Source organism: Syngnathus leptorhynchus, chromosome 2 (assembly GCF_054491065.1).
Source record: "Syngnathus leptorhynchus isolate UIUO chromosome 2, UIUO_Slep, whole genome shotgun sequence".
NCBI classification, from domain to species: Eukaryota; Metazoa; Chordata; class Actinopteri; order Syngnathiformes; family Syngnathidae; genus Syngnathus; species Syngnathus leptorhynchus.
Genome location: NC_141196.1, coordinates 1,755,258 through 1,895,034, shown reverse-complemented (window position 1 = coordinate 1,895,034; position 139,777 = coordinate 1,755,258). Strand labels below are relative to the sequence as shown.

At 46.7% G+C, this 139,777-nt stretch overlaps 7 protein-coding genes and 1 long non-coding RNA gene across 27 annotated transcripts in view; 5 read left to right on the top strand and 3 right to left on the bottom strand.

Moving 5' to 3' along the window:
• The window catches only part of LOC147060020 (uncharacterized), a 15,474-nt gene extending 11,341 nt beyond the window's left edge, over window positions 1-4,133 (top strand). The window contains exon 3 of the long non-coding RNA XR_015068608.1: window positions 3,747-4,133. This is a non-coding gene — a long non-coding RNA (uncharacterized LOC147060020). The remainder of the gene's footprint in view (window positions 1-3,746) is intronic.
• The window catches only part of chrnb1 (cholinergic receptor, nicotinic, beta 1 (muscle)), a 6,465-nt gene extending 1,105 nt beyond the window's left edge, over window positions 1-5,360 (bottom strand). Inside the window, exons 1-9 of the mRNA XM_085935239.1 lie at window positions 5,144-5,360; window positions 3,311-3,444; window positions 2,992-3,036; window positions 2,819-2,928; window positions 2,640-2,748; window positions 2,427-2,571; window positions 1,281-1,466; window positions 962-1,185; window positions 420-598 (exon numbers count right to left, since the gene is read on the bottom strand). Of these exons, the coding sequence (XP_085791365.1) occupies window positions 420-598; window positions 962-1,185; window positions 1,281-1,466; window positions 2,427-2,571; window positions 2,640-2,748; window positions 2,819-2,928; window positions 2,992-3,036; window positions 3,311-3,444; window positions 5,144-5,204 (1,193 nt within the window). The 5' untranslated portion in view covers window positions 5,205-5,360. The remainder of the gene's footprint in view (window positions 1-419; window positions 599-961; window positions 1,186-1,280; window positions 1,467-2,426; window positions 2,572-2,639; window positions 2,749-2,818; window positions 2,929-2,991; window positions 3,037-3,310; window positions 3,445-5,143) is intronic.
• Window positions 5,361-8,870: 3,510 nt separating this feature from the next.
• LOC147060018 (fibroblast growth factor 14-like) lies at window positions 8,871-17,841 on the bottom strand. The gene is made up of 6 exons (XM_085906589.1): window positions 17,817-17,841; window positions 17,607-17,717; window positions 16,114-16,170; window positions 14,329-14,432; window positions 9,082-9,280; window positions 8,871-9,013 (listed from the first exon to the last, which is right to left on the bottom strand). Exons 1-6 carry the CDS (start codon window positions 17,839-17,841, stop codon window positions 8,871-8,873), a joined length of 639 nt encoding a protein of 212 aa, XP_085762715.1.
• A 21,121-nt stretch (window positions 17,842-38,962) lies between these two features.
• Window positions 38,963-42,079, bottom strand: rgp1 (GP1 homolog, RAB6A GEF complex partner 1). Its single transcript, XM_085935252.1, has 9 exons — window positions 41,690-42,079; window positions 41,460-41,575; window positions 41,055-41,188; window positions 40,887-40,970; window positions 40,663-40,812; window positions 40,380-40,526; window positions 40,181-40,308; window positions 39,901-40,078; window positions 38,963-39,340 (listed from the first exon to the last, which is right to left on the bottom strand). The coding sequence occupies exons 2-9, from the start codon at window positions 41,573-41,575 to the stop codon at window positions 39,117-39,119; spliced, it is 1,161 nt and encodes a 386-aa protein (XP_085791378.1). The 5' UTR covers window positions 41,690-42,079; the 3' UTR covers window positions 38,963-39,116.
• A 373-nt stretch (window positions 42,080-42,452) lies between these two features.
• gba2 (glucosidase, beta (bile acid) 2) lies at window positions 42,453-51,908 on the top strand. Of its 2 annotated transcripts, XM_085935143.1 has the most exons (19): window positions 42,453-42,619; window positions 42,763-43,260; window positions 46,116-46,207; window positions 46,295-46,410; window positions 46,495-46,713; window positions 46,953-47,192; window positions 47,269-47,371; window positions 47,449-47,602; window positions 48,740-48,865; window positions 48,963-49,147; window positions 49,231-49,335; window positions 49,401-49,508; window positions 49,620-49,639; window positions 49,706-49,771; window positions 49,861-49,967; window positions 50,271-50,413; window positions 50,555-50,670; window positions 50,734-50,925; window positions 51,264-51,908. In XM_085935143.1, the coding sequence occupies exons 2-19, from the start codon at window positions 43,067-43,069 to the stop codon at window positions 51,483-51,485; spliced, it is 2,508 nt and encodes an 835-aa protein (XP_085791269.1). In that variant the 5' UTR covers window positions 42,453-42,619; window positions 42,763-43,066; the 3' UTR covers window positions 51,486-51,908. The 2 variants fall into 2 exon arrangements, with proteins under 2 accessions (XP_085791269.1, XP_085791260.1); XM_085935134.1 differs by having other exon boundaries at window positions 49,620-49,771; window positions 51,264-51,907.
• Window positions 51,909-53,880: 1,972 nt separating this feature from the next.
• LOC147060015 (serine/threonine-protein kinase MARK2-like) lies at window positions 53,881-74,069 on the top strand. 8 transcript variants are annotated; one of them, XM_085935172.1, is made up of 21 exons: window positions 53,881-55,288; window positions 60,682-60,852; window positions 61,622-61,675; window positions 62,337-62,385; window positions 62,463-62,528; window positions 62,607-62,677; window positions 63,064-63,120; window positions 63,236-63,472; window positions 64,007-64,126; window positions 64,239-64,341; window positions 64,410-64,522; window positions 64,665-64,739; window positions 64,910-64,967; window positions 65,065-65,216; window positions 65,689-65,783; window positions 66,849-66,989; window positions 68,165-68,431; window positions 70,330-70,356; window positions 71,820-71,855; window positions 72,271-72,380; window positions 72,483-74,069. In XM_085935172.1, the coding sequence occupies exons 1-21, from the start codon at window positions 55,241-55,243 to the stop codon at window positions 72,830-72,832; spliced, it is 2,400 nt and encodes a 799-aa protein (XP_085791298.1). In that variant the 5' UTR covers window positions 53,881-55,240; the 3' UTR covers window positions 72,833-74,069. The 8 variants fall into 8 exon arrangements, with proteins under 8 accessions (XP_085791298.1, XP_085791281.1, XP_085791320.1 ...); XM_085935155.1 differs by having other exon boundaries at window positions 71,817-71,855; XM_085935194.1 differs by having other exon boundaries at window positions 53,882-55,288; window positions 64,665-64,703; window positions 71,817-71,855.
• Window positions 74,070-74,764: 695 nt separating this feature from the next.
• Window positions 74,765-78,117, top strand: zdhhc21 (zDHHC palmitoyltransferase 21). 3 transcript variants are annotated; one of them, XM_085906471.1, is made up of 8 exons: window positions 74,765-74,829; window positions 75,434-75,592; window positions 75,684-75,782; window positions 75,843-75,954; window positions 76,279-76,417; window positions 76,482-76,598; window positions 76,658-76,701; window positions 76,770-78,117. In XM_085906471.1, exons 2-8 carry the CDS (start codon window positions 75,439-75,441, stop codon window positions 76,900-76,902), a joined length of 798 nt encoding a protein of 265 aa, XP_085762597.1. In that variant the 5' UTR covers window positions 74,765-74,829; window positions 75,434-75,438; the 3' UTR covers window positions 76,903-78,117. The 3 variants fall into 3 exon arrangements, with proteins under 3 accessions (XP_085762597.1, XP_085762595.1, XP_085762594.1); XM_085906469.1 differs by having other exon boundaries at window positions 74,768-74,829; window positions 75,437-75,592; XM_085906468.1 differs by lacking the exon at window positions 74,765-74,829 and adding an exon at window positions 74,853-75,057 and having other exon boundaries at window positions 75,428-75,592.
• A 788-nt stretch (window positions 78,118-78,905) lies between these two features.
• Window positions 78,906-123,368, top strand: LOC147060013 (nuclear factor 1 B-type-like). Of its 10 annotated transcripts, none has more exons than XM_085934524.1 (13): window positions 78,908-79,416; window positions 80,042-80,078; window positions 81,323-81,854; window positions 103,740-103,796; window positions 105,385-105,453; window positions 107,861-108,041; window positions 108,240-108,361; window positions 110,226-110,360; window positions 110,433-110,617; window positions 112,146-112,284; window positions 112,647-112,729; window positions 115,799-115,887; window positions 118,844-123,368. In XM_085934524.1, the coding sequence occupies exons 2-13, from the start codon at window positions 80,052-80,054 to the stop codon at window positions 118,974-118,976; spliced, it is 1,752 nt and encodes a 583-aa protein (XP_085790650.1). In that variant the 5' UTR covers window positions 78,908-79,416; window positions 80,042-80,051; the 3' UTR covers window positions 118,977-123,368. The 10 variants fall into 10 exon arrangements, with proteins under 10 accessions (XP_085790666.1, XP_085790650.1, XP_085790640.1 ...); XM_085934514.1 differs by having other exon boundaries at window positions 78,910-79,416; window positions 79,909-80,078; XM_085934540.1 differs by lacking the exon at window positions 80,042-80,078 and having other exon boundaries at window positions 78,906-79,416.
• Window positions 123,369-139,777: the final 16,409 nt, after the last annotated feature.

The window sequence follows — 139,777 nt, the reverse complement described above, 5'->3', positions numbered from 1 at the left end:
TGGCAAAGAAGCTGTGACCTCTGTGAGCTAAGGGGAGGATATGAGAGGGGGCTCCTCATTTTGGGAGGTAGCGATAAGGGGAGAGGAAGAGAAGAGACTTGTTGTTTTTTTCCTCTTTTGGTTTCCTCCCATCAGTGCTCAAAGTAGCACCTCAGCGAGGCGTAAATTACAATTCATTAGACTAATTCAACTTAAACTGGCGGTGTCTGGTGCCAAGACATGCACTAAATCCAATTAAGTGTGTGTGTGTGTGTGTGTGCGTGCCTTGGGACATAGTGCGGCCTCATCAAATTGCTCTTACAGACCCTTAACCGGGTTGACCTTTTGCTCTTCGCACTCATTATAATGCTTTTTGTCGACAATAATGAAGAGGTATGCAGAAATGGCGGTAACCTCATCGTTAATGGGCGTGGCCTCACCTGTTGGGTTTAGGGAACAAGATGGAGGAATCCGGCTTGCGGATGAAGTACTCGTCGGCGGCCTTGCTGATGGCAAACACTTTTTTCTCCCGCTGAGCAGGCAACATTTTGAGGGCCAGGGGCACTTCCACTTTGGGGCGCAGCATGCAGAGGTACGGGGGCAGCATATGGATGAAGATCTATGAGAACGGAAGAGGCTTTACTTTTATTTGGACCTAGGATTTATGGATATAAAATAATGAAATAAGATTTAATTGGCCTGCATTCTCCTGTTAAGACGGGAAACATTTGTCAAAGTGGTGAATATGTGGCGAGCGAGAGAACCCGTGACATCAAGCGTGCTGGGTAACATGATCCATCTTCTCGACAGTTGGCTCTCAAGGTGACCTTGAGTGACGCTTTAGAGGATCTTCTCATTAAATGTCGTTAAAGGATAAAAAAATATTTGGCTGTAAGAATTTGGATGTGAAAAATCTCTGACTTCAGGAGTCGACGGTAAAATGGCTTTCCCCGCAGTTAGTCGCATGGCACGCACTACTCACCTTGCGGACCCACATGGGCATCATGTGAGTGTTGGGAGAGCGGTGGTGCAGGTTGAGCACGACCACGCTGAGAATGACCGAGCAGGTGACCAGGATCATGGTGAACATGATGTACTTGACGATGACGGGAACGCCCAGAGAGGTCTCTGGAATTTTGTCCGCCAACAGCAGCAAGAAGACGGTAAGGGTGAGCAAAACGTTGATGGAAAGGCCCATCTTCTCACCTGGCGGGTAGAGGAAAATTAACACCATGGCGTTAGTCCAATAATCTCAGTCGTAATTGGACTATGACAAAGTCATAATTGGCGTCAGACCGTACCTGCATCAGGCGGCAGGTAAAAGTTGAAGATGGCGATGATAGTGATGAGGATGCAAGGGAGGATGATGTTCAGCACGTAGTAGAGCGGCTTCCTCTCGATGATCAGGTAGAAACTCATGTCCTCGTACAGGTCCTTGTTCATGTTTTTCCTGCATGGTTTGTGTCTGATGTGCCACTCGCTGCTCTCTGGGGTCACATGGTCAGTATATTAATACAACTCTAAGTTCTATTTATAGAGCCCTTAAGACCGGTGTGGAAGCACAAACAGGTTTTAAGAATGGATAGCAAGGGTGCCTTTTTGATGGCCCTTGGGAGGTCATTCTGTGTCGTAGTCAAGATGACGTCAATCAAGACCATTATTGAGACGAGAAAGTATCAAGGCCTTTTGGAGGTCGAGACGGGGAAAAGCCAAGAGTTTTGGACATCAAGATTGAGACAAGACTTTTGAAGATCAAGATTGAGATCCAAGACTTTTGGGGATCAAGCACATCAACACCAAGATTTTTGGAGGTTAAGACCAATTTAAGACCAGAACCTTTAGAGATCGAGACCGAGACAAATCCAAGACTTTTGAAGATCGAAACAAGACCAAGACAAAACCATGACTGCATATGTCACACAAGAACAAAATGACCAGTATTTCCGGAAGTCAAGTTTAAATCGGAATTTAAGTACGGTGTTTTCCGAACTATAAGGCGCATCTAAAAACCTAAAATTTTCTCAAAAGCCGACAGTGCGCCTTATAGCCCGGTGCGCCTTATATATGAACCAAATTCCTAAATTTAAACTGCCTCAAAGCATTGTGCCATGAAATCAATCATAAGTGGCCCGCTGAAGACTATGAATCATGAATCAAAAAGACTATGGATCGTTATTTTGTGATTATGAAGTAATTTGTTGCGTCTGAAGTTGAAATTATAAAGGTAAAATGGAGAATGATTTGATTTGGATTCAAAATCTGACATGATGCCTTAATGGTGCGCCTTATAGTCTCGTGCGCCTTGTATAAGGACAAAGTTTTAAAATGGGCCATTCATCGAAGGTGCGACTTATAGTCCGGTGCACCTTATAGTCCGGAAAATACGGTAGTCCTCTTGATCTCTCAAACAAGATGTTTCAAGAGCTAAGTGTTGTACGTTGCCTCACCGCTGAAGCCCTGGTCCAGTTGGATCTCCCGTATCTCGTTGCCGTTTGCATCCAACGCGTACTGCAATTCGATCTCGGTGGAATCGTACGTGTAAGAGCGGAACTGCATGCTGCAGTTCTGCCAATCGAAGGGGAAATATGTCACCTGGGCGGGAAAAGAAACATTTTGAAGTCCAGTCTAGGTGTGTTGTCAGCCGTGAAGGTTATTCTCACCCTAACGCCACAGGAGCTCAGGTAGAGTGCGGGTGGAGTCCAGGTCACCCTGCCATTGCTATACACCTGAACATGAACATGCAGCGCCACATCAAACACGCCATCGTTGCTGCAAGACAACAGAAACACTTTGAGGAACGAGCAAAAGGACAACATATGCGTGACGTAAGCTGCTTTACTTGTTGATCAGGTAAATGTCCGGCAGCCAGACTTTGGCAGCGGGAATACGCAACACCTCAATCCCATCATGCTCTTTGGGATCCCACAACAAATTGTAATCTCTCCACTCCTGTTGGCAAAGTTCCTATTAAAAAGTGTCCAGATGGAAGGCACGCTATGAACAAGTACTTACCAAATTCATAACGACGACAGTGCTCATTTCTTCATTTTTCATATTCTGGAGGATATGACAAATTAGAAGTCAAAGTCTTGTTTGGCTTGGAACAGTTTACATGTATGGCATTGGTGTGTGCAAGGCTTGAGTATTCATGTGTGTATTATGCGTGCCTCTGTTGGACCGAGCCCGGCCGGCTATTTAAAACACAGAGAGGAATGTCAGGCGGACAGCTGACGGAGGAGAAGGACGCTTACTGGAACCAACCCGACTTATTTTGCCACGTAAAAATACCATCGGGTAGTGCGGTTCTTTGCATCCGTTCAATAGAACTCACCATTCCAACAAATGAGGAGAGGGTCATACCCACTCGGACCACCACTCGCTCCATGGGGGTTCGCGCAGGCCGGACCTTGAGGTTGTAGTTAGCCAAGACCTGCTTGGTTAGCGCCTGCTCGACATCTCCTGCTCCTGAAATGTTTAAAGTTAAACAAACACAAGTTGGGTCATAAAACATTTAACTTATTTTCCTTTTCGGAAGATTTAGAGAACAGAACCAATGGAAAGGGTATCTTAACTATCTTAATCCTAATTTGTGAGAACATCGGAGTAGGATACAAAACCAGAGAGAATGTAATAGGCACGGTTACCCATTTTGAACTATTTATGAAGCAATCTTTGGTGAATTGAATGAGGTCAGAGCAAATTATAGAGCAATTATATAATTGTCAATTCAGCATTTCTTAACTTTAACTTTTTTTACTGCTTGACAGGAAGGTGATGGGAAAGACCGCGACCGTCAGACCTCGTGAACAAGGACACGTCAAACCTTCGAGGAGTTCTGGTGGGTCTAGACTAGAGTAACCTAACGGTGCCAACAACTGGTCTGGATCCAACCATGAACACAAGTCAAATTGTCGAGGAGGTCTGGTGGGTCTAGACTAGAGTAACCTAACGGTGCCAACAACTGGTCTGGATCCAACCATGAACACAAGTCAAGTCGTCGAGGAGTACTGGTGGGTCTGGACTAGAGTAACCTAACGGTGCCAACAACTGGTCTGGACCCAACCATGAACACAAGTCAAGTCGTCGAGGAGTCCTGCTGGGTCTAGACTAGAGTAACCTAACGGTGCCAACAACTGGTCTGGATCCAACCTTGAGTAAGTGACCCAGATTTCTTATGTTGTATATGTTTAAAGAAAATGGTGGCTAAATGGTGATCTTGTTTAATCAGGATATGTTTGATTATGGCAGCCCTCCACAATGGTTGGTTGAAATGTTTTCTTAATCGTTTACATTTTTCTTGTTTTGTTTAATTAATACACGCGGTCTTGAGTTACGCTGTATTTACGACACACATCTCATATTTGAAGCCTTTTTTCCGACCTAAGCGTTTTTGCGTCGTAAGCGTCGTCAAGGCGTTGTAAGGTTCGTAACGCGCGCGGGAACTAAGAAGAAGAATAAACCGCGAAGGAGGCTGTGGATCGAGGAAGACTGAGTTACCCACTCACGTGGTATACGCCAATTTGGACTATTGCGTCATCTCTCTCTTGCGACGCCCCTTCCAGTGTGCAAGCCAACCACAGGATTAAAGGTAAGGAATTGTTTTCTTTTTTCTTTTTTTTATAACTGTACTGTTTCATTTTGTTAATGTTCCGAGTTACACTGAAATTCTGTTACGCGTAGGAAAGGATAAACGTCGTAAACTGAGGACCCCCTGTATAGGACCAACATTTTAGAAAAGACAAGTTATTTGATTACTCCGGGGGAAATAAAACCTTGCACAAGACCCCCTTTGCCAATAAATCAGCATATAACCTTCAAAATATTTCACAAGATGAGCGAATAGAAGAAAGGGATCGTCAACCAATCCTCTTGGCACAATCTCTTCAAGTCATCCAGTGACTTGGGCCCTCTTGTCTTTAGCCCCCTCCTCATGTTTTCAACGGGGTTCAGGTCTGGGGACTGAGATGGCCATGGGAGGAGTTTCATTCTGTCTCGTGAATCACGTCTACAATTTTCAGTATGAGAGTATACTTCTGCAATCAAAATTGAATTTAAGAATATGTAGTGTAACTATATACGTATAGACGTACTTGTACTATACGTATATAGTACATACGTAACACAGACAGACACACACACACAGTACAAACTGAGTGTTGCTTACCTCCCAGTGAACTCAGGCTGCATATGCCACACAACAGCAGGAGCAGGTCTGCGCTTTTCATAGTGACAGAAACAACAAAACTCCAACTCAAAACAAATGTGTTTTTTTTTTTTCCCAACCCGTCTGGCGTCTTTCTTTGGTCTTTTCTGCTCCTGTGCAAGTCCCGTGGAGATCTTTAGTGTGACTTTTAGTCCGAGTGGACTGTTGTTGTCTGTCAGTCAGGCCGGACAGGCCATCTGCTGACTGCTCCAATTACGACGGACAAGGGGGAGGCGAGATTCTGTGTGTGTGTGTGTCTCTCCGTCTATGTGTGTGTTTGTGTGTGTGTGTGTGTAAATGTCCTTTCCGGCCAATAACTGCCTATATTGCTCATTTGGTCCCTCCTTTATGGCTGGAACCGTTTCCACTCTTTGGGGAAAATATTCGACAAGCTATTTGAGCAAGATTTTCTCTTTGTAAGGTTCTCAAGACTTTTATGGACATCGAATCAGGACACGATCATGACAGTTTGGGCCTTCTTCTCCAAGCAGACAGCCCGTAAAAACAAATGAGAGATGTGGCGCTTAGAGCCGACCAACAACATGCCAGCATCATTTATGATCCGCTCCGGCCACCATTTGGTCGGCGGCCAATTTAATTAGCATAGAAGCAAAAGTGTTAACAGTCAACCGGCGAGGAGTGCATCAACAATAGATCACTCGCCTTTTATCGGTGGAGTTAAATTGGATTGTTTTCTCGGGATCATACGCATCAGCAACAAGTGTTGACGTTATCAGTGGAAAATCAATTTAACGGCGCCAGACACACTTAATTCAATTAAGAACTCTGCCGCATTATTATCCTCTATTTTGGGGGTGGGGGGGTGAACTGAATCTTAAATTCCTATTCTACTTCTATCAGAATGAAAAAAAATACTCTGACCACCAATGTTACAATCATACAAATATATTAGTTTGTTTTATTCAATTATATCCTTGACTTTATGTAAGTTATTAAAGAAATAAATGCATATCATATTGCAAATGCAGGGTGAAGATTTGAAGGGGTTAGCCGAGGCCACGAAGGGCTTCAAGAGTAAATAGAGGCCAAAGTTCCTTTTTGTCCAGTAAATGATTTGGCGCATGCAAGCTTGTTGTCTCGTCTCGGTGTGTTTGAAGCTCCTCAACACACCCGTGTCGTTCTCTCTTGAAGGGAATGGATATATTTTCTTTCCCCCCTTTGTATACAAAAATAGTGTCCTTGTAGCTTCGGACTGCTGGAAGACTGAAGCCAATCGGATTTGGAAGACAATGATTTCCCGGTGTAGTATAAAGAACAGCAACAAAAATAAAATCCTTTGTGTGGATGGACGCGGGATTCGATCAAGGTCGACAGCAAGTTAAGGGGAGGTGTGCGGTTAAAATCCCGTGGCGGAGGTCGGTCAGTTCCTCTGTACTTGTTCCGGGTGAGGAATTAGGGAGACACCTCGGAGGGACCACAACAACCTGCCGATTTTGACTAAACACCCAATCGGACACACGGACTTTGTGCTGCGTTTGCTTTGGAGGAGGAAAATCAGTGTGTGTGTGTGTGTTCTGGCTAGGTGGCTGCATGTAAAGGTCACTATATGTAAAGTATGGAAGCTGGCACAGTGCATTGCAGCTACCATGTCCAACAATCACAACCTCTAAATTCCACACTATATTGAGTTCCGTTAATAATTGTTATGATAATAAGAGTGCGCTGGAAGTAGAAGAAAAAGGACAGTGTCACTCTTTTGTCAGAATCACCCCCCCCCCCCCCCACCAACTGTTTTTTTTTTTTTTGGTGTTTTCTGCTGCATTGCAGATGTGGCGAAGGGACTCCACCGCAAAGTAACCCATACACACATACATACACACGCACACACAAGGGCACAAATCAAAGCCTCTACACGGGAGCTAGCGATATCATCTCGCCCCCCCCCGTGCTACCCCTGTCACAGACACACACACACCCTCGCCACAAACAATATCCCTATAGATCCCATCCAGTTGAAGTGTTAGCGATGTGGAAACTTCCCTCACTGCGGTCTCCACCCAAAGGAGGCAAGGGACTCCCCAGGGAGGAGAGTACAGTACTTGTCAAGTCTAGTGTTTAACCCTCGCCCGTATCGATGCTTGAAATAAAACACCTAAAGCAAAACTCGTGTGCTCTATTCATGATACAGCAGTGCCTTGAGTGCGACAATCATCTTGAATGGAAATGACATTTATCCACCTTGGCCACCTCGGGGCAATAGAAAGGCCAATTCATATTGGACGCATGATTTTCTTGTCTAGATGCCGATGCAGCAGCCAATCATATTGCAGCGGGGCGTATCCTGACTAGAACCCAAATGGGATGCGTATAGTTCTTTGCAGAGGATAAAGAATACAGATTGACTGTCCAGTTCTTAAGCAACATAGATGCTAATCATTGCCTTTGTTAGCTTTATCCTTAAGCTAGCAGACACACGGCTAAGCTGTGTTGTTGTTTCAAATACACTTAATTGTTTTTATTTTTAGTTTGACATTTAACTTCAACTGGGAGGGGCATTAAATCGCTTGACGCTTTTTTTCCCCCCCTGAGACTTTTTACTTATTCTATCTGACAAGTAGGCTGTAAGTCGAGTCAATCGTTTCTCAAGGCACCACTGTATACTTTTTTTGGCATCAAAACCAAGAGGTAACGTTTTAGCTACAACGATTCTTGCCTCTCGATTTAACCCTGAAAACATAGTTCTTTTCTTTTTAATAGTATTGCAATATAGAAATGTCCCAGCCCTTAGAATGAAGTAGTTACCAAAGATTATTTTTTTTCACAGTTAAATCTTCCGCACCTCCATCCAAGCAGTATCTCCAATCTCCGTATCTCATAGTCTTAATTCTGTTCTCGCAGCGGGCCCGTTTAATTAAACATTTGTGTAATTACTTTGTGAAGAATAGTCAAACATTTAATGGACTTAGTGATCCATAGGGGATGACTGGTCAAACATGGCAACCTGAAGGTCTATTTAGCGATTTAATTAAGGTCTTAAGCAGTTCCGCCCGGTGTGAAAGCGGTGTTTTAACAATTACCGGCTTAGAACAAATGTAACAATTATGGAAATATTAAATGGGTTCGGTTCATCGCAACTTTTCTCTCCTTATGTTCAGTCTCCCTTTGCTTAAAAGTGAGAAGATATTTACTTGTGTAAAGATGGAATTAATTATTGCTATTTTTGTATTTTTTACAGAACAGTGGATTGATGGCTATTATTTAGGGGTCTATGAATTTCATGTGTGTGTTTTGGGGAGGCTGTGATCAACATCATAAAAAGTGAAAAATTGAGTACAAGTCACAAACTCATCAAATCACACCAGTTGTGGATGGAAGATACACACACACACACACACACACACACACACACACGCACACACAGGGCTTAAAAAGTTGCTGACAAGCTTGGAAGACGTTGATCGAAGCAATCAAATTAAAACAGGATTCCACCATTGCACTCGTGATGGTAAATGCCAGGAAGACTTTTTGCTCAGCTGCTGGACTGCCTTGGGGGGGGCGGCGCTTATGGCAAGAAGGCCACACCTCTTGTTGGAGTTATTGCTTCCCATATTGTAGTCACACAGAGGATAGGATGTGAAGGTTGACGGGGAGGTTATTGTCCTCAGTCCAACTCTGTTTAGGCGTCCCCCAGGGGTCCCCTTCGATCCCGTCCTCTTTTCTTTCAGCGCTAGGACGACGAGGTTTTGGTTTTGCTTTGAGGGTCTTTCTTGTCGTTATGGTGCACAGGCGAGTCATTGGAGGTCTTGGGCGTTTTCCTAGGCGGACTCTGCTCGGCGACGTCGTGTAGGGACGGCTCTCTGTACATGGCCACTGTATAGGAAGTAAGAAAAACAATTCTTTTGTGGTAGGACCTGAAATGGCCACAGAATCTTTGCTACCTTCAATGAGTTTGGGTAGAAAATGTGCGGCGCCCTTGGTCTTCTTGACGCGATTTCCCTTCATGACCTGCCCGTCCCGGTTGATGCCGATGTACCAGGCCCGACCCGATTGCGTCTGTCTGTACAGGATGGATGAGTAGGTGACGTAGTAGTTCTCGAACACGCATTCTTTGAACTTGCACTCTGGCGTGAAGTGTTCCTGGAAGACACGCAGGCAAAAGGTGATAGGTGAAGAATAACACATTTGAGGTATGGCCAACTGGAGGGAAATGGAGCCCACATTTCATCCTGACAGGGTTACTAGACCGAGATCCTGATACCAGGATGCCATTACTTATCCTGCGCTTCACGTGTAACAAACAACGGACTTAGCCCCACCCCTCCCCTCCTTCTCTCTCGGATGGTCCAACAACCCCACTTTCGGCCTTCAGTACACAAACATTTAAACTGCGACAATATGTCAACCGGCGGTACATCCGGTGCAAAGTCTTGCCCCTCCTGCAGCTCCCACGGTTTCCCTCTCAATGCCTCATTCCACTTATCCTTCTTCACGGCATAGCGGCTACGCCGCACCCCACCCGCCCGACCGCATCCTTCCGTCATGTTGTAACCTTGTCGGGGGAACAAACCAATTTACAGGATTGATTTGGAGCCTTGATGTGACGCTGAGCAGAAAAGGCTTGAATAAGGACTTTGCTCTCTCTCTTTCTTCTCTCCCTCACTCCTTCACATTGCCGTCTACTCCTGGAGCTTTTCTTGAAGCTTCGGCGGAAAATCGACACCCGGACAGTACAAAGATAAATCCCCCCTTCCTCTTTTTGTTAACAACTGAGTGTGAGACTGAGAAGTCGTCAACCCCCTCACCCAAGGTGGCTGTCAGTTGCACAACTTTGTGTGACAACACAGTCATTTAAGTTGGCGCATTATTCAGGAGGTGAGGGGGGGAGCACATCTGTCTGCCGAGCTTTTACTCTGACATCACGCCATCACGGCAATCTCAGAATTTCTTCTTCTTCCCAAGGGTCTCTCGGTCACCCCTCGTCACCTTGATCTTATCCCGTGCTACTTAGAGCCGACTTGAACTTGCTGCTGCACTTCCTCGACTCTTCAGTAGAGGGTACTCTAAACTTGCAGCAACCTACCACATGGGCACAGTCCCCAGGCTTGTTTCTGTGCAACTTTTTCTTTGTTGCAGTAAAAGCATGCAGGTGTTCACTGAAGCTTCCCCTCGCGTCGCACCTGTTTGAGAACACGCATGTCGTTACACAACTCCGCTCGTGCGCCAACCACGTGACCCGGGTTCGATCACTCGCAACGGCACGAGAGGCGAGAAAAAGAAGAGGGGATAAAATGATTTACCACAAGGCCTCTGGGAAAATGGATTCAGTGTACGATCTTTGCGAAACGTCAATAAACATTAGGCGAGAAAAAACAAAAAACGGATTACTCTTTGATTGGACACAAGAAAATGTAAGTTAACTTTGAAGTCACACACATTTATTGACCACGTTCAAGAGGACGAATGCATTTCCTGGCGTCAGTAAGCCGCATGCGCATTATGTGAATGTTTGCTGACTAATGCTTTAGTTTTTAAAACGGGCCAGGGCCAACCTTGTGCTCAAGCGCCACATTGAAACATTTTTACAAAATAAATATTGTTTGATGCCTTAAATTCTAAGTGACCACCGTTTTTTTTCCTTTTGTTATTTTTTTAATTTATTTTTATCTTTTTTATTAAACAGTGCAGGTTGTTCGTGACACTCTGGAAATAATAGAAAAAGGAATTCTTGTGTTATTTGAATCTCCCTCATTTACATGACTGGCTGTAATGAGAACAGCTGGAGAGGTGCACGGGTGGTCAAGAAACAGAGGAGGGGGCGTCCTCACCTTGACTACCAGACCCCCATCGAGCATTTGGGGCAATTCCAAAGGGAACGCGAATTATTCGCCCGCTTTCTTCCCCTCGCCACATTTCCCCTCATCCGTCACATGGCCTCTCATCTCCTTACCGCAGGCCATATGTGTCTTGCCACTTGAGAGGAGACATATTAGAGACGAGGTAGCGTGCCTAATGGGGGTCTCGGTGCTGGTGGCGGGCGTGGTTGGTGTGGTTGTTAATTTGCTTGATTTAAAAAAGAAAAGAAAATATTGACTCCGGATACAATTGTTTGAAGAACATTTTTGGTTGAGCTCCACAGTCTTGATTCATTAAGGTGTTAGATGTGGATGATGGGAAAGGGAATCCGACTGGGGGTACCTGCCTGCCAGCTTCCAGAGATTTTTTTTTTTTCTCCCCCAACATGAGTCTTTTCTTGAAGGGAGGAAAAATGAAAGGGGAGCAGAGAGATGCTGACTCAAAGGAAAAAGAGACTAGCAGTTTGTGATAGGATGGCAGGGATGAGAAGGAAGGTCACAAAATAAATATATTTTAAATCTATAAATATGTATATTTATGTGTGTGTGTGTGGGTGTATTTCTCAACCTCCTTGCGCATATCCAATCTCAATATTAAGTCCCAAGGGGCAAAGCTGTGTTCATTGTTTTCAGAGTTTGGACTTTTACAACTTTTTCCCCTTGTGGGTTGGATGGTGGAGGCCCCGCTACGGGTCCGACCCAATTATGTCTTCCTGCCTTTCTGTGTTTATTCCTGACTGCACATGTGGCTTTGCTGAGGGCATGCGGTGGGAAGCCAAATTGACCTGGGTAGACAGAGAGTGTGTGTGTGTGTGTGTGTTTTATCGTACAGTTTAACACAGCATGACCGCCGCTCCCCCTCCTCTGTCCTCTATACACACACACGCTAGCAGCAGCCACACATAATTTCCCTCTTGTCTCTTCCCAGGAGGCTTTTCCACACCCCGCGTTTAATAAAATGGGCCACCGTGTCCTCAGCTGAGCGCTATTCATTTATTCATTTCATAACTCTGGGAACTGGTGTCGCAGCAAGAAGCAGACTTGTTTTCAATGATCCCTTTTCAATATTGTGTTCCGACTACAAGTGGGTTGATTAATTTGGAAAAATAATCAACATTTTCCCCCTTATATTACCATTACAATTTAATGTGATTTCCCCCCCCCCCCCCCCCCAAGGTCATCTTGTGTGTTTTCGACTCAAATGATCAATTAATCCATATTACAATAATCAATACCAGATTTGTTATTCATGAATGTTTTGGTCTTCTAGGTTAAGCATACGCATAAAATATCACTTTACACATCATTTTATACCTTTTTATATTTTAAAATCAAATAACATTCGTATTAATGTTCACTCCAGCAACCTCGCAAAATTCACCCAAACAAGCTTGTGATATGAAAATTGCATTCTTCTTTGTTTCGTGTGTCAATTTCTGTTCAATTAATTGTTCCACGCCTACAAATTAGCGATTGAAATTCAATTTGCTAATTGTATTGCTCTTATGTCAAAGGCGTAAACTCGTCGGGCAGGACATTGAGTGTGGCCTGACAAGATGGTAGAAAGGAGAGCACAAGGACAGCGGTGAAGGGGGACATGCGGTTAGCGATGCTAAATAAATACATAAATAAATAAAACACAATGCAGCTGACACAATGCTATTGTCACATCCCTCCAAGCTAAAGTGCTTGTTTGGAGATGCTGGTGGAAAGAAAGGGAAGTAAAATGTTGAATAATTCACCCGCTGTTTGCAAGTACGTGATCTTGTTTTGCATGCGCGTTCAGCGGCGTCTTGTCGCTTAGCCGATGCACCTCGGCTAGCGTCCATTTGTTACTTGACTTCATCACGAGCAAAAGTGTGAATGGTCCCAAATGCTGCTTTAACCGTTCTTTCATGTCGCATTGAAAGAACACATAGGAATAAAAGCTACCTAGCTATGTTGCGCAACTGTGTAAACCGCAGTCATATTTTTTTCGTAGATCAAGAATATATCCTTGAGTATTGTTCAATTGTCTGTCTACATGTGATGTGTTGCTGCACCGTTTGTGTTTGAATCTCGACACTATTTTATTTGTTAACTCAGGCCTTTCCCATTATGTGTTAGCATTAAGCTAGCAATCCTTTCGAAGGCAAAGTTTTCTGGTTGAGTTGAATACACAACGTGTGAATCTTGGGGGGGGTGTTTGAAGATTAAGTTGTTTTTACTACTGCCCGATTCTTTGTTTTGATGTTAAATCCGCTTCTTTAGATTGTTATTTTCGTGGTCAACATTTGCTTTTTCTGCGTGCGACATCAGGATTTCTGCACTTTCTTATCCCAGTTAAGCTATCAAGTGCGCCGGTTGAACAGGACACGACGTTAGTTTTAGCAGCGTAACCTTTCCCTTAATGAGGTTGCACTGCTCGGATGGTCAGCCCGGACCGATGACTCGTCTTCCCGCATTGCGGAGCCAGCGCTCACTGAGGCTCTTTTGGATTCATCCTGGGGCGGGGGACACACACCATGCTACTCGCACGTTTCCAGCCACATGAAGAAAAATGCCTCCCTCCTCAATTTCCTTCCTGCAGCTTTGCCCTCTAGCTTTCATTTAGAGGCTTACACTTGCAGTGAGTAAGAGGCGAGCGAGCAGGTTGTTTGAGGTCGGGATGGGAAACAACCCCCCCCCCCCCCACACACACACACACACACACACTCACACACACGCATCCGGCTACCCGCCTTTCCCTGTCATCTCACAGGGATTTTCTCAAACTTTTTTTTCTGCAGGGGTACTTTCCCCATGTAAGATAGAAGTGGGTCACCTTGGCTCTGTTACAATCAAGCATATAGCGATCTTTTGCAACTGTACAAAAATGAATGGCGGGGAAATAAATATCACAATCGTTTTCTGTTCTTGACCGAGTCCAACTGAGGTTTTGTTCCTAAAAATGTCCTCTTTCAACAGAAACTTAAAAAAAAAAAAAATCTGGGTTATCAAAATAGCCACATTATTGCTTAACCAAAGCACAGAGTCTTTTTATTTCAGTCATGTCGGCCTAAAGCGAGATTATAAAGTTTGGTTTTACCAACCAGAAGTGGCATTAGCACTACATAGCCAAATTAATTTCTTTTTTTTTTTTTTATTCCTATACTTGATCTTTTTTTCCCCTTTTAATAAGTTAAAGGACAACCTCAGTCTCACCCGTTTTCCTCAATCTTTTTTTTCCCCATCTTAAAGTCGGATCTTATCTAGACTTGGAGCTTTCAGACTTGGACCTCGGACTAGGACTGGATCAAGGTGGACTATAGACTAGAGCCCTGACTAATGCCCTGATCGGTGAGCGGCCCATACCGAAGTGTAGAGGTAGCCCTCGCTGTTCATGGCCACGTAGAGCCCCGTCTTGGTGCTTTGGATGGCCACGATGCGGAGGCCCACAGGAATCAAGTTGAACTGCACTGTTGAAAACACACGCAAACAAAAAAGATCAGAAAGTGGGAGGAATTAAAACACCAACTGTAATCAACGACAGGAATCATTCGAAAGCCCTCAATTACGTGTGTGCATTCTCAAGTGAGGGATGGATGGGGTGGGTGAAGGATTATTTTTTTTTTCTTTATCCTGGAAATGAAGTATGGAATACTCGCAAGTTTACAATCCATTTCAAATCGAGAGTTGCATCGGCATAATAGACGGAGACAGAAAGTCAATCACGGCTACAGTGAGGGCGGGGGGGGAGTTTGGGAGTCAGCGTAACTTACTAGGCAAATGGGAAATGCATTGAACTTTTCCATTCACTGAAATATAGCGGCCGATTGTGGTAAATGTGGGCTCTTGTTGAAGGAGGGAGCCAGCACCTCAGCCAGCGCACGTGTCCCTCCTTGTCTTTCCGGAGGGGCTCGGCTTCTATTTGCCTCATCGATCTCTGCATCTCAAAGAGACGCTCTCGCAAATGAGCCAAGTGTCACAATGGGAGGACAAATAGAGGGGAGAGCGCATGGCTGGGGGGAAAAAAAAAAAAAAAAAAGAAAAATCCAATGTAGGGATCCAGGCTTTCTTTGTACTGTACCCTGCCTTTCAAGTCCCGCTTTGACATTTGTTTGGCCATCAATCGTTATTTGCATATTTTTAGCCTCCAAAGAGACAAATAGTTTGCTTTCTTCCTACATCATCGTCACCATCATCACCTTTCCTGAATAAACACTCTTCCTCCGTTTTATTCAATTCGACTGGGGGAAGAAGAAAAAAAGATTTAAAAAAAAAAAAAAAAAAGCGCTTGTTTACTTTTATTTGTTGTTCCCCCGGGGAGAGGAAATGAGAGGGACGGGAGGAAGGTGTTGCCAAATCAATCCCACCAGTCAATTTGAGGCCTGGAGATCATAGAGACAATAAATAAGCAAGGAGAGCGTGGAGTGGAGGTAGATTGGATGGGGGGGGCGGGGGGGGGGGGGGCTGGCAGGGAGACACAAAGTTAAGCGATGCAAATGGCGGGATTGTGCGACCTTGCAGATTGTATTGTGCAACAACGGAGTTGGATGTGAAATCTACTGCAGTGACAGTACAGGTGCAGTGCTGTTTTGAGATTAGACTTGACTAGCATAATGCTAACACACAATGGGAAACGCCTTAGATGGGCCAACACAACGAGCATTACTATCACAGTAGTTGCAAACTTGTAAAAAAAAAAAAAAAACCTTTTACACAGATTTTATCCTCTGCAATAAAATGACTGATATTACTGCAGCTCTTCTGTTAAGTTTCTTATTTTCTTCTTCTTATTTAAAAAGAATTCTGTTCAAACATGTTCCCTTTCTGTATCATTTATTATTTTCTGATATGAGTAATTGGGCAATTTGTAAAAATAATGGATATTAACAATTGATCAATTCATCTCTTTCAATCATAGCCAAACATTTTCCAAAATCAAGTCAAAATATTTCAAATCAGGACACATTTGATAACAATTTATATTGCTGTTTTGGGGGGGGGGGGCTGGAACAGATGAACCACATTTCCATTCATTTGAATAGGAAAGTATGATTTGAGTTGTACTATGGTATCGTGGTGGATTCCACGAGACACAGCAGACGCCCCATTTCCCTTCGCATCCTATGCAATTCCTCAAGCGCTCACTCTCACAGTCCTTGTCTTGTTCCTCGCAGTTCTCAAAGCTTTTAAATTCTCTTGTGCCGAATGCTATCAAGCACAGGGGAAAGTCGGACAAAGAGACTCGGATGTTGGCTTGGAGAGCGAGCGAGCGAGACGTGTTGCAGAGCAAAGACGCCGATAAATAACATTTCCTTCCAACAGCGGGAGATACTAATTAAAGAGGATAAAAGTCAGAGGACGACGCCGCTCCTCGTGGCTTTCTGATCTACACGCTGAGACTCAATATGGCTTTCATCACCCCAATCTCGCTTTCCTCCAGTCTTTCTTCTGTTTCCCTTCTTTTGTCTTCCCACATTGTGCACCCACCCGCCCGGTTCCTTCCGCAACAGAGTTGTTTGGGGTCAAATGAAGTAGAAAGCTTAATTTGGCCGTGGAAAAACATTTGCAATACGATTATAGTATTATGCTCTTGATACAATCAGGTAAAAGTGGCGTCTGGTGGAAAAATGTAGCCTGGCTAACGCTAGCACGTAAACAAAAAACTCAATCTGATGCCTTGAGGGATGCAACCCTTTACTCGGGAGAAACCCAGCAACTTAACATAAAAAAAATACTTGCCATAAAACATCTTAATTAATTAATCATTTTTAATAAAAATAATACTACTAATATAATAATTAATGATAATTTCATCATAATTTAAGGAGATTTATCTTGTGTGTGCTTTAAGCCTCGTGTCTTTGTTGTCAATCGGGTCCTTTTTGTCCACATCCCGCCCGCACTGGCCAGGCAGTCCATGAGGGCACGTGACAAATAGAGTCCGACAGGTGTCCCCGTGAAGAAGGGATTGCCTGTGTCACGGTCAGGCGGCGTCACGACACCATCCAAAGTCTCGTCTTACACAGTGTTGATTGATACCCACTCGCTGTGTCACTTGAGCACCTAATGCCTGTTTTTCTTCATCGGACTCCAGAAGTACGACATGACAAAGACCAATTTCAGCGTCACTCAATCTGTTTTTCTTACATGCCTACCAAAGTACGGCCTTTTCACTTTTTGGTCCACTTGACCAATTCCAAACCCCAAGTAAACAAAGTCCCCCACTCAGCAAACAGCAGTCTGCCAATGTTTACGTCACGTAAAAAGGACAAGCGGCGGCCCGGCAGCCAAAAAAGTCTTAATGAATTGCTAGAATGTAAATTTCACCCAGGCTGCCGTTGCCCCTCCCGCCGGGCTGTAAATCGAACAATTGTGCCAACTTCATGTTTTGCCTCCAAATTGGTGTCGTGACAGAAAAATACTGTGTCGCCACATCAGCGGCATCCCATAATAGTGACCCCGGCCGGGAAATCAGGACTCTTATCTGGATCAAACCAGGGTGCCCTCATGCATTGATTGGGACCTTCTGATATCGGGCGTGTTCTCCAACTTGAATACTTCTCCCCACCTTTTCTCGAGCGTAGATTAGTTTACCAACACGTCGAACGGCCCCACGACGTCGGTATTTGGGAGTATTGACTTACAGAAGGAGCTGCTTTCGTCCTTTGTGCCTTCCATGGTGCCGTCCGGCAGCATTTGAAGGTAGAAGCCGTGTCGGCAGTAGAGCCGCGTGACGATGCCCTTCAGCTGCGGCTCTGCCAAGCAAACACAGGAGCGAAGGGTTAAGCGGATGCACGTGCATGCGAAGGAAAGCCCAAGTTCTATCATCAAGTTCCGATATTTGCACTGGGAACCGGTCAAATCGTAAAGATGTCGCATCGCGTACGGGTTGTCGAGACGGGGCCTTGTTGTTTGCCCCGCGTGGGTGATGGGTGATGGCGGTCCTCGTCATCGAGCCGATCAATCGCAGTTTGATACGTACCTGTGGCTAGAAAGCGAAATGTGAGGAGTCTCTGTCAACCCCTGCATGCAGTGAGTAGGGCAATCAGTCACTGCTAACAGGATCTCAAAATATCGACAAATCTATCTTTTATTTTGGCTATTTCCTCTCTTTAATGACAATCGCACCACGTTTGTGTGGTTGGAGTCCTAAAACCCAATACGGGCTCTCGGTTTTGGCACAAAATCGCTTGGTACGCGGCAAAGAGTCACCATCTCTTCAGCTGAGTAATCCACACCGGTGTTCGTGATGTTTTGGCACATCGGGATACTGTTTCGCAAGGAGCCAATTTGCGGCCGAAATACGAGTTGTGCGTGTCTAGTCTAAGGACGCCGCAACCTAAAGAGTGGAAGACAAATTAGAAGAAGCGGCGGTGCGCAAATGTTCCCGCGATCAACTTTTAATGAGGAGCATCAACTATGAATGAGAACAGAGAAATACGGGAGGCCGCTGGCAGTTTGCCCTTAGTCGACTGCGGGCTTGTGTGGAGGCGTGTGCGCCCAAACCTTTCATTGAAACGTAGCGCCATGTCAAAATGAAAATTCTCACGCTCCCTGTTCATCATTTACAGCAACAAATATCATTTCAACACACTCTTTCATTTTGCTTGAAAAATCAAGTCTGTCCCAGAATCTGTCCGCCAACAAATATATCTGATTGGACACCACGGTCTCAGTGGCGAGACTTGAATTTCTGCAAACCGCCGTGGATAAAAACTCATACATCTGTGGTTGGATGGTCGGACGCAGAAGGTCAAACTGGAGTGTGGTAATCTGTAATCCTGAGAGTTAATCCCAAATTAAGCCTCAAACCACACATGGGGGCCATGTGCCGCTTAGCACAGCTGCCTTGCATGGTGTAACCCCCGAGCGATGGGCGGAGCCAGTTGTTGACCTTCACTACGTTGATCCTGTAATAAAACCTGTACCTGAGCATCTCAAAGGGGGATATCAATCCAAAATGAATAAAATTCCTGATCAAATCTGTTCTTGACAAATCTCTAAAACGGATGAAAACGGATTGAGAAGCGTCTTTGGTCCGTCCGACCGCCGACGCTAATCGCTAACGTGCTTCTCGTGGCAAACGCTGACGTCTCCCCGCGGCAGAGGCCGCCGCTTCCCATTTGCGTGTTCGATATACATAAGGGCAACGCAACCTCCTCAATCAGCGCCTGACATCTCGTTGTTGCTGCCGACTGACAGCGGGAGACAAAGCACCGTCAACTCTCGCCGAGAAGTAACTCTTCCGAAGCAGATTTAATCTACACCGGTGTGGATGCGGAATGCCACGCCATGTGTGCTTTCTTTATGTTCCGGATTGTTTCAAAGTCAAACTGGACCATCCGCCGCCGCAAAGGTCAACACGGTTTGGGAAAGTCCTGCTTGACTGCGGTTACGCGCGACTTGCAGCAACCACTTCCTGCCGCTTTTCCACAGTTAATAAGCTTGTTACTCCCTACTGACTCCAATATTCTCTCTCTCTCTCTCGCTCTCTCTGTTGCTCTCTCACCATAAGCATGAGAGGCCCCGGGCTATTAATCTCTGGATATACAGTATGGATTTTACAAGTGCTAGTATTTCAACTCTCAGCATTTATGGCATCAAATAGTAAATGCTTGAAGCTAAATAAATGAATGAATGAATAACATCCCCTATGTATATTGAATGTGGAACATCTGGAGTGATGGGAAGAAATGTGAGGGGAGAGTCTTTGTGATTGATGATTTCCAACTAATTGAGTGAGTGAATGATTTAAAAACAAAAAAAAACGACTTCTCTTCTTTGCTCACTCGATCAGCTCCGCCCTCGCGGTTGCTTAACACTTGACTCAGTGATGAAGTGCAGTCAAAACCCAAAGTTTGCATCTTGAGAAGAATTCGAAAAGTCCAAAGGCATGAATGATACACACAAGGTCAAGAAAGATGACATATTAAAATATCTCCAATAAATAAACACTGAGGAAAGCTGCTTGCACACTGGCCGGAGGCTTTGAGAATGTTGTTGTTTATCTAATAGGATTACCACGATCGCATTTAACTGGGAGCACTTTTGTTTTTGTTTTTTTTAATTTCCATTTCAGCTTCATCTGAGTGTTTACGAAGCCATTTTAAAAAGGCTTCTTTGCGGTATGGAAAGATTCTGCATTCCATCTGAGCTGAAAACACAGGATGAACCGAGCCGCAGATTTACACCCCCACTTCTGATCAACGGCGAGACCTTAGTAAATTTTGATTGTCAACAAATGCTAAATGGTCAAGCGAGTATCTAAAAGTGAATTGATTCTTGCTTCAACAAAAACAAATGTGAAGGCAACATTGAGACGACGGGGTCAAACAGTACTCTGAGAGTGAATGATTTAAACCTTAAAATCAAAACAAAAAAGGGACTTTAATGATCGAGTCTGAGCGACAAAAGAAGCCGCTGGAGACGAAAGCGCCCGAGAGCGCATATGGGGAGGAAGATAAGCCGACGGGATAAAGAGTGAGATAGAAAACGAGATGAGAGAGAGAAGACAAAAGCGTACATCAAGAGGGGGAGCCAAGACGCCGTCGGTGACGGCGGTGGGGGCGGGAGGGTTTGAGAGACGACGGGGATGCGCCTTCAAAAGCGAGCGTGACGTCACGGGGGACTGGCTTCTGGAACCGGTGTCCAAATTTCATCCGTCGATAAAAGCCATCGAGGACCAATAAAATAAGGTTTCCCATCAATCAAGTTGAAGAGCAGGCGTTTTTGTGACAGGGAGGAGATATGTCGAAATAGAGTTGAAATAGATTTGAGAAGGTCGCATGTGATTAGATAAGTGCCGAATGGAAGGCGAAGGGGAGGAGATGATATCCCAAGAAGGTGGCACGGGAGACACGAAGCCAAGGACGACCAAGGTCGAGGAGGTCCGAGAGCGAGGAAAAGATGAAAGCGGCGAGAGGGGATCGATCTCCTCGGAGTCAATGAACAGAAACCACAATTCCCACCCACACCGAGTTTTCTCCCCCCTTCTCCTTTCTTTATTGCTTTCTTTTTATTTTTATTTTTTTTACCCCACCTCCTTTGGTAGCCTCCATCGCTCAGCTGTTTCATGCAATGTTATACGTCTCCTCTTCATGCTAAGTGACGACTCCTACCAAGATGGATGGCAATCTTCCCCCCGAGAGCCATTAAGGGGCAAATACAAACCAATTTCCTGTCAATAGATGCTCCCCAGATGACACTTGAAGCGCACGACATCATCACTCACCGGCACAAGTGACGGAGACAAAGTGGCACGATAACCATGCAGATAGAACTCGCATGTGTCGTTCTAGATCCAGGAGGGTGCGGCATCTTGGAGACTTTTAACCCAATGGGCATTAGGTCATGGTTAATGTCTGAAGAAACATTTGTGAGGTGGTATAGTTCATTGGTGGAGTGGTCATTTCCCAGCCCAGAGGTTGTGGCTTCGATCCCCAGACGTTGTGTCCAAGTGCTGTTCTGAAAGGACGGGCTTTACTTTAGCCAGCGTTCTAAGATCAATTTGAAAAAAAAAAAAAAAAAAAGCTGAATTTAAAAACAACACCAATTTTCCTGTCCAAATCGCTTCCTTAAGATGGAACCAGTAGCAAAAATAATGAAAACAGCAGGGGTCTCAAAATTGAACCCTGTGGAACACCATGCGACACTTGGGTAGGGTGTGACTTTTGAGAGAATTTGGGAAGATGATCTAACTTTTGTGAGATGTTGAAGGTTTTCTTTATCTTACGAAGACTTTTTTTTTTCCGATTCGAGTTCGATTCAATATAATTTTTGCTGATATGACCGATGCAATCATTCCACCCAACAGCGCTGATACAAAGAGGTCTCCGATCGGGCTAATGAGACGTGCGGTTGTACCTAATGTTTTGGGCTGACGAGTGTATGGCCTCGCTCACCTCCCACCTCTCTTCTCCTTCTGTCCTGCTCGGCACAATGTTGAGCAAGCACTTCTTCCTCCTTCATGTCTCTCTCTCTTTCTTCTGCATGCTCGCTCTGTCATAGCCTCTCTCAGAAGTCACAGCAGTGGAACATGGAGCACAATGCTAATCAGGCTAGATGCACACACACGCACGCACACGCACGCACGCACACACACACACACACACACGCACGCACACACACACACACACACACACACGCACACACACGTAGGAGCACAAAAATGCAGTCTTAACGAGTGTCAAGAGTCGTCACAAAATAGAGGCGACACTTTCTCTCCTCTCTCCCAAATGAGGCAATTAAGAAATACCCAACGAGAACTTTTGTGGTTTTGTTGTTGTTATTTTTATTTTGCTGCAGGTCATATCACTTTCATCACTTTCATTTGCAAAGTGAACAAGCGGCCGGTTCTGCTGAGCGACGTGCCGCAAATACATCAGTCAAGCCCACGGAAATGTCAGCCGTGTCGCGCAAGGAAGCGTCTGATCGTGCCTTTGTGGTTAAATGCGCTCTCATTAGATTGCATGATTAGGATTTTTGGGCTCATTTGTCTTAATTTGTCTTTTTTTTTTTTTTTTTTGTCTTCATTTATTTTTCACATTTTAATAGCTTCACTTGTGACCCGCAGATTGTGACACATTTGATTTGCATAACTGGAAAATATATACAGGGGGGTGTTAAAGTAGGTATACAGTTTTTGTTAAGAAAGAAACAACAGCTTTATTATGTCACACTTAATCTACCAACTAATTTGCTGCTCGTAGTGTCCACTTTTAGTAAACGTGTACTCGAGTGGTTTCGCTATTCGATAATTCACGTTAGCGAAATGGTTAGCATGGCTTTGCCATCTTCGCCTGCAATTATTATATATTTCTTTATTTTTTTTACTACTACTTCCCTATGTTTAGTGACAAAAACTCTTGTCACAGTTCTATCTTATTTGCCATAAATCTGAAGATTAGTGACTTGGAGGAGCTGTGTGGCAGGACAGTGTTAAGGCGCAATAGCTAGCAGGTTAGCTTAGCAACAAGGCTTCCTGCAGTGGGAGAATGGATAACTGTTCAACATGGAGACTGTGTCTTTTTATTTGAATAATTAGAAAGAAGAAGGAGAAGAAGAATACATTTGATTGATATAGTGTTTTTTTCTTTGGGCATAAAGAACAGCAATTTAGTTTTTAACAATTCAAGCACCCCGTAGGCAGATAAGATGCACTAAAGTCACTAATAAACGTTATCTTAATTTGTTGATTGAGTGAGTCTAAATCTATAAAATAGATCAAACTCACTCAATTTCGTTTGCCCTGACTGCGTTTGTCCTCCAAGTACAACCAGATTTGCAATAATGTTGCGTCCTGACTGTCATAATTAGTCGTTTAATGCCACATAGTTCCAGGTAGGACCACAACGAGGAAGCCCCCATAAAAAAAATATATATATATATATATATAAAAATCTCTAGCATGTCTTTTTTTTATGTCTGCCCAATCTGTGTGTGGCTGCCTGTGTAATCATACCCTTTGCACCATAGGCTCCCAATGCAATCTCATGCATCGCTACTCTTTAATTAAACAGATTTGCAGAGAAGTTCTCCTTCATTCAAACCCGTGCAAATCCGCATCGATAATTGCATCGCAACAACAGCTGTATTCAAGTAACCCGTTACGTTCGTTACTGTTATCGCCGTTCAAAATGTCCCACTCTACACCTCAAGCGCGCACTTGTCACAACTCCAGTGAAGATCGATGTGTCCCCCCCCCCCCCCCTCGGCGGTGTGCCAGCAAAGGCTCCCGCTGGCTCTCCCGGAGTGTCCCGCTCGTCGCACGCAATCGGACGTCAGCGCCGAGACGCACGCTTCCGTCCCTGCCAGTGTTCCCCGTCTTCCCTCGCTGACATTATTCTTAGATATATACTTCTGCAGGAAACCGCAACATGACCCTGAGGATATGTGGAGGGGGGGGGGGGGTAGTTAATATTTGAAGCCACTGTGTCCACACTGAGATGTAACTGTAACATCATTTCCTACTTATATAATATTGCACAGAAGTGCAAATACACTTTTGTCAAAGTGGACTGATTTTTCTTTTCTCCAGCCTGCAGATGATGACACAAAACGTTATCAGAATAAATCTTTCAACCAAGGTGTACCCCTCAGTTGAATTCAAATTAAAAAAAAAAAAAAAAAAGGCCCATATCGCTGCCATTTTCACCTCGCTACTTTGGAACGGCTTTCAGCTCCTGCCTCTCTATCGGCCCATCTCGCCAAGATGGATCTCCTTTCCTTCGCACCTTGGACGCCTCTGTTTGTCTCTCTCTCTCTCTCTCTTTCTCTTTCTCTTTCTCTTTCTTTCTCTCTCTTTCTCTCTCTCTTTCTCTCTCTCTTTCTCTCTCGGTGGGTAAGGTCAGCACTGCGGACAACATGGAGCCTGACTCCCGTTGTCAATAGCTCCGCTTTTTCAAAAACGACCACAGATGTGTCGCCGTGCTCAGAATGTATAGCAAACTTGATGGAGTGAAAATATTTTGGTGTTAAGGTTTGACTGGACTCCACCGCCCTCACCCCCCTCCTTGCCCCATCAAAGATGAAAAATGGACATTTGCTAAGTTTCATGATGAGAATTTAATGCTGTGCCATCTCCTCCGCCTGCCTAACACGAAACTCACAAAACATATGTTAATATTTCCATGATGCAAAAAACGTGGGATCAAGAAAGGGTGAATATTGACGCTGCTTTATTTTACAGCGGCCCACGTGACCTTTGCTGAATGTCAGCACCCGAGCGCCGGGACGGGCCGTGGTGTCCCACTTCAAAACGGCCAATAAAGCCGAAACGCTTGAAAAAATAATGATGATCCATTTCAGGGAAGGGCTGTCCTTCATGACCTAATGTTCCCGAAGGGCCTGGCGGCAGCTCCCTCATGCTTTGCCCTTTTGTAGCCGCTTCCATTCTCCTATCTGGCATGAAAATACCTCCCGGTTTGATTTAAGAAAAAGAATGACAGAACAACTGAAAATACATCAAAGAGTCGTTAGTTTGCAAAGTCGCGGTTGGATTTTGAAAAACATTTGCAAGAGCTGCAAGTTAAGTCTCCACCACCAAGGCGGAGCTTTAATGACCGGCTAAGGGGGTGCACCCCCCCTTGGCCCCCCCCCGTCCACTTTCCCTTTGCCGCGTCTAATTACATGATGGATAATTTAATGGCAGAGGCCCCAGTTTTGCAAGAAGTTCTGTCGCCTTCTCTCGCTCTCGTCTGCACGCAAATGAACTTCTGAGCGAGAGAGCATTGCAGATATTTTCTGTGCGTGTGTGTGTGTGTGTGTGTGTGTGTGTGTGTGTGTGTGTGTGTGTGTGTGTGTGTGTGTGTGTGTGTGTGTGTGTGTGTGTGTGTGTGTTCACCATCAGACGGCTGCCACAGTCTGTCAAGTGAAGGACGTGTCACGCACCTGTGCGCTTGGCAACTTCGGGGTGGAACTTGTCCTCACGAGGATTTAGTGAAGTTAGGGTTTAGTTTTTATGGTTAAGGAAATCATTTCCATTGGAAACGGGACATGTTTTATGGGTTACGTGCAAAAGCAAGCTTTGTCAAAATATTCCATGGGAAAATATTGATTTTTGTTTTGGAGCAAGTTGGAGTTTCAACATGTTCATTGAGATGATTATGGAAAATCCCAACAAAAATGTTTCTAATCTTATTTTTATACTATAGCCTTTGAGAATATTTGACTTGATCAAAACAGTAATTGCATACTATAATTAAAAGAAAAGAATGAATCAATTTGCACATTACAATTGAATGCATTGTACTGCTCCTTCTGCTGTGCCCATTTCTGTCTTCGGGGGGGGCAGTGTAAAAAATATGGTGAAAAAAATATGAAGAAAATGTATCACTATTCTCAGTGACACAGTAAGTTCCAATATTTGTTTTTCACTGAGGATAAATGCCTGAGTATTGTTATATTGTCAGTCTACATGTTTTGCACAACCAAATATGTTTGTGTTTGTGTGGGGAAAACTACCCCCAAAAAATATGAGATGTATTGTGAATGATCACCCAGTACAGGTCTGCAAACCTGTCATAAATATTCATTGTACAGCGTTTTGTTTCTTTTCAAATGCACTTACACGGGCTTCCCGACTCAACTAATAGACGACGGTTTGGAACATTGATACACATTTAAACATGCCTACAGTGTATCTACATTATTCAGGGCCATGCATGTATGTACTTGCCAGACGTGCAATAAGTGCAGAGATGCAAGCGTGCGTGTTTAAATCTCCACAGGGAAGGAAGACAAGGGGAGGGGAAAGTCAAAGAAGGAAGGGAGGCCATGCAGTTAGTAATGATCTTTCTTTTTTTTTTTTTCCTAATCACCTTCGAAAACATTGCAATGCATTTGGCCAGTTCCAGCGCGGCGGCTGGCAGCAAATCCGACACCTCCCCCTGGGTGCCGTGGTCCTCGGTGATCAAAGTCAATGAACACGTACACAAGCGCATCCATTTCTGATCGGGAGCATTTTCGTCGATAGATAATGAGTGACGGGACGGCACGTGTGCGGAGAGGTAAACCGGCTCTGAAGTGGACAAAGATGATGTACGAGTTTGACAGTGTCAGGCTGGTCAGGGACAATGTCACGTTCACGACCAACACACGAGGATGAGCGTGTCACTAAAGCGCCATCGCTATGTGACACACGTCTGCGCACAAACCATGCGGCAAATTGATTGCATATAAAATGCTAATGCGGAGCTTTACTACCCTGATCTTGAACGGTCCGCATTGTCCGAAAGGGACCGCCATGCTGTGGATGGCGTCGGATTTGAAGCGCAGCAACGCAACTGTTTTCAAACTATTGGGTCAAAAGTCACCCAAATTGTGTATCACAGCAAAACCGGTGCTGGGTCCAAAAAAGGAACCCAGGAAACATTCTTATTTCTTCCTCTGTGGAGACGTCGAGTCATTTCAAAACAAATACTTTTAAAATGAATTTCAAAATAGAAGTCATAAGAGATGAAAAGTTAGGACAGAATTGTTTGACTTAGTTCAGGAACATAAAATGTCTATATTTTTTTAAATATTGTTTTCAATTTTACTTGTCATTTTTATTTCATTTTTTTTTTAAAGCGTGGTAACCTTGGTGTAGAGCTGGCTACTTAGAGAAAATCTGCAAAATAAACGTACGATAGACTCAACTGTCATGTAACCCAAAAGACAGAATTTTTTGACTTAGTTCAGGAACATAAAATGAATTTCTTTTTTTAAATATTGTTTTCAATTTTACTTGTCATTTTTTTTAAAGCGTGGTAACCTTGGTGTAGAGCTGGCTGGTTAGAGAAAATCTGTCAAATAAACGTACGATAGACTAAACTACGATGTAACCCCAAAAAAACCCTACAATTAATTTAAAACGCATCGTTCTTTCTCGTTTGTCATCTTGTGGCCTCTATACAGCTTAATGGGTGATTATCACGACCAACTGGTATTTTCCTGCCATTGCGTGGAAACCAACGTACGTAAATTCAAGTCATTTAGTAGTGGGCATCTGAGCACACTCAATCCTCTGTAACTTAAAGATTCTGCCTCAAAGTTTTCCGACTTATCGGATCGCGATGATTGATACTCTCTCCGGCCGGTTCCCTCAAAACATTCTGCGGCAAAACAAACCATCAATCAATAAGCCCGACGCCGGCGGTGGAGGAGGTACGTTCATCATCACAAACGCTAAACATTTGCATCAAACGCAGCTTTTGAACAAGGCGCCGGGGAGTCGTCGTATCGTGCGAGTGTTCCTAATATTGCGACACGCCGCTTCTGTCGACACTCCTGTTTTCGTACCGATCCGTCCGCGACGGCGCCGCCATCGTGGAACACGACAGCTGCGGGATCCGTGACGTGTAGCCCCAAAACCAAACGATTTAACGAGAAAACATAACGGGGAAGGGCGAAAGGCCCGATAACCTTGAGAAGAGAAGCGAAGGCCACTCGCTCCCCGGTGTGGTTCTGTGCTGCGGGCCGAGGCAGTAAATAGGCCCGGTTCAATGTGTGCTCTCCAAACGCATTATCCATCGATCGGTTTGTGTTAACGACGGGAGATGATGAATCACCAAACGGGCAGGGAACCGGCTCAGCTCGGCCGGGATCAGAACCCTGCGCCCGTTACCCTGGGGTATGAGGTCGCACACCGACTCCAGAGGACAACGCAAGCTATTTCGGTTTGGCTTTGATATCCAATAGGGGGGCTTAACATCCTCATTAGATCATATCGGACACACAAGCGGGAGGGGCGACATTATCTCCCCTCTGCACCCGCTTACTCAATTATCACGGCAGCCCGTCATTTGTTTGCGTAAGCGCCGTCAGTCTGCCGAAGTATTCGTTTGGCACCATGCGAACGCTCATCGGAATGCCTTTGTGTGTTTTCGGGAGGCCCCGCGGGTCAAGTCGACCTTGGGATAAGACGAGCGGGTCGGCGGTTTGCAATTGTGTAATGAGAGAAGGTATGTGGGTCGGGTCAGGCCGGGACGCACCAGCACATGGACCACATGCATCCGTCACTCACCCGGCTCCCGATGCTGAGGTGGATGGAGGTGGGCAACCTCTACGGGTCGGTACCATCCACCTGACGCTATTCAGAGAGCTCCGTTATTTGGCTCCAAATTGGTTGATAAAAAAAAAAGGTCATTCATTTTTATTTGACTGTCATTCAATAATTGACTAAATATGAGCAGAAATCAATAAAAAACATGAACTTTATTAAAATGTGCGTTTGTCATAAATTAATTTGGGAAACATAATATAACGCGTAGCTTTAAAGTTATTTAAAATATGGTTGAATTACTTATTTCATTATATCATTTGAAATATGAATCACAATGATTTTAGAAAACATTGGTAAAATGTTCTATTATATTGAAAGTAAATAGATTATGACCGTGAAATTGCACATAAAGTAGTTCAGATAAATTATGGATAAATATCCTTTGATTCAATTTAGAAAATATTTTTAAAAATCGTTGGAATTATTATTATTATTATTATTATTATTATTAAATATTTAAACATATGTACACCCTTAAAAGCTGGGTTAAAAATGACCCAGTTGGGTTACTTTTTTTAATTTTTTTTTTATCCCATATTGGATTCTTTTTAATTCATCAGTTTTATCATTTTTAAATCATGTTATAATTCCCATATTGTACAGCCACAGTTTAAATTTTTTTTAACCTTATTTAATTACAATGGCCCAAATGGCGGGTTGATGGGTTTCGTAGAAGAGGCGCACTTGCACGTATGCATTCACACATCAACAATCTGCAATGGCTGACCAAACTGTCCGCGATGTAGAAGCAGTCTGCTTTACCTGTGTGATGACACCTCAACCAAAATATTAGAAACAGCTGATCTCTCTCTTTCTCTCTCTCTCTCTTTCTCTCTCTCGCACACGCGCACACAATCCAGCTTGACACGGAGGTCACCGCCGTGTCATCCACACGTGCACGGCCGCCTTGAGGAAATGATGAAGATGCGCATTGCCATACGTGGTACTTAACGCAGACCCCATCAGCGAAGCGGTCAACTTGATAATGCCTCTCCAACTCCGGCCTCCGCACTCAGGTCCCGCCATTACCATAATAAATCCATAAGTGTGTAAAAAGCGCCGACAGCAACATCGGCCGCAACAATGGCTCCGTGTCAGCCTCGCCACCCGTCCCACATACTTGACGACCATAATCATGCGTGGCAGATGCTGCTTGCTGCTCGCCCACGTAAATACCAATGTGAACTTTGCATACAAAGACAAAGGATACGAATCACAAGGCTCTCAATAACGATGATTCGTCATTCTAACTCAAGACAGTCATCTTATTCCCTTCTGTTGTATCACCTAACTTTTACCTCTATTTTACCCTTTCCTCGAGATGGTGAGCTGACTTTGCCGGAGCCAGAGCTTCTTTGTGGCCGCAAATTAGCATTGTCGTCACGTCTCTGATTTTTCAACTCAACCGGACGCGATGCTTCTAGTCCGGCCTAAGTGTAAATTCAAAGGACTCTGTGGAAAATGTTGGAGATGAGCAAAACCTGGCATTGATCAAGAGTGACTGATTGTGGAATTAGCATGCTAACGCACAAGACAAGTTACGGATAAGGTGCGAGTTGCCTCAAGGGTTGGAAAAGTCGTACGCGAGCTATCGGGCCCCCGGCGGACGACACAGAAGGTTCCCGCGGTCACGTGGACTTATATAACGGACTTGTCATGCTATGACTTAAATATTGAGCTGAAGTAAGCAGCAAGCAAAGCAGACACAACACAAGTCGGGACAGTGGATTTGCAGACTAGACTGGAAACCATCCCGGTCCAGCTTGTGTGCAGCTGAGAGAAAGACAGGCTGGAAGGATTCCCAGATTGGGATTCAGATCTGGCCTGAAAATTACAGCATGGATGTCCTCTGCACTCGGGGATTAATTGGATATCTGGCCTGAGACCATCAACCAAAATGCTGTCCGAAACTGGCAGACATGGAGCGGAGGAGATCTTAAAAAAAAAAAAATGGGGCGCTCACCTGGTCTTTTTTCCATTTTCCTCCCTCGACTGCCGCATAATCGGACCTTGGATATCAAAATGAGGATTTGCTTCTGGCAAAGCGACTTGTTGCTTTTCGGGCACGGCTTTCTCTTGCTGGCAATCTGACGGTTGGTCTGGGGGTCCTTGACCTCCCGACGCTGTCGAATGAGGGAGCTGGCAAGGGCGGCCATCTTGCCAGCGCAGGCCCCGCTGGCGGCCCGGTGGCGCCCGGGTGATGGGGGGTACCGTGGGCCACCCCCCTGCCCGTTCACCCAGGGCGACGGGGCAGCGCGCTACGGTTGTCTCGAGCTGATGAGCTGGAGGGAAATGAATGAAAGGCAAGAAGGGGCGCACCCTCAAAAAGCACACAACTGTAACGGAGGCTTTTTGAAGATCCCGAACTGGCGAGCCTGGAATGGATTCGTTTGCCTTCTTTTGTTTGGGCAGGCCATGTTCTTATCTAAACCAATCCATCGATTCCACTCCAGTCCAACCTGTGTCTCCTTGACCTCCGGCGAAGTTTGCCTCCACCATTCGCCCAAATTGCGGAATCCTTCAATCTCGACCGTCAACTGTTCCTCCCGTCCGACTCGGTGACGGACGGCGTCAAGGCGTCCGAGATGCGCACAAGAAGATGAGACCTGAGGTATCAGCTCGGAAAGAGGAAGCTGCCTGACTTACTCCCCCTTTCCGAATCCTTCATGCTGTCCTGAGCGGGCGATTGAGGAGACGTGGTAAGCGCTCCATCCGAGCATCCTTCCAGAGGTGACATTCAAAGATTGGAGGCGAGAGGAAGAAGAGAGAACGCCGACAGTGTCTAGCCCCCCACGTCGGATCGAGCTCTCGAAGTCCCTCCGCCGAGTGCGAGCGGAGCCTTGTGTCCTTCAGCCACGCTCGCTGCCTTGCAGCTGGCAGAACAAGGGATGAATGAGTGGAATGAGACACAGCGGGGGAGAGCGAGAGAGAGAGCGAGGGAGGGAGGGAGGGAGGGTGGAGGGAGTGGCTAGTTGACAGGTATGCAGTATCTACAGTGGATTGGAGGATCTGCTTCTGGATGGGTCGGGTTAACGGGAAGAAGGAAAGGTACGTCTCATTGTCACACACAGAGAGAGAGAAAGAACGGGAGGGAGAGAGAGAGAGAGAGAGAGACCTCCCTGTCTCGCTCTCGCTCTCTCACTGTGACCCCAGTTTTATTGATACAGATTTGATTTCATACACAAAGAAAAACAAAAAAAAACAGAATGAAAAGGGAGCTGAATAAAATGACGGAAAAAAAACGTACAGCGCACCAAAAAGATTTTGTCAATCTTTTAAATTCAAAAAATGATTGAAAAAGTGTCATTTGAGGCAGACTTTGTCTCTTGCCAGCTGTGCAGCATAATCGGTAAATGCTGTTTCACCATTTTTTTATTTTTTTGCTTTCAACGATTGACCAGAGTCTGCAGACTTCCGAGTCCCACTTGGTTTAGATTCTATTGGACGGTCTTCATCAGTATATTTCTGATCCTAATATTGGGACAAATCCACTCACGGTAAGCAGCGAACATTCCGATATTTTCTCTCAATTTCAAACATTGGATATTCCAAACACTGGAATGAAATGACTTTTTTTTTTTTTTTTTTTTACAGTACGTCTCCGTATTGTAACAAGGGTATTTCATTTTCCCGTCAATCTATCCGGAATGAAAATATGTCCGGTTCACCGTCCCAACTACAATCGGTACCTCTTTGGTCACAAAATCAACAATTGGATTGTGAAAGTGTCATAACTCTTTTTTTTATAGCTAAGTATTGGCCACTGCTGCTTCCACTATATTCACGCTCGAGAGACGATGATATTCCCGCGCAGCTGTTCTGTTTTCTCGCCTCTCGCCCGCTTAGCGCTCTCGACACAAAAAAAAAAAGTCTCCGACGACAAAACAGAGTCTGAGCGGCTACGACGTGCATGTTATGTTTTGGTTGACGAGCTCGTCTTTATTGTCCCGCTTTGAGGTCAACTGATTATTTATTTATTTTTTTTTATCTTCTGGGTGTTGCTCGGCCTATAAATCCGTCAAAACGTCAACGCCGGCGCATACGCCCGACGTTCAACATGTCGGCCGGATGCTCATCTGTGTATTTACGATCTTTGCGGTAGCGAAAGCACACACGGCGTCCGTTAAAACACTTCTGTCATTCGTCTCGCCGCGGAACGAGACGAGAACAAGCTTGCGGAAACGCATGGTAGATCCGGCAAACGTGCAAACTGGTCATGAACCGGACCGTCGCGTTTGTCAAAGCGGAAAGCGCCAGGGCCAAATAGAACGCTTGCTTTCCGCACGATTGTTTACGTGCGCTGCCCGACTGACGCGACATGAAGGGACGTGCGAGAGGTCAACGCAGATTTGATTTGAGTTGGGGGAAAAAAAAAAAAAAAAAGATTCTGACATCACGATCAGAGACAGGAACGGCCTGGTGAAGGGAAGATGACATAAGAGGAAATGAAAGGAGAACAAGATGTGTGTACAGTTTTTCTTCTTGGGTTATTTCAAGAAGCCCATCCCAAATTAGAGGTAAAGGTCACTCCAAGTTTACGTCCAGCTTACTTAGACATTTTGTTTTTATTGTTCTTGGAGTTGAAAATCACAAATGAAGAATTTTGATGATGATGCCCCGAAATATCCTTTCGGTTGGAGCGGGGGCGGCTTAGAATCGAGCCGCCGCCGATGACGCGGCCAACTAAGTCGGCGAAAACGAAATGCGAGCGAGAGGAAGAGAGAGAGAGGCAGCGAGGCTGGTAGCCAACGAGGACAAGCCTGGAAAGAATGGAGCCGCTTCCACACTGGAGCTGCGGGACCATATCGCAGTGAAACAAATTGAGATTAGCTTTCGGTGAGCCGCCGAGGAGAAAAGCGGGATGGAGCAAGAAGTGTGCCCTGGAGATTGGAGCCTGAAAAGTGCTTATTATTATTCGGGAGAGGAATCTTCTCTTTGGGACTAGATTTTGTTGTTGTTGTACTTTTTCAACACATTTTTTTTATATTGCAAAATCTTCATGACTACTCAATTGTCTGATTGATATCAGGAAGGGGCAACTGCCAGCAAGCAATTCAATAAAAAAATATTAAAATAAATTTGAAAACTACTAGCAAAAAAAATTAAAAAAAAATCTGTAAACGTGCAAATCCGAACTGCAAAATTGACTGCAGTTTTAAGTTGTAATATCAGCATTCACCACTAGATGGCAGATGTGTTTTAGTTGCATTGTGACATGCAGGACAAATGCAGCACCTTGGTAATTTGACAATTTTGAGTGAGTTGATTCTTGTGTGTACAAAAGGGATTTTCAGCTTTTTTTTTTTTTTTTTTAGCAGCTTTGTGCCGTTATTTTTAGGCAAGTGAGCCAATTGTCTGTGTGCTTTAAAACCTTTCTTGGATTAGCATCGTGCATCTTTTATACATGCATTAAAAATGTGCCATCAAAAATGAAATCACTCATTTTTAAAATGGCAAGACAGAAATCGAGTATGCTGTCCTATGTGTAAGTAAAAATTGAAACGGCCTCCAGCATTTAAATTACCCATCCCATATCTAGATTTTTTTTTTCCTCAGTGGAACTCACTTCCCTACCGCAGAGTTCGATCCGGAAGGCAGGCATCGACAATTATCTCTGCAGGACGACAAGCCTGCTCGCCGGGAGGCAATCTCTTCCGCATGGCCCGATTGACAGCTGATCTGTCCTGTAAGGCCTAAATGGAAAGTGGCCACTCCAGGCTGACCAGTTTGGCAGCCGAATGTAGCCATCGAACTCCAAGTCAATATCTAATCTCGTTGTTGCTTGTCATCCATGTGTGCCAAATCCTGTGATGAACACATATCAGTCTTTTAAAAAAAAAAAAAAAAAAATGTATAGCTGTCTACCGGTGCACGGGTGTACCTAATGCCGTGGCTCATCCCTCGAGAGGACATAACGGCTAACCAGGAGAGCCTCAAATCACCCCCAATTATTTTATGACACTGGCTGGGACGTGCTGGCCATTGCGTTGCTGTGAATGTCCGTGGCGAGCCTCTCCCGCTTTGCATCCTTGGAGCGGAGTACGAGCGAGGAGCATCTGTTGTTGTGTGACGTGGCACCTTTGAACCCATAACACGTATCTCAGCGTTTGCGCTGTCACGCATGCTAGCCGTGTTGCCAGTGTCTTTCTTTTCTCCACCTTGTCTTTGCGAATTTTTATGTCAGAAAAAAATATGTGATTCTTCTTGCCGTGCTCCTGTGTGATTGTTTGCTGTGGGCGTGTGGATTTAATGAAACCCTGCATAAATGCATGAACATGCGGCAGCGGGACGCCACTCGCGCGACTAATACGGCGAGCCGTGAAATGGGACGAGGTGCAATCGCCCCGCTCGGCAGCTTGCGCTTTTGACAGTATCTTTGAAATGAAGTCGTTTGGATCAACTAGGGAGCTTCATTTGGATCGGCGGCACCTTCTGAATAGACTTGAATTTTGGGTATTGTTTACTTAAAAAAAAAAAAAAATCTTCTTTGAAGGCAGAGACGTTTTTTTGGGGAGTTTCGTTAAGTAGTTTATGCACAATTCTGCTGACACCCAACAATAAAAGTACGACGATCAGTTTCGCTAGTTACCTCGGAAATATGACTTTACTGATTACATGGTGTAAAAAGTAACTTCTCGAATTACTTTTTTTTTTTTAAGTTACTTTAAAAGCAACAGCCCTGCTTACTATAAAGAATATTTTTGGTACTTCATCGACGAGTTGAAGTAAATCGATTTTTTGCCAAGTCTGATGACGTGACGGGACAAACGAGATGAGTTTTGATCGGAGAACATTTTGGAAGTAACCGACATGACCGCCCGCCCGCCCGCCAGCCCGCGTATGATGCGGTCGTTTATCCGCCGGCTGTTTGAGCGTAAGAAGGGTAGTTCGTGGCGGTCCCGCGGCCTTGCGTGTGTCCAAGGTCTGCGGTGATTGATGTCCCTCCTCAGGCTTGTGGGCTTTGAGGATGGCACATGTGACCTCTGCAGATGCCAGTACATCAGCAACCCTCGCCCCACCTGGAGGAAGACTTGCGTGACCTTCTCCTGCAGCGAAATGACTCCCGCGCTTATTTTCAGACATCTCGACATTATAAAAAAAAAAATGTCGGACCATCCCGCCTCTATTTATTCATGGCATCAGAGCAAAACTGTGGATTACTCGGCAAACACAATAAATTCATAGTGGTCCCCCCCCTTTTTTATTTTAAAGAGGATTTCGGAGAGGCGACGTGCGCGGCCGTGTGGTTGTCCGGGACGACGGCGCGAGGATTAGCAGCAAACAGATGAGAACAGCACTGCGTGGTTAAACAAATCAGGGACAAGATGATGCATGCTCTCAGGTGTCACGTCACACAGCTGCTTTCCCCTCCAGCTTTACGTCGCCTCGATAAATACCGGCACGGCCGGGCTGTCGTTTTAGCTTACAAATCAAGAGATGAGCGCAGGAACGTGACGTCACAACGGCAAACCGCTATCGTGTTAGCCGTGAGATGTGATGCGGTAACATCCGACAATCTGAAGAGAGGCGTCGATATGAAATAAGTCACATCTGCATGCAGTGTCGCTCACCCCGCCCCTCCCCCGGGAGAGCTCGTGAGCTGTGACAAATGACTTTACAAGTGATTGGGGTGTGATTATTGATTAAGGGAATGATTGATCCAGTCATTGACCTCTACTTAAAAAAAGGTGCTTAAGGTGACAGATAACTGCATTAAGGCCTCCCCGCAAGAATCTGTAGAAGATATCCCGACATCATCGTTCAGTGATGAGGAAGATTTATTTTATTTTTTCCATACGGGACATGTGACTGCACACATGTATGTATGTGCGAACAGCATTGTGCACTTTAGCTCTGCTGTCGTGTAATTGCGTTAGGGTGCGCGCTCGCGTGTGACGCTCGGATTTTCCATAACACTCGTGTTTTGCTTGTTGTGTGTGTGGGAAATGCCGGGATCCATCACTGTGAATTGATTGCTCACGCACAAAACGCACGTGCTTCAAATTTCAAACAATTATGCAAAAAAGCGTCAATATTTTATTCATTGAAGTTGGCATCCATCACCATTTTGTCATCTGCGAAGAAACACAGTTTACCTTAGCTCGATGTCAATAAAAGCTGGAAGGGTCGTATCTGTGCCCGAATTTCCGCCCGGGGGGGTAAAAGTTTAGCCAAAGTAATGACGTCGACTTCAAAGATACGCTGTCCTCCGATTCTCAACGACTGTAATTACACGCACATTTAATTAATGTGGGAACACGGGGGGCGGGGGGGGAGGAAGATTAGAGCAGCACACTCTGAATTTCTTTGCACTTGCAAAAGTCGACTCCCAGGAATCTCTGGCGGATCCCAAATATGTCTTCTACTTTTGCGATTTCTCCATCCATCTGTTCCTTCCGCCTCATTAGTTTTCTTGCTGGCGGTTTTATGCGTCCCTCTCCACCAGTCTGCCCGCTCGCCTCTTCATCATATCCACGACACAACAATCAGCCTGGGGCTATTTGCCAGCTATTTGGTGGGATTCTTCCATCGCAAATCCATCCAAAAAACAAAAGCCACCGGCAACCACAACTTCTTCATTCACGCAGCGAGTGACGTATAGGCCTTCAAACCTAATTTCTCAGTGACAGGCAGCCGAGCCGAGCGCTATCCGCTTTCAGCCTGACCTTGTTCCGAGCATCGTCACACGCACGCAGGACTTAAATCACCAGAAGAATTCTGAATAAAGGAGACTTCAAGTATTTGTTACTTGACCGGTTGGAGTTAACTTTCAAATCAGACGAATACAAATTGCACTATGTGAATTCAAAACAACCACATTTTGCCCAAGTCTGTGTAGTTTAATACTAACAAACAATGCTAACAAATGATTCTTAAAGCAACAGGTATTTAAACATCAAATAATGTAGCAAGCTAGCAAAAGCTGAAGAGGGATATGTTCATTTTTTTTTTCAGAAGGAGTTAACATTACCTCCCGCAGCTGCCTGCCCCAGTCAGTTGGGAAATTATTTGTTTGCATCATACTGCCCCCCAGTGTCCAAAACGAGCATTGCGGAAAAAGCCGCTCAATTGAGGGCAAATCTTTCAACGCCGTGCAAGTGTGGCGCCAAAAAAACAAGACATTCAACCTTAGTGGGGTTCATTCCGGAACTCTTTAAGTGAAAGCAAAAAAAAAAAAAAAAATACACACAAAAGTAAACCCAGGCTAAGTTGGTGCTAAAGCGGCTGCAGTGCATCAACAGCTGTGTCATACCCATGCATCATTCAATTATTTTCACAACCCAATGTTAGGAAAATTAAAGCTTTATATATCAAATATAGGTTAAAGAACTGCAGTTGAAAATTTTAAATGATATCTATCCATCCAAGGAATGATTAAGGTTGAGGTTCGGTGTAGTCCACAAAAATTGTATCTTCTGCGAAGAAGATATTGAAATTACACCTTTTTCTTTGAGTGTGTGTGCACAGCAACTTCTTGGAAGTCGACCGAAATATTTTTTTCCTGTACCTCTCACTAAGAACGATATTATTTTTGGACTCATTCTGGAAAGTAATGTATGGAATGTATGTATTGGTAAAACACTTGTCGTTTATTAAGAACATTTGTCAAGCAGAAATAGTAAAAGCAGTACTTCCTGAGTCGCATCCTTCAAAATAAAACTCTCAATATACAGAGCGCATATACTAAGGTGGAGAAAGACAAAGCCCCTCTTGTGTTTCTTGAAGAAAGACCTCACAGACGCATACACCAAGTTTGATCATTTTGGCCATTTGGGGTCATATTATTTTTGTATTTATTTGGCTTGTATTTGATTTTCTTCTAGTTCTCTATTTTGTCCTTTGAATTATTTATTTGTTATTATTTTTGTTTAACATGTGATGTTTCTTATCTGTTGGGTACTGTGTGCCTTATACCTTACATTTCGTCTTCTTTTATTGTTTGTGTATTGTCCTGAATGTCGGTTAGCTACCTAAATGTCGTACAGAGGCCGAGATGTACCGGAGTGGAATTCCTTGTTCGGCGTGCTCAAACGTTTGCAAATAAAGATCGATTGTGATTCAAATAAAGCAAAAAAGTCTCATCCATACCCATGTCAGGTGAGTCTGGCTCAGAGTGTGGGTGACAGGTGAAAAAAAAGGAGGAGAGCTAGCAATGTCCTCTTGTTTTGTGCGTAATTCACTAGCTTGACGCAGATGCGTTTCGCCTCATGATTAGAAAAGGGGGGCAAGTTCTGTTTCATTGTTTGGATGAGTACACTATGGACCGCTAATTTGCTTTTTAAAAAGACAATACAAAAAATCAATGTGCATGTAGGTGTTGGAATTTCTATTGATGATACAGTTTGTGACTGGCATAGAAGGCTGAATAGAACATCTTTTTTGGGTGGGAAATGATAAGTCAGAAGAAGAAATGTAAAGTATTGTGTTCCCAAATGTAGGATTTGTTGAAGCCACGTCTAATGTCAATCATTTTTAATTGAACATCAATGATTCTTTTTTTTTTCAGATGTGAACTTGGATTCTGACTGGCAAAAAAAAAAGTTGAATTCAAAAAGATTCATCTGACACCAAAACTGTGAGGGCCCACGTTTTTTTTCATCTGGGTTGACAGTTAAATGTTAATGCTGTTGGTCCCCGTGAACTGGGATTCGTAGGATGCCAAGGCCGGGTTGGTGGGCAGGATCTTGATGGGCAGGTCCCAGCTGAAGGTGTCCACTTCGACGCGCTCGGCGCCGGCCCACACCGTCGACTTGGACTCGTTCTGATGGATGACGGGCGGATCGGCGGGCTCCCGGGCGGTGACGAATTCAAAGTGCAGCCGCCACCTCAGGGTCACTGCAATGTTACGTTTTGTTAAGTGGGAACACGACAGCAAGCCGCATATCGCTCCTTCTCTCATTTTTCAGATGGCAATTCAAAACAAAAAGCGAGTGACGCCTGATTATAGGTTTATTGTGGCCTCCTAAATGCCGAAAGATGGCGGTCAAACACTACTTTTGCCGATTTGAAATTCCTCAACTCGCTTCAATATGCTATCCGGGAAATAGAATCAATGAAGTTGAAGAGTTAACGTTTGACAAAAGTAGAGCTTTGCCACCAGTGTGGGCCAAGGACGCGAGTTGAAGAGTTCTGTTTGGACAAAGGTAGAGCTTTGGCACCAGTTTGGCTTAATTTAGACACACACACACACACACACACACACACACACTAGAAATGACAGCTTAGTCCGCTCTGCCGTCTTGTTGCATTTTGTTGTCGAGGAAATGTGTTGATGTTATCGGAAGAGTTTATGTTGGCCAAAAATCAATGTCAAAACTCACAACGGCTGCCGACTGAAAATCAAACGAAAGACGCCTCGACCACGCTTGGCGGGTTCGCTTTGCGCGCGGACTTACCGACGTCGGTACAGAAGCCCGGCGTGACATTGAGCGGCACAGGGAGGGAGAAGTGGCTGGAGGCCGTGTGCAGACAGGACTCCAGATGTCGCCCGTGTCCAGTCACGCTGAGCGGCTGGCCGGGGCGTCGCTGGTACTCCTGCTGAATCTCCTCTTCGCTCTGAAGGCTCACCGAATACTGGCAAAAGACAAAAAAACGCGTTTGTTCACTTCTCAAGAAATTTTTGCGGCAGTGTATCGTCGAGGACGACCCCGCGCGCCGCAGGTTTTTGCAAAGTACCTGCAAGCAGGGGATGTCACCCTCGGAGAAATTGAACGTGCCGACGATGTCCTCTCCGAGTCTGTACATGGTCTTGAAGATGCAGAACTTTGCCACTTTCCCTCGCACGTTGGTGATGTTGAACACGTCTGGAGACGGTCAAATTTAAACGCGAATATCGTCGGTCGCTTCATTTGCGGCGGCAAGCGGTACAACTCACGGGGGCAACGCTTTGACGTGGAGACCATGAGCACGTCGAGCGCTCGCTCCAAAGGCCGCGCGTCCCTCCGGCAGGATTCTTCTTCCTCCAGGAACGGGTTCGAAGGGGACACTACCTCGTCCTGAGCAAATGAGGGTTCTGGCATGCCTGCAGATTGTGACGGGATCAAAAGGTAGAATCGTCATTCAGACAAGCGCGCGTTGGTCACCTGATGCGAATGTGGCCAACATTTATTGATTTGTTTGTTTATGGATGAATTCGTTCGTTCATTAGATCGTCCCACCTTGCAGAACCAAAACTCGAAAGGGAACTCGAAGAAGTTTGATGGGAGAGTTGACCCTCTGACACCCGATGGTCAGTTTGTAGACATACTTCACCGCCTGGCCGCGGAAACTGGGAGGACCGTCGACGGGTACGACCTCGCTGTACGAATCTGCGACACAAAACCCAAGCCCATCATGACAAATATTTTCTTCTGTCTTTTTACTAGATGTAACATTGACACACAAGTCTTGCTCTCTCCTGGATCCAGACACAGGTCGCAGAATAGGATTTTGGGCGGCGTGTCCAGAACGCATTGGCCTCGCTCGCCTGGTGGAAAATGGTCTGGGTTAGCGTTTAGCGCAATACAAACAAAAAAAAACACATGACAACTTAGAGTTGTTGCTCAACGACCTCTGCTCGGAACGAGGACCGTATCGCTGCTGGCCTGGACGTCCTGCTTGTTGCCCCGGCTCGGTAGACTCACTCTGCTCTCACTGGCGTGAAACTGGCAATGGATCTGGGCGCTGGCCCAGGCCAACATCTCACTGGAACACAGTGGAGACAAAAACAACCGGAAAAATCAGTGGCGGGGTGCGAAAGAGACATTCCTATTGCTGATACAAATGAGTTACTGTTTTTGAAGAGGCTCAAGAATCTACACATACATACTGGATAGAACGTCGCTCATTTAAACATGACAAATGTTGGGACTTTATTCATTCAATTGGAACAAACATTAGAATTTGAGGTTGGACACGTAGACCGGTGCTAGTTTAGGCCAACGTGCAAGCCGGCCGGGGGTGCTTTCGAATGTACCTGCTCGCAGAGGTGGATAAGTGGGACATGGGGTTTCTGAAAGTGACGAGACACTCCATTAGCTCCCCGGCTAGATACACGGGACCGCGAGCCATGGAAGCCACCACCTCGATCATCTGCAAGACAGTCGATCACCGGGAATGAAAGCACAAGAGTGGGACGTGGAGACTGCGCTCGGACGTAGGCTAATGTCAGCGACGCTACATTAGCCGCGTAACTTTAACACACACCTTGTGCCCCCCAGTAGAGTCCGGGTGCGGACAATCGAGGCTCCAGTTTGTCGTCAGAGTTACAAAACGAACGGAATGCTGTCTTAATACATTCTCCTCGATTCTACATAGAGACTGTTTTCATCCGGACCTACTATGGTTTAGCTAGCAGTCGGTAAACAAAAGTGTGTCCGCGAGGGCGACCAAAACCAGACCATTGAAGAATACACTTTTGGGAACAAAAGTAAGTAACATACGACGCATGGTAAGAAAAATAAATTCGTGAAAAACCGCACTGGCGCACTTTGTCCCACCTCATGTAATGTAGAGAACAAAAAAAAAAAAAAAAAAAAACACGGATAAAAACTACAACTCGGTTTTTTGGTTGGCCATCACACACGTCACGTGGCAGAAGCAACTCGCATCGCAGACGGTGTGTTGCTATGGTAACTTGACGGGGTCTTGGCTTTTGATGTATTCCTTCATTTTTATCTCCGAGGCATTAAAAGCATATTCAAACTTGATTAGTGGAATACAATTTATATAACCTACACGCCTGCTTGTCATGATACCGGTGGCTGATAGAATATGCTAACCAGTATGGAGAAAATTCATTACGCCCCCCCTGCTTAAATCAAACATGGTTTAGCCGTTGGCGGTGGGCCCCCTGTTTCTCTCTCTCTGTCTCTGTCTCTGTCTCTCTCTCTCTCTCTCTCTCTCTCTCTCTCTCTCTCTCTCTCTCTCTCTCTCTCTCTCTCTCTCTCTCTCTCTCTCTCTCTCTCTCTCTCTCTCTCCCGCTCTCTCACCCTTTTATTTTTTTTTGAAAATCTTTATTGAAACACTGTCTCGGTTTCTTGCGTGTTGTCGGACACGGTTGTGACTTCCTGGCTATTTGGCTGTGCCCATTTCATCAGTTTGCTGTGCACGGAACGCTTCCTGTTCTACTCCAAGGTACTTGTGGTTTGTGACAATGTATCCCCTTGTTCATGCCCAAAATAAAATTACTAATCGTGCAAATTAACGAGGGCTTTTATTTGATTCTTTAATATGCGCTGACTGACACAAGCCTTTTATTGTTGCTCTTTCTGTCGTAGGGTTGAGCGATACATGTCGACGTCCCCCATCCTGCACACGAATAGCCAGCCGGCGGCATCGAGGCTGCCCCGGCCGACCGCCAATGTGAATGATAAGTCTATAATGCACCCCCCAATTTAAAGGCGGCGTCATCAGCTTTTTGCCCCCTGACCCAGAAACGAGTGGAAACCAGTTGATGTGTCCGAGGAATCGGGCTGACTCGATGATAAATCACTCTGTGTTTACAAAGGGTGGCGAGAACCTCATTTTGTAGCCAGCCCCGTACGCTGCTCAACTGCTCTGACTGACAACCACAACAGCAAAATGACTGAAGATTGGGGGGACGGATCCACGGCGGAGCTCATGAGCAGGTACCTCCCCAAGGAGATGGGGTACGGCGTTCCCACGGCCGGGTGGCGTATCTGTTTGGCCCACGAGTTCAAGGAGAAGAGGAAGCCTTTCCAAGCAAAGGATGTGTCCCTGGAGAATATTGTGGAGCACATTGGGCTTGGGATCAGGTATTTATTTTATTTTTTTAAATCTTAGAATATATCAGTAAACAGTGAGTTAGTCTATTATTAATGAATCATGTTGAGGTATTTTTTGAATTTTAAATTAGTCCACAACTTCAGATTGCAACCTCTCAATGATAAATCTCAGATTTTGGTATTTTCTAATGAAAGAAGACTAATCATTGATCTTCTGTGTCTATGTTCTGACTTCTTGTGGTCCAAACCAAAAACGGAACCATTACAATGGGGTAAAAAAAAAAAAAAAAAAAATGTACCGTCTTTTCTGGACCATAAGGCACACCTTCAATGAAGGGCCCATTTTCAAACTTTGTCCATATATAAGGGGCACTGGATTATAAGGCGCATAAAATAGAAGCTATACTGCAACAAACTGCGGTTGACTCGGGTTGCGGTATGCATCCACTAGCCAATAACCAATGAGCCCTCTATAAACAATCACGTTTCTCAAACTATCCTATAAAATGATCGGAACTGACTAAAGTTTGAGCTAACACCTTGGTACTGCTTACCTATGTTTCCCTTCCATATCGATCCCTACATTTACTCGAAACATTAACAGAGCAGCCTATTTTAGCATGAAATAGCCTCGTGCGTATAGCAGCTATCACTATAGCATTAGCCACCCGCAAACTCCCATGAGCCTCAGCTCGCAGACTCCCATGAGCCTCGGCAAAGTGTAAACAATCGCGTTTCTCAAACGACGGCTTATAAAATGATCGGAACTGACTAAAGTTCGATCTGACACCTTGGCACTGTTTACCTATGTTTCCCTTCCATATTGATCCGTAAATTTACTCAAAACATTAACGGAGCTATGAAATGAAACAGCTATTCAGTGACGCCCCCTAACCACGGTTGCCGTAATGCTGGTAAGCGATGCGACCTTGTAATTTACTAAATTGTACAGACAATTTTGGCAGAGCACTGTGTACAACCACCATGGATCAACAAATTCACAAATTGATCCACATATATAAGGCGCACGGGACCTTTGAGAAAAGTTTAGGTTTTTAGGTGCGCCTTATAGTCCGGAAAATACGGTAAATGATTCTGTTTGTTAGCAGGAATGAAATTGCCAATTCATCTTTTGAAAATTAGGCACCGCGTGAGTCAGAAATGTAGCCGAGTTTGCAAGACTGCTTTTGTAGTTAGTGAATGCCAGCAAGAATGCAATCAATTCATCCTCCTCAGGAGCACGTGGAACCTACTGTGTGGCCTGGGTTTTATATCAACACTTAAAGATGTCCCCTCCCCTTCTTCACCTACTGTGGCCTGGGTTTTATATCAACACTTCAAGATGTCCCTCCCCTTCTTCACTTAATGCTTCGCTCATGCATAATGTCATCTACGCGCCCTGTAAAATGTACAAGAACCTGCTTCCAAGGCAGCTTAACCGCATGCTGTGTTCAAGTTGCAATCTCCAGGACAACAGTCCCTTGTCCTACAGGGCGCGGTGGCCTTTGTTGCCACGGCAACACTTGTGAATCATTGCACCGGTGGCAGGTTGTTTGAAGAAGGGAGTCTTTGGACACTGTGTTCAAGGGAGATCAATAGTGGGCTTAAAAGTTGCCCACCTATGAAGAGTTAACTTGAACAATGTGTTGGTAAAGGTGTCCCGATGAATATTAAGAGATTGTGTATCGTCCGGCCACTGCAACTTGACTCCGTTTCACCTCTCGGCCGAACATTTCACGCATCAAGGTGAGATGGGCAAGCTCGAGCCCGAGTGCTTATGTGGAAATCCAAGTCGTGGTGCATTTGGGCAATATTTTTATTTTTTTTGCGAGGAAAAACCCTGAGATACTGTGGTAGTCCAATCAACCAGCAGTTTGGCAGCTAGTGAAAAAAAATCTTCAAAAAAAACCAATTTAACACCATAGCCGGCCGGCAAATGACTCCAACCTTTCTTTCTCAATTTTCCTCTTTGCTCACACGGAGGTTTGGTTTCAGATGGCTGCTCCGGCAGAGCGCATAGGAGGACGGATCCAGGTCAGCTTTTGGGGCTTGTCGTCCTGGAACCATATCATTGTTGCATCTGCTCCCCGGGTGACCCTGTGCGCTAGCTAACATGCGGCGTAACCCGCCAGGGCCTTACGTTCCACTGTCTTTGCGAGTGGCTGGGCCCTTGTTGTGCTCTTTGGCCACGACTTGAAGCATAATCGATGATTACAATTCCTTGTCAGCTTTTTTACTCTCTTCCCGGCGTAAGTAGAATCACGCCTTGAGCTAAGAGTTTCATTTAGTTTGCGCCATAACCACGCTGGTGTTTTTATTTACGATGTTAGCCCGTCAATGGCGCTTTCGATTATGTACGTACCAAGCTTGTAGTGACAGACAGGAAACTGTGACGTTCTTTTTTTGTTCACCAAACTGATGCGGAGTGTGACGTAATTATTGTTGCATGACCGAACAGCAGCTTTTTGCAAGCTGACAATGACATTCCATTGCGATTTGAATGGGATTTATTGCCCCCACCCCACAACAAAAATCCTTGCCATTGTGGCGGAACACTCTATATCTCGGGTGTCAAACTCAAGGCCCGGGGGCCCAGATACAGCCCGTCACCACATTATAAGTGGCCCCCATTGAATTTGTGTCATTAGTAAAATTAGAAATTGTTTTCACTTTTACAAAAAAAACAGATCAAGTGCTTGCAATGTTATTACCATTCCTTTGGTTTTACTAGTCTCTCATTTCAAAACGAGTCATTCATCCGTTTGTTTTGTAGCCTGTACTGTATACAGCAGACGTTGACAGACGTCCCTCCGAGGGGAAACTATGACTACCAAATGAGTTTGACACCCCTGCTCTATATGGTTGTTGACGGTGTTCTGATGCAGGTATCTCAAATGGTGGTACAAAAAGACACAGGTGGAAAAGAAGGCGCCTTTCATCGACATGTTTCGCGCTCAGCCTTTGCGGCAGATTTATGGTGGGTCGGTCTCGTGTCGAATTTGCCTTTCGTGCGCTTTTCTCTCCTACGCGTCGGCTCAACTCGAGTTGTCGGCCCATCCGGCAGGTGCGCCGCTGGGAGGTATCGGTGGAGGTTCCATCACCAGAGGTTGGAGGGGGGAGTTCTGTCGGTGGCAGCTGACGCCCGGGATGTACCATTACAAGACGGTCACGGCCAATCAGGTAGTAAACGGGTTCCCCCGGAAAAGCTAACGGACCTAGCAACCCCGCTGGTTGTAAGACAAGGCTCTGGTTTGTCGTCCTCAGTTCACCGTGTGCTTGCGCCGCGGCGGGCAGACGCTTTACCAACAGGTGCTCTGCGTCGAGCGGCCTCCCCGGCTGCAGGGCTGGAACTGGGGCTACTGCGGCGAGTACGCTTACTACCATGCCCTGTACCCCCGGGCCTGGACCGTCTACCACCTCCCGGGGCAAAATGTCACGCTCACCTGCAGGCAGGTCTCGCCCGTCATTCCTCACGACTACCAGGTGAGCCCAACCGGCTGAAAGATAATTGTCGCCATCGCAAGACTAACTTTGGGCAGCGATGTCGTGAACTTTGTGCAGTAGTGTCAGACTATGTGTAATTTGTTTCCTCCGTATTTGTGTTTGGCCCCAAAAAAATCCAGCTTGGACGAAATTGCATTGTTTGTCTGAAGCGGCAAAACGATAAACGCTTAAGTGGGAATTGTTTAGCCGCCGCTGAGCGAGCGTCTACTTTGTGACAGGACTCCTGCCTGCCGGTGGTGGTGTTCATCTGGGACGTGGAGAACAAGAATGACTACGCTCTGGATGTCACCATCATGTTCACCGTGCTCAACGGCTCCGGGCACAAGGACGACAAAGGCGGGGGCCACTGGAATGAACCTTTTCATCTCCAAAAACAGGGCAAGGCCGTATCGGGAGTCTTGCTACATCACTGCACATCAGTGAACCCTTATACCTTATGCATCGCCGCTCCGGAGCAGGTTGGATATTTCTCCGAGTTGTTGTATTTTTTTTTTTGCCGGTGGCGATTTGACATCATCGTCTTTTGATTTTCAGCCCAACGGGGAAGTCAGCCATCAGACGGCGTTCAGTCCAAAGGGAACCTGCAGCGACCTGTGGGGCGATCTGATCGCCGACGGACGGCTGGAATCTCCCGCGGGTTAGCGTCGATTAGCGAGAGCGCGGCTCTTTGAAATGGAGCCTCGGCAACCCAAACATGCGTTTGCCTCTCCGCAGGCTCCAGCCCGCCGACGGCCAAAGGAGAGAAGGTAGCGGCGGCGTTGGCTGCGAGCTGCTCCGTGTCGCCGCGGGGCCGCAACACGCTGGAGTTCTGCCTGGCGTGGGATATGCCTGTCATCACCTTTGGCGCTCGCGAGCGGCACCACCACAGGTAAAAAAAAAAAGCCAAGGGCACCAATAATCTACTTGGAAACCACGTTGGTCCAAAGTCAGTCCAAAAAGAAACGAACCCGACTATTCATTCGACACCAAACATCGGGTCAAATGTGTAACCCACAAAAAGTGTACTAAATACCCCCAATTGGGTTGTTTTGTATACACAGAAAACAACAACAACTTCAAATTGGCTCATCTGTACAAAGTCAAAAGGGACATACACAACTTTTGGGGTTGCTTACTTCCCCAACAATTGGGTCCTTTTGTGGATTATATTGTATTACGTTGTATTGTATTATATTGTATTATATTATATTATATTATATTATGTTATTATAGATAGATAGATAGATAGATAGATAGATAGATAGATAGATAGATAGATAGATAGATAGATAGATAGATAGATAGATAGATAGATAGATAGATAGATAGATAGATAGATAGATAGATAGATAGATAGATAGATAGATAGATAGATAGATAGATAGATTTGCCCTCCCTGCGTGGAGTTTGCATGTTCTCCCCGTGTCCGCGTGGGTTTTCTCCGGGCACTCCGGTTTCCTCCCACATCCCCAAAACATGCTTGATAGGCTGATTGAGCACTCCAAATTGTCCCTAGGTGTGAGTGCGAACGGTTGTTGGTCTCTGTGTGCCCTGCCATGGGTTGGCAACCAGTTCAGGGTGTCCCCCTACTGCCTACTGCCCGATGACGGCTGGGATAGGCTCCAGCATGCCCGCGACCCACGTGGGGACTAAGCGGTTCAGAAAATCGATGGATGGATGGATGTAATATACTATAATTTATTTGTTTACCCAGCTTTTGGGATACGTTTTTGACCCAACACCAACGTTTTTGGGCTCCCAAAATAACTAATAAAATAACTCGAAACGTTTTCTCGGGTCACTTTCTCAGAATTATTTTCAATGCACTTGTTTTCTAGAGTGCATGCCATGGCAAAATGAGTATGACTATACTTGTGTTTTGTCAATTGGAAGAACAGGGTAATGACTTTTAGACTCAATTTTGGGGTCATTTTTGACGACCGATTTTACAATTTAAAAACTCCCAAAACCCAGCGCATCATTCTGCATGTTCCCACGTTAGCAAGGCATTTGTCTGCACTTTCAGACGATACACCCGTTATTTCGGGAGCAAAGGGGACGCGGCGCCCTCACTCAGTCATTACGCCCTGACACACTACAAAGCGTGGGAGAAGAAGATCGAGGAGTGGCAAGCGGACGTGCTGCAGGACAGGTACGTCATTTTAGCGAGCGAGCGAGCGTCTCATTTGTAGCAAAAAAAAAAAAAAATGGCGCCAGCGAAGACGTGTTCACGTACGTCCCACCTCTAGTTCGCTTCCCACCTGGTACAAGTCCGCTCTGTTCAACGAGCTGTACTTTGTGACCGACGGCGGGACGGTGTGGACGGAACTCCCGGAGGACGCCGACGTCAGCGGCGGTGTTCGCAGCCAAGACGGCGGCCTACCCGCTCAGCCGCCCGTCATCAAAGAGTACGGCCGCTTCGCCTACCTCGAAGGTCAGCGAGGAGCAATTTCCCCCGAACCTGCTTTGCGCTCGGCGGGTCGTCTCACGCTGTCTTTTTTTTTTTTTGTCACTCAGGTCAGGAATACCGAATGTACAACACGTACGATGTGCACTTCTACGCTTCTTTCGCTCTCATCATGCTGTGGCCCAAACTCGCCTTGAGTGTGCAGTACGATATTGGTAGGATTTTTTTTGTCTGGTGCGAAGTGGGCGAGGCTCGAGATTGAGTAACTCGGGTCTCTTAGCCGGCAGTGTGGTGCGGCAGGATTTAACGGAGAGATTGCATCTGATGAGCGGCCGGAGCGCTGCGGTCAAGGCCAAAAACGTGGTGCCTCACGACATTGGAGATCCAGGTAGAAGAATATATATGCTACTTTAAAAGTGACAAACCTAACAAATGTAGGCTACTGGATGGGGAAATCCACTTGAAAAGAGCTTAACCCCACGCCGTCTTGTTTTTGTAGACGATGAGCCGTGGCAAAGGGTGAACGCCTATCTCATTCACGACACGGCCTACTGGAAGGACTTGAACCTGAAGTTTGTCCTGCAGGTCTACAGGGACTATCATCTCACCCAGGACCAGCAGTACCTGCATGACATGTGGCCCATCTGCCAAGTATGGCTGCCCCTTACTTTCTTGACTCTGTTAAGATTTCCCCCCCCCCCCCCCCCCCCCTGAGATTTGATGATCGCTCACTCTGCTAGGCAGTGATGGAGTCAGAGCTTAAGTTTGACCTGGATGGAGACGGCCTGATCGAGAACTCCGGCTTTGCTGATCAGACTTATGACGGCTGGACAGTTACTGGACCAAGGTTAGAGGAGACAAAGCCTGTTTGTCAGTCCCAGTAGAAGTTTAACGTAAAAGTCACACCTCACTAAAAAGAAGAAAAAAAAAAAGTATTTTATATATATATATTTATCAAGTTTCATCACGCAAAAAGTCAGACAGCTTAAAGACAAGGTCAGCACATTCTTTGGCTTAGCTGGGAGGAGGGATGAAGGGAAGGAAACCATGATAGGAAAAGCACGACTTGTGTCGAAACAGCAAATGGGACGGACATTCCGAGTGTAGTCTGAGTTCCAGATTGCCTCAACGTCCCCCTGCTGTGTTGCAGTGCGTACTGCGGCGGGCTTTGGCTGGCCTCATTGTGCGTCATGTGCAAAATGGCCGCACTGCTCGACAACCAAGAGGCCCGACAGCGCTACAGAGACATCTTGGACAGAGGCAGCGTCGCTTTCGAGAAACTATTGTGGAACGGTAAGACCCGAAATTCCTTGGAATCAATCCCTGATGGATGGCCGCCCTAACAATTTGTCAATATTAGTAACTCGGACAACTCAAACTGTCATCTCACAGCAAAGGACAACTTTGTATTTGAAGATGGTTTGTGCTTTTTAGGCAAGTACTACAACTACGACAGCAGCGGGCGGGAACTTTCCAACAGCATCATGTCTGACCAGTGTGCCGGCCAATGGTTCCTGAGAGCGTCCGGGCTCGGCCAAGGAGACTTCCAGGTAACTGACACGCTTGCGAGATGTCAGGGGGCAGAACGTTTTCACTTCCATCTCTCCATCCAGGTGTTCCCCGAGGAAAACATCAGGGCCGCGCTCCGGTCCATTTTTGACTTGAACGTGATGAGCTTCGGCGGCGGCCAGATGGGCGCCGTGAACGGCATGCGGCCCGAGGGCGTGCCCGACCGTTCCAGCGTTCAGTCGGACGAGGTTTGGATCGGTGTGGTTTACGGACTGGCCGCCACTATGATCCACGAGGTAAACGTAGTAACAACTCTTAAAACGTTTTACGCGTCTCACGGTTTAACGCTGCAGTTCAGTGTGCGGGAACAAGCCAGCAAGACTTTTACTACTACTAAAATATTCGATATTTTTTTGAAAGTACATCCGGCTCTAAGTATTGTTAGATTATGCCTCTGGGGGGGGGCTGTACCCATTAGGTCCTAATATTCGTTGGCGAGAGGATTGTAAAGTCGCATCGGAGCGCTCCGTTAGCACGTCAACGTCAAGTTAGCATTAAGCTAGCAGTGTAAAAACAATGTAGGAGACATTCGATAACTATTTTGAAATGTTTTTTTTTTCTTTTGCCTTCTCAGGGCATGTTGGCGGAAGGTATGCGCACGGCCGAGGGTTGCTATCGCACGGTATGGGAAAGGCTGGGCATGGCCTTCCAAACGCCCGAAGCCTACTGCGAGAAGGCCATCTACCGCTCGCTGGCCTATATGAGGCCGCTCAGCATCTGGGCCATGCAGCTGGCTCTGAACAGTTCGCGCGACGAGAGCCGGCACGCCGGGACGGGAGAAGGTGCGAGTCAATAAACTCCGCCGCGGCCACTTCCCAAATCCCAACTCCAATCGGCTCGGTTTGTTGGCAGGCTGTAGATGACAGCGTGACTTGAATTCTGCTTTTCTTCTGTCTTTACAATGTATGTACAAGTTGTGACAACCCCTGGTCAATTTGCACAAGTCTTACAGTTGCTTTTGAATGGTGCATTCAAATCACCTGTATATTGGAATGCTGTCCTCATTCATACCCAATGAGAGACATGTTTTCTCTCTCGCTCTCTGTCTCTCGCTCTCTGTCTCTCGCTCTCTGTCTCTCGCTCTCTGGCTCTCTCGCTCTCTGGCTCTCTCGCTCTCTGGCTCTCTCGCTCTCTGGCTCTCTCTCTCTCTGGCTCGCTCTCGCTCTCTCGCTCTCGCTCTCTCGCTCTCTCGCTCTCTCTCTATATGTATATATATATGTATATATATATATATATATATATATATATATATATATATATATATATATGTGTGTATGTATATATATATATATATATATATATATATATATATGTGTATATATATATGTATATATATATATAGATGCCTTGTTGCACACTAGACTCTAATATTAAAGTTGAAAATGTGACCGATGACAATCATCCCTAGTAAGTCACTGTATAGTACAGAATACTTTTGTTTTGTCTTCACAGGCAAATGGGGTCAGTTAAAGTTTTGTTGTTGTAATACAAGCAGGTGGGCAGCAGAGGGCGACGAGTGCTCTGAACCTTGCGTCGTGATTCACAAACGTCACGCAGTCACCCCCCCCTTAAAAAATACAGGACTCATTTCCAAGTACCAACATTAAAAAGCAGGAGGAAATGTTTATGATAAATAAGACAGGTGTAACAATGGACAATTTGAAGTTGAAACTCCACCCAAATATAGAAAAAACACCACCATTTAAATTCAATATGTATTGCACATACGTTCAATAAATTAGTACCTAAGTAAATATTGGAAAAGAAACAGTTCTAAACTATTACAATTGAATTGTTCTTAACAAAGATGCTGTATTAAAGAGAATGTTTCAATCGCTGTGATGTTATTGACATGTTGAAATTTTTACAGATTTTTTTTTTTTTTTTGCATACAACGAAGGCATCAAGGAGAGACAACGAGGCAGCTGAGGTGTCCTTTCCCATCTTTTATTGCTTCTGGGGACATTTTACGCAAACACACAATGTCACCAAATTAGATAACACAGGGTAATTATCCAGTTGAAGATCATTTTATTCTTTAGTTTGTCACATGCATGATGCAAACAGCTCCAGTAACGACAACAACAAAAAAAGGGCTGTTGGTTGGTCAGGATCTCTCCCATTCATCGCAAACAAGCCACACACACTTCATTTATCTTTTTTTCTTTTTTTAATTCCATCATTCCACATCCTGTCATTGTGAATATTCTGCATCGCAAACACCCTCTTTTTTTTTTTTTTAAGTTTACACATCTAAATGCAGCCCTTTTTTTTTTAATAAGTTGGAGACTGTTGCTAAGTAACCCGCTAGCTCTCAATGTCTACGGTTTCACGTGTGAATGAAACGTTCACTACCTCCAATAAAATGTTATGTCTCCCAAAAGCAAAAATACTAAAAGTGAGTGGAGAAAGGAAGACACCTGGAATAAATGGAAATATGATAAAAAGATTTGGCCCTGTGAAGCTGGAATTAAGGAAGAGAAAAGCAAGTCTGAGGCGGAAGAAAGGGAAAGAGAGCAAAAATAAACCTGTAGACGAAATAACTTTTTTTTTTCAACATGTACCCACTTGAGGTGAAAGAAAATAAGATTCTTCAGAAGTTTTGATGGGACAATCGCGTTCCGCGTATGTGTGTGAATAATATTTTCGGGGAAGAGATGAGAGCGAGTCAATCACACCTAGGGACAATTTGGAGTGCTCAATCGGCCTATCAAGCATGTTTTTGGGATGTGGGAGCAAACCGGAGAGCCCGGAGAAAACCCACGCGGACACGGGGAGAACAGGCAAACAAACCCCACACAGGGAGGGCCGGAGGTGGAATCGAACCCGCACCCTCTTAACTGTGAGGCGGACGTGCTACCCACTGCATATATATATATAATGTATATAACATTTGACAAAGGGCACTTTTACTTGTGCAGCAATGCCAAATTTATTCTTACTCAAAAAAAACAAAAACAAAAAACAAACTCATTGGTTCACACACTCAAACTGAGCTTGACTGATCGAATTGGTTTCCCACCGAAACGAATCGTTTCAGGTCCAAATTTACCGCCCTTGAATCCGTATCGACACGAATTGACTTGTGTTTTATTGGTAAATTGCCTTCTTCTGGCCTATCCAGTATTTAAGGGCCACCATCCAGCAGAGCGTGCTGATGATCTGCAGACAATGATCTTGAGCCTTTGAACCAGGTGTATTGGAAGAGGGGAACTTCTAAAACATGCCGGAAAGCAGCCCTGCCGATGGGCAGCGGTCGCCGATGGGCTTCCCGGAAGGAGCCGAGGAAAGCCGAACTCCCTCCCCTACCTCCCTCCCTCCCCCACCCTCCCTTCCCGGTTGTCTCTCGGTGGTGCAAGCAGCCATGTTACCGCGAGCTTGTTCCGGTATGAGGGCTGGCTGCTGCGCTTAGACCGCATTCGGACGCAGCTCGTCTTTCCCAGCCCCAAATCGTGGAAGTCGCTGTCCCATCGATCATGGATCGTACAACCTGATTCGAACCTCCGGGCGGCCAAGCGGCTGGTAAATCGTCATCGGGTACGAGGATCTTGGTTGGGGTACATATCGGCCATACCGCAGTGCAGTGCGATTCTGGTGAACGACCTTAATTTTCTTATGAAAGCCAGAGACGTCAGGACCCCGCTGGCTTTCGCGGATTTCGGACTTTGGTGGCTTGTTTGTGTGGTACCAGCCTCCTCTTCCTCCTCCTCTTCCTCCTCCTCCTTCTCCGCCGCCTGTGGCCGCTGAAGCGCTAGCGGCGAGCGAACTAGCCCAGTTAGCTCCGCCTTGAAGGAAAGTCGGGCTAGCTCGATGGGCTAAAAAAAAAAAAAAAAGGGAAAACAGAAGGCAGCCGAAAACCAAACCCTCAACTGGGCCATGTTAGCGTTTTACACGCTGGAGTTTTTCTTTTTTGGATACTCCCCTCTGGAAATCTCACCGGGGACGATTGTTTCGTGTGAGTTGGCAAGGTCGGGACGGGGACCTCGCCGGGAATAACTTTGGCCTGGAAGTTTTTTTTTTTCTTCCCAACCAGACCCCCCCTCCCCGAACATCTCTGAAGGAGCTATTTTACAAAAACCAAAACGATAAGACCCGTCGATAAATCTATTTTTCACGGAAACACAACGGCCGTTCGTCGTCTCTTCGCTCGGCGGCGTACTGGCTTTGCTTTAGCATGCTAGCCACCTAGTTGGACCTTCTTTTGAAAGCAGCCCCATCAGCCAGCTTTTTATTGCTTGATCGCCAGTGACTCTTTTGAAGAGTAACATTAAACACGACCTCATCATAGTGGCATTGTTTATTTTTGGCACCCCCAAAACATGGGACGTGCAGTTGAGCTAGCGAGCTAACTGCTAGCCGTCGATGTAGGATCCAACTTGTTGATTCACGGGCTATCTGACGTGTTGCTAGCGGGCTAGCACTGGGGGCTCCTTTTTTTTTTTTACTTCGTCCCCACACCGTGCTTAAATGTACTGAAGAGTCGCTTTTGGGTCACTGCGCCTCTGCGCCTTTTTGCAGCAACATCATCAACCCACTTCAAGTCAAGCCAAAATGTCAACAAGGACCCCACTTGTGCAAGTCATTGAAAATTCTGGGCAGGTAAGTTCACGTCAAAGAAAAATGAATGTAGTCAACAAGTGCGCCAAATACAGCCAAGCAATTTCTTCTTGACACTGCTTTTTTATTTTGGGGAAAATGCAACAGAAAGGTGCAACATCAACGCTTGGGTTTCTTTGTAAAAAAAAAAACGGATTCATGTGATACAAGTTTAGTTTTCCTGTGATTAATAATAAAATAGTTATGAGTCCTTACAGTAGGGACAATCCAATTATCAACCAGCCCCTTAATGCAAAGAGAGTCGGCTCCGAGTTACAAACTTTAATCCCCATTTTCAAAAGGCAGAAAGCCCAAACAGACCACATAACAGATCTAAAATAGATTTGCTCCAAAATGAAAGTTCTTGGTCGAAAGGGATTCACTTTGACGGCATCAGGAAGGTTCTTTTGAGACTGCACTTATATTCAAGTAAGCAGCGCAAACGTATATTTTGAGCCAAGGCGTCCGTCGCCAGATGCCGAGCCGCCCGGTGTTTGTTTACAGACTAGCCGAGTGGCTCGAGTGCACGCCACTTCCTGTCTCTCACCGAAAATGATCTTTGTGAGAACGACAGCGTATCATACTTCCACTCCCAGGTCATAAAGTTAATGGCTGATTTGAAAATTTGTACACAAGGCACAATGTGCTGCAATCATAAAGTTACATTTACAGTAAATGTTTGAAAGACAAAGTCCCAAAATGTAAAACCTCAATTTACACGCTGAACCCATTTGTACATATTTTTCAACGACGGGCCTGTATTTGGTCGTCCGTTTGTCCAATTCCGTTCTGTTGCTGCACAACTTAGCCAAAGTTTGTGTTACTATCTGGTAAAGACCACGTATAGAAAGCCGTCAGGTCTCAAAATACCCCAAGGACGCGGGCGCTCACCCTAAAAGTGCTCTCTATAAATGGAGGTATGTATTTTTAACTTTTGTCAGATGTCCAGGCTTTTTAAATTTGCATTGAGCCTCTCGCATTCTAACCTTTTCCCTTGCGGTTACCGTTTGTCGACATCCCCCAAAATAGCGTCATCGGTTATTGTAAATATCACCGTTCTCAAAAGAAATGTCAACCATTTTGTCTCGTGAAAAAAAAAAATGGCAAAGAAGTTGAGCTATACGGAAAAGTGAGCAAAATTTGACTAGAGCAACTCAAACTTAGTAAGAAAGCCCCAAATGGAGCCAAACTGGCATTTGTTGACAACCCGGTTTTAATCGACTGTCAAACAAAAAGCACGACTCCATCACGCTGTCCTCGTTGGTGGTAAAAAGCATGACGCTCGCACGCCAGAGCCCAGATGTATTTGTTGAGGTCACTAATTAATCAAACTGTCACTATTGAAGAAAAGTTGCCATGAGGCCTAAAAAAGAAAAAGAAGACTTCCACAACACGTCACCGACACGGCCCAAATGTGTATGCCTGTGTTTAGCGCAGGTTTTGGTAGATACAGAACAAATGAAAATGTCATTCCAATTTCCCATATGTGCTATGACCGGGCTATGCCGCATCGTTTGGTGCTGCCATTTTGGTTAGCAACACCGTTGGCAACCAAGTTCAAGTGAGCTCAGTCGTTGAATATTTGGTGTCCGCTCCGCCCGTGAGGTAATACAGAATTTCCTGTTTGACGATGTTCCCTCGCGTATCCCTGAAGAGACCAACGGAGCTGGAAATACAGGTCTGCCCTGACGTCAGGCTTGGCGGTAGCCGCGCGGCAGCCCCCCCCCCCCCCCCCCCTCCGGCGTCGTGGCTTTGAACGAGTCATTATGGAGCCACTCGCTCCAATTGAACAGCCGTTTGGAAGAGGAGCAGTCAACGGCGGGACCCGCTTTGACTTCCACTCTTCTTGGATTGCTGCAAAAGTTCAAATCACAGCTGCATTGGGTTTTTTATTGTTATTATATTTTTTTTTAAATCATTTGTGCGCCCATTGAGTGAGTCATCGCGCGAGCATGACGGTCCGTAGCGAACGCGTCGCCGTTCCGCCCAGGAATCTGTGAATTTCCTCTTGCTCTTTTAGCGGCGCTGTCGCTAGGCAGACTAGCGAGGAGAGACAGAGAGACGGCGCTAGCTGGGGTCCTAGCAACAGAGAAGCCGTCTCTCACAGACATTTACTTTGAGTTCTCACCCTGGCGCACGGTAGCCCTCCTTCAGTTTGTATTTTGTTGGACTGGAATGACATTTTAATTGAATGAGCCGTGTCAGCGGCCCTATAATCACCGCGTGAACACGCCGAGGCGTGGGCCTCATGCGCCGTCTGTCCGTACGTCCGTCCGTGTGTGTGTTTGTGTGATTGTCTAAAAGGGAGTGTAAAACAAGCCTTTCCAGTTGAGCAGAACCAAGCTGGAAGGTGCGGCTGCGCGCCGCCGACCTGCCTTTAGACAAGCGCGGACTTCCCTCCGCCGCCACGCTATTGTGCCGTTGCCATGGGAAAAAAAAAGTTGAAGTGGCTCAATGTTGATTTTGTGCACTAGGCAGTGTGGCACAAATCGCGACGGAGCGCCGTCTCGTGCCATTTGAAGCGTCGCCGATGTCATTCTGTATATTGGCCCGTCTCAATTCTGCTGAAATTGGAGTTATGTTGCTGGCTAATTGGTTCTAATCCTCAAGCAACACGGACAGCAGCGACACAGTGAAAAACACACCACATGAATTGTGGTAATGTTAGTATCGTAATGATTTTTGTCATTTCAGTCTTTTCTTTTTCCCTAAAAAAAATAAAAAAATAGAGAGTACATAAAGTCGTAAAATGAGTCGGAATGCATTCGAGATGGTCCAACACATTGAGACGCTTTGTCAATGGCGGGAAAAAAAAAATCCTCTGCTCCCAATCTCACTTTCTGATTCTGACCAGTCAGAATCACTTTTTTGACCGACTCCACCGTGCTTCCCGGCTTGAATGCAGTCACTCTGCCCGAGCTCAGATTCGACGAGCGCGATCGGTCGGCGCAGTCCCGTAGGCCGAGCGTATCGTTTCCAGCGTCATGCCGCACTGTGCTGTGCCACGCCGCAACTCACATGTTGCTTGGGGCAGCCCGGTTCAACAGCCCACTCGCACCAAACTGACACCAATTGCAGTATTGCAGCTGGCGTTGGTTTGATTATTATTATTTTTTATTTTTTTTGCATTTGACTTTCTTTAAATTCAATGAGTGAGAAAAGCAAACACTTGCATGTGCAGACAAAGCGTCAACACTGTAGTGGTCCACGTTCTGTTGCCCTGGGCTAACCTCCAAGGACAGGGAAGTAGCCTCGCTGAAAATGACAAATGATTCTGGCTGACTTGGGCTTGGCTCAACTTGACCCAGACGTGAACTTCATGACTTAACACGTCACGCTTGCTTACCTTTTGAAAATGGGCATTTTCCAGGAAGCGTGCCGATTCCTTGGTTTTAGAAAGGAAGATTTTGATGAAACACAAAAGATCCTGAAATGTGATTGAAGGGTTATGCTTTTGATAACGTGTGTGTGTGTGTGTGTGTGGGGGGGTGTTGATGAGAACGGCGTCGGTTTGCAACTCAGAGAGACAAATTCCACAAACAGGCAGGATGATGGGCCACTTCTCGATTCGGACACTTTGATTGATCATGTTTAGCGAAACGATTTGCCACCGTATGGCAATTACAGCTCTGTGAAGTCACACTTCATGTGTAGCCCAAGAAAAGCTAATGTCACAAAGTTTATGAGTGAGGGTCTATGGGGGGGGGGGGGGCTTAGCCTGCAGCTGCCCAAAAATGAAGGCAGAATCAGTCGACCGAAATAGACCCAGCCGCCATCAAACACCACGTTAAGCGCTGAGGAAAGTAGTCCTTGCCGCGCTCTCGCGGCCTCATTCGGTGCAAAATAAACGGTGCCCTGCGAAAGCACCACAATGTGTCCCGTTGTTTCCTCACATGACCCAATTTCATGTTGAAATTTTGTGAATGGCTTCGACAAGTCTGATCTGGGTTAGCGAGCACCTGACAGCCCCGGCCGGCCGCCTGCCGACGTATTAAGGCCGAGGAAGTATTGCGCCCGGCTTCGATGGATGAAGAATTTCATTTGAGCTGCGGCGCCAATGCGCGTGCTTCACGTTCACGTGTCATCGCCGTGTCCCTCTCGTTCGCTCGCTCGCTCTCTTCCTGCAGCTATTGTCATTCCGCCGGAGCAAATGGAGCACAAATAGAGATCACCCGTGCCCGCCGCCTCGCTGCCCACTCTCGTGTTATTCCGTTCCGTCAGGAGCTGTGCAGCCTTCCGTCGAACGGTTCAAACGGTCGAAAGTACAAAACGAGCACACTCGCCAGCGGCTACAGAAGGACAAAACCGAATGACCCGGCCAGCCATGTTAGCATTGAATCAAAGCGAAACGAATCAAATCCTTACACTTGTAGCATATCTCAGAGTATGGAAAGAAAAATGATCCGACAAAGGCGAAGGTAGTAATAAATACCACGTCGATGCTACTGACAAGTGAATTCATACCGTAAGATGACAACTCTTTGTCGTCGTACCTTCTCGAACTCAGCGGTAGCGAACCGAACAGACTCCAACCGAATCAAATTGTTCCACTTGAAATCGTATCTTCTGTCTGCATTCCTTTCACGTTTTGATACAACACGGTGGAAATCAGAAATGAAACGTTGAAAAAGAATTAGATGCAGGTCTATTGTGGCCCAAATAAAAACCAGAATAGATCTCCAATCCGAACGTAGCCTTTGTGTTCACGATGACATTGTCTGTCTGTCGCTCCCTGGCCGTGCAAAGATACAAATATTTTGCTCCGCCCCCCCCCACACATAAGGATCTCCGCTCGGCTCCCGGATTGAACCCGTCACGACCGAGACGAAGCGCTCGCGTTCCACTCGGTCGGTACGGTGAGGGGGCAGACGGACACGCGTTGAAATCGAAGCGGGCCAACACAACAAAGTCATCATCACGTCTCGCTTGCGGTCGGTCGGTCGGTCTGCGGCTGATTGGCGCCACCCGGCGAGCCTCTCATTCGTTGATGGCGCAAATCAAATCGCTCGTCGCTGTGATCCCACCTCACCTTTCTTCTCACAAACCACAGCGAACCTTACCGGCATTTGGCACATTGTGGTCAGCCGCGCTTAACCAAGTTGTTTGTTTTGTGTCATTTAAATAACTTGTCATCCGCAGCGGCGCTAAAGAAACACACACGATATCACGTGTTCTCCCAGATCGGGATTAAATGCTCATCATTGCACGTCAAACGTTAAGCAGCAGCAACGGGAAAGTCGAGCCTCGGCTTGCCGTATTTGCTTTCTCCGAGCTGCATATCCCGCTCGCTCGTTTTATTGGACATGGTGTTGGCACACAGGAAGCGTTTTTTTTTTTTTTTTTTTTTTGCCAAAAGGGTCTGATTTCTTCTTGTCTGATTTCTCCTGACTCGACAGGACTCCAAGTCGTCGTCCGGTCGCTCCAGCATGTCGCGATGTCGGAACTCCGTCGCCACCACCACGTCGGACGAGCAGCCGCACATCGGCAACTACCGTTTGCTGAAAACCATCGGCAAGGGCAACTTCGCCAAAGTCAAACTGGCCCGCCACGTCCTCACCGGAAAGGAGGTAGACGTCACTAACTGAAAGTAGACTCGCTCCTTGCGAGCCGTCGGCTCGGACCCGTGTGGCTTTTCCAAGGACGATATTTGGCAAAATTAAATTCGGATATACTGATATTGAATTCATAAAAAAAAAAAAGAAGAAGAAGTTTAAAATTTTGGAATTGACTGCCCCTTTAACAGGAGAGGAAAAAATAAACCAAAAGTGTGCCATTTTTTTGATCTGCCAGGAATTGAGCAACGTTGTGTAGGGAGGCCACTGTGACACCTTGTGCTGCTACAGTTCTCCTAAAGGACAAAGGTCATGTGAATCTCGCAGACCATAGAAGCTCTTCAAAAAAAAAAAAAAAAGAGCTCGCTTTTGTCTTCCTTCTTTGGCCCGAGTCAACACGTGGGTTAGGCGGGACGTGGGCGGGCTCTGTCAATGTGTGACAGGTCCCTGCCTGACACCCTGATAACGCTCCATGTGACTCCCCGACGCACACGCAGAGTGGAAAAAACAAGGGTGAGTCGGAGGACTCGAAGGAGAACCGCGAGAAAGAAAGCACTCCATTGTCGTCGAGTCACCGAACCCCCCCCCCCCCCCATATCTGACTCTATTTTTGCTTCAGTTTTGTCGCTCTCTCTCTCTGGTTTGCTACCATGCCGGCGATCTTTGCACGCGTCTGAATTCCGCCCCCGTCAGGCAACCGACGTCTGCTGCCGTCGTGCTATGGCCAATAAAGCGTCGCTTGACAACGTGCCGCAATTCATGTTGTCGTCTTTTTGCCTCCCAGGTGGCTGTTAAAATCATTGATAAGACTCAACTGAACTCCTCCAGTTTGCAAAAGGTGGGCCACACACACATTACACACGCGCACACTACACACGCGCACACGGGCGGCTTCGTAAAAAAAAAAAAAAAAAAAAACCTCAGTCCCCCCCACTCTCACTCGCGCTCTTCCTTACTGTGTTTCTGTGAAGAAGTCCAGTTTTCAATGAGTTTTAATGACCGGAAATAAGATGCAATTACTTCCTTTGATCGTGGCTGGGTGGGGTCTGTCCACTCGCACGCACACACACACACACACACACACACACACACACACACACACACACACACACACACACACACACACACACACACACACACACACACACACACGGGGATATGCGTCAAGCCAAATAAATGCAGAACCACTGCCGCGTTGCCACATAACTGCCACTCGTTCCAATTGGGTTTATCGCAATACAGAAGATTTCTTTGCTTCTGCTTGTAAGACCTTGGAAAAAATCGTCGCAATAGCACGACCGAGGAAAAACAAATCGCCTTTTGATTATTTTTAGAATGGTCGAGCCCTAATGAAGGCCCCGCCGACCACGTGCAGCGTATCCACGGACACACGGACTTTCTAATGGCGGGCACATGCAAATTCCAAAAATGGTTGTTTATTTAGTCACGGGCGCCATTTGACCCAGCTGTGTGTGCGTGCGCGTGCGTTTGTTTGCCAGCTTTTCCGGGAGGTGAGAATCATGAAGATGTTGAACCACCCCAACATAGGTGAGTCCAAAAAAAAACACCAAAAGGCTGCAAATGAAGGGCACTCACGCTCCGTTTCACATCTCCTCCACCACCAGTTAAGCTCTTTGAGGTGATCGAGACCGAAAAGACTTTGTACTTGGTCATGGAGTACGCCAGTGGAGGTGAGCGGGTCATATCTGAAGCGTTTTGCTCAGGTGGCGGGTACAGGTCGGAGCCCTCATTGTTTGCTCGTCTCGCAGGAGAGGTGTTTGATTACTTGGTGGCCCACGGCAGGATGAAGGAGAAAGAAGCCCGTGCCAAATTCCGACAGGTAGGAACGTCCCCGCGCATCGCTCGCGAGCTCCTTAACGTTGGCCATTTGAATCGCTTTTAGACAAAGCAGCATTGAAAGCAACTTTCCATCTTTTGAAGTTGAAAAAAAAAAACAGATTTGCATGCAAAAAGAAAAAAAAAAGCGCTCCTTCGTGTCCAAACATGCACGTAAGCGATCCTCGCTAAATAACAATATTCAATTGAAGATCACAATGTCGCGTGTCTCGGCTTGTCCCCGTCGAAGAGCGAGGTCACACTCTCTCCATCATGCGGGGGGGCGCTTTTAAAACAAAACACCAGCCCACCTAAAACGTAATTTGACAGTCTCCTCCTGTTTGTGTTTTTCCTTGTGTAATCTCCCTCTGCTCTCTGTCCCGTCCCCAGATTGTGTCAGCAGTGCAGTATTGCCATCAGAAGTGTATAGTACACAGAGACCTCAAGGTGACAACACACAATATTTCTGACACACTCGAGCAAAGGCAGGGCGCCAAATGATCGAATCCATCCCCCCCCCGACTCCATTTGAACGGGTTCTTGTTGTCCGCCGGCCCCGCAGGCAGAGAACCTGCTCCTCGACGCCGACATGAACATCAAGATCGCCGACTTTGGCTTTAGCAACGAGTTCACACTGGGGAACAAGCTGGACACCTTCTGCGGCTCCCCGCCGTACGCCGCGCCGGAGCTGTTCCAGGGCAAGAAGTACGACGGGCCCGAGGTGGACGTATGGAGCCTGGGGGTCATCCTCTACACGCTCGTCAGCGGCTCGCTGCCTTTCGACGGGCAGAATCTCAAGGTTAGGAGCGGCAGACTGCTCCTCCGTATTGCGTGTGGATCCGCCTCTTATATAAGCGGCGCTGTGTTTAGTGTGGGCGGCTGTAGCATTTGTCTTTCTGGCTTGCACCAGTTTGAGAAGAGAATGGTATCGGTGCGAGAGGCGTTAGGACGCATCGCGCTTTTCTTATCAAATCGTGCCGACCCGCGTGACTCATCCTGAAAGCGCAGACACATTTTGGGTGGGCGGGCGATCTGATACCAAATGTAATGTCGGTATGAACGTTCCTGTGAAGTAGCTAGCTTTAGCAAGTTTGCCGTTTTGCTGCCTCGCCGACCGACCGACGTTACCCGCTTCGATTTAGCCCAGTCGGACCGGTTAATAGGACAGTTGTGTTTTTAAGAAGGAAAGTAGCCTCGTCTTTTGCAAATATAAATGGGAAAAGCAAATTAAACACACTAGAGAATATTTACTCCATTTTTTTTTTTTTTTTTAATATGCCTACAAAATGACGTACTGTACGCGAGTGTTTATCCCAATGACGTTGCCCGACAGGAATTGAGAGAGCGAGTTCTGCGCGGTAAATACAGGATTCCCTTCTACATGTCCACCGACTGCGAGAACTTGTTGAAAAAGTTCCTCATTCTCAACCCCTCCAAAAGAGGCAGCCTTGAGGTACACGAAAGCAGCCGGCCTCGTTGACGTCACGACGCCACGTCGCTTGCTCACGTGTTTGTTTGATTTTTTTTTTTTTTCCCCCCTTCCCTCTGTGCCATGTTTCTCCCAGCAGCAGATCATGAGGGACCGATGGATGAATGTGGGACACGAGGAGGAGGAACTCAAACCCTACATCGAACCCCAACCAGATTACAAGGACCCCAGGAGGACAGGTGACAAGCTCCAAACACCACGGCGATCCATCACAAGTCTGACGTTGAAATGTGCTATGCGTGCCAAGACATTATGCTGCAGATGGGCTTCTCTCAAGAGGAGATCCAGGACTCAGTGGTGAATCAGAAGTACAACGACGTGATGGCTACCTACCTGCTATTGGATTATAGGAACTCCGAGGTGTTTATTTATTTGCCCGTTTATTTATTGACCTGTTTATTTACCAATTTATTGTTAGATTCGATTTCTATTTGGGTCTGGTTGTGACACGGACATGTTTGTCAGCATTGTGTACATTACTCTTCTGTCTTTGGCTTCCCAGCTGGAAGAGGGCGGTATCAAGCCCCGGCCCGGAAGTGATGTAAGCAACATAAATGCCCCCTCCCCGCCACACAAGGTACAATGGGAGCCATTACTAACCAATAGCCGCTGAATTGTGGCCCGTCAGTCGCCGCCATAGATGACGATGGGCCACGGCCGGCTTCGGTGTCATCGTCAGCCTTCCCGCAAACACTCACCTGCACGTTAGCGTGCGAGCCACCTCAATGCCCTTCCCATTTTTCCCAGGTACAGCGCAGCGTATCGTCCAACCAGAAGCCTCAAAACCGCAGAGCTACCGACCAGGGTAAGAGCGCCTCGCGTTCCAAACGTGGCGTTCCCCATGGGCGGGACGGACGCCTTTTTGTTCCGCCGGGACCTTGAGCGCAATATCTCCTCTGCAGGCTCGTCGTACTCCAAGAGAGGGGGGCAAGCAGACAACCGGAGCGCCGGAGAGGATTCAGGCAGGAAAAGCTCATCCGGCAGCTCCACCAACAAGGTGCCGGCCAGCCCGCTGGTTCCCTCGGACCGCAAGAAGAGCGCCACGCCCTCCACCGTGAGCTCCAGTGTATTCTCACCGCCACATTGGCAAATGTATTGCTCCCTCTGCTTTATGGCGCGGCGAAACAATTCATCAAATGCAATTTGGATCCGACTTAGTTTAAGAAGTCGCCGTGCACGTGTTGGCAAATCGACGTTACATGAGGTCCGTTTGCCCTAGCGTAGGACCAAGGCCAAAACATTTACGTGGGCTGAACCTGATATTGAAATCTGGAAAAAAGCAGGCGCTGGCTGTGTTTTATCGGATGATCCGTTCCAAAGATCAAATCGGAAGTCAGTAATTAACCTGGTTAATGGCCGTGTCATGAAAGCAAGACATTGGCGACCTTTGTCGTAGATGTTCCGTCCGTCCGTCCGTCCCCCCGACACGGGCCACTTTGTGTCGTTCTTTCCGTCCGGTCGAATGGCAAATAATTCCGGCTTATTTATCTAAACCCATTAGTTATTCCTCCCATGAATGTTTCCAGAATAGCATCCTGTCGACCGGCACCGGTCGCAGTCGGAATTCTCCTCTGTCCGAGAGAGCCACGCTGGGCCAGGGCATCCAGAACGGCAAGGACAGGTACACGTGAACAAGACTTTTTGCTTTTCTTGTGAGCAATTTTTTTTTTTAGCCCAGCACATCAACCCATGCTTTCCTAAGCATTTAGGTCAAAGCTCCAGTAGATTACAAATGACCTCAATGGCTCGGCCGTCCGGTTGCAGCAATGCAGCGACTTAGCCACTCGTAAACGCCGGCCGCTTTTTGCACGTAGCGTCTTTCGAGCAGCAAGCTTACAGATGGTCATCATTTTCACAAGCGTTCAACAAGAAAGCCGCAATTGCTGCTCCATGACTTGTTTCCGCCCATCATCAGTCTTGAACGGACTGCCCGCTGTTGGCAAAAAAAAAAAAAAAGAAAAGAAAAAAACAAGTGGCTCAGTTGAATCAGTTGAATCATTTTATTTATTCCTCCTCCAGATAGCACTGCTTTCGGCTTTCAGTTATGTCATTCATCTTCACCCCCCCATTCCTCCCCAATATTTTGTCGGTTTGCTTTCTGCCCCTTTTCCTTGATTTCTCCCTTTCTTGCTCACCCTGTGGCGTGGAGCACACCTTTTATTTTGAAGACGACCCGTTAAAAGGCACATTTTTAGGAAAGGTTAAGAGCGATTGATATTCTAATTTTGCGAAATAAATACAAATGTTTTCATTTTTGACATATTTTAAAGTACTAAAATCTCACTCGGCAGCAACAGCTATTCACGTTTAAGGACAATGCACTTAAAGATGATATACTCAATGATTAAAAACGTTTCATAACGGTTACAGTGGTGTCAACTATTGCACTCATTTATATTAAAAATGTAAAATTTTTTCAAAAGTCTTAGATCAACTTTGAATACTCGAGCATGTGAGCGCTTTCTGCAGAGGATAAAGAATATTTGCCTGCCATTATTGGTACATTATGCCAGGAAGTATATTGAGATACGCTCCCTCCCATCCCTCCCATCCCTCCCATCCTCCTCATTTAGTGTGTTTTAATATGTGGCGCCTCTAACCATGCTCCACCTCACTGCCCTGCCCACCCACATACAACCCCCTGTGTGTGTGTGTGTGTGTGTCGTCCTCACCTCGTCCCTCCCAGCCTAAACACTCCGGGTTCCCGCGCCTCCACTGCCTCGGCCGCCGCCGTCCTCTCCTCCTCATCCTCACGTCCTCACCACCGCAAGTCCTTGTCCTCCTCCAATCATCCATACCCCACTGACCTGCATGCACCGCGACCCAGGCAAGTCTCTCATCCAAAAGCGCACGCACACACACACACACACACACACACACACACACACTCATTCATTCGCAAATGCCGTGCGCTAAGATATGTCACTGTTGGCTGATTTTGTTTTGACCGGAGTTTTTCATTCACTTTGAGAGCAATTTACATTTTTTGTTCTTTTAGTATTACTTTTAGGTTTTTGATATGAAGTCTAAAAAAAGATCAAATCAAGTAGTGTAGAGTGCATCTCGGTCCGCGAGGAGAAAGCCTGGACACCCGAGACAAAACGCTTCACCTTTTGATTGCTTGCTCCCCCCCCCCCCCCCCATCTCACATTGTCCAAAGTATACTAACCTTCGGTGCGTGAGCTTTGCTGCTGCAATTGTAGGCCACCTTGATATTTCCGCAAGATTCAATATTGTGCCGGTGACAGTGTTAGTAACGTTAACACGCGGAGCAAATGTCAAGGTGGCCCTCTACAACCCTGGCTGGCTTTTGTCAGCTCATTACGTTGCGTGCGACCCGCAGCAATAAGCTTGGCTTGTTCGGAACCGGTTGGGAGCACCGCTTGTGCTCCTTGAGAGAGCCGGCTGGGTTTGCTGTGGTTGGTTGACTCATGATGATTGAATGGAGATTACATCAAGATGGCGAACGGATTGAAAAAAAATCAATTCGCCCAAAAGAGCATTTTATCCACCGATGTATACTTTCTACGAGGAACTGGACTCTCATTGTAAGGGCACTTCCACAAAGACTTAAAGTTGACATTTACTGCCAAACTTAAGACACCTTGTGTTTCCAAAACAACCTCATGGCTCAATGCTAAGGCTAAGTAGCATCTGAACGACCAATATCAGCGCCGTACAGATGAGAGCTAAGAGGAGTCGAGGCGTCTAAACGAGCATATTGTTGCATACTGCCCCCAGATGGCCAAGGTGTGCACACTGGAAGTGCAAACAGTAGAATTGTGTCAATGCTGTGCTAGCTTTTGTCATTCAAATACAATCAATACTCGCTTTTCCGTCGAGACTGCAATTTGACAATCCCCAAGATTGCTGAATTTGTGCAATTAAAAAAAAAAAACACCACCTGTTTCTCATGTCACAATAGCAATGATTGGGTTCTTGTTTCTCGGGCCGTCTGGGCGTGATTCACCCACTCCTCTCTCCCTCCGCTTTGTCCCGCAGCGGCCCACCTCAGCGGGCGCCCGGCGCCTCCCCGTCGGCCCACAACATCAGCAGCGCCGCAGTGACGGACCGCACCAACTTCTCCCGGGGGGTGGGCATCCGCAGCACGTTTCACGCCGGCCAGCAGCGGGGGGCCCGGGACCAGCAGGGCTCGGCCTACCCCGGCGGGCCCGCCTCACCGTCGCTGTCGCACGGCAACAGCCAAGCCCGCAGGACGCACGGCGCCACCGGCATTTTCAGCAAGTTCACCTCAAAGTTTGTGCGCAGGTGAGTGGCGCCCAAGCGAGAAAGGCCGTAAGGACGCCGGGCCGCTGACGAGCGGCGGACGTGGCAGATGATGACAGGAGCTCAAAGTTCTCCTCGCGCGGACGAGCGTGACAAAAATAAAACTTCGCTGCGATAGCAGCCGCGTACGGCTTGAGCCTTTTTTGGGCCCTTTGAGGTTTCAGACTGAGGAGAAAATAACTAGGTTGACGTTACATGTCAGTTCATGTGCTCATTTCCTCCGAGGAACCACCTACCGTACGCCAATGTCATCCGTGCCCGTCGCCGCCCGCGCTCTTGCCGAAACGTCGGAAGGGAGGGGAGAGCCACCCGAGCGGCGGGCTCTCCTCTATAATTTGACCAGCGAGGAGTCGTTGCGGCTTTGCGTCCAGCCAGTTCCACTCTTGACTCGTGGCGCACGCTTCAAATGGGATCGCGGCTAATTACGAGGCCTCGCGTCGTTAAGGAAGCCGTACGTGCGAATTTTCAACGCCGTATCAAAAGTTGCCTTTATTTTCTAATTCCAATTCTTTTGAAAATGTCACGTTTTGTATTTCCACTCAGAATTAATGACAAAGAAAATGTGCAGACTGAAACGCAGCCATTTCAGAATGAGCGAAAGCGAAACAAATATGGCCCTTTTGATTTGACTTACAATTATTAATAACTTGTGTGGTTTTTTTTGGTTTTTTTTTTAAATGTACATATAAAACTCAGGGGTGCCCCCTACTCACATCTAAGGAAAGATTCTGATGAACACGATTCTGTGGCGCAAACCATGGCCGCCTGTGACGATTGATCACTTCGATCGGCAGTCAGCTGGTTAATCGGTGACGAAAGCTTGCTCAAATCTTTACCTCGTTTGGTTCCCGCTTGATTCGGAGAGTGTTGGGCATTTTAGTTGATGAAAACCTCAACTGTGTCACCCTGGCCACCCAAGTGAGAAGGTTCTAGCGCCGCCCCTGGTGGCAAAAGGCTTTATTGCCGCTAATATTGGCTCTCATGAATCAAAGAAGAAATTTAGTATATTTTAATCCTGCAGGACTTTAGATCACATAAATGGGTTACCTTTTGTTTACTATCAATCAATGAAATATTCTAATTTAGAAATTCATTTCTTGCATCAAGATTCTTGACGTGACTGGCGCGAGCTAATAAAGAGCCACGTCGTTGTTAAGCGAGATGAAGGAGAGGATGGAACGGGCTCAAATCAAAGGAAGTCCTTGAGCGCCGTGGCAAAGGAACCATCCGACGTGGGGGCGGGCGGCGGCACAGGCGCTCGGAGCCGGTGTAACGCCGTGGCGACGGTATCCATGGTTACACCGCAGCTCACTTTCCCCGCAACTATTAATAGCGCCAAGCGTGGACACGCGTGACAACTTGTCACCGTGGAAGAAAGTTGAGGCGGCAGAGTTTAGCTTGAACACGATCGCATTCCTCTGCATTTGATCAACACCTAGTAGAGAGAGAGAAAAAAAAAAAGTTCCGGCAATCGTCAGCGTTTGGGGGGGGGGGGGGGTCAAATTGCCCAAATTGGGACGTTAGCGCTTGAGAATGTCGCAAATACGGCAGAGCGTGGCGTGTTTCCGCACATGTCTGTTTTTCATGCATTTATGCTCAGCTTGTTGTTTTGGAAAATGTGTGTTTGTCGACGGGCGTCCTTTGTGCATTCTCATGCTTTTGTTTTTAGGGTCAGCGCTCAAGAATCTTATCCTATCGCACGTCCGATAATGTCCCCCCCCCCCCCCCCCCCCCCCCGCGGGCCGCCGATGATTTCGGTCTTCCAAATGTTTTTTTTCTTTCTTGAGAAGGCAGCGTGACATTACGACACACGTTCATACCCACGTTTCTTTCTCTTTCTTTCTTTCTTTCTTATCCCTTTTGTTTTTTTGTTTTTGTAGAAATCTCTCGTTCAGGTTTCCAAGAAGGTAGGCCAACATCCCCAACGTACACTATCCAGCCTTGATATATCGTATTTTTTCTCCTCTCCATATTTATTTGACATATCAGTATTTCTTCCCCTTTTGGTGTCTTGTGCAGCTCTGTTGAAATCTTCCCCTGTGCCTTGAGCCTTATCTTTTCTCCTATTTATTGATTTCCTGTGGTCACTCCCGCCCCCTCCTTTTTTATTTATGTATTTTTTTTTTTTATTATCAGCCTTTTGGTTTTGAGTTAAGCTGTGTTTGGCCCTTTTATATTTTTTATTTTTTCACGCCACTAATGTCCCTCCTTACCCGCCCGCCCACGCACCTAACTCACTCACTCACTCACTCACTCGCCTGCTCGCTGTCATCACCATCACACGACACAATAACACCTCAGCCCTCTTTCTCTTCGCCCCTGCACCCCCCCCCCCCCCCAATCAATCCATTTCCAGGTTACAGGTAGAGTGTGAGCCCAAACGATTTGTCATCTTAGCAGTAGGTTGTGTTCTTTGCCTTGGTCAGAGGCCACAATTCACGACTGGTGTCATTAGTTGATTTTGATTCGTACCCACTTGGGGGAGACTGGATGGAGGTGGAGAGGAGGAGGGGACCCCGAAGGGATGGGCCTTTTATTTTTCCGGAGCCTGCACGCTGCCACTCTTTTCCTCTCACTGCCTTTTTTTAAAAGGGGCAGCAACAGAATTGGATGGCTTTGACCTTTCTCTGGCTGGACCTTAATGCTGTCCGCACACACACACACACACACACACGATGTATATTTGCATAATGTAAATCATGCTATGATTGGGGGGAGGGGGGGGGGGGGTTCTCGAGAAACTATTTTGTGACGTAGCTGGAGCATTGTGCCACCTAATGGTCAGAACGTGTGCTAACACGGCTAAAGCAATTCCTCGTTTAATAAAGCCAAAGCGTAGTCGATGTATAGCTATTCGATAGCATTTAGCTCCGAATAAGTTTCCACGTATTCGAAAAGATTTTACTCCAAGTTGGCAGCGCCACAAGTCAAAAAATGAAAGAGAAAAGAAATCTGAAAATCGCCTGTTTCCCAAGGCACCTCGTTCTCATCGATTGTTTGTTCCTCCATTTCGTCTTCCTCCATGTAAAATGGAGCTCAAGATTTTCCCCAGATCACGTTTTTTTTTTTTTTTTTTTATCTTTCTTCTGACAAGCAGCAACTGTCTGTCGTACTGTTTTCTTGTCCTTGTGTGTGTTCCGTTCTCCATATTGTGATGCTCATTGAAATGGCGGCCTATTAATATCCAAGCCCATCGCTCGCTCATTTCACATCACGCATCTTGGCCGAGTCTGCCGGCAAAGAATCGTGGGGCGGGTCGTCGTCAACTCTCAGACTCGTCTTCCGAGCCGGCGGCGGACAGGACGGGGGCGCTGCGCCGCGCCGCTTACTGTCCAAAAAGACTAAACTTGTGTTGATTTCTCCCGAGGAGTCCGTATGAGGGAGAGGGTCGGGAAGAGGGGAGCAGGTGAGCTACAGAAGCCGAGCCGCCCCTCGCCTCGCCGCCAATCAGTAGAGCGAGCGCCGCCTAACGCAGTAGCTGATCTTTGAGCGGGGCTTGAATTGGGTGGTGACGGTGCTGGACCAATCAGGATGGGAGATTAGTAGCGCGCGTGATGGTGTGGAGGTGCATTGCATGGTTATGGGGCGGCTGCGTGTGGGACAAGAAAAAAAAAAAGAAATCATGGCTGGCCTGTACCCAAATGTGTGTTTGTGTGCCACTATCACGTGCGAGGCGTACACAAACACACACGGGGGTACTTAATTGGTTTATTTTTTTTGGGGGGGGGTCGTCTTCATTCATTGTCCTCGTCGTTGTCGTCTCCTCCTCCCTCTTTATTCAGGCTCCGTCTTTGGAATAATTCTCTCCCCTCCGTCTGCAGGTCCATGCTGAGCAGCAACGTGGACAAGTCCGAGAAGACGTCCGGCGGCGTTCTCTCCTCCTCGTCCAACAATGACGAGAATAATTCCTCACCGGGATCTGGGAACACTGGTATGTTTGAATCAGAATAGCTTTATTTATCATTGGACTTGTCCGGAACATGTCGAGCGTACTGTGGCCATTTCAACGGGGTGTCTTCTCGCCCACCCGCAGGCGGCACGGGCACGCCTCCCGCCATCGCCGGTCAGAAGGACTCGGCCAAGCCGCGCTCGCTGCGCTTCACCTGGTCCATGAAGACCACGTCGTCCATGGAGCCCACGGAGATGATGCGCGAGATCCGCAAGGTGCTCGACTCCAACAGCTGCGCGTACGAGCTGCGCGAGCGCTACATGCTGCTGTGCATGTCGGGCAACCCGGCGCGCGACGACTTTGTCCAGTGGGAGATGGAAGTGTGCAAGCTGCCGCGGCTCTCCCTCAACGGCGTGCGCTTCAAGCGCATCTCGGGCACATCCATCGCCTTCAAGAACATTGCGTCCAAGATCGCCAACGAGCTCAAGCTGTGAGCGGACGGGACGGACGCCGCTCCGACGCCCGTGGTTGGATGGATGGGTGGGTGGATGGATGGATGGATGGATGGATGGATGGATGGATGGATGGATGGATGGATGGATGGATGGATGGATGGATGGATGGATGGATGGATGGATGGATGGATGGATGGATGGATGGATGGATGGATGGATGGATGGATGAATGGATGGATGGATGGATGGATGAGTGAATGGATGGATGGATGGGTGGATGGATGGATGGGTGGATGGATGGAGGTCTTGAGGGGGGTGGGGGTCCATTTTGAGTAACACCAGTGGTTTGAAGCAGGGATAGTTCTCTTACTTTCTCCAGATTTTGATTCCAAGGCATTTTCTTTCCGTCACCACTCCACTGCATGTCGAATCTGCTCCTCGGCGCTCTTACCACTTCCTTGCTATTTATTCTCAGCACAGTCCTTTAGTTCTATTTTTTTTTTTTTTTTTTTCCCTCCCCCCAAACACTTTGGGACGGGACATTCTCTTTGAAGGATCGGCTGAAACTTTGTGATGTGATGCGGAGCCTTATTTTGCTGGAGTTGGCCGATTCTCCTGCAAAACGGATGAGCGGACTGAGCCAGGACTCTCTTGTGCGTGCAGAGACACACACACACACACACCGCATACATACACAAATTGTTTTGCCTTCTTCACCGCCTGCTCAAACTAGACCTTCCACCCCCCACCTCTGATTTGTGTCAGGTCAGATCAGGCCAGTTGGACTTGAAGTTAATGCCCGAAACAAAATGTGGATTCAACTTCTCTTATTTTTATTTTTTATTTTTATTTTTTTAATTATTTTTCCTCAACACAGTAGTGCACTGGAAAAGGGGGGTGACTGTGTAACCCACCTATCCCCCCCCCACCCCTCCCCTGCTCCTTACACACTCAACCTCGTCATTTTGACTGGTCCCAGAGAGCAAACAAAACACACAAGTGTCAGAACGGTCACCGAATTACTCTCATGTGCTTTGGATTGGACAATGCGGTTTTGGTGTCGTTGTCATGATTTGGGATTGGTAAAATGTGTGTGTGGTTTTTCTGTTTTCCTTTGGATGGGGTCATGTCTGGTGATATCATTGCTGCCTTTGTTCGGTGTCGTGCACCTTTTTGACACACTTGTCAGAAAGGTTCATCAGCAAACCTCCAAATTGAGGATTTCTTATTAGTGATGCTGATGACTCCTGCCTGTACGTTTTTTTTTTTTTTTTTTTTAAATCCCTCTCCCCTACAACCACAGCACATTTCATGTCCAAAAGTCCCAACTTTAATATCTTTCTTTATGCTCGTCCAGCTTGATGAAGCAGCATATATATACACACACACACACACACACACTTTGGGGGGGGTCGAAATGAGACAAGGGTCGGTCGGTCACTTCATTCTAATATGATGACACACTGTTGTTTATTTTATTTCAATTTTTGAGTTTTTAAAGTCCGTTTTTCTTTCACACTTGATCATTGTATTAAGGTGCTGGGTATCGTATTCTAATGATTATTCTGGCTGTTGCTGTTATATTATCACTTTCAGGGTTTTTTTGATTTTTATCTCTCATTATTTTTGTTTTGTTTTAACCTTGCTGTAATTTACGTTGATTTTCAAAAAAAGTTGTTGAGCGAACTGTAACTGTTGTGGTGGGTTGGGGGAGGGTCGGGGGAATCCTCAGCTTCTGAAATGTATGTTTTTTTTTGTGCAAAAATGAAATGATGAAAACTTAACAATGATAGTAATAAAACAATGATATGATGATCACGTGGCCCCGAAGTCCATCGTCTCCCATTTATTTATAAGCATTTCTTCAATGACCTCTACCAACGAAGGCTTTTCTTAATCTCTTTTTTTTTTTTTTTTTTTAAGTAACCAGAAGTGTGCTTTTATTTTGTACCGACACTTCCTGCCCAGCCCATGGAGACTTGAACGCGGAAGTATTGACGAAGCCACCTGCTCCCGGTCGGACGATAAGGAAAAACGTACGTTTGATTTATATTTATAAATGACTTTGGAATTTCTGTTACTAAGCGGGCACCGTCGAAGAAAAAAAAATAATAATAATAATAATATATTATTCCCCCGAACCCATTGGGGTTGTTACGAGATAATAATATATGCTAGCTAGTGTCTATCCCCAAAACTCATGTTTATGAAAAATGGTATTCGTTCTATCCTGTGCGACGTATTGTTTATATTTACACTTTCAAGTAAGTGAAGCTCGTATCTCATCTGCAGTGTTTGAAATAAAATCACAAAAACGAATTTATTAATTGAAAACCTGTATATTAAAAAAATCAAATCATTTACTACAATTACCTGTAACATAAACGTAATTATTTGAAATTGAATTTCAAAACATATTGACTACTCTTTAAAACCTGTCATTAAAACGCGTTAACAAGTAAAGGGAAGACAAAAACCAAAAAAAGCAGAACGGGATTCCTGACAGTTTCAGCCAACACAAATCCCACATTTTCCATTGACACTCATCTTGAGTATCTTCATTGAAGTGTCTTGAGTGCATGGTGCCATTGACCTCCTCCTCTTTTGCACGACCTCATCCTTGTCTCCCTGGAGGTGCAGCAGCCATGAAACTCAGACTGCACTTTGTGGTCGACCCCGCGGGCTGGCTATGCGTGAGCGCCATCTTTGGGATCTGGCTCTACAACTCCATTTTTGTTCCCAAGCTGGTTCTGCTGCCGCACTACAGAGAAGGCCACATTTCCTGGGCTGTGGTCATTTGTAAGGACTACCCAATCCCATCAAGGGAAACGGTCACTCACTCTTGCTATTTTGATATATCATGAGAAAAAAGATGGGGTGTTTTCTTCAGGTTATTATGCTGCGTCAGCACTGTGCTTTTTAGCCCTGTTCAGGGCGTCCACGGCGGATCCTGGTCATCTTCCTACCAACCCCCATATACCTCACTCTGGTATGTAAACAGCATATATGGGTTGAAGTTGGGACACCTTATTTGCCTCCTTTGTTTCAGAGCGAGAGCACTGGGAACTGTGCAACAAGTGCAACCTAATGAGGCCCAAAAGGACCCATCACTGCAGTCGTTGTGGCCACTGCGTGCGGAGGATGGACCACCATTGTCCCTGGTAACGAGCAGCAACCATTTTGATCGCGATGCCATTTACGGGAGCTCCGATCCCATCGTCGAGCTCGAGCGAGCAACCAAAGCCTGGCTGTGTTGAGGTTCCTGCATAGTAGAGGCGGCAAATACAATGAAAACGGCAGGAGCCCCAAGATTGAACCTTGTGGAACTACAAACAATAGTACTAATATTTGTGTTCATAAGGCAAGCATTTGGTGATTATAGCTGTTTTATTGGGATTCACTTTTTTTGTTGTTTTTTTTGTAAGCGTATAATGCTTTGTTTACTTCTTCATTTATTTGACAGTGTCGGGCTTTGTTTTTCCCAGGATCAATAATTGTGTGGGGGAAGACAACCACTGGCTGTTTCTGCAGCTCTGCTTCTACACACAAGTCCTCAGTGCTTTTACTCTGGTGCTGGACTTCTGCCAGTACTATTACTTCCAACCTCTCACGCACCTTGACCAGGTACTCCTTTTGCTGACATTGCCCGGCGACACCGATTGACTGTTTTTTTTTTTTTGCCGCCCAGGAGAAGTTCACGACGCGGCACGAGCTGGCTCTGTTGCGGGCTTCTGCGCTCATGGGCCTGGTCATGTTCTGCGGCATGTCGGGCTTATTTCATTCGCAGATTGTCGGCATCCTTTCGGTGAGCACTTGAGCGCGGTGCAGAACTTGTACCGTTTCATACCTGAGTCTCTGTGACAGGATACCACCACCATCGAGAAGATGACTCAGTTCTCCAGTGAAACGTAAGGCCCGCGGGATGTTCGATTGCTTTTCTTTCTCTCTCCTGACTTGCTTTGTTTTGTCACCGCAGTCACGGCCTGAGGAGATCGTGGAAGTGGGCCCTGGCCGAGGTGTGCGGAACCCACTGGAAGGCGCTGTGGTTCGTGCCGCTCCGAAGCCGGCGGGCGCTCCAAGCCGGCGGCCTCTTTGAAGCCCACGTGTAGCTCAAGTCGTGGTTCTGAATGATCGCAAACCCTCTCAGGTTGATTTGGGTATTACACCCACCCACCCACGCACACAGACTGCTCCATTAACGATTGGACCGACCCGGGAAGTTGAACCTAACTTTTCCAATTGTTCCGATTTTTTAGCCAAATGGGGTTGTTTTAAACCAACCAGCATTTTGAAGGGTGTACATACCTTCTACGCATGATTTGCCAAAAATATTTATAGTTATATTTTTTTGCAGTGGGTTATCTATCGTAGGCAATATTATGCACTGGTACACACTTGAATTTTTCTTAATCATATATTTCTTCCAAAATGTCATACCAGCTCGGGTGTTTACATGACTGTTTAATCGGGTTTGAAGTTTTTTTTTTTTTTTTAATGTATGTATTTTATGATGGCTTGTGACAGTTTGTGTTTGCATAACACTGGATCTGTTTTTGTACTCAAGTGTAAATATTTTAGATTTTTTTTTGGTTTGTTTTTCTTTCAAATCAATTTTTTTCCACAATAACTCGACCCCCTTTTTTTTCCTCCTTTCCCCTTTTTTTTTATGTTGTTTTTTTTTACCCTCTTTTTCTCCTTTTTAAACCTCGCAGGTTGACACTGAAGATGGTCATGAAAAAAGTCAAAGAAGGAGATATGATCGAATGTCGTTTGTCAATGCCCAGGCTTGCTTTTTTTGCACTGTGTTCCAAATTGTGAAGCGAGGGCGTTTATTTTGTTCATTTTACCCCCCGAGTCGTCCGGGCGACGACAGCAGTATTTCACTCAAATTTGGAACACGGTTGTGTTTTATTTGCTTGTGTCTTCTCTACAAAAAGAGCAACGTTGCCATTAAAAAAAAAAAAAGTGGATTTCCAGTTCTTGAAGCGTTTTTGCCCAAATAGCAAGGCAATAAATGACGATGCATCAAGATCTTCCGACTTGACCGTCCAGGATGTTTCCGGTGGCTTTCGGATCCTAAGTCGGATCCATTGTCCTGGGAAGCTCTTCGAGTCTGGTGAGGCGTTGCGTAACGTGCACGGCCGTGACCTTAACTGACGTGCCTTCACACACACAACAAAGAGTTTTGTACTCCCATCGCCCAGAATGACCGCACCGACAAGTTGAACTCTCAATAATCCCTTGTTAGATCCAGGTCAAGATAACATCAATGAAAACTCTCGTGGCCGCACATCCTGATTTATGTCAAAATAAAATCAGCCTGAATGAGGATCTTATTCTTGCCCGTTCATCTGACTATTCAGGATCAGCCTCACCCTCCTTAGGTATTTGGCTGCAGCCGACTTCCGAGCTGCTTTGCTTGTGAAATTCTGGGGCATTTGGAGCTGTTCTACTCATCGGTCGGTTGCCTTCAAGTAGTTGAATTCCTTCCATTGGGATTATTTGACCTCACCTAGATCATTTGCCCACACAACTGCTCTCGGTGGTTGAGAGCTGCTCGGAAGTGAGGCAGGGATCTTGTGAAAACTTCCCCAGAAAGTGTGAGGCAATTAGTTGACAAATTGCACCTCCAAACTGCACTAACGACTGAGAGCATGGTCCTTCCTTGTATTGTAAATGTGTAGCCTCACTCCAACTTGTTCACGTGACTCGTCACTACAGTACTGCATGTTTATTTTGATGATACGTGGACTCGTTGGTTAGCAAGTCTGACTCAGTCGTAAGGTTTTGTTCTCCCTGGTTATCTACCAAGATGTGCCCTGTGATTATTTGTCTGGTGAGCGGGTGTGCGATGTCTTTCACTCAAACTCGGCTCACCAGCGAGCCTCAAAAGCACAAAACATACCATGACTGAAGCGGCTACTGGCAGTTATGACTTTAGCCGCTCGAGGGCGCCATACCCACGTTTTCTTGGCTACAATGTGGGCACGTCACACGACCGGAAGTAGGTGGCCTAAAGTGGGCGAAGGCCAGCCAATCGTGTGCCGGAATGTCAAACCTCATGGGAAAACATTTCCGCGTTAAGAAAGGTAGGATCAACCAGTTCGGGAAGGTTATTTTCAAAATAAGGTACAAAAAGTAGTGTTTAATGTTGTGACGTTTTATATTGAGCACGGTGTAAAAAGCCTTCAAAAGTGGGTTAAAATGCACTTTACAATGAGCGAAAGGGTGCGTTTTCGTGTGTGGGCCACTTCACGATCGAGGCTCTGCCAAAATTTTACCTTGACAGCGCTGAGCGTGCGGAAACTACATTAGAGTTATTTTAGCGGTGCGGTGCGGGGCTGGCGGCCAGGCTGGCCACACAGTGAAAGTGAAGGCGGGGACGACAAGCCAAACCGGGCCTCCCCTATTTGGATCAACTTCACTGAACAAAAAAAAAAAAAGAATCCTTGGAAGAGGAAGGAAGAGGAGCATAAAAGGGGGGAAGGGGACGCGAGGTGCTCCCGACGTATTTCCTTCCCACTTTTTTTCACGCCCCCCCCCCCCGCTCCGTTAAAGTTGACAAATGCGAGTGTATCTTTGACTTCCAAGCTTCCGTTAACCTAATGCAGTACAGTGCAATGGTACGTGACATTCCATATTACTACTTTAATTGTCAGTGGTGTTATTATGTTTGCAAAATGAAAGCACATTTGAATGGGTGAAATCTGCGTTGCTCGTTAACTCACTTTGCCCCCCCCTCGGTCCAAAGTACAAGAATCGCTTTTTCCCCCTGCAGACAATGTGCTCTGTGGATGGTTGGAAGGAAAGGAGGAGGAGGAGGAGGAGGAGGCAGTGGGTGGGAGGGTCGAAAGGAGGGGTGTGAGCATGTAATTACGTGGGTTCAAAAAAAAAAAAAAAGTTGGTCTGATTTGCTAGAATCGCGCACGCAGGAACGAAGGTGCGCCACATATGAAGCAGTGCGAGCTCAGGGCGCAACATCACGCGCGCACACACACACACGCGCGTGAAAAAAACACACACACACATACACGCTGCAGCTCCACTTTGACGTCTGCTGCATTTGTTGCTTTTTTTTTTTCTTCCACCCCGTTCCGACAATCTTTCGGACAAAGTTGATGGATTTTCTCCGAGGGTTTCTTCTGGCTTGCTGCGGATGAGTACGGCTCGCGGTGCGGGAATGGCGCGATAAAAGTCACCAGCAACTCTTTTCCCCCCTTCTTCTCCCCCGCTCACTTTGCTGTGCAGCCGACTCGTCATGTATTCTCCAATTTGTCTTACTCAGGTACGTATCGACTTAAAAAAAAAAAAATAATCTGTCAAAAATGTCTGCTGGTTCTCTGTGAAAGTGTATTTAAAAAAAAAAAAAAAAAGTGCCGTCCGCTAATAAGGTGCCAAGTGTTTCTAAATGTATATATATATATGTTTTTTTTAATTTATTGACGGACGCCCCCCTCCCTCCTCGTGTGTGGAGATAAAGCCACTTTCACCGAGGAGATGAGGTTCCCGATAAGGTCCAACGAGACTGACTTTAACTGTTTATATTTTACTTGGCATTAAGTAAGTGATTGACTGAGATGTGGTTTAAGTTGTGCTTAAGAGGATTGTGCTTTTTATGGCCCCGGTTTGAAGTACGGTGCCCCCACCCTTTCCCCTCTCACCGCTCGCTCCAGCAATTTGTCCGTACAGGATTTGTCATAAAAAAAAATGATGTAGGGAAAATTGCAATTTAACACTATTGTTTTGTTTAAATAGAAAAAAAAGGGGAAAAGATTCAAGTCACTTTGCATTTTGGCAAGCAAGTACAAATGGCTTATTTAGTCAACTTTGTTCAAATAAAACAAAATATATATATTTTTTATTTTAACACAAGTGCAGTTAAAAATAATGGTGTAATTTGTGATTTAAAAAACAAAACAAAAACACCCAATCTTCCTAATAAGTCGGCGGTTGCTGTGTGAGACAAACATTCAACGACTGGCACTTGGATTAGCATTTGGATTATTATTATTATTATTACTATTATTATTATTTTACAGTACATAATTACATAAAAAGTGAGATGGTGGCTTAGTCGTTTTTTTGCAGCATTTTCAATTCTCGATTTCTCCAAAACATTTTCAAATTGTTTTGCGTACGACGAGAGAGCAGCCCCGTTTATATGTCAATTTATTGACGCGCCGGAAAAACTTTGACCCGAGGTATGTGCTTCCAAATATTTTGCCAAGGTCGCCTTTTGTGGACATGAGACAAAAAGCCGAGTGGGCGGGCGAGCCTCTGAAGTTGAACGACTTGTTTTCTTTTAAGGTGGAACTTTTGAAATTGTTCAATTTATTTGGGACACCGCATTTTCTATTTATGGAAGTCAACATTTGTATTTTTGCCATTCCCACAAGGGCTGGTGGAAATGCGTGCATGGTGATGCAAGTTAAGGCTCCGCTTTTCATTTTCATGTTTCAAAGCTTCACGATCGAATATTTTTATCTGGCGTCCTTGAACTGACGTCTCGGGTGTCCCCCTCCCGCGCAGGATGAGTTCCATCCCTTCATCGAGGCCCTCCTGCCGCACGTCCGCGCCATCGCCTACACGTGGTTCAACCTGCAGGCCAGGAAGCGCAAGTACTTCAAGAAGCACGAGAAGCGGATGTCCAAGGACGAGGAACGTGCCGTCAAGGACGAGCTCCTCGGCGAGAAGGCCGAGGTCAAGCAGAAGTGGGCCTCGCGGCTGCTGGCCAAGCTACGCAAGGACATCCGGCAGGAGTACCGCGAGGACTTTGTGCTGAGCGTGACGGGCAAGAAGCACCCGTGCTGCGTGCTCTCCAACCCGGACCAGAAGGGCAAGATCCGCCGCATCGACTGCTTGCGGCAAGCCGACAAAGTCTGGCGCCTGGACCTGGTCATGGTCATCCTCTTCAAAGGCATCCCCCTGGAAAGTACGGATGGCGAGCGCCTGGTCAAGTCGCCGCATTGCACCAACCCAGCACTTTGCGTCCAGCCGCACCACATCACCGTCTCCGTCAAGGAGCTGGACTTGTTCCTCGCCTACTATGTCCAGGATCAAGGTAGGAACTCGCTTTGGGTCTCATGGTGTTTGTCTTGGGGGGGGCTTCATTTAGAGCAAAAGCGTCAAAGTCACTTTTGTCGCGGGCCGCATTGTTGTCATCGCTTCCATCGTGACTGTCGAGAAAAGGTCGTTTTGTAAAAATGATTGAAATATTTTCAAAAGATGAATGGTCATAAAAAAAAAAGAAACTGCTAGCAATTTCCTCGATTTTGCAAAAGCGGAGACAATTTGTCATTTTAGTATTGACACGTGAAGTGGATGCACTATTTGTCTGGCGGGCTTGGTAAAATGATGTGGGGGGGGGGGGCCGTATCTAGCCCCCGGGCTTTTGAGTTGAACACCTATGATTTCGAGAACATGCCCATCGTTTCCATCTTATACGTTGGCAATACATCAAGAAGGAAAAAAAAAAAAAAAGTGAAGGTGTAGTCCCCTTTTTTGGGTGCTCGATAGATGAAAATGACAAAGTTGATCTCCTTCGCCCAATGCCGATGGTCTGAAAATGACCAGATCCAAATTTTTGACCAGATTGGCGTTTTTGAATGGAGCAAGTGAATGAGGCGGCAAATGTCATTTGAAGAGATGCCCTCAACACTTGGTAGTGAGAATATTGAGATGAATTTGTATGTTGGAATTGATCAAATCCACATTTGATATTTCCTGAAAGTATTACACGCTACACTTTTTCCCGCTTTTTATTTTATTAATTTTTTTGCCTGATGGCCCGTTCTATTCCGACAATGCTTGAGGCTTTTGGGACAGCGTGGTTTCAAAAAAAAAAACAACAACCAAAAAACGGTTGCGAGGCTTTGTCATCGTGGCCAAAGACCCGTCCGGCGCCATTTTGTGTTTTGACTCGTAGCGGGCAAAGCAGAAGGCAGAGTGCGCCCGCAAGAACGGTTGCCACTGGCACCGAGTTGGCATCGAAGCCTCCTTTGTGTCTTTTGTGGGCCGATGCCAGCCAGCCAGCCAGCCAGGCGGCCAGGCGGCGGCGCTTTCTCATTTTGCGCTTTGCATCTGCGCAAGGTCCCACTTGAAGAAGCAAAGCTCTCTTTTTTTTTGCTCACTAACTCAAATGATGTGCACTTTACTGCATTATTGACCTGTTAGACAGGAAAAAAAAGGACCTCAGCATTTTGGATTTGTCAATTGGAGGAGAATTTGCGATAGAACCTGAACCGTGTAAAGAATTTTGCAGAATGTGCATATGGAAGCTAGAAATTGGACGATGAATTCTCCAGATGATGGTCGATGTGGTCGTTTTATTTTAAAAGCCGCGTGTGGAATTTGGGGAATATGCTGATGTTGAGTAGATGTTGTTTGCTGACCTGACCTGAACACAATTGTTGGTCGAAACACGTGGCGCTCGCTCCATCTTTAGGGCCCGGCCATGTTGTTTGTTAGCGTGCGCTGCGGCACCATTTTCTTTAGCGCCGTGCCAAGGAGGCGGGCGGGCGGGCGGGTGGGCGAGCTGCCTACCAAAGCGGCAGGCCGTTGGAGGTTTTCCGAGGTTGCCATCCAAGCTTCTTTGTCGGCCCAAACGTGTCTTTGATTCGTGGCGATGCATTTTTTTTTTCCCCACTCCTTCTCGTTGTGGCATTCGTCGGCATCTTGTGCGGAAACGCCAATATGCCGTTTTCGTCCAGGCCACCGTGTTCCAGCTTTATTCTTTCAGAGAAGAGGCTACACGGGTGGACCCCGTGCATGGCGCACTGGGGAGAGGGAGGGGATGGGGGGGGGCGGGGGTTGCCATGATGTGTTGCGTGCCATTCATTGTGCCAACTGGCAGCTTCAATGCAGGCTTCTCTCTCACACACACACACACACACACACACACACACACACACACACACACACACACACACACACACACACAGCAATAATTGCTAACACAATTCTCTGAGCGTGAACTCCAGCCTATCACAGAGGATACGACACGTTCCAGACGCACCTGCAACTTTTTTTAAAAAAAAGAAAAAATTGCAATATGGACACCGTTATTAAAAACAAAAATATGCGTCAGCAAAAATGTCAGGCGGACGCTGCCGTAAAACATCACCACCTCCCTCCTGCTTTGCGGAAACGGACGGATCGTTTGCGCACGCCTAGCGCCGGCTAACCAGACCCGGGCTTAACCTTTGGCCCCCGGGGGCCGTGACCCTTGCAAAGAGACACGGCGAGGTGTTTTGTGAAGTTTAATTGAGCACACACACAAAAAAAAAGTGGCGCATGATTGAAGTTGATACCCGCAGTGGTGAAAACCGCAAGCCCAAAACCCGCGCGTCCCAATTTCGGTGCACGCCAAGCTAGCGGCCCGCCAAGCTAGCGGCCTGCCAAGCTAGCATCCTTTGGTGTTTCTTTTTGCCGAAACGGATGTTGCCAACGTTCGGAACGCAAGGAACGAGACATTAAAGTCGGAAGCTCCGGGTCGTGGGGGACTCGAGGCGTAGAGAAAAGCTTTTGCGAGTGAACCGCGCAACCCTGCGCTCGCTCGCTCGCTCGCTAGCTCGACTTCCTTATTAGTATGCAAGGGAGCCTGCGGTGTGCGGCCACCTCGGTCTCGGAGCCGTAACCTATCGAACACGTTCCCTCAATGTAATCCACTTAGAAGGCCTTCCCAGCTCGGGCGCTTGCCTTATTGATTTCCGCTTCCCACTCGATGTCTTGCCAATCTCTTTTGCTCTTAACCCAGGAGCTATTTTAGTTTTCTTTCTTGCATGCGCTCTCCTCGGCCGCCTTTCATTGGCGGATGCTTGTGATCTTGTGCTCTTTTGTCAAACGCCATCCCCGGTTGCGGCGCGGCTCGCTGTGCGGCTTGTGTTATTAGCGGCGGGGTTTTGCTCCGGCAAATACCTCCAGGCTTAAATGGGCCCTTTCTCTCGCTCTTCCTCTGCTGTGTACATAAACCTCCATGGAAACCAGGCAGCTCGAGCAGAGGCCGCCGAGAAATGTGGGTGCTCTTTTTTTTTTTTTTCCCTCACCCTGGAAAATTTACAAGTCCTCCTTTTCCTCGACAACCCCGTGTTTAATTTGCGCGTGCACAAACGCCGTACGTGGCTTCTGACATTATGCTGAAAAGGCTTTTCCCGTCTGCTTCAGCCGGAGACGCCGCTCGCCCCTTTTTGCAGATTGTGTCAGGAGTCCACGGTTAAGATCTCAACTAGCCCGCACTTTCCCAGGCTTTCGGGGAGGACCTCGAATGCATTTGAAATCCCCCCGAGGCCACTTGACTGGAGCCCTCCCCCCCCCCGTGTCTGCCGGCCCGCCCAAATGAAGACAAATGGCCACATTCACCCCTAACCCAGGCATTAGACTGTACCTCACTGTCCTGCGTACAAAGGCTCTCCCTGCACCCCCTCGCCGTCATCTCTCCCGAGGCGGGGGTGATGTTTGCCCCCAATCGGGGCCGGCAGAAGTTCTGGCGTTCCGTTCTGAGCTAGAAGTACTGACACTGAAACTCCAGTACGACTTGACACGGGACTTGGTCTACCCGACTGAGCGTGACTCTCCGGAATTTCCGCCGCGGGAACGTAGAGCTCGAAACTGGAAGGGCGCTGTTAGAAAAACACCCTCGAGGAGTCCTTTTGGGCAACCAATGAAGGGAAGAAAAATGGCAAGGGGTAAGTTGAGTAGGTGGGGGAACTTTAGGCAGGGACAGACAGGCAGAGTGGTTGCCCAGGAGACCCTGACTTCTCTGTGCCCCCCCCCCATCACCACCCTCCCCGCTTTGTCCCATCAAAGTCCTTTCAGTGCAGACAGGGTCGATCATTGGCCCAGAGTGATGGTTGTCTCGTCTTTTGTGCGCCGACCCTACAGTGCGGCCCGTCACCGCGACAACTCGACAACGCCCGAATGGAACAGAATCACAAATGTAGTTTGGGCGGGCTGCTTTTTTTTTTGCATATTGGAAACCCGGTGGGTTTTTTTTGAAGCCACGCAACTCCTCGGCATCTGTTTCTCGCCAGGCCGCAAATGTGAAAGTGTGAGCGCAATAAAAAGCGCGTTCCGCATTTACCCGGTCGGCTTTGTAATTAGGCTTGCGACATGTGCGCCAGCGGCCCTGCACCCAACAATTTCTGCAAAAGAAACACGCTGCTCCGTACCAGGCTTAACATAACGGACTTCCTTGACTCCCATTTCTTTCGTCATTTGCCACTCGGGGCATTTATCAGCAAATAGCTTAGCCTAGCAGTGTACGCTACTCCCTCAGTCAGTCCACTGTTATTTATATATAGAATTGGGTTTTGTTTTTTTCCCCAAAAGCGATTGCGGTCACAATAGGCGTCCACCGACGAGGCGAGGAGCTCCCGTCCCCCGCTGGCGCTCCCTCAGGTGGCATCCCGGCTGGACCTTTTCCCTCCGAACCTCTGGCTGTAAATGGAGCTTGCCATGTGTGTCTTGTTAAGGGCGGTTATGACAAATGGCAGCAGCTGTACAAACTAATCCCTGTGTAGCTTTCACACATGGCGCCCAATTAACAATGGACCAATGTGGGGCCCTAATCCACGGCGCAGCCAGGCTCTGGTCCTGTTTGCCGAGCCAACGCCGCCCCGGGAGACTCCCCCCTGGCTCGATTCAGATGTGCGGCGGATCTTTAGCATCAAACTTTTTAGGTCCAGAAAATGTTCCAAGTTCCCCCCGTTTTTTTACACCACAATTCTCGTCTTGAGCCTTTTGCGATCGGTCGGCTTTAAATCACGTGCACGCTTTCAGTCCGTCGTTGCCAACTAGTCCAAATGCTTCCACTGAGCTCACGTGCGGGGAAAAAAAAAAAAACGTGTTGATGGCAGACGAAGCTGAGGCATACTACTTGATGAGCAAAATGCCCAAAAAACAACAACAACTCACAAATGCCAAAACAATCTAAGAGAAAAAAAAAAAACAACAACCCACAAAGGCGTTATGCAAAGACGATGAAGCTCTTTTGTTATGATTCGGTTTGTCCTCATCCACTATGCTGCGGACATTAAAATGGATGAAGTCAACGGTGAAGCTATTGATCGGTTGCAGGCAGATGCACTTTTCTTAATGTATTCGACGCAGCCAGCCGACTGATTAGATGGAAGGGAGCAGCGTAGGGGCCAGATGTATGCATACGCTGCAGTATATAGAGGACCTCACAAGGGCACTGAGCGGGCCTCGGTTGTCACGTGCGCTGCCTCGGTTACTCCCGTGCATCGTGCCTTCGACGTTTTTACCAACAGAGAGGAACAAATTAGCTTCATGTTAACATATCATGTCAAACGCCGTAGACTAGCGAATAAAAATGAGCATCGATGTCAAAGTGATTATTCACCTTCAAACTGTCGCTTTAAGAAACAGAACCCATGTCAGAGAGGAACAAACTAGCTTCATGTTAACATATCATGTCAAACGCCATAGACTGGCTAATGAAAATTAGCATTGATTCAAACAACTGTCGCTTTAAGACACAGCGACAATTTGTTGCTGGCATAGCGTGATGGAAAAGACTAGCTTCCCGCTAACACAGAACTTGAAACGGCATGGAGTGGCTAAAGGAAATTAGCATCGATGTCACGGTGCTCGCAAACCTTCGAACGACGCTCGCAAGAGCGCCAGAGCGGTCGACGTTAATGAATAGCGCGCGTGTGTTTATGCTAACCGTCGTTCGGGAAGAGCAACATTGTTTGTCTTCGGCGGTTGAACTTTCTCCCCCTTCGACGCCGTCTCTGTCGTACGCGGCAAACGCAGCTCGTACAAAGCTGGCCCTGTTTGAGAGCGCGAGGGGGCCCGAAACAAAACCAACGCTTTCCCCCTATTATGGCAATCAAAGCAATTTTATCTGTGATCAACATATTCTCACCCTGAGAGAGAGAGAGAGCGAGCGAGCGAGTGCAGAAGAATGCCCCATTGACTGATGCCGCCATCCTCCCTCCCCTTCTGCCCGTCTTCTGTACGTCTCAATACTTTGAGGGTCTGGGAGAGGGTTTGGGGAGGGGGGGCGAGGGCCGCATGCGTATGAGCCCGCCTGCATTGTTCAAGTAGCGAGCGTGTGCTCCCATGCTGGCAGCGCAAGGGTGGCGGGCCTGAAAAGACACAGCCGTCACCTGCCAGACTGCTGGAATGTTAATGCCGTGCCTCTGATAATTGGATTGCGGGCACACACCGTCTATGAGGAATGGCCGGCTACTTTCCATCGTATTGTTCGCCTCAGTCGCTCTCGCTCTCAATAGGGCTCGTCTATGTTTAGACAAGCACTCACGTCTCAATAAAGACTGTTTACTGTGTGTGTGTGTGAGAGACATAGAACCAGAGCGTGTGTCTGGCCAGCGTGCATATCCGTACAGCGTGCGCAAATACGGTGACGTTGTTCTCCCGGAAAAAGTTGTCTCTATCGTTGGACGAAAAAGTGCGGGCAAAGGTGTAGTAGAGTCAGGCAGGCCGGGCGGGAGCCGTGACGCAGCGTTTTCCCCGCCGCTGGCCTCCCGCGCTATTTCCAAGCGGGCTCCAGCCAGCCACTTGAGCGCTGACCTAAATTCTTGGTGCTCACCTCACAAGACCCTTTTGCCGTCCTCCATCCAAATGTTTTTTTTTTTTTTTTCCACGACGCTTAGACGACCCCCCCCCCCCTCCTCCCTCCTGTACGCCATAAGCGTATGCTTTGTTTGCCTTCGAGTGTGTAAGCTGCGCAGCTCTGTAAAACAGCAGCAAAAGAAAGCAGCTGTAATCCTGCTGAGCCTCCCGGCCAGAAACAATGACAGACCGTTTTGTTTTTCTTTGGCTTTTGGCTTTTGGCACAGCGACTTGTTCTGCGGTTAGATAAACAGTCCGTAATTGCGTTTCATCGGCGTTAAAAGTTACGCTGCTTGGAAGTTGTTTACCAAACAACTGGGTCGCCTCTCGCGTGAGCCAATGCGAGCCACGTCATTTGTCATTTAAGCTTAGAAAAGGGGCACGGTATTAACATTTGAATGATTCAATGAAACAATTATTGAGTTTGAAATATGGCTCAATCAAACGCCATATTTCAAACTCAATAGTAACACGCAACGACAAAAAAAAATTGCAAAAAGAAAGAGCTTTCTTTGTGTCAAATGTCCGCAGTATAGCGCCAACTACTGCAGCGGAGGACTTACTCAGTGGCGCATTTTGTTGGCCTCAAGTATCAATGGCTGGTACACTAACCGATACCTTAAGATTGGGCTAGTATCGACCCGCTAATAACACCTGCTATACTACCAGCCCATCCCCAATGAAATTATTCATAATGAATACGATATGAACACATTTGATGTTATAAATAATAATGATAAAAATAATAACACATACCGTATTATCCCGAATATAAAACGAGTTTTTTTTTTCATTGAAATAAAAATGACAATTACATTCGTGGGTCTAGACAAAGGCTTTTTACAAACTTGTGTCTTGAAAAAGAGGGGGTCGTCTTATCATCGGGGTCGTCTTATATTCGGGCCAATACGGTAATAATGTTATTAGACGTAACATGTTCTTACTTTATTTGTAGGGAGGGGGGGGGGGGCGGATCCAATTCTACAGATAAAAAAAATGTAATGAATTGTTTTAGAAACATTTATTGAAATGAGATTTAAACTAACCTCTTTGCATGGACATGAGGTTAATATAATGTATTTGATTTTCATTTTATTAAGCAATTGTTTGATTAATATTTTTTAAAACGAATGTACTTCACCCACGCATTTTGCATGCAAAATATTTTAAAAAGAATTAAATGCATTTATTATTCAACAGTTCTTTGTTTATAAAAAAATATATATATATTATAAATGAGAATGAATGATGGGGGTTTTTTTTCTCAGAAAACTACTATTTATTGAGACACTAACTTCTTTTGACTGTTTAAAAATGTAATGTTTGCCTTTTCCTGTGTGGATGATTTAGCCCCGGGTCGTTTCCGACGGTTGCATTAATACCCTAAAGGCATTTGATCCAATGAATACCAAACGCAACAACCACAAAAGTTTGCACTAAGAATGCAAACAAATGAAATGTGACACTGCCACTCACACTTGGATGTGGCAGCAGAAGAAGGTGACACCATTCGAGACAATCTTCCCAACATTTTTGGGGCAGACGTGCGTGCGCCTCGCACCCGACTCGCCCACCACCTGTATAAACAAGCGCGCTATTGCGAAACGACCCCCCGCCCCCCTGTCCCTGTTGTCAAAATGAGGTCAGCGAATTGTATTACTGGCTCGGGGTCTCATTCCGCTCGACTTTGGAGCCTCGCCGAGCGTCACTTTTGGTCGTGGCGATGACGCAATATGGCTCCATTCACTTATATGTTGTCTTTACTTGATGACGTCATTGCACCCTCTCGCTAGCTATGTTTGGGGAGAGGATCATTACAGTGACTGCTGGTTTTAATGAGATATAGAGGCAACAGCACGTCAAAATGCATAAAAAGACTCTTCAAAAAAAGGAAAAGTCACTCAGTCTATCAAATAAGAGGTCAAGTGTGCTCGCTTCGAGGTATGAACTTAATTGTCAATTGTAGTCGAACTTTTGCCGAATTAAACATAGTGAGCCTTTGCGTTTGAAGACATCACGCAGTCCTTTGTGTGTTGTTTTGATTTTAGTTGTAAAACTCAATGGGTTGCTACGAGCTACTCTAATCTTGGCGCAACGGGACACACAACATGTATTCGGATATTTTTTTTTTTTTTAACAGTCTTGAGAATTGAATCGAGTAGCAAGTATGTAATATTTCCTACGGTGTTATTGATGACAAGGCGCGACCGATCCAATTTAATGGGCCGATTTCTGTTCATATTCATTCCTAGTATGGCGGCACAGGCGGAAGCACATGATTTTTTTTCCCAGACTCGAAGCAGTACAACATTTGTTGTGGTTGTGCACCGCAGAATTCAAATCTCATGGTAGTCCTACAAAGCCCGCTGAGCTGCCTTTAACTGCGTGGCCGTTCCCCTCGTCTCGCGTAAGGCTGCACGGACCATATGTGTCGGCAGACCGCAAACGCCGAAGCCATAACTCGGAGGGCCCGCTCTCGTCAAATTACAAGCAGGAGCCTGGAACGGCGCTGGAGGTGGCGGAAGCTCGTTTTGGCTGCGTCTATGCGGCCGGCCGGGGGTTGGGACGGATTTTTTCCCCGTCGGATGCTTGAGCACAGCTGAATCGTTGACGGCGGCGGGCTAAGCTACGAATGGCCGATGTCTTGTTGTCCCACTGTTGACACTGTGTGGTTTTGTCAGCTTGGAAAGCAACCGCAGGCTGTTAACGACAGACTCGACATGTGGAAGGGGGGGGGGGGGGGGGACACCAACCGGAGATGCCCGACCCATTCTGTAATTGAAAAAAATAAGTTATGTTAGGTTTTTTTTTTTTATTAATGGGCTGATAAATCGGTTATCAAAATTGTTCAATACATAAATATATTCTGCCAAATATTGGCAACGACATCAGGCTAAAAAAGAATTTAAAAAATCGCCATGTGCAGCCTGAGGCAGCTTATTCAAAACTTGACAAGGGCAAATGGCGACCGGCGATAAGATCAGCGACCACTTTCCCCGGGCCGGCACGATGACGCGGCATCCACGAGCTCGCCTCGACCGTCCCTCGCAGCGCCGATCGCGCGGTGTTTACATATTCCGCCGAGCGCCGTGTCACAGATAAAGCGGCTCCGATGCTTATCCAGCGTCCGCATTGTAGAAAGCACTCCAAGCTAATGTAAACCAAACGCCGCCGCTGCGCCTTCATGTCTCAAGTGGCAGTCGTGCTGGCGCGCTTTTAAAGAATCCAACCTTTTTGCGCAATTTCTTCTTACGTCTCTCAGGGCCGCTTTGCTTTCACTCCGGCGAGTCGCTCATGGCGGCGGCGGCGGCCCAAAATACGCATTCAGACGCTCGCGCGTGAAAGCGGCCGAGTCAGCAAGAGACGAGCGTTCGATTGGTAATGTGATTCATGATTGGCGAGTGGAGGGGAGCGCATCTCGGAGGACTTGCCAGCTTTAATTGTCCCGTCACTCCTCCACATCCAGCGCTGACTTAACTGCACTTAACAAAATGAAGAAAATTACAAGTCGTCAATTTAAATTGACAGCACAACTTTGCCTTATAAATGCCCCCACTAGCTTCATGCTAACCCATCATGGAAAAAAAAGAAAGCCATCAACAGACTAACACTTTGCATTGATTGTTTCCCTTTTTTCGGATCCGTTTGTGAAAGTATTCTTCTCGGTTTGTACAACACTGCCCCCAGTGGCTAGGACCCGCACTTCAGAAGTTGGATCACATCTTGATGCCCAAATTGTTTTGACTCTTTTTTCTTCAAGATTGTGATTGAATTCATTTTTAAGGGTCTCCTTCTTTTGTATTTTGATTTGATTTTCCAACAAAATGAATCAAATTGTCTTACAATCAACGACACCAGCTCGATGATGCCTAAATGTTTACGTACGCCATACGTGATATGCCGATCACGTATAAGGATTGCACGGGGGGGGGGTGTCGGTTAGCCGCCGTTTTCCCCAAAGGCACCCTTCCAACTTGACGGTTAAAATCCCGACCGCAGTATAGGCGTGTTGCGAAATCGTGTCGGCCTTTGTGTGCCTGTGCCGCACCCAGGTTTTGCGAAGCGCCGATGCCCGAGGTGACGCTGCGGTCTATACGTGCGAGGCGCACGCTTTCGCTCAGCTGGCCGAGCGTTGCCGGGGTTAACTTAGGCAAATGAGCGCCGCTCCGTCAGGTTGGGCCAGTTTTGCGGCCTCGGATGCTCCTCCGCAAAAGCGGAGGCCGTTCCCTCGGCTCGGCCGTCTCGCTCGCAGACCGCCGTAAATCACAAACTAATCCACCGAGTGCAGTTTGTCATCTTTACATCGGCGACGGCGTCTCGGGTGACGTCTTTGATGCTCTTTTGTTAGCGTTCCTTTGCTTTTGGGCTTGATCGTCGCTGCGCTTTGACCCCGCGGGGTTGGACGGACTATTCTCCCCCCGTTTGCATGAAAGCGACTCTAATCAGTGGCAAAAGCAGAGAGGTGGCTCGTTTATGAGCTGCTAATAGTCTGCTAACTCTTGAGGAAAGGCAAAGTGAGCGCTTTGTGTGTTTACTACTCGTTGCCCTTTGACTCCTCTTCCGTCAAGTTACGTTGAAGTCCAGACCCGGACGGCCCGAACCGCGACGCACTCGAGGGATTGGTGTCGTTTTCCCCGTTTGTACTTTTTGAGTGAGCACGGGAATGGATTTGGAATGGATTTGGAGACGCCGGTGACCTCTGAACTGCGTTTGGACACGGCGTGAAAAGCAGAAGCGTGCGTTCCATTAGTTCTGTTGTGTCGCCGCACAAACGCGCGGCGGATAAAACGCGAGGTGATTTAGTGGCTCTCGCCACAATGCGCCCCGCTTCCTACCTTTGTGTGGGCCGAGGGCCGGGGTGGGGGGCGGGTAGCGGATACGCGGCTGGGATTCTGGCAGGCTCGGAGGAGGGAAGGAAGCCCGGTGTCAAAGGCGATGGCTCGCCGCCGCTGTTATCTGAGCAACAGACACTCGCTGTCGGCCGCCGAGAGGAGCGGGCCCAAAAAAAAAAAATGCTGGACGCCGCGAGGCGAATGTTTTGGGGGGGAGGAGGAGGTGGGTGAGGGAGAACTCGGTTGGTAAAAAAACGTTGCGTGTGGAAGGGAGCGCCATGCATGCCTCGTTTCTCCCGCTCCTCTCGGCACAGGCCTCTCCTGTAACCTTCAGAGAAGCCCACGCAGGCCCCAAGTTCAACGAGTGCATGAGGCATATTTTCGCTGAGCATGCTTGGACCGCCCCCTGCTAAACCTCCCGACCCCCCCCCCCCCCCCCCCCTCACACTAGCACCCCTCCCTCCTTTCCATACATACAGTTTTTTTTTTTTTTTTTATCTCCCCCTTCGCCGAAAGAGGACTCCCTGTAGGCCTCTCCTTTCACAGTGCCTGCAAAGGAAATACATTATGTGTAAAAAGAATTCCATACGCTGTCATATGATCTGTGTAATTCGCGCTCAACTGATTTAAAAAAAAAAAAAAAAAAAAGTCTGCACATTTGAAGAGGCCTGCACTGGTTTTCCTTCCCAAAAAAAGGAAATGTAACAATGTCCGTTTTGTGGCGTTTTGAGCGACAGTCAGAACCCAAGTCGGAAAAGCAGGCTAGCGTAAGCGGACTGATGAGGGAGCAGCTTACAGATGACTTGATTTTTTTGATGCCATCTGGCTTCTGTCAATCAATGTTTGACCTGTCCTTTTTATCCGGCGGACCTTAGTGAGTGCACGAGTGTGAGGTTTGAATAAAAGGTCAGAATAAAATATATATATATTTTTTTTGCTCTAAGTATCTTTTGCTGGCATTGACGGCCTTCACAAGTATCCAATACTGGTGCTAGCCCATTGCTTGTATTTACAATGAACCCTCAATGGGGAAAAAAAACCAGCCACCTTTTCCGTTCAAACTGCAAAAGTGGGCACACCCCAAAGCGACAACGTCCACTTTGGGTCAAGCCAAGCTCTCGGGAGTAGCGAGGACAGAGTGTGCAGCAAGATTGAAAAAGAAGGAAACCTCAACAGGTTGTTTTCCTTGCACCTGCGGCTCGGTAGGCTTCCCTGGCCGTAATGGCGGGAATACATCTGTTGCCAGTGTCGCCCGCCGCTCTCTTTTCATGCTTGTAATGACACACTCAAGTCTGCGGTTGAGTTCTCCCACTTCCAGGCGAGCCGTGCCAGCCAAATCATCTGAGCCAGTGCGAGCGAGCGCGCACGCGCTTTGTTTTCTTTGTGCCTTTGGGGCCGAGCGGCGCTCGGAGATGTGCCGTCGCACTTTTGGCCTCCGAGCGGGACGAGGACGGGACGAGGCTGGCACAGCTGCTCGGCTCTGCCGGTGGGAAACTCCGTCAAATCCGACCGCAAATTATTTTCCCGCTAAATCCCTTTTTGGATCGGAATGGATTCAGAGCATGTTTTGCAGTATAAATTCCATTCTCCATTCATTTGAGTTTTTTTTTTTTCAAGACCAATATGTTTCAAGAATACAGTCCTTTTATTATTATGATTTTTGTTGATCTTTTTTCACAGAATGAAATGTAAATTGTAGTTTTGCAATTCAAGTGTTCAGCAGGTATCCGGTTGATACCTCCGCTTCGCTCGCTTCATTTCAAAGTATTGTCCAAATATCGGTCTTACGATCGGGAACTGATTGGAAATTTTTGGGTGGTATCGGGACTCGGTATCGTTATTGGTCGCAACTCGGGAGAAAAATTGTTATCAAACATCCCTCGTTAAAATATGGCGTTCTTCATATGATGACATCTAAATATGAATTTTTATCCCCCTAAAATAAGTCCTCGCCAAGATTTGTTTTCATAACTTGTTGTACCACTGTGACTTTTTCCTCTCAAACGGGCAAAATGGAAAGGCTACGCGTTCCATTTCATTGGAGTTTGGATATTTGCATGTATGGATGCTTCACTTCTTTTTCCTGAGGGTTTGCTTTGAGTCGTTGACGTCCGGCCCGGGGCCTGTGAGAAAGCCCGAACGTCACATCTGTGCTCCAAACAATGAGCGCCTCAGTACTTGGAGCTCCACAAACAATTAGCTTTGTCGCCGTGTAATTGACTGGCAGGGTCTGGCTGGCATTTACATTGGCCCGCTGTTGCCACCCTGCCATTCAGTTGGCAGGAGGGGGGGGGGGGGGATGGGGCGGCACAAAGAAGGAGTCCATACAGGGTTTTGGGTCGCGTCTCGGAGACACTCGCTTTCTTCCCGTGGTGGCAAACCTCCAAGAAGGAGGGAGGAGAGAAGTGAGCAGACTTTGGAGTGAATTATGCATGCGTGGGAAGGGGAGCGAGCAAGGCGGGGGGGGCGAAAGGGGGGCGTACGACGGGAGGCCGGCAGGCCGGCGATGACCAATGGCATTCGGTGGCCGTCTCCCTCCTCCTTCCGCACCGGGAGCAGTCTGGGAGCGAACCGCCATAGGCTAATGAGGTGACACTCAACGTCTGGAGAGCAGCCAAAACAGTCCATTAACTCCTCGCCACTAGTTAAGAGGAGACCAAGGAGAGAGGAGAGGTGGCCGCGGGCAGGAGAAAAGACGACCAGGGGGCGAGCGGAGCCAGCTAGCCAAGGGCTCTCAAGTCTTCTGGGCTGCTTCTTCGCCACTTTTGTACTTGTCGTGAATGAAGCGGCGGGGTGGCTGCCCCCTCCCAAAACTGTCAATGGTAATTCCCGCATTGGCGTCACGCTAAATTGCTCAACTTTTCTTGTATGGTAAAACATCCCACTTTGCAAATAAATACAACTACCATCCTCCCCCAAAAGGTTTTTTTTTTCTACAATTGAAATGATTTTTCAAATTTTTGTTTTCTGATGAATAGAATTACGGGTTGATTAGGGCCCAATGGATATTCCGAAGCCGATATGTGGCAGGATAAGATTCTGACTCGCAATTAGTGTTTGAAAATATATCATGTTACTTATGTTTTGGTCATTTCCAACAATATAACAAAACAGGATGTTAGTCTGGCAGAACAGTTGATTTGGCAGATTTCAGCAAATAATTGACACTTTTTAGGGGTGACAGCAAATTTTTCATCTGCACAAAAAAGACAAAATTGAATGAAAAAAAAAATATATATTTTGGCCAATTAAATCGGCCAGCCAATGATGCAAGTGCTATGACAAACCAACGCAGCAGAAAAACGAATCTTAGCGGGCAGAACGAGGTCATCGACGGCAATTAAATTGGACAATATTGGCTCTTTTAAAAGTGGCAAAAATGTACATCTTTTTTAAAAAACATATAAACACATCATAACCAAAGACAACAATAATGACATTCCCCTAAAAAATTCAACAGATTTGTTTTATTTTGTTTTTCTATTAGCAATTTAAATGGTCAAAAATTCTTAAATATTTGAATCTTTTTTTCTCCACTTTGTGACCCCAAAAAAGAAATCATTTAATTTGTCTTTTTTTTTTAATGGACCAACTAATTGGGTGTCAGAATTTCATTCAACCAAATATCAGAATCAGTATGTGCCTGGAAATATCAGGTCAGGCCTTATTAATTAAAGCCTTCACTGTATAGGTTGGAAAAATCTCAGCGCTCAGCACAAAAAGTAAAGTATCCGAACAAGTGGATACACTAAGACGAAGACCCAGACGGTCTGAAGTCTTTCAGGATGTCAGGGTGGGGGGTATTTCTGCAGTTTTGTAGTTGTGAATGAAGCAGCGGGGCGGCTGGCCACGGGGGGAGGTGAGGGGATGGGGGGGGGGTCGTCCCTAGATGAGGGGGCGTCTTCTGCACGAGCGTTCTCTGTGGGCGATTATGCTCAGTGGAGGCATTCCATTAGGGACGCCGCCATGAAGAGGAGGTGCGCACGGAGGCCGCCGGTGCACGAGGACAAGGCAGAGAGATGCAAAGAAAAGCCCCCCCAGTCGGGCAGACAGACCTTTGACAGAGGAGCTCTGTGAGTCGCCGCTTTCATCTGGGCAACCCCCCCGTACAGTTGGATAATTACGAGACAAATGCGGCGGACCCCCGCCGCTTGAGTGGCAATGGGCATGGGAGGCCGGGAACACAGAGAAACAGGGAGGGCAGGGGGGGGGGCAAAGTGCTGCGTTTCGGGGGGGTGGGAAATTATTTCCCCGACTCTCCTCTGTCCTGTCGTGAAATAATGTCACGTATTTTGCAGTTCATGCTGCAGGGGGCGCTATACCGATGCGCAGTTTTCGGATAAACCGAGAATAAACCACGTCTACGATATGAGTCATTCTTTTTCCTTGAGGCTAAAGAAGATTTATGCCTGCGAGTATTGTTCTAAGGGTTCGAAATCTGAAACTATTGATGCTAAATGTTAGCGGCGGGTGATCGGTCTCTAGGGAACAAACACGGTTCGGTTCTTTTGAATATACAATGTGTCATTCTCTAGTTTAGCACCCAACCCGGATTGATTATTTTTTTCGGAAAATGTCCATTCCGAGATTTGGCAGAATAAAATGACAATAACCGAGTCATTGTCCCTTTAATGAAAGACTATATTTGAGAAATAAAATAACTTGTTTTAGTCCCTGACTGCTTACAATACAGATTTGAATTACATTCGACTGTTTCTCATGCTTTGTCCTTTAGTAATTGTTGAGCAACAGAGAGAAAAATCAGCAAATATCAGCAGATTTTCTAATTTGTTATGTATTCATGTCTCTCCCAAAAAAAAAAAAATATTGGGTTAATTTTTGCACTGCAAAGTCGAGGCAAAAATTGTCAGCATTTTCTGACTGTTACCTATTTTGGAATGTATTTATGTGTGTGTGAGGGAGGGAATCCACCAAAAAAAAAACATCGAATTTTTGTGCTGGCAAGTTAGAGCAAGAATTAAATTTTTTTGAGGGGGGTAGTCATATTTCAAAAATACATTCATCAGGTCACTCATACCTCGAGGCAGCACCGTATTATTAATATCACAACCGTCGGCGCAGCCGAAATCCAACTCTGTTCTTAGTTTTGCTTTAAAAAGCGAGTTCATGATTTCAAGAGGAAAAAAATGAATGTTAAAACAAATTCCAATAAATCGAGAGGAAAAGAGCACGCTGTGAGAAAATGCGGCAGGGTGGTAGGAGACATGTGAGCCACCGTGCCAGGCTGACTTGGCCACTTTGTGTGCGTCGCACACGATAAGTCGCCGCCGGATGCTGTCGAGCTGCCGGGCGGGCCTCGCTTGCAAAGTTAGCCTCGTCAGCACTTCAATCATGACAAGTGTTTAAGATATCAAATTCAATAATTGCATAGTAAATGCAAACAAGTGCCAAAATAATCCAATCTATCCTTTGTGAAAATGGTTTGGCTTAAGACACCAAAATGCATTCCATGCCTGACTGAACCATTTAACGCGACCAGAGCTTCGTTTCTTCTTTCTGCAGCCTCGCTCTGTCACGAACACCAACGGCGGCCATTTTGTGCCATTCATTCGGGCGCATGTATTCAAAAGTAGCTTGTTTTGTGTGTCTGTGTGTGTGTGTGTATATACCCCCATCTCCATAGAGTTCCTTTGGGCTGCCACACACACACACGCACGCACACACACAGTCTGCGTAGGGGAGGAGCTTGGCACCAACACGTCCATACGACAGAGGGGGGGGGCGCTCCACCGAGGGGGTTGGGCATCGCCAGTTGGCAGGCCTGGCACACAATGGCTGGCACGACACGCCGGGCTTCCGAGGTGCCTTGGACCGGCTCCTTTTGTTCACCTCGTTCGAGGTTGCGGCTCATCCCGATCAAGGCCTCGCTTTGTTTAGACAACAAAGCGGCAGGGAGGGCGAGAAGTGCCACCCAAACACAGACAAAGGCCGTCCAAATAGACAAAAAATCAATCATTTTATTCACAGTGTGTGTGTGTGTGTGTATGTATGTATGTATGTGCGTGTGTATATATATATATATATATATATACACACACACACACACACACACACACATACACACACTTATATATACACACACACACACGCACAGATAAACTAAATCAATAAATTGTGAAAGGTTTTTTGTTTTTTTTTGTGAACTCCCTAAACACTTCTCTGAAAATAGGTAGGTGCGGTTCTTGACTTGTTAACACTTTGACTTGTTCATCCCAATTGCAAATCCTCCCTTGCTATGTTCTATCCGAGTTGCTATCTGGAAAGTGTGGAGAAGATTTCAGTTGAGTGAGCAAAACATGAGCTGGATGCTAAAGCGGCCGGTGATGGAGAGCAGGAGCACGGGAGGACACGTGCATAAGCCGCAGTACTTTTTTGTTGTTGTTGCCTGACCGTTTCCAGGTGAGCCCCCCCCCTATCTACCAAAGTCTGCCGGGGCCACATCAAATATTTACCCGGGAGCAGCTGTATTGTGGAAACATTACACATCGGAGCGGCGTAATTAGCTCGATCCTTTCTGGCCCTCTCACTGGTTGTCGACTTGTGTTGGGAAGTCGTTCCCCTCTCCTCTTCCTCCTCCTCCTCCTCGCTGCTGAAATGCATCTTGGCTCGGGACCCGGGCCTCTGGCAGCCACAGTGCTATACATGTGCACAGAACCCCGCTCAGCATAAAATGGCTGCCAGGCAGGCTTCTCCTGAAATGTCGACAACGGAATGCATCTGCGCGTGCTGACTTTTTTTTTTTTTCTGAGTGGAGGAGATCTGTACGTGGCTGTGGATTATAAACTTGGACCGCTGCTTGGAGAGAGAGAAAAAAAAAAAAAGATCCCAAAGTCAGTGTTTGCTAACCTTTACTGAACCGAGGCACATATTTTACATTCAAAGAACATCTCGTAAAAAATGAAATATTTTGCAACACACCGCAAACTAAAGTATACGTAGTCAGTCACTGATTGTCATTGTGACTCTCTCGTGAGCAATTCATTTTTCAACGTTAAATGAGTTACGATGTCATTCCGGCATGTCGGCAAGCTTAAACTATAAAAGCAATGTTTTTATTTTTTGTTATTCTATTATCATATCATTTCCATACATTTGCATTCATGTTTTTTCTTCAAATCCATTCACACGTTGTGATTGACATGAAGCAAAAATGATCACTTAAAAAATATATATTTTTAAGAATTGGCACATCAACAAACCGAAACGTCAAAAAACACTTGTTAAATTGTGTTTAGAATTGGATTTGAAGATTTTGAAGATAAATTTTTTGAACATGCTAACCTCAACTGCGTTCCAAATTCATTCAGATTTATTGACATTGAGCACAAACTAATTTTGTCTTCAGCCAGTGCCAAACCTCATCATTTCAAAGTACAAATGTGAAAACAGAAGACAGTATAAGCAATTCAAAAAAGATTTGATAAAAAAGACACTCGTAAGCATATCATTACCTAATATTTACCCAAGTGTCGGAGATGTGCATGTTTTCTTCTTTTATTTCATGGTAAAATGTATTTTAATACACACACACACATATATATACCCATATATATACACATATATATATATATATATATATATATATATATATATATATATATATATATATATATATATATATATATATATATATATATATATATATATATATATATATATATATATATATATATATATATATATTATAGAAAAAATGATGGAATAAAACGATAATAGAAATAGAATAATAATGGAGTAATAGAAAAATAAAATAGAATGGTCCATCAGAAAGCATTAAATTGTTCTTCCTGTCACTATATGTTCCTGGTCTTGATAGGTGAATGAACAAACATAATGGTTGTATAAATAAATAAATAAATAAATAAATAAGACAGTTTACAAAATAGCATTATTTCATCACACAGTGGTTGGGAATCACGGCACTAAACTATGTGGTTAATTTGCGCCACATAATATAATGTGTGTGTTTCTGCGAGTGTGTGTGTGTGTATATTTTAAGAGCAATTCACAAAGCCAGGCACGTGACACACTTGGGCGTGGAGGAACGGCACAAGCGCAGAGCAACTTTCTTGCCGAGCCAGATTTGCGTTGCCATTAGCCCTAATTGGCTCAATCATTGCTGTGCTATGATAAGTATCCCACTGGACAAGAAGGTGTAAGAACTGCCATCCAAAATACCCACAAGCTTTTTTTTTTTCTCTTTCTCGCCAAGCAACAGGAGGAGATAATGGCATTCATGGTGTATTTTCACTTCCTTCACATTTGCTTATTTAAACAAGTGGCAAGAGCGAAGGGTGCCAAGAAATGTTGCTTCTGGAACAGGGCCGCCCCGTGCGTGCCGTGATCGAGCCCTGCCAAGCTCCCAGGGCAAAGCCCAACCCTCTCGACCGCAACTGTTTATTTACAGGTTAGGCGACTGTTTATTTGAAGACTATCGGATTGGCCGGGGTTTGAGCACAGGACGTGTTTTCGACACGCTCCCCCCCCCCCCACGCCTGTGTTCGGGCACGCTTCTGTTAAAAAAAAAAAAAAAGACAAAAGGTGATTACGTCAGCACCTTGTCGCCGAGGAGATATTTCCAATATTGGCCAAAGTTTTGAAGTGCTCATGCTGCACTTTGTGAAGTAACGTCAGCGGCGAAACAAGCTGATGTTAGCCATTGTCGGTTCGCCTTGTCCGCCTCAGGAAACATCAAACAATTGAATGTTTCGAAACAAAACCACCTTTTGCACAGCAGGCAAAGCACTTATTTCTCTGCAGTACTTTTTCAAGAAAGGTCAGAGCAGAAATGAGCCATGCTGATTAGCCGTTACGTGAAAAGAAACATTGGAATTTTCCCAATTAAAATCCAAATGTAGAAAAAGTACATTCCGGTGCTTTGTGAAGTAGCCGAACATTCGAGCGGAAAGCAGCTAATGTTAGCCAATGCGAGTTAGCGATGTTACCTGCCTCAGTAATCCTAAAAATGAAATGATTGAATTTTCTCAATGAAACTTCTTTCCCAGAAAATGAGTAGCTACTACTCTTATCTTCTGCGCTTTGTGAAATAATGTCAGAGCAGAAGCGAGCTGACATCAACCCTGCTAGTTTGTCATGCTAACTCTCATAGCTCGTTCATATTATGACGTTAGCTGGAATTTGTTTTTGGCGTGATGGGTGGCGCTCTCGTAAATACCGAGACGGAAGCGTGGCCCCGCTCTTGTTTCTCGACTCCTTCAAAATGGAATCCCCTGTTTTCAACAAGGTCCGTCAAATGGATGTATGCATGGACCAAAGATGGAATTGTTGGAACGCAGCCCACCTGGAGGAAGAGGCGAAAGGTGGCAAATGGCAATGTAAGGCGCCAGAGGAGGCCTGGCAGATGCGCCATATGTTTGCATCCCACCTTGAGTCATCCAGGTGGCGTCTCCCGGTGCTGCAGCGGGGCCTCCTGCTGGAAGACGCTGCCTGGGATCTCTAATTGCCGCCGCCATCTGCTCGGCTTTTTTCTTTTTTTTTTTTTTCCCCCCTTTTCTTTTTGCCACACGGCAACCCCACCCGTCCTGCACCAAAATGGCTCCACGGGCCAATCGACTCGAGCCTCCGCCAAATGGCAAAAGCTGTTTGGAACAATAATAATAAATCTATCTATCTATCTATCTATCTATCTATCTATCTATCTATCTATCTATCTATCTATCCATCTATTTATTTAATTTCTGTGCTCTAAATGGAATAATTTATTTATTTGTTTATAATTGATTTATTTTTAGTGATCTAAATTTAGCTTTGTATTTATTTCATACATGAATCTAATCTTTGAATCAATACTGTAGAGGATTTCATTCCATTTAATGTGTGTGAAATTGTGTTTTGTCAGACGTTTGTAAAATGGTTTATTTAACTTGTCTTTGCATTTCGATATTAAGAATTGTTTACTCGATTAATTGAGGTAAAAGAATAAAATATTGTCTGTCTGTCTGTTTGTCCATCCATATTTGGGATTTGTTTTATGTATTGTGTACGTCAATTGCCTAAATAGCGGTGAAATGAAATAATATTTCTCTTCACGTCAATGTCGCTATTTCCCCGTCTCATTTCCGTGCATCGTTTAAGCACAAACTCTGAAAGGTGTTGCTCAAAAATGAAGAAAAATTCCCCTTCATGGAAAGAATTTCACCTATGTTGCCTCGTATTTTCCCGGCCTCCTCCTTCGGCGTGCACGTAGCTCCGGGGCCAGTTTCGGGGAATAATGTCCCCCAAGCGCCCGCAAGCTGCTTTGCTTTGCGTCTTTGAGTTCGTTTTTTCCTCTGTCGCTTGTGAGATTAAAAAAAAATAATAATAATAATTTCACAGTCATCATTTCGACCGCTTTCAGGGATATTTGTAGATAAGAATCAGAAGACTTTTGCTTTGTATCCAATCAAGCTTTTTGTTTTGCTGTCCTCGAGCGTTGCTGCTCTCGCCGCCACTTACGCCCCCCCCCCCCCCCCCTCCTGGTCTCTGTGTGCTTGCAGACTCCCAGCAGTCAGGAAGTCCCAGTAACAATGAGCCAGGCAAGAACCCTCTTCCAGGTATGTGGAGTACCAGTCATCCTTCCTCCACTCCGCTGGGCCATTGTTCCTCCACCATTAATTTGCACACACACACACGACATACAACATACACCCTCTCTTGTTCTCTCATTTACTGACTTTAAAAATGTGCCTGACAAGCATGCGGGGGAAAAAAAAAAAAAAAAAGGGTTTGACTAATAAACATAAAAAGTACCACATCGATAGTCAAAGAGACACATCTGGCGTGAAGGTAATTGCAACTTAAAATCATTGCTGAGGGCGCCGTTTTCAAAATGACATGGCTTGTGCGGGGATAAAATTTGATTGGTAATAACAAATTAATTAAATTGGCAGCACAGTGGAAGAGCGGCTCGCCGGTTTGCCGCTCAGTCCTGAGGCCGGACGTTCGAATCTCGAATCCCGTGTCGAGTTTGCCGAGCGGTCCGAGTCAGCGGGCTCCGACCCAGATCGAGAAAAAGTCCTCGACAAAATGGATGCTTGTCGGCGACTAGTCCCGGATGTTGCCAGCGAGCTACGAGAACATCAACCGGCAGCGCTAAATTGTTAGCTTCCATATGGATAATTAACATGCAAATAGCATTTCCCGTTTAGTTGCCTGATGTTACTGGAACCCTGGAGAAAGCTTACCTCAAAAAGGCTGAATTGTTAGCATCACATTTTATTTGTTTATGACAAATTAGAAAAAAATGTGACAATAACCATGAACCAGAATTTAACACGCTAGCTAACAAAGCGCTTGACCTGAACACGTTTAGCCGTGACCCTGGATGGAGCGGGCTTCGTTCAAACTCAAGTCCAAAAGGTTACAAGAGAGCCAAACCTGGAATATTCCCCCGATGGCAGGCTACTGGTGTTTCCGTGCTGGAACGATAGCTTGACAAGCATAATCAGCTGCGTCAAGTGCAGGCTCTCCCGAGACAAATTCCACGGTAAACATGCCAGACTCCGGCTCGGGAGACCCATCGGCGGCCGCGGGCTGGCCCGCCACCTCGAGCTGGTGCCAACCCAGCGGCCGCCCGTCTCTCTGGCACAAAGCTTTTGGCTGCCGATGCTATGCTAACATTGGAAGCTAGCTAACTTACAAGGCCTGATAACCCGGCCAGTACAGACTGACACCTTCAAAGCGAATGAGCTGCTGCCTGCCAAACTGGTGAGGTCAGTGAGATTACTCATTTGGATTCCTCGACCAAATCGACATTATGTCATCGTTTTGACTGCAGCGGTTCTGAAACTCCTGCAAAATATTCAACACGCTGTGTTTTGCTTTATGTTGCTCATGACGGTGGTACTTGAAATGGAGGCGGTACTTTCTTGGTGGACTTTAGGGGCAGATTGCTTTCAGGACGATGAGGGGTAAAGTTTGTACTTGTTGATGAGGATTTCCGTTGGTGCGATTGATCGAAACAAAGGTTTGCTAGGCCGCCGCTCGGTTGCCCAATCAGCTCCAAGTATTGTCCTCAATCCTTTTCACATTGACGCTGTGAAGTGATCACCTTTGCATTTTCCCAATGAACATAATCGACAAACATTAAATACGATTGAGTCAAATGCTGAAAGGATTGTCTTGTTGTGCTTCTGTTGACAGTCTATTTGGAAGACAGCTTCATCAAATCAGGAGTGTTCAGCGTTGCCGAACTGGTGCGGGTGTCCAGAAGTAAGTGTGAAAAATATATTTCATCTACTCATTTGTGGGGGTCATCATTTTTCGGTCTTTGTGTATCAGCTATGTTTGAAGCCAAAGTTTGACGTAAGGATGCTTAGTCACTCATGGAGAGTGTTTCAAATGTTAAGATGCTAACTTTTGAAGCTAACATTGCTAAACGCTAGATGGCTTGCTAGCGGGCATGATATTTTCTGTGTGTATCAGCCAAAGTTTGAAGTAAGGACGCTTAGTCACTCGTGGAGTTTCTTCAAATGTTAAGATGCTAACCTTTGAAGCTAACATTGCTAATCGCTGGATGGCTTGCTAGCGGGCATGATATTTTCTGTGTGTATCAGCCAAAGTTTGAAGTAAGGACGCTTAGTCACTCGTGGAGTTTCTTCAAATGTTAAGATGCTAACCTTTGAAGCTAACCTTGCTAATATCAGGACGGCTTGCTCGTTTTATGTGTGCGCCAGACTTTAGAGACGTTTGTATTGTTTTTTATTGGAGTATCACTCAGTGAAAAGGTGAACAGGAAATTAGCTGTTGGTATTTATTTATTTATTTTTTTGGGGGGAAGAATTGCGAAGTGCTTTACTTGCCATAACAGGTAGAACAATGCCAGCCGTGTGTGTGTGTCAGTCAGGGACAACGTGCGCACACACACACAACGCAAACTGCTAACCTGAATGCTCAGGAATGTCGGCCACCTGCGAATCTTGGATTTCTCAGAATGCGTCGTGTGTTCGCTGGAATCACGCAGAGGCTTCTGTCATTTGAGATCACGTATTTAGGGCAGTGTGTGCGGTCAATCCAGTTGGGCCAGTCTGCTTTGCAGTAGCGGGAACACATCAGGGAAAGAACTGCCGCTTATGTGCATCGACACGTCCGCCTTGGACGCTCGTTCCTCCAGGAATCCTGGGCCTCCTTCAGCGCAGGCGCCGTTTACCTGATCCCCCCCCCCCCCCAAGCTCAGCCTTCTTACCATACCGGCGGAACAAAGTGTACTGAAGAGGAAGCTGCTTGTAGAAAACGCAGTACAACTCATTCATAAGCTAAGCAGCCCTGCAAGTTCAACCAGACCAAATTATTTTTCTTTTTTTTTTTTTTTTTTTGCATATCCTTGCAATGCTCTATGCTCTGTCATGGAAAATCAAAAAGGTCGACGGACGCGTGGGAATTTATCCCTCGCGCCCCGGTGAGACATGTAAGCGGTTACTTGTCCATCATCGCGTCGCTGAAACATTCCTCGAGATCCACGGTTCAAGAATGACGTGCATTCGGAGTATGAAGCGCTGTGCGAGATTTGGGGAAATAGAACACTCGTGAAGAATGTCTTTGAGTTAGAGCTGGGAAGTACGGCCTTCAAAAAAAAAAAAAAAAAAAAAGGTTTTCCCTCACAAAAGTGCTATTACTGATTTGATGGAAAAAGCAAATGTGCTTGAAATGCTGGTCCTGGTTAAAGAACAGCAGGTGGTGCCCCCCACACACAAAAACTTTTTGTGAGTGATGTTTTAAGAAGACTATTTGTCAAAAAAAAAAGATGATTGAATCCCTCAACCGGCCAGAAATATTGCCAAAAGTGCCTTTCAACACATTAAAAACATGACAAATTCTCCCAACGTTCTCCAAGTAAAGAGGCCGAGAATGAGGACACCTAGCACGACAGCAAATTCAGAACATGCTAGCTTGCTGCTGACATATCGTGTGATTTTGCATAGACAGAGGCTCCAATGGAAATGAACACCGATTCATTCGAAACTCATTCGAGCAAGCGGCGACACGCACGCAGGGGCGGGCGCAGCATTTTCTGTCTGCTGTGTGGCCCCTGCCAGGCCCGCAGCGGCGTGCCAGGGTGGCGGGGGCCGCACGGCCGCTTGGCCGGCCGGCAGGCAGCGGGATCGTGCCAGTGGCCAACCTCAGACCGCAACAGACGGCGCCGCACACCCCATCCTCTCATGGGCTCCAAACCCGCTCGAGCTGGGGGCGGGGTTTGATGATGTCTTTTTGTTCACTTCATTCTGGCCCCTTCCTCACCTTCACCGCAGTGCTGAAAAAAAAAAATTCCCATCCGCTGTAAATCACGTCGTGTGTGTGTGTGTGCGTGTGAGACGACCGCAGCTAATAATAACAAGAAGCGTCTACTTAGTATACGGCCTGCTCTTGTGGGTAGAAGATTCGTCCGCTTGTGCCCCGCGGCCATAATGTGTGCGAAGCGGTGACTTTTTAATCAGAGGGCTCAGCAGAAATGCTGTAATGGTCAAACGGGAGCGTTTAATTTGCTGCACGGGGCCTCTAAAGCGTCAATAATGACCACTGGTGCGATTCTGCGATTAATTGTGCATCTCCTGTTACAATCTTTCCCGGCCAGTCGACCGGCCGGCTCAGCGCTTGCACTTTTGCTTCCCTCCGTCTGCAGTGCCCATCACCCACGGTGCGGCGGTCAACTTCTCCATGGCGGACATGCCCGGGCAACCCTACTACCACGACCTCAACTCCGGCGTGGGGATGCACCGCTCCCTGTCCTCCCCTCCCGGCAGGTCAGCAAGCTCGCGACTCGAGCGCACTCCGCAAAGCCCCTATCTCGCCGAGCGGCAAAGGTTTGCTCCCGTTAGCCAACCTGGCCAATCTTTTTTTCTTTTCGAGCTTGTTCTGCAGACAATCGCAAAAGGGTCGCCGTCAAATTTGGAGCATGTGGAAAATTCCTTTTGGGACAACCCACCCGTTTTGCCGACCAGCCTGTGAATGTCTGCGGGAACAAAAAGTCTGTTGCTAACGCCTGCCGTCTTGTGACACAGCAAAAGGCCTAAAACCGTCAACCTGGAGGAGAACATGGACACCAGCCCGACCGGACCCGACTTCTACTCGTCGCCCAGCTCGCCGGCCAGCGGTCGGGCAAACTGGCACGACCGAGACGGAGGTGATTTTGAATCGATGTTAGCCGTTCTTCGAGAAGCGCCTCGTAAATTTCTAAGCCGACACGGCTTTCCGAGCACGTCTGCTCTTGCGGGAGCGTGACCTCGTCGAACCCTCTCCAAACGCAGAGCGTGACAGAGACAGCCGCGGGGCGCCGCTGGGATGGCCCGTGGGCCCGTTTGAAGCGCCGCCACCGCCTGTCTCAGCGCGAGCCCCGACCTCGCACACCTGTTGCCCGCCTTACAGGAAACGCCGGATTCCGCCGGGCAGAGTATCCTACGCCGGAACAAAATGTTCCAGCTGTAGTTCATGACACAGTATTTAGCGTGCGTCTGGACTCGAGCTATGAAAACTCTCTTGAGAGAAAACTTTGAACTGACACTTCCAAATGGCGGCAGGGTCGCGTGTGCAAATCGCGTAATTCTGCGTTTACAAACAACATTTGCTGGATAGGTTGACTCCTCCCACTCCTCCCGCTCACTGTTGCTTTTGTGGTACTTTTAAGAAGATCCCGCTAGTATGCGGGAAACTCGGAATACACCAGACAAGCCACAAGCGGGACCCCAACCGCAAGGCCGGTGCGGCCGGCCGCATGAAATTTCATAGGCTCCCTCGGCGCCGAGCCTCAGCGCGCCGCTCCGGACGCGGAGGAAAGCAAAGGCTCCCAAGACGGTCATTAGCGCGCCGAGCAAAGGGGTGACGCAATGGCGGAAGGCAACATGCGGATCCGTGTTGGGTCTTGTCATGAATGCAAAGCAAAATGGCCGCCTTCCTGTCGGCGAGAATTTCTCGTGCGAGTGGCGTGCCCGTCCGAATATGTTGATTCAATTTCCCACGGCTTTACCCTAAACGGCTTCAATTTAGGACATGGCACGTTGAGACCTTTTTGTACAACCAGTTACGTCACATGTCTGCCCAATTTTGATTGGTGGAATACATTTTCCTGGCCCTATTTTTATTTTAGCCACAAAATGGCTGCAGCAAAAAGTTCGGACAATGCCGCCGCCGCACTCCCCCGTCCAGCCGCTCAGTGTAGAAGGTATCCAAAAGTTGGAAGGAGTTCTGTAAATGTCAACGCACTTTTCAGGGCCACTCGTACGCGCACGCGTTCGTTTGGATTCTCGTAATCAATTGTGCATTTCCCAAAGCGCTGCGCTCACCCCTCTGAAGGATTTCATTAGGTGAAGAGAGGAAAAAGCTTCAAGCTCCACGGAAACGTGAAGCCTTTATCCTCTCGCAACCTCTTAGTGGGAATCCCCCCTTCCCCCCCCACACACACACACAAATTCCAGCAACCTTCAGCCTCTTTCCTTTGGAAACTAGGTTTGATCCTGTTACGGGCAGATTCTTCCCTCTTGTGGGCAAAGGTACTGTCGCAACGACGTGATTTGTGAAAGGAGGGAAAAGGTTTCCACACAAGAAGTCAAGGAATGACCCGGAAGACAATAGCCGTTCTGATGACGGAAAATGGAAAGTTGTGACCAGAGCGCTTTTTACGGAAGTTGTCGAACAGCGTGCGAGCAGCGAGATTGTATGGCTCCGATCCGATCTGACGTCATCAGAGGAGAATTTTCGCTAGGGTTCCATTTCTCCGCACTGCCTTTTTGTTATTTTATTTTTGATTTTATTTTTTGCGAACAATTTCAACAAAGTCAACTTTTCCACCTGCCCCTCCGAGGACGCTAATCCACGCAAATCCCATTCTTATGACAGCGGAGATGTATTTGGATCCATTCTTGGCAGGCAAAAGCCCCCAGTCCTCCTTTTTTTTTTTTCAATCTTTCCAAACATGTCGCGAACGCCAACTGTTTGCTTTGAGCTTGATGATGCGAATTCAACTTGCTAAGCGTGTGTATTCTGATATCCAGCAGACATGTCGTCCCCCACCATGAAGAAGCCGGAGAAGGCCATGTTTAGCCCCACCTCCCCACAAGACTCCTCTCCGCGAATCAGCACTTTTCCTCAGCCTCACCACCCGGGCCTGACGGGCGTGGGACACAGTGGTGAGTTCCCTCGTGGTCGTGGTCGTCTGCGCGCGGGTCACTGAAGCCCTCCGCCCCTCCCCCGGCCGGCAGTTATTTCCACGAGGAGCCCCCCGCCGCACTCGCCGCTGCAGTTCTCCGCCTCGGCCATCTTGCCGCCCGCGCCGTCGTCCTACTTCCCGCACACCACCATCCGCTACCCGCCCCACCTCAACCCGGCCGACCCGCTCAAGAGCTACGTGCCGTCGTACGACCCGTCCAGCCCGCAGAGCAGCCAGGTGGGTGAGCCACTTTCGAAGGGCTCTTTTCATTTTTCTTGACATTGACGTACAATAACATTCAGGATTTCACAGTGCGCTCATTTCTTTTGAGCAGTTGAACGAAAAAGAAAATCCGATTTAACGGCCAACAATTCGACTTGTGGGCTGGCCCCTCTGACTAACGTGACTAACGAGGGTCCACAGTACCGCTATGACCTTTGGGCCCAGTTTGGACACAAAGAGACCATCTCACTTGAGTTGCCTCCCAAGCCGGACACTCACGGCACGTTCGCCGAGCGTCCTCTCTTCTGCCTCCCTCGCCCGCAGGCCTGCTGACGAGAAGGGACCGTTTTTATCAAGCGGTACCGTCAGTGCTAACGGCTGCGCTAAAAGTTTACAAGAAGGTTGGAGGAAACAAACGGCGGCCAGAGTCTTTTATCTGAAGCGCAAGCGTCCCTCCCGTGTGACATTGATGTGAGCTTTGCATCGTAAACAATGGCTCCAACTCGAAAGTGCCGCGGAGGCGCCGCCTTTAAGGGGCTTTTTTTTTTTTTTTTTTTTTTTTAGGGGTGTCTGTGACTCCAGAGCAAAACCACGGGGAATGATAAAGGTTGTAAATGTTTGCCGTTGCCGAGGCCCGGCTCTTGTGCGGAATTAACTGGCCCGCTGCCGGTCGGGGGGCGACCAAGAAGCGAGGGGGGGTGGGAACAAATAACACAGCGCTTATAAGCCCGTGGAGCGGTGCCAGAATGTTTTTATGCTCGCTTTAACGCAGATTATATTACACTCTAATTAAACATTCTATTCACATTGAAGGGAACACAATTCTTTTCCAGAAAGGCCTGTTTGAGTTTTGAACTCGGGGCGGTCCCGAAATGAAGGGCCCAGACAGTCTCCAGCCGTCTAAAAGAGCGGCCCCCTTCCTCTCTTGCTGCTTTTCTTTCTTTCTACATAGTGGCTCCGTGCCGGAGCATTCACGCCATTGTGAGCGCCGGCCAGGCCCGTCTTTTCACGCCCCGGATCCCGGTGAATTCCATTTATGAGCGCTATTAAAATCATTGTGTAAAATCATGTAGGAAATCCATCCTCATTGACTGAGCGTGGCCCTCCAGAGTCACAGTCATAATAGTGACCACTCCAATCTGTCCTTTATTGAGGTTAGCAGCAAAAGCATCCCTCCTTTCACGCAATGTAAGAAGTAAAAAAAAAAAAAAAATCAAGAAAATAAAGCAGCGACGAGTGAGCCCTCACGCACCCCCCCCCCTTTCTTTGGGAAAATTCCGTCGTAGGAGTAAACCCTGCCTTTCTAGGCCCCGCCCCCTTTTTTTCTTGCTTCAGACAACACTGGTCAATTATCTTTTCAGTTTGGGGCACAGGCACTTGACATTTTTTGGGGGGATAATTATGTCCACCTAATTTCGAGGCAATTATTTTTTTTTCCCCAGGGGGCGCTACTGAGCGGGTTTGCGATTACATATGCGAGTTTTGTAGTGACAAAATGTCCGTCTGTCTGAAATCCACTTTTGTCACTTTTTTTGCCTTGCAGCCTAACAGCAGCGGCCAGGTGGTGGGCAAAGTCCCGGGCCACTTCACGCCGGTCCTGGCTCCCTCCCCGCACCACGGCGCCGTGCGACCCGTCTCGCTGTCCATGCCCGACACCAAGCCCATCACTACGTCAACCGAAGGTGAGTTCCACTCTGGGGAAGGCAAAACGCTTTGTAAGCATTTTTATAGTACGCCGGCTTGTAAAAATGGCGGACGTGTCTGTGCCCCCGCCCCGTCGGCCTCCCCCCCCCCCCCCCCCCCCCCTCCCTTCGTTACATCTCCGTGCAGACATGGATTGCTCTCTTCTCTGCTTTACCGTTATAAAACATTGAAGGGGGATTTACGTCATGCTTGCAGGTTTATTAGCCACTAATTAAAGTGGGCCCAAAATGTGACCTTGCGGTGCTCCACTTGTCACAATTGGACGCTTGCCACGCTGATGAGCGAGGCTGAATTTATGGAGCACTTGCAATCAGCGGTGACGCGCTGCTCTGTCACGCAGGCTACTCGGCTCCCGGCACCCCGACGGCTAACCGATTTGTCGGCCTGAGCCCGCGAGATCCCGCCTTCCTGCACCAGCAACAGGTAATCATCTTCCTCCATTTTGACGCCCCCCCCCCCCAAAACACCGCACATCAGGCAAGACGGCACTGCACCTCCGGAACATTTTTACCATTTTTTTTTAACTCCTTTTGTTTTTTCCGCTGTATTCCAACATTCAATTCATTCTTTTTTTTTTTTCCCTCTCTGTCCAAATTCTTCAAAACATTTCCTCTATAGTTGCGGCAACACAAAATGTTCTATTGATATTTTTCAACTACTTTGTGACTTGATGCTCTGTTTTTTTTTGCTGACATCGAACTTAATTAGAGAAGCCAACTCCAAATGTAGAAAATATAGCTGAGCTCAATTCTGAGGCTGCGGATGCTTCTGTACATATATCTATTTTTTGTCAATTGTGTTCCTTTTTTGACCAATTTGCCAAAATTGTGTGTACAAACGGAATCAACTGTAGCCTAAAATTGTGACTACTTTCCAAATGCCCGTTTGTGGCTATCGAAAGAAAAAAAGTTCCATTTCGAGGTGGAGTTTTTTGGGGCGTTGCAAAATCTTTGCACTGTGGTCAGTGATCAATTTCAGGGGAAGTTTGTTGTCTCCGCTGTTTCTCAAGAAAAGTGAGGTGTGTCCAGGAGTGTGTGCGTGCGCGTGTGTGTGTCAGTTTAGAAAAAGATAGACTAGAGAGTGTGTGTGTGGGTGTGTGTTCTCCCCCTCCCCAACCTTTTTAAGTTCTGGTTTGAGGCCAAGTCTTTTCCGACCACAACTAATTGAATACATCTGTACGCATAACCATTGCTCCTAACTCCACTCCCCCATCCCCTTTTTCTTTTCTTTTTTTTTTTTTTTTTGTTCAGCAATACTGCTAAAGCCCCATTTGGCTTTTGCATGCTCACCTCTTGTTCTGTCTTTTCAAAACAGATTCAGGGGAGGCCAGAATTGTTTCATACCAGTTTGATAGAGATTTTCATTGTCGCTAAAATAAATGAATGAAATGGAGCCGATTGTGGAGGCGCGGAAAGTGGTTGGAAGCCAGCGGTGTAGGCTTCCAGTCGTCACGCTTCTGTGTGTTGCACTTGTTTTGTTCCCCTCATTTGAAATTGCTTTGGTGCTTTTATTATTAATATTATTATTAATATTATTATTATTATATATCATATATATATAGCATATATTTTATATTCTAATATATAGTGTAATATAATCTATTGTGAATGATAATATTCATAATAATAATAATTATATATATATGTATATGTGTGTGTGTGTGAGTGTATATATATATATATATATATATATATATATATATATATGTATATATATATATATATATATGTATGTTTTGTTTTTTGTTATGAATATTATTATTACCACAATTAACACAGATGTACACTCCTGAGACATGCCAAGCGTCATCAAGTACTTGAACGCTTTCTAAGTGTGTGTGTGTGCGTGTGCGTGTGCGTGTGTGTGTGTGTGTGTGTGTGTGTGTGTGTGTGTGTGTGTGTGTGCGCGCACATATCCATCTATATGTGTGCATCTCTCCAACAGAAAAGACAATTTAATACGCAGAGTGCCGTACGATTCAAGAACAGCACTTAAAGCGGAACCATTTGGTTCGATTCCGTCTGTGCACTTTTAAAACAAAAATGATTTACGGCTTTGAAACTCCTCCAGTGAATTGACATTTGAGTTAAAAAAAAAACGTCGTTGCAAACGCAGGCCTGTCAAAAAGATGATTTTGCTGAAAGAGCGTCGACGTGTGTTCCTTTCTCTAAACACCTGCGATACTTTTGCAGGGTGCAGGATCTGAAAGAGAGGGTTCCCGGGTTATCGATTGCGCAATCCGAAGCCACAAGGACAAATCGATAAAAACATCATGAAAGATGTGCTCATTTTAGTGGCGCTGCTGGAAGAATGGCAAGGGAAGGAAGGAGGGAGGGAGGGAGGAAAAGATCCCTCCATCCATCCCTCCATCCATCTATCCATCCATTCGACTCTCCCGCACACCTGCTCGGCATCTCTGGCCTTGCTTAACCCCTCCGGGGAATGCCACCACCCTGCCCTGCCTTCCGCTGGGAGAGATCCCTGATCAAATGCCATTTGGAATTATCTAAGGAAGGATCCTAATCCGCAATCGGCCCCCCCCCCCCCCCTCTCCCCTCCCTCCCAACGCGGGCAGATGGCGAGCCCCTCGAGAAGAATCCGCCGGGCACTTTTGCCGTTGTTTGTCCCGTCCGAGACAAACCCCCGAATGCTCGCCGTGCATTTTCTTGACCGCCGATGAATATTCAGCGCTATCTGATGAAATGGCTTTTAAGAGGCGGGCGGGAGGGAGGGAGGGAGCACAGAGTGCCGACGGTGCACTTTTCCATCCCGCCGCTTTGCCAAATGAATGCGGGGCAAGGTTAGCTCCACGTCGGCCTCTCAGCTGGATTGCAGGCACGTGTGCCCGCATAATGTTTTCTTGTGTGGATGGATGCGAGCTTGCCTTTTAAGAGGCAAGTGTGTGTGTGTGTGTGTGTGTGTGTGTGTGTGTGTGTGTGTGTGTGTGTGTGTGTGTGTGTGTGTGTGTGTGTGTGTGTGTGTGTGTGTGTGTGTGTGTGTGTGTGTGTGTGTGCGCGTGTGTGTGTCTCTAATCTATACACAGCATGCATGTCAACCTAACCAGGTTACGCACATACTGAATTTTAACATATAGGAGAGATGAGCAAACAAAAATCAGTCGTCGATTTTTGGAATATGAAGGAATTATCAAGGCACTGAGGCGACCCCAAAGAACAAAACGTTTCTTGTTAGCCTTTTGCGTTTTAAAAAAATAATCATAATAAATCAGCCGGGGCAAATGTGTGAAAAGGAAAAAAAGCTAAAAAAAAGTTCCATGTCGTCCGATGACCCAAATGTGCGTAGCCCGCTTAAAGGTGGACCAAGTTGACTAACTCCATGTTTTGTTTTTCTGGCTTCCAGGTGATTGCATGTTTTCCCATTCATGTTTGTTTTCCCGTCCGTCTGTCCGCCCGCATGCTTTTTTTTTTTTTTGGTTTGTTCTCTGTCCTCTGTTGACTTGTGTGATCTGACGGCGCGCATTTCAATTGACAGCTGAAGAAGTGTGACTGGAGCGTGACTCCAAACGGCAGGCATTACGGCCCCAGTGCCGCCGACGACACTTTGGGGATTGCTTGGCAAAGGTAACCCTTTTTCCACTCTTTTCGCCGCTTTTCACACACTCGGCCGCGGCTTCTTCGTTTTCTTTCGCGTCAGATTGCATCAGTGTGTGGGGGGGGGGAGTAGTCCGACTCTGAACGGTCAAAATTCTTTTTTGTAAGCAAAAAGTTTCCAGTTTGGAGTTTTTGAATTTTTCTTTGCCTCCCTCCATGCTGAAGTCATGCTTCTTCAACTAAACTCCCTTCCTCCCCCCTGCACCGTTATGCCGCTGAGCATGCATGAGCTCAGGACTTGCGTCTCCCGTTTCCACTTTTCCCTGGAACTGTGTGTGTGCGCCTCCAAGTGTGTGTGTGTGTGTGTGTGTGTGTGTGTGTGTGTGTGTGTGTGTGTGTGTGTGTGTGTGTGTGTGTGTGTGTGTGTGTGTGTGTGTGTGTGTGTGTGTGTGTGTGTGTGTGTGAGAGAGAGATCTTGTTAATTTAGCGCCAGCTGAAGGTCTTTGCGAACACACGTGCACACATGCAGAACCCCCTCTGGCGGGCCCCCTAAAAAGGCCAGGGGAGGGGGGTGGAGGAGAAAATGTCCTCACGCGCCACCTTAAGCGGCCTCCTTCTTTCATGCCAGCACCTCAAATAGGTGGAAGAAGAATTCCAAAAATATTTTTTTATTGCTCATCGGACACAATTGCTGAAATGACGTTTGAGAGCAAATAAGTGGGAAATTGCAAATGTGATTAGGGAAAGGATAAAAAAAAAAAAAAATAAGAAGAAGACGCACCACGGTCTCGCTGAGGGTTTGACTGGCGTCTTGTTCTATTTGTCAAATTGCATTTCAAAAATCAAGATGTTTTGATAATAATTTGGTCTCATTTTTAAATTGCGTAATTCATCAGCGCATCAAAACGTGGCATGTTTTGTCTGAGCGTTTTCTATGATTTAAATCTGCAGTTTAGTGAAATGCAAAGTACCTTTTCAAAGGATGTGTCATTTGTTCATTTGATGGCAAAGTGCGAAACGAATGCAACAAATATTCCAATGCCTGTCAAATCATGAATTTGAGTCTATCTATCTATCTATCTATCTATCTATCTATCTATCTATCTATCTATCTATCTATCTATCTATCTATCTATCTATCTATCTATCTATCTATCTATCTATCTATCTATCTATATCTTCCTAGCTAGCTAGCGCTATCTATCTCTTCTATCTAGCTGGCTAGCTAGCTTTTATAGCTATCTATCTTTCTAGCTAGCTAGCGCTATCTATCTCTTCTATCTAGCTGGCCTGCTAGCTTTTATAGCTAGCTATCTCTATCGCTCTCTTTCTATCTCTATCTCTATTTCTCTCTCCCCCATCCATCCATCCATCCATCCATCCATCCATCCATGCTGAATGCTAATTCTGTCGGTTTCATTTCTGCTCAACGCGTGCGAAGATGTTTCTGTGCGAAATTCCTCATTTCTTTTCAAGCGAGTGACCTTTTGCGCCATTTCTCGAGAACTGTGCACATCGGTTGCAGCATTGAGAAGAACATTTCGGCGACAAATAAGACGCTTCGCATGCTGTGCAGCCATGGAAGGCAGTCGTGGGGGGGAAACAAAGTTGACAGAGGTTGTTGTGGTGTCTTACGATTACGAGGACCTTAAGCCGCCGTTGGCTGTCCCAACGCCCTTCAGTAATCTCATTTGGCCAGCTAGAGCTTCAAAGTTGGGAAAGATTGACCTCAGGGTTCCCCAAACAAGCAAAGTTGATATGGTCCCCGCCATGTTTGGTGACCTGAGAGAGATGGAAGATGTAGAGAGGCCTAAAGAACAGCAGAGAGGGGGGGGGGGGGGGGGGGGGGTTGCTCTTGGCCGTTCTGTGCCTTCTTTGTTGAGCAAGGTTGGAAAAACTTCACCCCCTCGCAACGACCGCCGCTGCCCCCGTTTCCTGCCCGATGATTTTTGGCAGAAGGACAAGCAGGGAGGGGAGAAGGCAAAGAGAATGTCAGGAACACAAGTGTAGAAGAGGATGAGCCCCATTTTTTTAAATCTTTTTTTTTCGGGCCGGGTGTCGTTTTGAAGGCTTCCAATGCAACACGGCCATGTCTTCCGTAGCGCCCGCCGCTTCCTCAAATCCCTTCTTCATTTCCAGACCTACACGTGGAACATTCTGAAAACGGATGCTTAAATTTGGGAGATTATTATTTTATTTTTTTTGCTTAGTGCGTCCATAATGCGGTTCTGGGTTGAAATCGTTTGAAGATGATGCAGATGAAATGATTTGGTTGGCAAAAATGTCGAGCATTACAAGTCGCATTTGTTTTTGGGACTGAACACATTCAACACTAAAAAACTAAAAATCCAAATGAGTTGAGGCAGAGGTTATCCAGCTCATGTAGAAGAGCTGAGATGAGAGCCCACTGTGAGGGGAGGGAGGGGGGGGGGGCTAATTATCTGACATGTACGTAACGCGGGAGCCCTCGGGAACAACGCGCCACTTGTTCCCGCTCGCGTTTTCAGTTAGCACCGTTGCAACAATCCAAGTGTTGTTTTGCCGTTAGCGTGATATGAATAGGGATGGGGCGGCGGCTTTGTGGAGGGACCTCCGCCAACACACACACACACACACACGAAGCCCTGGTCTTTCTCAGAGGGGCCACGAGCTCTCGCACAACATCTTGGACTGCATCCGAGGCCTTAAAATCTTGGCGGTATGTTTCAATATTTTTAAAAAAGCATTTTGAGAACACGCATTGTTATTTCGGGAACTTACCTTTTGCTTCCTTGTTCATCCATTGGGTTGATTCTTTTTTTTTTTTTTTTTACAATATTCATAAACCCCATCACAATGTGTGTGTGAGTGTGTGTTTTTTTTTATTTTATTTTTTAAAAACAGGGAAACGCGACTCGGGCGACGACGCGCTTTGCGTAAAGTCCGAAAGTATCTGCCGACTTTTTGAAAAAAAATAATACTCATCATTTTTTTTCTCGTCCGACAGTCCTGGTACCTGGGCGAGCTTAGTTCCATTCCAAGTGCCGAACGGGACGCCGATTCTGCCAACAAATGTCCACCAGAACTACAGCATAAGCATCATTGGTGAGCCGCTGGTCCCCGCCGAGACCGGGAACTGAGGCTGGAGCGCTGCTTCGGAGGAGGTGTGCTTTTGGCTTTGGGCTTTTTTTTTATTTTATTTTTTGCGGGGGGGCTGAAACCAGCAAATGCAGCAGCAGCTGTACAATCTTAACATTCTTCCCAAACGACCCCCTCGCCCGCTTTTGCCTGGGCCGTGTTGGATGCCGACAGAAAGAAGCTTCAGGTGCCCCCCCCCCCCCACACCCCCACCCCTCTCCTACACTCACATCACCAACACACACACACACACACACACATATACAGTATACACGCACCAGCCAGTTGTTGTTTGCAGAACTTTGCGATGCATTCAAATACTGTGATGTACAGATGCCTTAATGTTCTACTGCATGACACTCAAAACGTGTGCTTCTGATGACAAACAAAACTTTCAGAGTGCTTCGTGGTGGAGCGCCAAGCCGGGAGAGAAGCAAAGTGTCCATTTGTTCTTTTTCTTCCAACCGTGACGAGCGTTAACTACTTGAGATTGGAGCCCTCGCTAAAAAAAAAAAAAAAAAAAAAAAAAAGATGTTTGAGCCCTTTCAAAAAGGAAGAGCAATTTCCATGGAGGCAAGTGCAATTGAATTTTTTTTTTGAAGGGAAGTTATCAGTCTGTCCGCCCTCAGACTCTAAAGGAAAGGGGGAGAAACATGCGACGGTTGTAGGAGCAAAATGTTGCTTTTCTTTTTTTCCTTTTCTTTCATAATTTGAGTTCAGTCCCATGCAATCCCAGCAGCAACACCAGCACTTGTTTTTTTTTATTTTTTTTTATTCCAACCCCTCCCCAATTGTACAGGGACACATTGTTTAGCCTTTTCTTATTTATTTCTTGGAAAAGGGGAGACGAGCCCTTAGAGAATGAAATGAACACATATACTGTGTTTACAAAAAAAAAAAATCACATTATTGGCCGTTGGCTTTGAAAGCGAATGTTTACAAGAATTGACGGAAAAGTCCGAAGAAATTGTCAATCAGTCAGGCGGTGGCAAAAAAAGTGGCGCTGACGGCCATCAGCCTCCCGCAGTCTTCACTTCATTTGCACGACGATACGTGACGTCCACATGACGTGCCTTTTCGCATATCTCCCCATACGCACGCACACACACACACACACACACATACACATTTTGCTCTCTTTCATCATGGTAGGAACACACAAAGTTGACATTTGAACGTTTTTGTACTCTGAACTTCATGTAGGTTGTTTTTTCTTTTTTTTTTTTTTTTTTCCCGTGTCACAGTTCCACGCATAACCCGGCTGTGTATAGTCACGTTTGTAATCGCTTTGGGTTGTTTTTTTTTGTGTTTTTTTTCATCCCTCCAGTATTCCCCCCAATGGCTTTTCTAATAACCTATCATCTTTCTCTCCCCTTTCGGCGCTCATTATCCTTGAATTGAGAATGATGACAATTATGCAATACCAAGTTTTGCCTATGTAGGTAGTGCTTATAGACGACGTCAAATATTAGAGGCTAGTTTGGAGATAGACGCTATTGTAATGCATTTATTTTCTTGATCTACTTGTTGATGTTGTTGATGTTGTTGTTGTTGTTGTTGTGGGTCGTTTGGCCATTCTTTTTTTTTTTTTTTGCGAGGAGGGGTGGGCTACTGTCTATGCAGTGTATGACAAGGTCTTCTCTTCTAGCTTAGCTTCAGAACGTTGCGTTTTGATTTCCCTTCCTCCCTTCACGTCACGTCACGCACGTACGTCCGTGCCGTTCCTTCAGCTGCAAAGTCAGTCACTCGTCGTTTTTGTTTTTGCTTCCGGAGAGACAACTCGACTTGAGGCCAGGACAATCACACTAAGACATCACACACACACACACACACAGGTCATTTGGATGCAATTCCCGAGTAGATGCCTTAACGGCGGCGGTGGCGAGCCGCGGCCACGTCACCTGCGCAACAATCACTCACAGCGACCAATCCCGGCGAGGGCCCGTCTCGATCGGTGTCTGTCGACTGTACAGACGTACGTCGTCCGTCCACGACCTGCGCCGGGAAAACAATTCCACTTCCGAGAAATGACGATGAATCCCACTTGTGACAGTTTGGGCGCTTTATCGCGTTCAGATGAAAATCTGGAAAAAAAAAAGCTGTGCGGAGGTTTTGCCTTCATTTGGTGCTTTCATTCATGTTTGGAAACAAATGAAAAATATGTAGGTCGTCATTTTTAGGACATTTCTGTCGGTGGTGTGAATGATTTTGATTTTTTTTTTTTGTTCTCCAGTGTGAAATATGTGCCTTGGCTCAATCAAATTTGGGAAACACTGTTCACCGACATTTGGCCATCCTCCCCCTCCCGTCAAAGAAACATTTGGCACTTAAATAGCATCTGGGCAATCCCTCCTCCGTGTTTTCCCAGCCAAATCTCTCGGGCCTTCCGGGGCCCGTTCGTCGAAGTCAATCAGCGCAACGCCCGTTGACACCTTTTTGCACTCCTCCCCCTCCCAACTGCGAAAGCAGGACGACAAATCCTCAAGTCGAGCTGCATCTCTCCGACTTTTTTTTTTTTTTTTTCAGTGACGGTCGTTTGTGTGCGTGTGTGTGTGCAGATGAGGGTCTTCCTATAGACAAAAAAAAAAAGTTTGTACACTGTAATCCTTCCTGTCATTTGTAAATTTTCCAATCAGGGCGTAAAAAAATGTGTCAATTCCATATTTGGAAAGGAAAAAAAAAAAAAGGATTTCCCAGCCTGATTTGGAGTTAGAACTCCCCGGATGAATCCAATCCCAAGTTTTGATGTCTTAGTGTCTGTAAGACAAGTTTAAGAGTTTAACGTATGGGGTTCTGATCGTATCGACGATGAGCCCCCGACTCTTGCCGAGTTACTGACCCCCCCCCCCCCCCTCAAAAGAAAACCATGAAATACATGAAATAGATGCCACGTGGTGGCAATAAAGCAACTTCAACTTCGTCCCTTGGCACCAAGATAGTGGCAAAGCACTGTTTTGGTCCAAATGAAACTCCTCAACCTATACGAACATAGTTCCTCGGTACTATAAGATGGCGGCAAAGCCCTATCTTTGTCGAAGCGAAGCTCCTCGATTTCATGGCAACAGTTGTAAACTGTGAATATGAGCTGGGGGTTCACTGTATCAAACAACAATGAAGTTTTTTTTTGAATGACGATTTTTTTTTTCAACTTGCTTAAAGCTGGTCGATCTTGTTCATTCCTGCGGGTGTGACGTGTTTCTTTTATCATGGGGGAAAAAAAGGGTGCGATTTTTTTATCCGACCAGACGGCGGGCGGCGTGGGTGTGTTCTTTGTAGCAGCCGGGCGGCGACGTCACCCCCTCCCCCCCATATACACACAAGATTGTACGAAAAGCAGGGTAAAAAGATTGTAACTCAAACGTCCTACTATCAAATAGTTGTCGATGTTTTGTTTTTACGGAATCGGTGCGATTTCCCCATTGGCTCTTGACAATGTTCCTTTTTTTTCGACTCGCCGTCCCGCCGCCGCCGCCGCCTGCCCCTCCTCTTTCCCATGATGCACTTTTTTTTGCGAGAGTGAAAGCATGACCACAAGGTAGCGTCCTTTCCAGTTCTTTGGAGTTGCCGGGCAGGGTCTGAATGTTTGATCAGTGTTCAGTGGCAACCTTTCAAGTATTAACACGTTGCCCGCCGTAACTTTTTTTTTTATGCAAAACACGTGCAATCGCCCTCATCCAACTTTCAAGCCACGGCAAGGGCTTGTACCTGCAGGAAGTCTTTCTCTCTCTCTCTCTCTTTGCGCTCTCTCATCAACCAGCATTTTATTTTTACCGCCAAATCAAGACGAGCAATGCAGTGCCTGTTCCAGCTGTGCGACTTGTACATACATGTAAAATGTGACATTGATTTCCTTTTTGGGCGGAGCTTCTTCATGTCCAAGCATGTCAGCGCACATGAAGCTTGCTTTTAATTTTGAAATGAGAACAAAGTTTTGTTTTGTTGTTTTTTTTTTCGTTTTGGTAGTTGTTTGGGGCATTCTTTTGAAATGCAAGGGCAGGACTTGTGGCACTTTTACCCCCCCCAGTGGCCCCGCCCCCTCTGGTGCGCACGCAACAACAACAACAGCAACGAGGCGTTCCGTATTCCTATGTATTGATGGTAATTTGGCTGCGAGTGTGCGCAAAAGGTCTTTGTATGTATCTGAATGTACGTTTTAGAGGACTTTTTTTTTTTGCTCTGTTTCATTGTAGGAGCCACAAGGTGTCCGTTGTGAACTGTACAGGCCTTGATGCCTCCCTTATCTTTTTATTGATTTTTTTTTTGGAGGGGGGGAGCGACACCTTTCGGTCGGGTTACATTTGGTGCAGGGGTTAAAATTGCCACAAGATTAAAAATCAGTGTAAATAAAGGCTCAACTTTTTTTCTTTTTTTTTTTTTTGTGATTGTTACTGTTATATCCAGCCTATACTGCTAGCAGCTGTTCTTACTGCAGTCAATTACTGGAAGTGGATATATTTCCTATGCAAAAACTGTTTAAACAATAAAAATGAGCTATGCTACAACAACAACTTGTCTGCGTCGTATCTTCTGGCATGCTTTATTTTTTTGGAAGGGGTGGGCCGGAATGTCATTTCAGTGCACGGATGATTTTTTAAAATGAATATAAATGAGATAAATATTCAAATAATTTGTTTTGTGGACACATTTTGTTGTCACTAATATTTTACGAGTTACAAATGTGTCCATTATTTCACGGGCAATTCAATTGTGATCATGTGACGTCTTCCTCAAGCTTTTGATTCTCATCTTTGATCAAATCAAATCGGCTTCGTTTGACCTGACGGAGATTTCGAAAATAACGCTTATAATAATTCATGGAATCATGTAAAAAAAAATATCAAATTAATTACACAGCATACTCCAAGTAGATGTCTTTCTTTTTTTTTTAATCCAAAATGCCTTTTTGAAGATGCCTTCGCTGGTGACGTCTCCCGCTAATGGGATTTCACGGCTTCTCCGAATTGCCTCTGGTTTTCCCCTGAGGGCGGGTGTGGTTTTACTTTGCTAATCTAGCGTAATGCGTCAATGCCGCATAGCTGGCTGAGCATCTCAGGCAGGACGTTGTCTCTCGCTCGGTCAGGTGGCTTGAGGTGAAGTCCATGTGGGTCACAGTGTCAAGTTGAGCCAGCTCTGATCTCGTAAGCCTTCTTAATGGGATGAAGGCGGCAAAAGTCCGTCTAAAGCGTCAATTAAGGCTCATTACGCCATGGCCTGGGATGCTCCTCCCGCATCTCACCAGGCCTCCGATGGCGATATGGAGCGAGCCCAACTTGTTGGGCATCTGGCTTCAATAGGACTGGTCTTGGCACCCGCTTGTCTCCCACATATTTTCCACTCTTCTTTATCGAGGACCGCCGCTGTCAGTGAGTTAAGGAGGCCAAATAGATGATGATTCGCTCCTATTATGTTTCGCAAAGAGGATTTGTTGATTGCCCTTTGTGCCCCTCCCCCTTCCTTCTCTCCCCATATGGATCCACGCAAGGGTGTCGTGTGTGTTTGGTGCAAAGTACTTTCACACGCAGTGGTAAGTGCAGAAGTTGGACTGGAGCCGCGCCAGTGCCGACACAAAGAACTGCGCCAGCTGCTTTTTGAAAATGTATGTCGAGTAGTCAAGAGGTCCCGAAACTTCGTCGCCAGCTTCACGGTCCACATGAAATGAGCTGGGCATTAGAATCGGACACAAGAAACGGTCTCAAGGACATTTTGCCATTTTGGTTGGAAGCAACCACTTTGCATGGAAATCCGGCCTCAGAGAAAATCAGCACTTTCTCCAAATTGCTTTGACGCGCTTGTCGTAAGAGGACACACCTAAAAAGGCACATCTCGAAAATGAACGGCCATTTTGGTCGGAAGCAAAATGGCCCAATCCCAAGAAAAAGAAGCTTGGAAAGTTTGTGAGGGTTGGGGAATCCCTTTCAGCCATCAGTCCCAAGGAGCCGTGCCCTGTGATTGAACCGTTTTTTTGCTTGAAAGCCGCCATTTTGGGGGAGTTCCAGGCTGCCACTTTGAACTCCTCGACAAGACATTTGTTGGCATTTTGCACACTCGGCCCGCCGTTGATGAAAGCAAAAAAGACACAACAAGCTCTTTTGCAACTCAAGAGGGCCGAGGGGGGGGAAAATACCTTAAATGGTCTTCCCACACGCATTTGCATACATTTCATAGTCTTAAATCGCCGATTGGGACGGGAGCGTTATTAGTCGGCGTTGAGGTGGCGCTACGAGCCCGCCGCCGCACTGAGGCTCCTTGTTATCGCGCTGAAAGCACGAGCCGGGTCTTAAGATCGTGGGATTTGTTCCCATATTAAAGCGGCGGGATGGGCTCGAAAAAAAAGAAACAGGTGTTGGCTGTTTGTGCGGCCGTCCGTAGGATGCAAAAAAAAAAAAAACGCTGTTCATCTGTTGTGTGTGTGTGTGTGTGTACATGTGACAGAGGGGCTTCCATGGGGAAGAGGGAAGGGGGGCTTTATTGAAAAAGTGCGCCTCTCCTCCCCTGTTCAACATGCTGGATTAGCACCAGCAGTTTCCCATGGAGCAGCCCCCCCCCCTCCCACAACACCCCCCTGTTCATTTGCATAAGGCGCAGACAGGCAGAGATGTGACAAACAATCGTGGCACACACGCACACACACACACACACACACAGAGTGGCTGCCCGAGAGTAGCTCCTCCAAAAGGGCCGGCCACCTTACGACATCTTTTACTGGAGCTCTACAGCTCGGCTCTCTGCGCCGCCGTCCGGCCGCCAAGTTCCCATCAGGCGGCTGATTTATGGCGCTGGATGCATTCCTCAGGCCGCCCCAGCTGAAATATGAGCCCAGATGCCGAGAGGATATTCGTTCTGCGACTGGCGCTGCGCAGCCTCGCCTCGCCTCGCCTCGTTCTCACACAGGAACGTTCAACACTGTCGACGGCCTTTCCCTGTGCTTCCAAAATGGCTGCTTGGAGCAAAGCAAAATGGCTGATTCATTTTGGGATGGCAGTTTGATATTTTTCATGGATTTGGCCTACCCAGTGCGTCCTTAAGACTTTGTTATGTGAAGACTTTCCCGTTAACCGGTGAAACTGGTGATAAGGGATTTCTTTTTTTTTTTTGTGGAAACAAAATGGCCAACTTCCTGTTTGTTGTCCTTGAGAACATTTTGGGCTATGACAGACAGGTCCGCCGAATTTCGCCAGCATTTTGGTCAAGTTTATAGGAAAATACAAAATAATCCCATTGCTTGTCATGAAACTCTCAATAAAATGAGTGAGATCATTTGAAATAAACAAGTGGCATTGGCCAAAAAAAAAGTGGATTCCAGTAAATATGACAACATATGTATTTTATCATTTGATTTGGATGTTATTTGTATTTCATTTTGCTCATGCCTGTACGTTGAGAACACTATGGCTATCTCTGATAGTGTTAATCTGCCAATCAGACATTTGTAGGCGGAGTTAAAGCCCTAATACTAAACCTTCTAAAGTTCATGACAAGCTCATTGACCTCAGGTAAGTTTGCTCTTATTTTTCATGTTTTCACAATGTTTGTGTCCCCTCTTTGACTCATGTCATCACAAAAAGACACATCACGGAAGTGTTTCTCTTGACGATATATCTACGCTCATTATTGTTTGCAGTTAGCATAGTAGCCTGGCAAAAACTAACATGAGTATTCATTTGCAACATTTCACTGTCATTACAGTAACGCGGAATGAGTACTCAAAGTCAGAGCTAGTCTTTTCAAAATGGTGCTTTAGTATCTGTAACAGGGTAGAACCAAACAGCAAAATTCAACGATACCGCAAAATGTCATGCTAGTGGAGCCCAAGCCTGTTTTTCTTGGAATTCACAAAAAGAAGTAGTCCGACTTCCTGGAGGGAGTGCGTCAAATGTCTTGTCGTTGTGGAATGACCTGCGTGGAAAGTGTTTGCTTGAAGTAGATGTGTGATGTGAGTACTCTGTGCCAAGGAGATGTTGTGGCACAATTTATCGCAGTGGCACATGTCGGATGAAACGTCGCGTCGGCGTGATATTTTTCCCGAATACTGCATGTGTGTGTTCTTTGCACTGTTGACACCCAGCTGATGTTTGAGCAAGCAATTTGGCAACCCCCGACATGAAGGCCTGGGCTCTCCTACGCTTTGGGTTCCCGGGCGGAGGGAGAGTCCGGCGGCCTCGGAGCGGGCGGTTCCTCGTTGGCCCCCCCGGGAGGCGGGTGGGAGGGTTTGCCGCTTTATGGGCGCTCTCTGTGCTGATTTTAAAATAGCCACGCAGTCAAATGGATTGCACCAAAAAAAAAAAAAATATATATATATATATATATATATATATATATATATATATATATATATGAATTAAAATTGATAAATGTTCAGATAAATATACATAAAATTGATAAATGTTCAAATAAATTAATGAATAAATAAATATTCAGAAGCAAACAGCCGCAAAAGATCAGATGCAATTACATTGTATTAAAAAAAATATATAATAATAATAATAACAGCACATTTAAACAATTCTTTCAGGTTGCACAAGTTTTGTTGTAAAGCAGATAAATTTTCTGTAATTTTGTGCTCAGCCAGTCAACTGGAGCAGCTATATTTTCCAGCCCCCCCCCCCCAAAAAAATACTTGTCTGAGACAAGACAATTTGATTCAGCCAATCAGAGGACAAATTTCAAATTCTTCTTATGGAAATATTTGAAGGTTTATTGCAAACGTTTCGCTCAAATATCATCGTGCGTTCATTGGCTGTATCTTCTTATTCTTTTGATATATTTAATGACAGATCTCAACAACGTGTGATTTCTAAAGGAAAATCTTCCTGAAAGCTTTTCATACAACTGCTGGAGATTAGGTGTGCAACAGTGCAGCTAATTTAGCAAACTCGTGATTTGGGGGCCAGGCCGGGGGAAGATCCACCACTTTCAAGCCACGCTCAGAAAACAATTTGCACTTTACTGTACAAGTAAGTCACTTTCCCACAAGGTGTCTTCTTGAGTCATTTCCCAAACAATTTCCGAGTATCTGCAAGCGCGTCGAGCCATTTGAGGCTTTTTGCGCGTTACGCTGCTCCCGTGGCACTTTGGCACCTGCGTGCCATTAAAACGCTAAAGGCTCCCATAATAAGCTGCAGGTGCAGCCCTGCCATAGGCCGGAGGGGGATAGAAGTGTGCGTGCGTGCGTGCGTGCGTGCGTGCGTGCGTGCGTGCGTGCGTGCGTGCGTGCGTACGTACGTACGTGCGTACGTGCGCGCGTGCGTACGTGCGTGCGTGCGTACGTGCGTCAAAGCCAGCCATCTGCAAACACCGTCGATACGTATTGACGTCAATTACCATGACTGTTTGTGTGCGCAGTTGCTGTGTTGGCATGTATGGCGTTCTCGCCCCCCCTCGCTGGCCCCGCCCCCACCTCCACCTGCCAAGGAGCGGAAGCGGCAGCCAATAAGGAGGCAATCTACTTGCGGCAAATCTAATGAGCTGATGTATGGCGCCAAGTATGAAGCGTGGCAGCGTAATATGGCTGCCAAAATACACGCTGGAATAATTGTTTGTGTTTTGTCAGCGCTCGAGCGCCTCGGAGTAGCTTCCCACAAACGGAAGCCTCGGAAATTTGCCGACTGAGCGCATTTTTTTTCCAGAGTTGCCGGAGATTGATGATAGAAATTGGAGTCGTTCACCTGCGGACATTTCAAGATTTCAAGCATTTCTAGATTTCATCGGCCGCTTCCTTTCTTTTCTTTGACATGCACGTCACAATGGAGGCGGCTTCTCTTCATTCCTCGTTTGTCTTTTGGCAGAGCCACAGATTCTTCGCCGAACAATTCGATGGGCTCCAGCGCGAGTTGGCCTCAGTTCGAGTGGGCATGATGCAACGAAATATGGCTTTTTGTTTAGGCTCGTATCCATAAATCCATGTCAACCCAATTATTCACTTTTGACTCTTGCAAATGGCCAAATGAGTGCACCGATCCCTTGGAGGTCAAAGTTCGAGACGGTGTTTGCATCGTGGTGGCAGCGAGCAGGTGAAGATGGAGGCACATATGGCTCGTGCCATTAAAGAGATCAACGGTGATTTGTGGCAAACAGGATGGACCGCCCACAACCCCCAAAACAGTGAATAAGTATAACCTTCACTTTCATGTGCCCATGGGAGTGAGCAAGACAAGGGGGGAGGAGGGGGGGGGGGCTTTTTCTGTTGTTGTTTTTTTTTCTTCCGCTGACTGGCATCACGCACACGTACACTTTCCCCCATATGGCGCACGGATCTAGGATGCAAGGATGCGGCTGCTAAAAAAAAAGAGAGAGAGCGATAGAGAGAGAGAGAAGAAAAAGGAGTCCCATATGCGCGTCTGTTTCTCTTCATTAGCTGGCGGCCGGAACAGAAGTCGCTCCTCGTCGGCTTGACTGAAACGACCGGCGATGAATCGCTTCCAACAAGGACCGGACGCCATGGAGATCTGACAATCCCTCGAGGGCCGTGCTTGAGTTCCACCGGCGTTGCCTTGAAACCGGGAACAGATGATGATGACGATGATGATGATGATGAGACTTTGGGGTTCTTTTCATCCCCAACGAGGACCGCTCGTGCCTCGGCTCTGCTTAACTTTTGCTTTTTGACATGATAACAGCACGGGGGAAACCACTCTGACAAGTTGGAGACAAACAAAGTCTTTTTTTTTTTGTAACTTCTCCCCCTAATTTGTCCCTCTAAGTGCAACAAATGCTAACATACCAACACAGATTATTTTTTTTTTTTTTATCAAGCGAAAAGCGCAGACCCCCTGCCCCCTCCTCAACTCCTCCTTGGGCCAAGAGGCGAGGAATAAACTGATCCTGTGTCAGACATTCCCTGGATAGTACAGCGTAGCCAGCAGCGCTATTCAGGTTAAAGAGCATTCTGGAGCGCTTGGAGAAGAGTGTGTGTGGGGGGGGGGGTGTAGCTGTGAGGAAGTGATGCCGGCGGAAGAGCGGCGGAGGGGGGGGCCAACCGTACGCCCCTAGCCACCCTTCTCCGACTGCCATCTGATGTGAGCTAACATGTGAGGGCGAGCATCCATCTGTCGGCGCTATACGCTAGCAGAAGGTGCGGCTAATGAGGCTTGATTTGCCGCTGCACCTGCCTCCAATCTGGGAGGGGGGGGGGGGCTTGCGCCCGCCTGTGTACGCATGTGTGTTTGCGTGCCAGGGATGGTGCGGCTCGACAGCCGCCCTTCAACCCACGGAGAGCTCCATCTCCAACCCCCCCAACCCCCCACCTCCTCCCTCAAGGTGTAATCATTGCTAAGCTGGTACGGGAGCGCCTGCAGGTGGACGCGGCCTGGGAATTCATTAGGAAGTAGGTGAGACCTCGGCCTGACCCGCCTCCCGAACATCCTCGTCTTCTAAAAGCGGCGGACGGATTCCCAAAAAGAAAACGGGGAAGAAAAAAAAAAACTGTGAGAACGTGTCCGTCGTTCACATTCCGAAGAAAGAAAAAGAAAGTCGAGATTGAGAAAAGCGCTGCCGTAAGAAAAAAAAAATAACATGGAAGTGCTGTTTGTTCGCTTTACAAGTCCCCAAGATCTCAGTCATCGTCCATCTCAACGGCGTTTGACTTTATGGCTCTCCATTTGCCTTTTTGACTTTGCGGCGGAGGTCGGACAAGATTGTGAGTGAGCAAGCGGTAGAAATGACACACGTTAGCGCAAATAAACCAAAAAGCCTTTGCCCAACATATTCCGGTCACAAAGTATTTGTTCCGTGTTACTTGTCCACATGTTAAATGCGTCGTGCATCATCCCCCCCCCCCCGCCCATCGGCTCTGCACCCGCTCACAGATAGCATTTGACATAAGAGCTCTTCTGGGGCCAGTTATTCCGGACCATTGAATCCAGATCAAAACCAGCCCATTGGTGTTTCCCCCGTCTGCTTCTGTCTACCAACCGAAACCCAGCCCGAATCGTCCACCGTGAATATGAGCCAAGTTATTATCGTCTGCGCCGAGACGCACTCAGGAGAAGGAGCTGAAATTAAAATCAAGGTTACAGACAAAAGAACGGAGTGGCGGGAGATTGTACACCGACCGCCAAGACTACTTCAGGATTAAAACTGGATTTTCTTCATTTCAGGCCTTTAGCCGTTTCCTCAGCTCTATTGACCGAGAGGTAAATGACGGTGTCACCCCCAAATAAATCGTCATGCAGTTCCATGGGAGAAGGCCGATCGTCCCTTTGCTTTTCTGTAGCCGATAACGCTGCAGTTATGAGATGGGGAAGCTTCTGGTGCGGAGACCCTGATCGGCTGGCCGCAGTGGGTGAACGAACATCTGCCACTTTGATTGTTCTTCTTCTTTGAACAGATTGGAATTAAAACAAAGAATATTTGAAGACGCTTATAGGCAGGCAAAAGGAGATAAATGTAGACCGGGGATCGATCATCAACTGGCGGCCACCGGGCTGAATCCGGCCCGCCGATCCGACCCGCGACTGGATTCCATAATCATGACAGCCTGATTCATAAAAGCTAAAAATTGATTTGTCATGAAATCAAATAACAACGGTCAATTTGTGTTTGAGGGTCCGGCCCCCAAGAGGTAAAATTCCGGCCCTCTGTCAAATATTCAGTCAACATGGAAGTCGATGCTTGTCACTTGAGACGGCACGCTGCCCTCTTCTGGTGCTCCCTCGCCTCTCACACGGGCCGGGCCGCTGGTGAAGGGAGAAGCATCCCCGCCAGCGTTTCCAGTGACGTGATCTCAATTGCCATTGTTTTTGCCGTCCCAGTCAAGATACTTAACGAGCCCCGTAAATGCTTGGTTGGAGCAACGTGTGAATGCCATATGCTGGGAGGCCAGCTCTCTCTTATGTGAGAAGGTGCTCCTCGGCGGCTGACGTGGGTCAAATCTCCAGGCAGGTGGCCGGGAAATGGAGGCAGATGGGCCCAGTGGGCCCGCCTGCCGAATCTGTGACCCCCCCACCCACCCACCACCACCACCACCACCCTCTCTCTCTCGCTCTCTCTCTCTCTTCAGTTTCAAGCGGCACTGATGGGCCCTTGAATTATTACCGGGCCCCCCATTCATAATTACCCCGGGCCTGGTGGGGACCAAAGCCCCACTAATGACGCCTTTGTTGCCGCTGATCAACGGCACACAATCAACCAGAGAGGACGTATGACTGAGAGAAGCATTGAGCGCTAAACGTGCCTTTAGGGCAGCCTCTCCAAAACAATCACGCATGCTTTCTTTTCGCTCCCCTCGTTAAAGAGCGCTGTTCACAGGGAGCGTGAGACTCGCTGCGTGTCTGTGCGCGCTCGCGCTCGTGCTCGTGCTCGTGCGTGAGGGCCTCCGATAGGCCGCTTCCCACAGGCTTTTCAGCATGTGTTTGGAAGATGCCTTCCAATTGTCCAGTGAACTCACACGGTGTGTATGTAAAACAAGTAAACGACCTTGCTTTTAAGAATGCCCCCCCCCCCGCTAGCTTAATGCTAACATATGATGGAAAAGGATTCGCTTCAACCATTGTGCGGTTTGCACCCATCTTCTTTATCCTCTGCGATTGGATTATACTGCCCCTGGTGGTGAAGAATAAAAGTGTGAACTGTTTAACTTGACATTTGGTTTTGTTGAAACGGAGCATTGCTACAGTAGCGCAAATCGGGATGAAATACTTTGGCCTACTAGGACGATGGTTTAGCGTCGTTTGTGACGAGCCGTCGTCAGCGTATGACTTTAGATGATGTCTCTCGACCCGATGACGAAAATCAGATGGAGCGCCCGGCAGAGCTGGGATTGAAGAAGATGAAGGAGTTTGCGGTTTGGAAAACGGAGCGACAAATGTTTTGTTTTGCAACCATTTGAAAAAAATCGGAATGCCTCGCTTTGGGTTCGACGTGGCGTTAGAGGTTGGGGGTTTGCTCGAAATTGCCTTTTCAAAGGAGGATGAGAAGGACGAGGATGAAATGCACCTGCTGTCCTTTCTTTTGCATTTGATGCTTCAGCGCTTTTTGAGATGCTCTACAACGGTTCGCGAGTCACCCTTTGGCAGATCGGCCAGCAACGTGGCCCGCGCGAGAGCATCTGTTTTTCGCTCGCCTTGCTCGAAGACAGGAGGGAGAGGATTTATTGAGCGCTTTGCTGGAACCTACAGAATGTTTCTCGGCCGGCCATCATGCGTCTGGCTCAGAAAGACTTGACGGTTAGCTTCCTGCCGGTGCGTGGGCGGACATCGATCTAAGATGGGTGGATCCCGGAGTCGGGAACTTGGCTTCTTTTCAAATGAAAAGTGGATCTGCGCATTTTTATTGGGCTGCTTTGACAGCTTCGCTCACCCGCCCACCCGCTAAGTCACACGCGCGGGGAGTGGGGGGGCTTTCTCCGCTGGCCTGCCCCGTTTACACGCAGCAACAATTGAGGCTACGACTCTCGCGACAATCCCACGCTGCAAAAAAAAAAAAAAATACAAAAAAGGGGCTTTTATTAAAGAGTTGTGATATTCTTTGTTGACAGTAGATAACGAATTTTGCTTTTGGGGGGCGCTGGTCTGCCCTATTAAGACGCAGCAACAAACTCGAACAAACAAAACAAAATAAGGTGTCTTGATTGAAGGGCTCTGATATTCCTTGCTGACAATACACAACACATTTTGTTTTTTCTTTTTTTAAGTCCGGCTTGAGTTTTGGGCAGCCACCACCCGCGGCCTCTCACGTTTTGAATTCGTGCTCGTCCTTTTCAAGCAAAAATTATTTCCCCAATGCAATTTCCTCCTCCTAACAGGACATTCAGGACACAAATGACTCTACCTCTTCTCTATTCTGGGAACGCCGCCACGCAAGTTCCCCCGGCGCAGCTGCCGAAGCTACCCAAAATTCGGGTGAGGAAGAAGGCCCCCGCGGTCGCTTAGCAACGGCCGTGCGCGCGCGCGCTCGCGCGCTCGCGTGTACGTGCGGCGGATGTGCGGCCTTCTGCTGCCAGAAGCGGGACGGGGGGCGCCTGGCTGCAGCTCACCGGCAGATGACATTGAGCCAAACCTGCCGTTGGGAGATTAGAGGATCAGATCCTCGCAGTCATGCGAAAAGGAAAAATGTGTGCCGGGGGGGGCAGATGTACACAGACGTCTCCCGTGCGACAACATTGCGCCAAGTCCCCGCCTTCCGTCAACACTTGCAGGAAGATGGCGGCGAGTGCCAGATATGCCACCATTGGTCCCGCCCTTTGGTCCCGGACGATGTGCCTGAACCCAACGTGGAGCGGACCAGTGTAGACAAAAAAAAAAAAAAAGGAGGTGGCGACTGACAATCGCACATTGAGCTTCTTTTAGGGCCGCACGTTTGGTGAAGCCATCACGGAAGAAGACGTTTTCCTCGGAGAGAAGACTTGAGGTGGGACCATATTGAGTCAACCACAGGCGCTGCAATTTCAAACGGTCGGCTTGTTCCTGAAGGTTTGAGATGACTTTGAGTAAAACTATTGACGGGACATGAGTGGAGAGAATGCGAACAATTGAGACAGTTTGGCATTTTGCAGAAATACCACGACGACCGTGTTAGCCCATCGTTCAAACGTTTATGTGTTAGCAATAAGCTAGTGGGGGCGTTTTGCTAGCTATGAGGTGCGGAAATAAAGCCGCAATCAAGAATTCACCAAACTGTTTGACGTGAAAGCGGTCTGTCGAGCCCCCCCCCCCCCCAAAAAAAAAGGTTAGAGACCGCCGCCGCCTCAAGAAAATCCGGAGGGGTGGTCGGCCCATAACCCCGGCCCATCACCGGACCCCCTTCGCGAGGGGGATTAGGGCGGGAAAAGGGCAAGTGGGACGACTCGGAGAGCGGAGCCCAAGCGGCGGCATAGTTGGGATTCCCGATATGTGTCCGGGGAATCTGTAGCGAGACCAGATGGCACGGGGCTGCCGGTCTTTGGGAACAGAAGCAGAAGGCAGCGGGAAACGGCGGTGGGGTCAGCTCTTGATGTCGAAACGCTCCCCGCGGCGCTTCCTTCCATCTCTTTGAACAAGAAGGAGCGTCTCGGAGCCGCAACTGTTGTGCCCGTTCCCCGCTCGGCAACGCGGCCGGCGCGGCTCCACTTCAAAAGCCGGCCCCCTATTCCCTCCTGCCCCGAGCCTCGCCAGTTCCCAACATATGTTCCTGGCAGGCCCCAGCGCGCCAGCCGAGAGCTCTCGCTCTCTCGCTCTCTCGCCTGCACCGACATATTGTGCTCCCGTTGCCGCTTTCATCTGGGATGATTCCGGTCCGCTCGCAAAGCGAGACGCGGCGGCAGCGGCCAATTATATCGGCGGGCACTCGAAGGCAGATGTCCGACGTAACCTGGTTTGCCCTAATAGGCGGCTTTTTTGAAAGTCGAGCAATTATTCATCATTCAGGCGGCGCGAAAAGATACGGGATGCGCTTGACAGGTGTTTGCGACCATCGGCCGCCCGATAACAACGCTTCGCGGCGCTGCGGAAAGAACCTGGATAACCTTCCTCCAGTTTGGTCCGAATGGCAGCTTTTGAAAGGTGCCATCCAGACAAAGAGCCCCCCCCCCCCCCGTTCTTTTCATTAATCCTCCATCTGGCCCGTTGGCAGAAGCCCACCCTGACCGAGCGCCGCGTCATTCGACGGGACAGACACCATCCCGATGAAAGCGGACGGAATCGTGGACATTTTTTTTTTTTTTTGCCTGATTAGCTTACAATTGTCTTCAGCATTTTGGTTTTTGATGATTTGGACATTATTGGGTTGCTTTAACAAAAAAACAAAAAAAAGAGAGAGAGAAATGCTAATGCTCACTTTGGGCGGCTTACTCACTGAAGGTTTCAAGTTTTTGGTGAACTGGTGGAGACCCTGAAACTGAACAACAAGAACAAGATCCTGCGATTGTGCCGCTCTGGCCTTCTAACAGACGCCAAGAATTGCTTCATTTTGGATGCTAATTTCAAAACCATCTTTCCTTTGTTGCTAGCACATCACATTTTGGAGATAGTTTCCATTTTTAAGTATTAGGACTATGTTTACAATTTTTTAAAAAAATTCGCATGCGTTGTCATTTATACTTGTGACTTTTCAGAAAAGAATTCCACCTGTTCCTAAAGCCTAACTCTGAATATTGCTCAATATATTTTTGTAGTACATATTATGATTATGAAAACCTGATGGGGTATATTCATTTTTTTAAAAAAAAGCAAGTGCAGATTTGGAATCAGTCCAAAAACAATTCACCGAAACAACGTTACTTGGCTCTCTGATTGAAAAAAAAAAAAGATGATAAAACATAAAGTGTTGACCAGTGTAATTTGGACATTAAATGCTATGTACATAGATCATATTTATCCGAAAAGCTGGGTCGTTTTCCTAACCCCAGCTGTGGAAACAGTTTTTAACTGTGTATCTGCACAATTTATTTCAATTAGATTTCACAGAGATTATTATATAAAAATATCAATCATATAATATAATCTAAAAATGATTTCCATCTCCTACCAGCTTCAAGTCTACATGCACAATTTGATGAGAACTTGTAAAACCCATTTCTTCATGGAATATCCATGTGTGAATTTTTTTTAGCATGAATCAATTCATTTTTTTTGTTTGTTTAAATGAATTAATTTCCTCAATTACACTTTTTTCAAATTCATGTTGTCATTGTGTCCACAAAATTTGTGCGCACTGTGCTTGCCTCTTTAAGAAAATAACATTATTTGTGTGCGTGTGTGTGTGTACTATCTTTAATTGTTTAATTTTAATTTAATTACCATTAATAATTATTGGATTAATTATATTTTCATACGACAATAAGGGTACAGATAATGGATGGATGAACAAATTATTTGTATATTTATTGATGTATATTTATATTTATATATATTATGAGTGTGTATATGTACACATATATATATATATATATATATATATATAGGTGTGTGTGTGTGTGTGTGTGTGTGTGTGTGTGTGTGTGTGTGTGTGTGTGTGTGTGTGTGTGTGTGTGTGTGTGTGTGTGTGTAGATATATACATACATTTACATATAATAAAAAAAAAAAAATCGTAGTATCCACACACTGTACTATTTTAAAATCAAGTGCATATAAAAAGGTGGTTGTTGTTGTTGGTATTTCTCTGGAATGAGCATGTATAGTGTTTGTATTTCTGTTGTGTGAAGGTGAGTGAGAACCGGCACATTGTCGCCACTGGGCTCCAACAGAGAATCCTAAACTATCTTGTTCCTATCACCATCCCAAAAAATAAAACCTACGTCTATTCATTTCTCTTCTCATGCAAAATACTTTGCAAGAGCACGGACACAAAAACCTTAAAACAGCACATTTGTCGCAATGTTAAAAAAAAAAAAAAAAAAATAGGCCAAGGCGGTACGAGACGAAGCAGAATGCATTCCTCCATCCATCTTGTGCAAATCAATGAATGGACTTCCATTTGCATTTGGTGACTGGGCTCGCTACTGATCGTACAATTTGTCTCGACCGGCGACCGGGCCCATTGATTTCCTTTGCGCAAATAAAGTGCAATGGAAATCAAAGATAATTAAGCTGCGAATAAAGGCAGCGCCGCCCGCCATGCAGGACGCGTGACTCAGCCAAAGCGGACAGATTATACTTTGAAACGAGAATGGATTTTGGTGTTGTCGTTTGTTGCTTTGAAATAGAAAGATGTGCACCGCCGCCAAGCGATCGAGGAAGCCATCTGACCAATAGCCAAATGCAAACTAGCTTCCTCCGATTTCTAATTCATCTGTTTGTTCCCTTTGTTTTGCGCCCTTCGTGGAGACAAGGAGCACATTTAACACGAGAAAAAAATCTCGTCTCGCTCGGCCGATACAAGGACATGGCCTTTTCTGGAAAGACGCACTTGGTCTTTGCCAGATAAAAATGCACAAAGCGCATTTTCGCTGCTCTTCTTCAAACAGAATGAATTGCTGCGTCCGTGCATCCGTCCGCCGCCATGTTGGTTTCCAGCGGCCAACACAAGATGGATTCTCTGGGTTTGTCAACTCACAAATCGAGAAAAGTCTGCTTGCAGATGAGCTTCGTCACAATGAGAAACACCCGAAAGTTTTCAAATCTGTTAAGTTGCTGTGGTCCGGACCACAGGATAATTACGGAATCCAGTCGTGGGACGGATAGGTCAAAGGTCAAGATCAACAATCGCTGTGGCAGCGGTTCCTTGGAAAAGGTTTTCACTGCCTACCCACCCGCCAAAAGTTTGACAAAGTCCAGTAAGATAGCTGAGAAGCGCTTTAGATGGTAAATAAAGCTGGAGATGGACACTCTGGCCAATGGGAAATCCTCCTCAGTTCAACGTTAGGTTACGCAATCAGACGCTCACCCCGCCGCTCGTGTCTTATCTCGCCACTCAGACCACACAAACATGAAAGCACACACAACAATATCAGCAATTGGGACACAGCGCAGCACCTTAATTGATTTGTTCCAAATCTGCTCTATATGCCCTGAGATAAATTTAGAGGCGGGGGCCGGGCCAGGCCGTGCTTGGGGGTTGTTTGTTTGGTTTCGCTTTGAAGACAATCCAGCGATTCTGTTTGGTATCTGCCGACCGACGCCATTGTTTGCGGAATTTGGGGTCGGAGCCAGAGTCCCTCACGGATGATTTATGTGTTGAGCTGGGATGAGGGGCGGGTGGGCAAAGCGGGCGAATATCATCTGGCTGGAGAAAGGCACCGCCCAGCAGGGCGAGAAGAGGCTTAAACAGGAGCAGGACGGCTGCCAGGTCTTCTCCTCCACCATTGTTGCTTTCATTAACCTACATTGGAGCTGATTGCCTAAATGTGCTGCCATAGATAACCCCCCCCCCCCCCCCCCCTCCACACACCCATGATTGATTTATTTACTGCGCATGCACGCTGGCGATTTCCACAACATTCCAACCGGCTCCGTAACCTGCGCTCGCTCTCGTGACCGGCTGCTCTTGCAATCGGAGGCGCATCCTCTCTCCACCACTTGTGGGAGGAGAGGACGCGGATATAAACTTTATGAGGCTCTTTAAAAGTTCTCCTCTCCCTCATCACCAGACGGGGATTTTTTATATAGTGAACCTCTCGGGCTGAAATAATTCTGTACTTGTCATATCATGTCCAACTGAAACCGCTTCAATGTACTAGATTGCCACAAGATGGCAGCAAAGTAAGCTAGACGCAAACTGAACATGTGTTGTCTTGATCATGGTGCTGCTTGTGTGCATTGTGGAATAGATACTTTGAGAGCACTCCAGAGACTCGGACGTGATTCCCAAAACAACCCTGAGACTAGGAACGTGTCCATTCGACAGCTCAACTAGGCAAACGAGAGCGAGGGTTTCCTTTTCTTTGTCGAGCATCATTGCGCGCGCTCCACCTGCGCCGCTCGAATACTCGCGCCGCCGCACATGCGCAGCTGGCAACCATCCTCGCGGATCGCCAGTTGCCATGGCGACGCTGGAAGCCATCACCAAAAATGGGTGAGGGGCGCTGGAGGTTTGGCTGTAAATCTCCACTTTTTTGTTGTTTTGTTTTTATTTAGGAAATTGGCAAAGGGAGTGCAGAAAATGAATCCCTGCTAATAATAATTTGCATATGTGACAAACACATAATTAGGTCGGTGTTTTGGCTGCAGGCGAGAATGTGATCTCATCTCAGAAAAGTCTGCAGCAAATCGTATCTGGACTAACATGACGCATGGAGGCATCCATCAACGTTATGATGTCGGCTCACGCAAAAACTTGACTGGGTGTCCTCGCAGACCCCAAAAGCTGCTTTTTGCTGAGCTTTAGTTCACTTGTGTTCTTTTTCCATAAAATGTCGAACAGAGGTGAGCAGCCCGGCTCTCCCGCTGCTTT

What these genes read in the sequence shown, in the direction of transcription:
- LOC147060018 (XM_085906589.1), bottom strand. Translation starts at nt 17,841, where the DNA reads ATGCGACATCTTTACGATTTGACCG. An exon ending in CGAGGAACAAGACAAGGACT is followed by an intron (nt 14,433 to 16,113) that starts GTGAGAGTGAGC and finishes TGTTTTCAACAG; the next exon opens with TGCAGTTCAACTTGATTCCT. An exon ending in AGGGCTACCTCTACACTTCG is followed by an intron (nt 9,281 to 14,328) that starts GTATGGGCCGCT and finishes CGTGTCTTCCAG; the next exon opens with GAACACTTCACGCCAGAGTG.
- rgp1 (XM_085935252.1), bottom strand. Translation starts at nt 41,575, where the DNA reads ATGATCGAGGTGGTGGCTTCCATGGCTCGCGGTCCCGTGTATCTAGCC. An exon ending in TTATCCACCTCTGCGAGCAG is followed by an intron (nt 41,189 to 41,459) that starts GTACATTCGAAA and finishes ACTGTGTTCCAG; the next exon opens with TGAGATGTTGGCCTGGGCCA. An exon ending in TCGAGTTTTGGTTCTGCAAG is followed by an intron (nt 40,527 to 40,662) that starts GTGGGACGATCT and finishes CACAATCTGCAG; the next exon opens with GCATGCCAGAACCCTCATTT.
- gba2 (XM_085935134.1), top strand. Translation starts at nt 43,067, where the DNA reads ATGACTGAAGATTGGGGGGACGGATCCACGGCGGAGCTCATGAGCAGG. An exon ending in GCCTTTGCGGCAGATTTATG is followed by an intron (nt 46,208 to 46,294) that starts GTGGGTCGGTCT and finishes CCCATCCGGCAG; the next exon opens with GTGCGCCGCTGGGAGGTATC. An exon ending in ACGGCTGGAATCTCCCGCGG is followed by an intron (nt 47,372 to 47,448) that starts GTTAGCGTCGAT and finishes GCCTCTCCGCAG; the next exon opens with GCTCCAGCCCGCCGACGGCC.
- LOC147060015 (XM_085935155.1), top strand. Translation starts at nt 55,241, where the DNA reads ATGTCAACAAGGACCCCACTTGTGCAAGTCATTGAAAATTCTGGGCAG. An exon ending in TCGACGGGCAGAATCTCAAG is followed by an intron (nt 63,473 to 64,006) that starts GTTAGGAGCGGC and finishes GTTGCCCGACAG; the next exon opens with GAATTGAGAGAGCGAGTTCT. An exon ending in CCAAAAGAGGCAGCCTTGAG is followed by an intron (nt 64,127 to 64,238) that starts GTACACGAAAGC and finishes TGTTTCTCCCAG; the next exon opens with CAGCAGATCATGAGGGACCG.
- zdhhc21 (XM_085906468.1), top strand. Translation starts at nt 74,994, where the DNA reads ATGTTTATGAAAAATGGTATTCGTTCTATCCTGTGCGACGTATTGTTT. An exon ending in AGATTGTCGGCATCCTTTCG is followed by an intron (nt 76,599 to 76,657) that starts GTGAGCACTTGA and finishes TCTCTGTGACAG; the next exon opens with GATACCACCACCATCGAGAA. An exon ending in ACTCAGTTCTCCAGTGAAAC is followed by an intron (nt 76,702 to 76,769) that starts GTAAGGCCCGCG and finishes TTGTCACCGCAG; the next exon opens with TCACGGCCTGAGGAGATCGT.
- LOC147060013 (XM_085934524.1), top strand. Translation starts at nt 80,052, where the DNA reads ATGTATTCTCCAATTTGTCTTACTCAG. An exon ending in ACTGGTGCGGGTGTCCAGAA is followed by an intron (nt 105,454 to 107,860) that starts GTAAGTGTGAAA and finishes CTCCGTCTGCAG; the next exon opens with TGCCCATCACCCACGGTGCG. An exon ending in CTGGCACGACCGAGACGGAG is followed by an intron (nt 108,362 to 110,225) that starts GTGATTTTGAAT and finishes TCTGATATCCAG; the next exon opens with CAGACATGTCGTCCCCCACC.